This window comes from Ascaphus truei, chromosome 4, assembly GCF_040206685.1.
Source record: "Ascaphus truei isolate aAscTru1 chromosome 4, aAscTru1.hap1, whole genome shotgun sequence".
Taxonomy (NCBI): Eukaryota; Metazoa; Chordata; class Amphibia; order Anura; family Ascaphidae; genus Ascaphus; species Ascaphus truei.
Window position 1 is genome coordinate 245,236,232 of NC_134486.1, and position 128,865 is coordinate 245,365,096.

The 128,865-nt window shown below is 45.8% G+C and overlaps 2 protein-coding genes across 3 annotated transcripts in view; both read left to right on the forward strand.

The window, feature by feature from the left end:
* Positions 1-23,636: 23,636 nt before the first annotated feature.
* Positions 23,637-75,763, forward strand: LOC142493334 (uncharacterized). 2 transcript variants are annotated; one of them, XM_075597162.1, is made up of 12 exons: positions 23,637-24,058; positions 46,371-46,479; positions 48,776-48,900; positions 50,945-51,069; positions 52,920-52,995; positions 54,485-54,534; positions 63,531-63,603; positions 65,559-65,692; positions 66,559-66,723; positions 68,251-68,320; positions 72,338-72,416; positions 73,965-75,763. In XM_075597162.1, exons 1-12 carry the CDS (start codon positions 23,990-23,992, stop codon positions 74,303-74,305), a joined length of 1,416 nt encoding a protein of 471 aa, XP_075453277.1. In that variant the 5' UTR covers positions 23,637-23,989; the 3' UTR covers positions 74,306-75,763. The 2 variants fall into 2 exon arrangements, with proteins under 2 accessions (XP_075453277.1, XP_075453276.1); XM_075597161.1 differs by lacking the exon at positions 23,637-24,058 and adding an exon at positions 43,324-43,656.
* Positions 75,764-119,480: 43,717 nt separating this feature from the next.
* HSF2 (heat shock transcription factor 2) overlaps positions 119,481-128,865 on the forward strand; it is a 46,265-nt gene continuing 36,880 nt past the window's right edge. The window contains exon 1 of the mRNA XM_075597164.1: positions 119,481-119,723. Coding sequence (XP_075453279.1) covers positions 119,631-119,723 — 93 coding nt within the window. The 5' untranslated portion in view covers positions 119,481-119,630. The remainder of the gene's footprint in view (positions 119,724-128,865) is intronic.

The window sequence follows — 128,865 nt, forward strand, 5'->3', positions numbered from 1 at the left end:
TGGTGGTTAACTGCTGGTAGTCAATTAACCAACACCACCTGGCTGATTAGGTTTCTTAGAAAAAACTCCCTTTGAGACAGGAAGGGAGATTGTTCCTGAGTATCACAAGTAGTGGGACTGACCATAGGAACAGATGTCTTGAGCCTGCCAGAAGAAAAACTGCACGCTGCTTGCAAGACACAGGGGAAAGCACTTCTGAACCTGAATCCTGATATAGCCTGAGGAAAAAGGCAGCGACCCAGGAACAGAGAAGACTTTCCTCCAACTACAAGAAAACAGATAAGACTTTCCTTTATACGACTTTGTATCTGCACATATCAAGATATATGTTTGGGGCTGGGAGACATGCTAATCTAAAGGGAGTTGTGGACTGCATAGGTTTCACTAGACATACTCCCAAGTGAACAGAAGCTTTGTTTGACCCCTTATTTGAACATGTTTGGATGATTTTCTTATGTTAAGGAAACAGGCGCAATAAAAGCCTTATTTAATTTCACCTTAACAAGTCTCCCTTGCATACCTCTGCGCACGTCCTCCTACATATGGTGTCAGAATTGGGACTGAGGTGGCCCTTGAAGTTAAAAGGGGCCCCGGAGATTGCTTGTGAAATTTTTTTTTGTGCTTTTTGCCTACAAACAGCCTGAGCAACATAAACAAAGAATCTCATGCAGCAGAGACCAGAGTTAAAGGGATACACACCCAGGCAGGAAATCTACACTACACTGAAACCCACAAAACCACAGATAGACTCTTTCCCCCGATTTCAAGAGGAGAGAGAGAAACTGTGCTGAAGCAGGTAAACCTTATTTGCCTATCACAATAAAGTGTAATATGGTCATTGAAATAGGGGTTTTGCATTCCAGCCGTAGTCAGGGTTCAAGAAGTAAGTTAGAACTTAAAAGGGATAGGCGTTTGTTGTTTTCAAATGTTTCGCTGAAGCAGTGAATACAGATGGTGACCCACGAGCGGTACTGATTCTGCAAGTAAAGGCTGCCACACTGCATAGGACTACCAGCTGTGAGGGGAGTACACGCAGAAAAGTATGAAAATTGATGCAAGACTGTGATGAAGCAGGGGAATTTTCAGTAAACAAGTGCTGAGGGTAAAATTACAGGGGAAAAGAAATTGCTGAGCTGTGTAAAAGATATCCCAAAGTGTGAAGAGTGAATGCCATAATACCCAAAGTTGAGACTGAAAATTACTGAACTCAGGCAGAAAACCACATTATTTGGCTGAAGCGGAGGAATGTACCTAGCAAGTAAATGGTGTAAAGCAAACAGAAGTTTTCACCTAGCAACTGCACATCCAGTATACTTAATGAGAAATTAAACCTAGCAAGTAAATGGTGTAAAGAAAATAGAAGTTTTTACCTAGCAACTGCACATCCAGTATACCTAATGAGAGAGAATACGTGCACAGTACTGCTGATATTGTAAAACTTACCCAAGAAAAAGTCTACAGAGATGCCTGTGAGAGCTACGACCTCTACAAGCAAAATATGCCCACCTGTAGGACTACCACAATTGGGGGTTCTAGCAAATACAGTGGCAAAAGCTGCAATAGCGCCTCCTGAGGTCAGGAAGAAAATTACACCTGATAGCCCCAAAATGGAGGACAAGATGCAGCGTTCCTGTAATGAACCCTACCCCACGGAAGAGTGGCCCTTCCAGTCCAATAAAGAGGAAGACATCTCTTATGGGGAACCCGAACCGAGTCACACCCACAAAACACCCCAAGAATGGTGGGGGTGCCTGAACTCAGCACGAACCGAAAAGACCGCTCTCTATGATGACGAATATGATCGGCAGGAGAAAGAGCGGGAGCAGCAGATCACCAAATATTTCTGTCAGCTAACGCAACTGCAAGAAAAGCCTGGCATATACAATGAAGCTGCTGAAGTATCAAATGAAGAAGGAGACCCCAGTATTCCTGATGGGACAGAGTCATCCAAAATAAAAAGGCGGAAAAAGAAAAGCGTTTTTTTCACTTACCGTGGAAGGAACAGACACATCCGCAGATCCTGTGGAGAAAAAGGGGGACCGAGTTGCCCTGCAGCCTAGAGAAAATGGAGAATTCGTCCGGCGGATAACCGAATATCCAGAGGGCCCAAGGCAGAAGTTGTGTACCCCAAAGAAGTGTCTGTCTGGTGCCAACAGTGAGGAACCCTCAACCAACTATCCCAGGGAAGCGGAGCCGGAACCAGTGAGTGTCGATCCCTTGACCAGCCCTGAGGATGCCCTGAAAACTGCCAGGCATGACTGTGATATATTCCGTGAACAATTGAAACAAAAGAAAGATGATTACACAGAGCTACAGAAAAATAACGTGAAGCTACAGAAAGATGTGCTCACAATTGACTCTTTGGCCAGGACAGAATTGGACGACCTCAAGACTGAGCTAGATACTGCAAACGCTGCTATTTCCGCCATGGATGAAAAGCAGAGCCAATGTGATAAAATGATGGCTAAGCTGAAGCGGAAGTATGAGGAGGCACTGAAGCAGATGAAAGTCTTTCAGCAAGAGGTTCACACTCTTCGCGTAGAGCTGAATGCCTCACAACAGGAGGTCAACAGTGTCCGGACAGAGGTGGACGTATCTCAGAAAAAGGTTCATACACTCAGCAGAGCACTGGATGCCTCACATCATGAGACTAATAGCTGCCGCACAGACCTGGAAGTCTCCAGAAAGGAACTACACAGTCTCACTGAGGGGCTGGACATTTCTAAAGAAACTATTGTCAATCTTAATACAGATCTCAAAGTCTCTCAGAAGGAGCTTCAGACCCTCAACCTAGAGAAGGAAGTCTCACGCCAGGAGACTGTCATTCTCAAAGCAGATGTGCGTAAATGGAAGGAGGACTGCAAGGAGGCCCTGAATAGTACAGAGACTGAAAAAGAAGAAAATTTAAGATTACAAAGAGAAAACTTAAAACTGAAAGAAGAAAATTCTCATTTGACAGACTACGTCAAGGAAAATAATGAAAAGCTGCACAAGCTTAAAGAAATAAATAGACTTTTGGAAGGTGAGAAGTTTGAAGCAGAGCACCGACTGCAGAACCAACTGCAAGGTCTGCGTACGCACCTCCAGAAGTCCGAGGAGAAGCAGCAAACTCTGCAGGAAGACAATCTGCAGGCTACTAAAGAAGTACAAGTGCTGCAGGAACGTCTGATTACCCAGTATGTCCCCGCAAAGCAGCATGAGAAACTGAAGGCTACCCTGAGCGTCACCAAAGCATCGCTAGAGGCCAAGCTTAGAACCCAGGTGACTCGTCACAAAAGGGAGCACAAGAAGGTCCAGAAACTGAGACAAGTAACTGTGGCCCGAGCAAAGAAATTCACAGTGCTTCACAATACAATGAAAATGTGGAAGCAAGCTCAGAGAAAGCAAAGTATGCAGATAAATTCCTGAGAAGAGACTTGCAAGACGCACTCAAAAAACAGGGATCTCTCGCGGATGAGATTACAGTTCTACAAGGACAAGTATTGACCCTGACAAAGCGTCAGTATCCCACAGCCACAAAAGCCCATGAAGACAAGGGTACAGTGAGAGCTGGGAATACCGCTCGTCTGAAAAACAAGGTTGCAAAATTTGAACCACCTAAACAAGCACTAGCAAAACCTTCAGCCACCCAACAGGCAACAAAAAAAGGTACACGTGCTGAATCAAAACCAGAAGAATCCTTAGCTGATGAAGCTGAAAAGATGGGACATTCTCTGGAAGTGGATGTGGAATTGCAACTCAATCCCAAAGAAGCTGAACTAGCAACTCCATTGAGTGGAAAAAGTGCAGAGAGACGGCTTCAAGAGCGGAAAACTCAAAGGGCTGTTTTTAAACGCTCTGCAACTGTTGCCATACAGTCTGCCTACAATAAGACGAGCACCCGACGCGAGGGAAATCTCATGACCGCGCACGCAGCAAAAAGACTATAGTTGGAAAACGTCCTCCTCGAGCGACTGAGGAGTGCTGATCTCAAGCACCTTCGGGAGGAGACACGAAAAAACTGGAGAAAGGGCTCCAATCCCAGCGGGACTGAGGGTTCTCTTCCTCCATCCACTCTCATTCAAGTCACAGAGATATCTAGAATGAGAGTGGAAGGATGGGCTTTGGCCGTGGCAAGCCCGAGCTTCCCACAAACAGGGGAGGTATGTAACAGGAGAGTTATCCCTGTTCAGGAAATGTGCCTCTAATCCAGCAGTGTGGTGGTTAACTGCTGGTAGTCAATTAACCAACACCACCTGGCTGATTAGGTTTCTTAGAAAAAACTCCCTTTGAGACAGGATGGGAGATTGTTCCTGAGTATCACAAGTAGTGGGACTGACCATAGGAAAAGATGTCTTGAGCCTGCCAGAAGAAAAACTGCACGCTGCTTGCAAGACACAGAGGAAAGCACTTCTGAACCTGAATCCTGATATAGCCTGAGGAAAAAGGCAGCAACCCAGGAACAGAGAAGACTTTCCCTCCAACTACAAGAAAACAGATAAGACTTTCCTTTATAAGACTTTGTATCTGCACATATCAAGATATATGTTTGGGGCTGGGAGACATGCTAATCTAAAGGGAGTTGTGGACTGCATAGGTTTCACTAGACATACTCCCAAGTGAACAGAAGCTTTGTTTGAACCCTTATTTGAACACATTTGGATGATTTTCTTATGTTAAGGAAACAGGCACAATAAAAGCCTTATTTAATTTCACCTTAACAAGTCTCTCTTGCATACCTCTGCGCACGTCCTCCTACAGGGGGTATGAGTGTGAGGAGGGGATTGTGGGAGCGGGATTGAATGAGAGGGGGTGAATTAAGTGAAAGTGGGGGAGGGGGAGAGTGAATAAAATACACTGGGAGAGGGGGGAGAATAGAGGACGTGGCTCACGAGGGTGTGAAAGGGGTGGGGCTTGCAAGGCCACCAACGTGAGGGGGCTCCAGACGAATTTCTAGTCCTAGGGCCCAAGAAATCTGTCGGCGGCCCTGGAGATTAAGTGACATGACCAAGGTCACAAGGAGCTTACACCGGGATTGGAACCAGGTACCCCTGCTTCATACTTGGTGTCATTGTTTTCCGCCAGTGTCTGCCACTATAGTCCATCTTCATTTTAGTGCAAAACAGGTTGTTAATGAACTTCCAGTCACAGCAGATACTGCACAAAGTGTAACTGTGTCACATGTAGGACCAAATAGTGGAAGTGTAGTAAAATACTTTATCATTTTATCATCGATCGTCATTTTAATTGAGACTAAATATAATGCATCTTGCAGAATATACAACAGATGCTGGTTATTATAGAGACTACTACATTTAGGAACTCATATCCATTTCAGGAAAAAAATGTTGAAGAAATGCCAAACTTGAGCTTACAGATAACTGCTTTATTAGAAAATTCCCCTTGGGTGACCATACTTAGAAATCACTAAAACCGTAGTTTATAAAAATAAAATAAAAATTGGCACTTAAAAAACAAAATCGGAAGAATTTCAAAAGTGTTAATGATCTAGATGGAAAGGGAAAAATAATTCTGATTTGCAAAAATATATGTTTTTCGGCCAAGTAAATAGAAACGTAGGCTTGCTCAATGTACATGTTGGTCATGTCAAGAGATATGAGGTTGTTATAAGAAATTGGTATAGAACAGTGTAAACATGGGAACCAAATGATCAAACATTATTTGGGGCTATTTTATAGCATATTTTGTATATAATTAAATAAAAAATATATATATAATTTTTTTTCTTTTCAACATCCTATTTAATATGTTGTGCTCAGGTGATTTTCAGCCACATTCAAATGAATAGCACTTAGCACTTACAATCATCCTGAGTAAGGGGGAAACATCTTCAGAGGAAATTATAATTGGGGTCTATGTTGGAGCATATGTGGAAATACACATTTAGTTTGCCTTTGTTGTCAGATGAATGTTATGGGTTGGGCAGCCAGGTGTATTATGCTTGTCTAGTTAAAGGAAGAAACACTAAACAACTTGTGTTGTCTCTAATGAAGAGGTATCGGATAACAGTTCAGAAAAGGCTATAAAATCAAAGCAGACTTTGTCCAGCTGTGTGCCGCCTGCTGGAAAACTGGCTCCTCTGACCCACAGGTAAGAGAGGTTTATTACATTAAACGTTCCTCACTCCCCTGCTCCGTCTCCATGCTAGTCTCTTGCCCCCCCTCCATGCCAGTTCCTCTCTCCACCCCATACAGGGTTGCCAACTTCTACTGAATAATAACCCGGAGACTTTAAAAAATACAAAAAAAAAACATTTGAACGTTTTCTAAATGGATATATTTAACTATATTTCTTCGGCGGATGCATCTCCCCCTGCATGAACCCGTTAGAATGGCTCTGCGATGTCACATGGCATCACGGTGCCATGAGAAGTCCCATCATGGCAACGTGGCGCCGTGCCATCCCGTTGTCATAGCAATGCGATGGCATTTGTCATCGTGGAGCCATTTTGACAGGTGCATGCAGGGGGAGATACCGCCCGAGAAGTCAGCAAAGGCTTCCGGGTCGGACCGCTGTGGTGCGCTCCTCCCCGGCCGTCCTCCTCTGCCGCTTGGCTTTGCTCCCGATGTCCAACTCCTCTGACTGTCGCCCCGCGCCACTCTGGCAGACCTCGGTCCTCTTCTACCAGTTTGCGCACCTCGCCCGGAGATTTTAAATGTAAACCCATAGCGAAATCCGTAGTCTTCGGTCAAACCCGGAGTGAGGCAACCCTGCCTCAATACCAGTCCCCTCCCCCCCCTCCCCGCCAGTCCGTCACCCCCATCCACACCAGTCCCTCACGCCTCTCCATGCCCAACCCTCATTCACTTGCTCCCACTCCATGTTATATGACTTATAAGACACAGAAATGCAACATTCAGGTACAGGTTCATTAATATCAAAGTGTGTGTGTGTGGGGGGATTGCAGCTTTAATTATTTGAAAAAAATGCTTGGTAACTCTATACTTATGTACAAAACATGAGGAACACGCAACTGTATAAATTGCTGCATATATTAAATGTCTCATACTTTAGTGTGAAATAGGATCTGGTAGATGTGGTAGTTTATATGCAATTATATAAAAATGAATAAGGCCGCGCTTATAGTGCCGGCGACGGCGCCCGAAAACAAATACATTGCCGCCGCGTGCGCTTATAATGCGCGCGACAAAGCGACGGAGCGACAGAGCGGAAACTGGAAGCCGGCAAAATTTGATTTTTCAAGGGCTGTCGCGTCACATGACGGCCCTTGAACAAATCAAATTGCCGGAATCCCGTGACACCGACGCCCGGCGAAAGATGGCGACGGGTGACGTCACCCGCCGTGTCGCCATCGACGGCACTATAAGCACAGCCCAAGTACAGATGCAGCGAAAGTTACCGCAACTGCTCTCGCGCTGCAGCAGGATATACACACTCGCCCGCGGGAGAAGCCGACGTAGTTTTGAATATGACTCACGCAGGAAGGTGGGCGAGGCTTCTACCCTATCTAACCCACGGGGGCACGCCAGCAGATGCAACAACATTGGCATCTGTATTTTAGTAATAGGTGTGATACCTTTTTTTTATTTGGACTAAGAATTTATATTAAAAAGAAGTATTCCAGACATGGCTGGATATTTAAAATATAACATTTTAGTCCAAATAAAAAAAGTATTACCCTACTATTGAAGTGCTTATTCATATTTTTTTTTTGCACAGAAGTTTAAAGTTGAGTTAGGTATATGAGTTTTTATATTTAGTGTGTTTGTCCTTTTTTGGCTATTATGCCTAATTAATAAACTCTTTTTTTGCATCAGGCCCTTTTCATTTTCCTTTGGCAGTGCTCTGCTCTTCCATTATCATTAGGTATATGTAGTATTGTATGTATTTTTAAAAATAACACTGATAATGTGCACAGCACTGTACATTACGTAGAGTTTCTCGGGCACAATAAGAAGAGCTTTAAATCTACTTTTGGTACCTGAGGCACAGTGAGATAGAGTGACTTGCCCAAGGTCAAAAGCACTCTGATCCTTAACCCTGCCATCTTGTCTTATTATTAAATACTAATTACATAACATATGTAGCCCATCGACACCCTCCCCCCCCCCCCAACATCATATTGGGTACCCTAGGGTGTCTCTTGGTCTGGCTATGTGTCTGAGTGTGGTGCATACCGGCTGGCAACAGGAGGGCCTGGGTCTCCCACGGTGACATGGGGGACAACAGGACAGGTTTCTGGGGTGAATGCCTTCGTTCTCCTCTAAAGGTGCAGCGCCTCCATCTGTTGCAGGGCCCAGGGATGTGGGGTGGAATCCCTACAGCAGAATCCCCCTCCCAGGGATGAGAGATTCCAGTCTCACACACTGTCTCTTTAAATAACAGCAGCTCTTTATTATTATCTTACTTCACTTCAGTAGCAGCATGAATAGACACAGGGTATACACAGCCAGCTGTCCTCTTTCAGGATGTCCCCTGCCGCCACTCTGGGCCTAGGGCCACCCAGAGTGGGACTAGCTCTTCCCTCACCCCCTATGCAGGGTGAGAGGTATTTGGTCCACCTAACTAACCGCTCTACTCATCAGTTGGATAACTCATCCTCCTAGACTGACACTACTCCTTTTCTCTCTCTTGACACACACACATGCACACGCGCACACGCACACACACACACACACATAAACGAGAAAAAAATACAGACTTTGTCTTTCCAATAAAATAGTAACCCATTTAGTACAGGAGGGGCCATATGAAGCAATGAAGAGGTTAAAATCAGTGTTTGATGATAATAGTGATATAGCACAGTGGTCAAGCCCCTCCAACGGATCAGGTTTTAAGGATATCCCAGCTTCAGCACAGGTGGCTCTGTCAAAGACTGAGCCACCTGTGCTGAAGCAGGGACTGATTGAGCCACCTGTTCTGAAGCTGCGTTGTCCTGAAAACCTGACCTGTTGGGGAGGACTTTAGCACTGGAGTTGAGCACCCCTGACATAGCAGGTACTGAGAAAGAAATTTAACTTTTCTTTTCTGACGCATCCTTATAATTGGACCTAAATAGACCTTCAATCATTCAATCATTGACGTGGAACATGCCTTATTTTGTTTCTTTCTATCGCTTTCAGACAACCTCCCCAAAGCAGAAGGAAATAAGTTATACAGCTAGAGTCAGCTAATCAAAAATCAAGCAAACACTTTGTCCTTTGTCTGGACATTCATGTTTCCAAGTGACCAATATCTGAAAACTGAAAGAAAATTAGCATTAATGTAGACTCTTTGCTACCTGAGGGACTAGCTACATGTTGGATTAATGACTTGTAGGAGGATTAAACATGATTAGGAAATTCTTTCTGGAAAAAAAAGTTATTGTGTCAATTTGATGTAGTTGTAGACAAATGAGTTCTGCTCCTATTACTGAAACTCTTGCTTGATGAAGGAGGCCTGTGTAAAGAGACGTTTGGGGTTAAGTATGCTCCCATCATCAGACATTTGCTTAAGTTCAACTATGACTTACTACTTCTTTAGAGTGATACTCACTTATTAGATCAATGTTTCAGTCAGTTCCTGCAACAGTGATCCCAGATCAATAAAAAGATGTCACTAGAGCACAATGGGGAAAATGTATTAAAAAGAGGCAATGCAAGCTTGGTTTTTATTTTTTTCTATACAGGTGTAGCGCACTTCCCCCGGGGATATATAGAGGCTAGTGTGTATGTGCTGCTTTACCTGGGGCTCACAGGAGGACTGAGCCTCCGCTACTGGGAGCCTGGAGTGTATCTGATCCGTCGGTCGACAGCGCCTCCACCACGCAGGATCCTAACTGAGTGGGATAACCCCGTGCAGGACAATATAATAAAAAACACCAGTAGAATATAACAGGTTTACTAGACACACAGAACAATAACACTACAGACCACCCAGGCCTCGCAGGACCGTAACCCCTCACTGTGCCTCCCCAACACTGTGTCCACACCCTAGTAGGGTTTACCCCAATGTACTGAGGTGCCCCTGGGCACCCAACCACCCTGGTGTCGACAGAGTCAAACACCCACCCAAGTGTGTGAGACAGCGCTGCCCCACTAGCCCATGTATTGTTGGTGCACTCGATGAGGAACCTGCTGGGTGATTCCACACCTGGGCGCGCTGATGTCGCAAGATGGGATCCACGGATCCATTGAGGTAACCCGTGCAGCCTCCACCTCTACGTTGGGTGGGTCCCACGTGGAGTGTACCACCTTCAATAGTCTCTGCAGCAACAGCTGGATGATCTGGTCCCAGATCATGTAGGCCAGGATGCAGCCGTGTCCTGGCTGTGTCCCTCACTCTAATGCTACAGGGGCAGTGGCCCTATCTATGGGCCTGTCCCAGCAGCAACCACAAGCTAAGTGGAGTCGGGGCCTAGCTGTACCAGACACCTGCACACACAACCTACCCCTTCCTTGTCCCAGCTCCGACTGACATGGTCCCTCAAAAACGCCTAACGTATCTTCTTCAGAATCGTTGCAGCCCTATTGGCTGTTGCGTGCCACGTGTTCTTGCAGCCCCAGAGGCTGCTGGGGGTTGTAGTTCCCCTGCAAGCTTTCTCCAACCTGGCCGCCGCTATTTCCATCCACTGCGCATGTGCAAAGTTCTCTAATGTCCACCGCACTAGGGAAACTATCTGCGCATGCGCAAACCGTCTGCGTATGCGCGCGCATACTGAACATGGTGGCGCCCTGCACATGAGCCGCCGCGGATCTCCAGAGACCCAATCACCGCTACACCCCCCCCCCCACAGTGCCACTCAAACCTGTCCTTGCCTCCGCTGTCAGGCACGACCGCGCCGGGAGGTAAGGGATTTACAGGGGACCATGGGACTCAGGCTACACAGATTTGAAGGAGGAGGTCTCTGGAGATGAACTCCGTTAATTTCAGGTCTGGGGATCCCCTGCTTCCGGAGATACTTATCACCAGTAGTGTGTGCCAATAGCTGCTCCAGGGTTCACATGATGACTGATTTTCAAGGTTTCCGAGCCCTGCTGGCCAACAGGAAGCCGTGATGTCATCCGATGCGCTTTCCTATTGGTCTATGTGACTTGGGAGCTTTAAACTGCAGAGATACCGGCACCCCCTTCGGAGGTAAGTATCTCTGGAAGCAGGGAGTCCTCGGAGCTTAAATTATTGGGGTTCAGTTCTGGAGACCCCCTGCTTCAATCCTGTATATAAAAAAAAAGAAGAAAATGTTCAACATTAATTGGCGTGAAGTTTGTTAATCTTGTTTCTACTATTTGGCATAGTTCACTTAGAAGTAGAGACTAAAGCCACGTCAGACCTGGTGAATGTATTTAGTACAAAGAGAAAGGAAAAACTGGACCAGTTGTAGATGCTTATTTTGATACATCTCATATTTCTATTGTGCTAACTATCTCTTCCCATAATCATTGCTATAGCCACATACCAGATTGTTCACTGGCGCAGGTAGAGCAAAATGGGAGCAAAGCACCTTGATACATTGATGCAAAGCGATGTAACCAAAATATGCAATTCGCACCTGATTCTGGAGCTATGCTCCCGTTTTAGACACTTGATCCATACTATGCATAGTGGTAGAGCTCTGGAGCACCCCCAATATGCATCAAGGTATAAAAATCAATGATCGGGGTTGCCACCTCTTCAGGTTTGGCATACCCATCTCCGGGCTAAGGGTTGGTCCCTGAAATCTCCGGGTGGGCGGGCTAGGCGGCAGTGACACGCACATTTTCTGTCGTCGGCGCGTGAATGAAGCAGGTGCGAGGCGGCAGAGGATGGCTGTGGTGGAGCAGTGCTGCTCTTACAGCTATGAGCGCATGCCTCGTAGAACTCTGAGTGCGTGCTTGCAGCAGGGTAACGCGCCCCTATGTGAGAAAAATGGGGATGATCCCCTGGTGGTGCTACAAATATGCCAGCCAGTCAGTGAAAAATAAGCACTTAATATAGAACCAAATACTGAGTAAATAAACGGTAAGGGTGTCCCAATTGGTATGCCGATGGTATGTGCGGGCCTGAATACCCCCACCTCACCTGTTTGGAGCCGTTGGAAACGATATCCCCACGCCGATGGAGCACACCCCCCCGGGGAGGAGATGATGGCTGGTATTAACCTCCTCGGCTGAACGTGCGGCAGACCCGGTGAAGGAGACTGACAGGTGTAATGGAGCCCTGCAAGCAGAGTCTCTGGCCGTCTAACCGGGTGCCTGCTGGAAATCTCCTGATGAACCGTTTTGCATCAAGCCCTCTTTATTATTTTGGCAGTGCTCTGCTCTTTCACTACTATTTTTTAACGCGCCCCTATGTGCGCACGCTGCTGGTACCTGTCAGCCCGCAGAGCATGCCCCGATGACGCTGTACAGCCCTAGCACCCGCAGCGGAGCCATCACCAACCCTCTAACCGCTAAAAGTAATATAGAAAAAAGGGGTAAGTAGGATCACAAAGTAATGGCATACGGAGCAGAAACTGGCTAATAATAAAACTGCTGATCCCATTAATTTAAACACAGCAGGGATTTGGTTACAATAAAATAATAAGCCTTTTGGGGGAAGAGAAGGGGTTTAGTTTGGAGCACCTAAAAAGCCAGGTGGTAGAGCGGCATGGAGCAGAAGAGTTGTGCTGATACCCAACATTTAATCATAATCTGTCCTCCGCTAGATGTGTTGTGGCGGCTGCATGTCGGGGCTCAATACCAAGATTAAGTAAGGTAATTGAAAATACATGACATTATAAGCCCAGAAAAAAATCACTGCGTGGACTGTTTCACTAGAACTTGGAACCCCTGTCTCGAAAATAACAAATACCTTATATTTGACATGACAACAATGCCTTTCTGACTTAACACTCTAACATTACGCAAACCTAGAGAAAGTATCAGCACGATGCAGGATTACTCCTGATAGAATTATGACCATCAAGAGTATGATTAAACAGCTTATTTCCTTTCAGTGTCCCCTGCAATCCGCTCCCCCTAGCTGTCGCCTCAACACCCATGTTGTCTTTCCATAGGTGTGAGTCTTTGTTAAATTAATTCAAGCAAAGTAAACTGAGATAAACAATTGTAATAAATTAATATTGATCAGCGACCACTCTGTCTGCCACAATTGACATCAGCGTTAGTTATAAATAATAGAAATGACGTAAGGTAATATACAATTCCATATACAGGTAGTCCTCGGTTATCCGACACAATGCGTTACTCAAAATGGCGTTGTAAAGCGAAACGTTGTAAAGCGAAACACGTTTTCCCATAGGAACACTGTTTAAATGAAAGGTTCCGTTCCTGAAGGCATTTTTAACACTAAAATACACCAAATATTTTATGCAGGCAATAAGATATGCAGCACACACATACATTATATAGTGTATATACTGTATTATATATATAATATAACATAATAAATAATATATTATATAGTATAATATAATATTATATAGTATAATATTATATATATACGCTCTTAGGACGCTTTGCAACGTTGTTTATGTGAATGTGTATATATATACACACATACACAACATTGCAAAGCGTCGTAAGAGCATTGGATAAGCCATTTTGGCGTTGTAAAACTGAATATAGGTATGCATTGCATAGCGTTGGATAAGCCATTCGTTGTAAAGCGAAACGTTGTAAAACGAGGACTGCCTGTACCATTAACACAGCAATAGTGCCCGCAACAGCAATGTCTCCTGGCATCTCCCCCTGCAACTACTGGCAATATGCGGGGTCAAATGGCGCTGCGTTGCCATGCCAACGGGAACATCATGTGACATAACGGCATCACGTGACGCCCGTTGCCATGACAATGAGACGCTACATAATGTCACAACGTCATGCGGTGCCACGTTGTCATGGCAACTTGACGCCGCGTGACATTACATAGCGCCCCGTTGTCATGGCAACACAGTGTCATTTAAAAAAAAAAAAAATCTCCATGTTGGCCGTCAGTTGAAGGTGGCAACCCTGACAATGATCCAGAGGGGACTCCCATAAAAATATATATATTTAGTGGATCACATGTGACCCCAAGAGAGGTAAAAAAAACGCACCCACGCATTTCACGCACACTGCGTTTTATCAAGGCATAAAAAATGCATTACAAATCGGCGGTTTTCAATCTGCCGTGGGTGTGAGGTCATGCGCTGATGACCCGTTGACCCCACGTCAATTGACTTGGCATGGGAAGCGTCAAACCCCATTGGTTGGGAATCCTTCAATGTGGAAAACTTTACTCATAAACACCAACACGGACAGAGACAAGCATAGAGCCAATAAGACTAAGAAGAAGAAAAAACGCCAAATAGTATTTTTAACCTAGCATAGCAAGCAACACAAATGGAAAAGAAATGCACCAAACATAACAGAAATACAAAATCAACAACACATAAATATAAAAGATATAAATATATCTTAAAAGTACATATGAATGAACAAAAACAATAGTAGAATAGACAAAAAATATATACTAAAGAAAAAAAAATCAAAATATAACCAAATAAGAGGGAGCCTACGTACAAATAGGATTCCCTCTAACAATACATGGGAAGAAAAAAACCAGAACAGCCACACACTACTTCCTACTGTACTATTCCAATATAAAACCGCCATTGGAGAAGGGGAAAATAAACCCATGTATGAATGAATGAAAATATATGTAGCCAGGTATCCTCCGATCCCCCAGGGCTTCCGTTTTCCCCTCTTACCTCCTGTGTTGCAGGCAGGGCGCCGCCATGTTTGTTGTGCGCGTGCACACGCGCAGGGCTCGGAAATGCGCGGCGGCCATTAGGGAGCTTCTTGCATGCGCGATAGTAGCGCAGGTGTGGCGGCCATTACAGGGAAGACTCTGTACAGAACTACAAGTCAATAGGTAGTAATAGTAGTAATAGGTAGTAATAGGTAGTAATAGTAGTAATAGGTAGTAATAGGTAGTAATAGTAGTAATAGGTAGTAATAGTAGTAATAGGTAGTAATAGTAGTAATAGGTAGTGATAGGTAGTAATAGTAGTAATAGGTAGTAATAGGTAGTAATAGTAGTAATAGGTAGTAATAGTAGTAATAGGTAGTAATAGTAGTAATAGGTAGTGATAGGTAGTAATAGTAGTAATAGGTAGTAATAGGTAGTAATAGTAGTAATAGGTAGTAATAGGTAGTGATTGGTAGTAATAGGTAGTAATAGTAGTAATAGGTAGTAATAGGTAGTGATAGGTAGTAATAGTAATGGGTAATAATAGTAGTAATAGGGCAGTTTTGAATAAGAGCAGTCAGCATAGCTCAGCTTCAGAGGCTGCAGTTGACATGTTGCTAGGCAACCTGAGGCTGTGAGATGCCAGTGGCAGTTGAGAGGGTGTGTGTGTTTGTGTGTGTGTGTGTGTGTGTGTGTGTGTGTGTGTGTGTGTGTGTGTGTGTGTGTGTGTGTGTGTGTGTGTGTGTGTGTGTGTGTGTGTGTGTGTGTGTGTGTGTGTGTGTGTGTGTGTGTGTGTGTGTGTGTGTGACTGCAGACCTTGTCTGAAGTGCAGTACAGCCTGTCCTATGCAGCGGTAGCAGACACTGTTGATGGGACGGCTGCAGGATATCGCCTGGAGTGCAAGGCAGCTGCCATAGTGCAGCATTATTAGAGGCTCATTTAAAGGGGCACGATCCACTCGGGAGGCCCCTCCAGATGCATCGGCCTGAGGACTCATCTCTGAAAGGAGCACACTATCACGCCGTGGAGCCACGCCGTGGAATACTGGTTGTGATCTGGTCTGGACCGAGACCAGGGAGGTATCGTTCATGTGCACCACCGGGCCCCAACACCAGGGAAGCGCGCTATCCCCACACACTCACACTCTGAATAAAGTGACACTCTGTGGCTAATGCCTTTACACAGTCAGTGGTCGGGACAATAATAGGGACCCTGTCCCTATTGCCTTAGAGGTGGGAAGGGCATGTTTATATATATATGTGATATGTCTATTTCTATTATTGATTAGTAAAGCTTGTTCAATTGCATCTGTGAGTGGTTCGTATGTATATTGTGGCCGGTAAGAGAATACTCCCATCTCGCTGGGACCCCTTATCGGTGGAGGCGCTGCACCGTGAAGATAAGTATATACCCCAGGTTCCCAGTGGCGGGAGCTCAGCCCTCCTGGTTGCCAAACAGGTACAGCACCACACTGATAAGTAGTCAGATACACCTTCCCACCCCAATCTCACTTAGGGTGGGGGTAAGAGGGCTACATATATATATATAAAGAAATTAAGTAGCGCCACTTGTGAAACAGTACTGTATAATATTAAAAAAATGTGTTTGAATTTATGTGGTGATACATATAAATTGTACAAGAAAATTAATCTAGAAAATGTGCCTGTGCTAAGAAAACTTTCTATATGAGTGTGTATATGGATATTATTATTCATATATTACATTTTGTGCCTTTCTTTTAATACATGGAATGATGGATGTATATATATATATGTAGCCCCGGTCTATTTTCCTCCTTTGAGAGCCCCCTTGCAGAGTGCCGAGGAATTGCGGGTGCCGCCAGAGGCAGTGACGGACCCGCCGGCACAACACGAAGATGGGGGCCAGTGCAGAGTCCCTGCGGCGCACCCGGCTAGCGGGGGCCGCCATGACAGGTTGCGCGAGCGTATGAGTGATCGCGCAGGGACAGTCAGGGAGTCGCGGCGGCCCTTAGAGACTCGCGCATGCGCAGGAGAAGCGTGCACGCGGCCCCAATGCTATAGCAGCCTCCACGGGACTACAACTCCCAGGAGGCATAGGGAGGCAGGCACCAGGTGCCTCATAGTGGCCAATGAGGGCCCAGAATTCCCTGGAGGAGCATATAGATACATTTTGCGGGCTTTGGAGCAGGCAGTTGAAGCTGGGAGCAGGAAGGGGAAGGAAGGGTGTAGGGAGCAAGTGGCTCCTACACCAGGTCACCAGATCCCAGGCAGGCCCCAATCCCCACCAGGGTAGGGGGCAGGTACTGAGGGAGGGTCCATAGGTTAGGGACTCTGCCCTTAGGTGTGTGAGGGTGCAGTTTTGTCAGTGTCACGGCTGGTAGTGCTGTGAGCGCTGACAAGTAGGCACAGTGTGTGCAGTGCAGTGGGTTGCTGCAGGTTGAGTGTGTGTGCAGTGTGTTTGCTGCAGAGGTTAGGGAGAAGTTAACCAGAGGGGACCCGGGTGGGTACTGGAGAGGTAGTGTGGGTGCAGGGGGTCAGTGACCCACCTGCATAGGATAGGCTACCCCGCAGGCCCTAGGAGTTTCCCCTAAAGCCATTCAAGGTTGCTGTGCTGTAGGGACGGCCTATAGTACAGCAAGTGTCACGTTAGTTCACGGAGTCAGATAGGGACTCCATTGACGCTGCGCACCCGTGCAGAAGGTTGGGGGCTGCTCGTTGTTGTGGCTGCAGAGGCCATCTTGGTGGGGTCTCCCCGGACGGTGGATCCTGGATGTCGGGCCGGAACTCAACGGATCCTTTACGAAGTAGTTGCAGATCCGAGCACTGGAGCGCTCGGCAGGTACCATATCATCAAGTGCACCAACACCGGTCATCAGGTGCTGATCCCGCCTTAGGCTAAACTCTTTGTAGGAACACTGAGCGAGTGGTTACAAGACTGAGCCTATACCATATAGTACCGTACACGGATACGGTGTGGAGCACGCGGTAGCGGGACTGAGACAGTACTCCGTAAGAGGGTGGCTAAGCCACTACCGTTATAAGGACGGTACCAGTTATTAGGATATGTGTTATTGCTAATTGCATGTTAGAGTGATAAGGTTGCCATGCATTATCATATTACATAAAGTTGGTTGCATCACATGTGTGTGTATGTATTTCTTGCCCAGGGGAATCTCACATCACGGGGATCCTGGGTAAGTGGAGGCGCTGCGCTAAGTAAATGTATGAGTGTTACCCCAGGCTCCCAGCTAGCGGAGGCTCAGATCTCCTGGAGCCGCAGATGTTGTACAGCGACCAGTAGTTCCTTAGAGAGGGTTCAGAAAAAGGGCTACATATATATATATATATATATATATATATATATATATATATATATATATATATATATATATATATATACACATACAGTGGTCGACAAATCACCAAAAAATCTACTCGCCGAACAAAAAATCTACTCACCACCTAGTACCACACGTGTGCTGCTTGGGCCAAGCGACCAGTAGTTCCTTAGGGAGGGTTCAGAAAAAGGGCTACATTTGGAGGCACTGCTGAGATATCAGACCTGGGGTGCCCTGTAATTTTTTTTCTAAATTGTGCTATTTTTGTTTCACCATGTGGGTGCTCTCAAGGCGGGGGAGCCCACGTGCTGACTGCCCGCCTGCGCGGGAAAATGTTGCAAACAGTTATCCAGGACTGGCGGGAAACCCAGAGCCCCGCCCCCACACTGTGAGTGAGCACAGTGAACAGCGATCAGCCATGTCTGTTCATCATAAGATAGGTGACGGCTGCAGTAAATCACACCCTCAGTTGTATAAAGCCTGGCGAACAAGAGGGATGAACGTAACCGTTATTTTGTGTCCATGCTTACAAAGGGACTTGAATATACCTGGTAGTGAGGACTTTGATGCCTATCAGCTACCGCGTGGGGTGTTCGTGACACAAGTGGAAGGGAAGAAGTGTCTCCAAGGTCCCTGTTCTAAATGTGATTTCCCAGGTTGTGAATTGACCTGGGGACCCCAGTGTGCCTGCTGTGGGGCACGGTTCCTGTGTCCCAAGCTGCTGCAGACTACAGAACCGCTAGAGAAAGAAGAGGAGGAGCCTGACCTCTCTACTAAAGTGAGTTATGCTGGTAATCAGTCTGTCCTAATTCCAGAGGCCTCAGGGGACCCGTGTGCCCAAACCAATGTTGCAGACACGGTTCCAGACCCTCTCAAAGGGGACATCCTAATGGTAGAGCAGGAACCTCTGCTGGCGGAAACCGTGGCAAAAGAAGCACCTGATGTCTCTACCCCGGCGGTCAGCGCCGCTGCTTGTCCACCTACCTCAGCTATGGAGGTTGTGGAGGGCCCGTGTGCCCAAATGGACATTCTAGACTCAGGTCCAGAGCCTGAGCCGCCGAAGGCAGAGTCACAGATGTTGGAACCCCAGATGTCGGTTCCATACACAGTTCCCGAGCAGGAACCACAGAGCCCAAAACCGCAGATTCCGGAATCACAGGGTAAGGTGTCTATACCCCCATCCTCTTTTGGTGATTCCAGCGACCAACCATTTGTGGTGATGCGCCTGCCGGCGGACCACTCATGCCAAGTCACTGAGCCAACTATCTCGGCAGATACAGAGCCTGCTGTGGGTCCGTGTGCCCTAGATGAGGTGTATCCAGATGCTGGTGCTTGCTCTGATGTGGGCCCGTGTGCCCTACTGTGGCCAGTCCGGTCTTCTACGATGGTACCAGCGGTCCCAAGCTTGGGATCAGTACCTGCCAACGACGACAGGGTTGAGTTGACTGCCCCAGGGGTGTCGGGTGTGAGCTCCCCGGTGATCGTGGAGCCATGTGGCTCCAAAGGTAGGGTCACCCTGGCGATGGGCTCACCTCGTCATCGCGTCCTGGTGGAGGTGTCTTCCCCAGAAGATCTCTGCAGACCAGGGAGTGGATTTGACCTCATCAAGGTATCCGGTACAGCGGCCAGGAGCGACGCTTATCCATGCGCGAGTAATCTCCAAGCTTTGTCTTCTCAAGACACGGGCCTGCACGAAGACATTGTGCTGTCCACAGAAGATGTCACCGTTAAAGGGATTGCTGGAGCGGACAAAGACTGTGCTGAGACTGCTCGGGTAGTTGTGGCCTCTTCCATGCGCACGATGGAGCGCTTTGTTCGGCATGTGGTGGACCGAGGCAAGAGACTGAACCTCTCTGTCTCCCGCGAGACGAAACCGGAGGATCCGGCAAGGGTCAATAACCAGGACCTCTTACTATTTTTTCTGCGAGGGGGAGGCGATGGTTTGGTGGTAGAGACTATAACACCTGATCTTGAGCTCCAAAAGACTCACAGGAGTCAAGGTGGGATACCCTCACCCAATCAGTTAGGGGCAGTCCACTCTGAGACTCAGCTGGCCTCGGGTATCCACGCGAGTAAGTTGGGTACCGGTGAACAAATGCATGTTGTGTTTGATGTACCATTTGCAATGCATTTTTCATTATATAACTCCCTATTGCATGGTTGCTACCCAAGCGAAGTCGTTGGGATTCTACGAGGGGGAGAATGTAGCCCCGGTCTATTTTCCTGCTCTGAGAGCCCCCTTGCAGAGTGCCGAGGGATCGCGGGTGCCGCGGGAGGCAGCGACGGACCCGCCGGCACAACACGAAGATGGGGGTCAGTGCAGGGAGCGCTTGGAGCGCTCAGAGTCCCGGCGGCGCACCCGGCTAGCGGGGGCCACCATGACAGGTTGCGCGAGCGTATGAGTGATCGCGCATGCGCAGGGCCAGTCAGGGAGTGGTTACAAGACTGAGCCTATACCATATAGTACCGTACACGGATACGGTGTGGAGCACGCGGTAGCGGGACTGAGACAGTACTCCGTAAGAGGGTGGCTAAGCCACTACCGTTATAAGGACGGTACCAGTTATTAGGATATGTGTTATTGCTAATTGCATGTTAGAGTGATAAGGTTGCCATGCATTATCATATTACATAAAGTTGGTTGCATCACATGTGTGTGTATGTATTTCTTGCCCAGGGGAATCTCACATCACGGGGATCCTGGGTAAGTGGAGGCGCTGCGCTAAGTAAATGTATGAGTGTTACCCCAGGCTCCCAGCTAGCGGAGGCTCAGATCTCCTGGAGCCGCAGATGTTGTACAGCGACCAGTAGTTCCTTAGAGAGGGTTCAGAAAAAGGGCTACATATATATATATATATATATATATATATATATACACATACAGTGGTCGACAAATCACCAAAAAATCTACTCGCCGAACAAAAAATCTACTCACCACCTAGTACCACACGTGTGCTGCTTGGGCCAAGCGACCAGTAGTTCCTTAGGGAGGGTTCAGAAAAAGGGCTACATTTGGAGGCACTGCTGAGATATCAGACCTGGGGTGCCCTGTAATTTTTTTTCTAAATTGTGCTATTTTTGTTTCACCATGTGGGTGCTCTCAAGGCGGGGGAGCCCACGTGCTGACTGCCCGCCTGCGCGGGAAAATGTTGCAAACAGTTATCCAGGACTGGCGGGAAACCCAGAGCCCCGCCCCCACACTGTGAGTGAGCACAGTGAACAGCGATCAGCCATGTCTGTTCATCATAAGATAGGTGACGGCTGCAGTAAATCACACCCTCAGTTGTATAAAGCCTGGCGAACAAGAGGGATGAACGTAACCGTTATTTTGTGTCCATGCTTACAAAGGGACTTGAATATACCTGGTAGTGAGGACTTTGATGCCTATCAGCTACCGCGTGGGGTGTTCGTGACACAAGTGGAAGGGAAGAAGTGTCTCCAAGGTCCCTGTTCTAAATGTGATTTCCCAGGTTGTGAATTGACCTGGGGACCCCAGTGTGCCTGCTGTGGGGCACGGTTCCTGTGTCCCAAGCTGCTGCAGCCTACAGAACCACTAGAGAAAGAAGAGGAGGAGCCTGACCTCTCTACTAAAGTGAGTTATGCTGGTAATCAGTCTGTCCTAATTCCAGAGGCCTCAGGGGACCCGTGTGCCCAAACCAATGTTGCAGACACGGTTCCAGACCCTCTCAAAGGGGACATCCTAATGGTAGAGCAGGAACCTCTGCTGGCGGAAACCGTGGCAAAAGAAGCACCTGATGTCTCTACCCCGGCGGTCAGCGCCGCTGCTTGTCCACCTACCTCAGCTATGGAGGTTGTGGAGGGCCCGTGTGCCCAAATGGACATTCTAGACTCAGGTCCAGAGCCTGAGCCGCCGAAGGCAGAGTCACAGATGTTGGAACCCCAGATGTCGGTTCCAGACAAGTTCCCGAGCAGGAACCACAGAGCCCAGAACCGCAGATTCCGGAATCACAGGGTAAGGTGTCTATACCCCCATCCTCTTTTGGTGATTCCAGCGACCAACCATTTGTGGTGATGTGCCTGCCGGCGGACCACTCATGCCAAGTCACTGAGCCAACTATCTCGGCAGATACAGAGCCTGCTGTGGGTCCGTGTGCCCTAGATGAGGTGTATCCAGATGCTGGTGCTTGCTCTGATGTGGGCCCGTGTGCAGTACTGTGGCCAGTCCGGTCTTCTACGATGGTACCAGCGGTCCCAAGCTTGGGATCAGTACCTGCCAACGACGACAGGGTTGAGTTGACTGCCCCAGGGGTGTCGGGTGTGAGCTCCCCGGTGATCGTGGAGCCTGGTGGCTCCAAAGGTAGGGTCACCCTGGCGATGGGCTCACCTCGTCATCGCGTCCTGGTGGAGGTGTCTTCCCCAGAAGATCTCTGCAGACCAGGGAGTGGATTTGACCTCATCAAGGTATCTGGTACAGCGGCCAGGAGCGACGCTTATCCATGCGCGAGTAATCTCCAAGCTTTGTCTTCTCAAGACACGGGCCTGCACGAAGACATTGTGCTGTCCACAGAAGATGTCACCGTTAAAGGGATTGCTGGAGCGGACAAAGACTGTGCTGAGACTGCTCGGGTAGTTGTGGCCTCTTCCATGCGCACGATGGAGCGCTTTGTTCGGCATGTGGTGGACCGAGGCAAGAGACTGAACCTCTCTGTCTCCCGCGAGACGAAACCGGAGGATCCGGCAAGGGTCAATAACCAGGACCTCTTACTATTTTTTCTGCGAGGGGGAGGCGATGGTTTGGTGGTAGAGACTATAACACCTGATCTTGAGCTCCAAAAGACTCACAGGAGTCAAGGTGGGATACCCTCACCCAATCAGTTAGGGGCAGTCCACTCTGAGACTCAGCTGGCCTCGGGTATCCACGCGAGTAAGTTGGGTACCGGTGAACAAATGCATGTTGTGTGTGATGTACCATTTGCAATGCATTTTTCATTATATAACTCCCTATTGCATGGTTGCTACCCAAGCGAAGTCGTTGGGATTCTACGAGGGGGAGAATGTAGCCCCGGTCTATTTTCCTGCTCTGAGAGCCCCCTTGCAGAGTGCCGAGGGATCGCGGGTGCCGCGGGAGGCAGCGACGGACCCGCCGGCACAACACGAAGATGGGGGTCAGTGCAGGGAGCGCTTGGAGCGCTCAGAGTCCCGGCGGCGCACCCGGCTAGCGGGGGCCACCATGACAGGTTGCGCGAGCGTATGAGTGATCGCGCATGCGCAGGGCCAGTCAGGGAGTCGCGGCGGCCCTTAGAGACTCGCGCATGCGCAGGAGAAGAGCGCACGTGGCCCCAATGCTATAGCAGCCTCCACGGGACTACAACTCCCAGGAGGCATAGGGAGGCATAGGGAGGCAGGCACCAGGTGCCTCCTAGTGGCCAATGAGGGCCCAGGATTCCCTGGAGGAGCATATAGATACATTTTGCGGGCTTTGGAGCAGGCAGTTGAAGCTGGGAGCAGGAAGGGGAAGGAAGGGTGTAGGGAGCAAGTGGCTCCTACACCAGGTAAGGTAGTTCCCCAGATTCCAGGCAGGCCCCAATCCCCACCAGGGTAGGGGGTAGGTACTGTGGGAGGGTCCATAGGTTAGGGACTCTTGTCAGTCTTGTCAGTGTCACGGCTGGTAGTGCTGTGAGCGCTGACAAGTAGGCACAGTGTGTGCAGTGCAGTGGGTTGCTGCAGGTTGAGTGTGTGTGCAGTGTGTTTGCTGCAGAGGTTAGGGAGAAGTTAACCAGAGGGGACCCGGGTGGGTACTGGAGAGGTAGTGTGGGTGCAGGGGGTCAGTGACCCACCTGCATAGGATAGGCTACCCCGCAGGCCCTAGGAGTTTCCCCTAAAGCCATTCAAGGTTGCTGTGCTGTAGGGACGGCCTATAGTACAGCGAGTGTCACGTTAGTTCACGGAGTCAGATAGGGACTCCATTGACGCTGCGCACCGTGCAGAAGGTTGGGCGCTGCTAGTCGTTGCGGCTGCAGAGGCCATCTTGGTGGGGTCTGCCCGGACGGTGGATCCTGGATGTCGGGCCGGAACTCAACGGATCCTTTACGAAGTAGTTGCAGATCCGAGCACTGGAGCGCTCGGCAGGTACCATATCATCAAGTGCACCAACACCGGTCATCAGGTGCTGATCCCACCTTAGGCTAAACTCTTTGTAGGAACACTGAGCGAGTGGTTACAAGACTGAGCCTATACCATATAGTACCGTACACGGATACGGTGTGGAGCACGCGGTAGCGGGACTGAGACAGTACTCCGTAAGAGGGTGGCTAAGCCACTACCGTTATAAGGACGGTACCAGTTATTAGGATATGTGTTATTGCTAATTGCATGTTAGAGTGATAAGGTTGCCATGCATTATCATATTACATAAAGTTGGTTGCATCACATGTGTGTGTATGTATTTCTTGCCCAGGGGAATCTCACATCACGGGGATCCTGGGTAAGTGGAGGCGCTGCGCTAAGTAAATGTATGAGTGTTACCCCAGGCTCCCAGCTAGCGGAGGCTCAGATCTCCTGGAGCCGCAGATGTTGTACAGCGACCAGTAGTTCCTTAGAGAGGGTTCAGAAAAAGGGCTACATATATATATATATATATATATATATATATATATATATATATATATATATATATATATATATATATATATACACATACAGTGGTCGACAAATCACCAAAAAATCTACTCGCCGAACAAAAAATCTACTCACCACCTAGTACCACACGTGTGCTGCTTGGGCCAATAGGAGCTCGCCACGATGTCAAATCCACTCGCCCGGGGCGTGCAAATGTATAGGTTTGTCGAACACTGTATATATATATATATATATATATATATATATATATATTATTTTTTATGCTTTCCAGTCCTTATATTATATGATTTGTTATTTCCAAGTATTTTGTCATATTCATAGTTAATTATGCTCATAGTTTTAATTTTGCATTTATGTTATGTGGTATTGGTGTTAGTTAGGGAGATTTGCGGACAATCCCATTGGCTAGTTTCCAGTGCCTCTACTTACAGTAATTGTATGGGCTTGGGGATTGGCCATTGGGTGATTCCATCAATTACTCCTGACTTACGGGTGTATATATACCGAGTCCTCCATTGTGTTGTCACTCCCTTTGATAAAGTCGCCCGAGTGTGACGTAACGCGTCAAGGTACATAATTGCGACATTACTGTAGAGGGAGAAAGGGGGTGGCCCGGTATTAAAGGGGTTGCACCCCATTTGGCCATCCCCTGACCTCACCAGGGAGACAAGGAGTTAACTGGGCTGAGGCCCAGAAATGTGATTTAACTCTTGTTATAACATGTAAATGTATATTCCCCTGTTCCCATGTTTTATTGTTATATTGGTGTCTGCATCACACATACACTGGGATCCATCCGGGAATACAAGGGTTAATAGTTCTTTAATGATTATAGCCCTTTGTGTAATTTTCCCGCTTTTTCAGGCACCATTTTGCAGGGTCCCATAGGCCGCCATTGGAGCTCCATGCGTTTCAATGGCGAATCTTGCTGTTTTGGTCCTGTTTCCTGTGAAGACCAGCAGATGGCGACCGAGAGGAGGAGCGGCGGTTTCCCATTGTAAGTCAATGGGCACATTGACTTCATTGGAGATTCCTCGTCGGAGATTCCTCGACGGAGCTTTCCAGGAACGAGTTGGCTGCCGTCCAAACCGCAAAACCGCAATCCTGGACCTCCGAGAAGGGTCGTACCGATAGAGCGGGTCGCGCCATAGGTTCTGATGGCGGCGGCAGAAACAGCTCAAGAAAACGTCTAAGTGTGAAAAGCTGAAATCTATGAATCCATATCTCCAGTTCCGGAGGGTCCAGAGGGCCAGGGTTTGGGGTACCTGTAGTCACTGCTCCGGCATCGCTGCAGAACCATCCTTGACCCTCTTGGATCAACCCGACGGAGTATGGACCCCCTTGAAAGTTTGGGACTTTTCCCATAGACTCCAATGGCGGCCAATCTCCATTGACCGGCTATGGCGGAAAAACTCCATTGACTTCAATGGCGGTGTTGCCCCGTTGAAAGTCTATGGCGGATTTCCCATAGCCGCCAACGGCAGCGGTTTGCATTGAAAGTCTATGGCGGCGAAGCCCGTTGTTTTCAATGGGAATTTAGTGAAAAACCGTGATTTAATTTACAGCAGAGTTTATTGTATTAAAATAGGAAACGGTTGTAGGTGTATTTGTGTAACTCCGGTTCCCGAGGTCCTAGCGGGTCGCAAATTGGACCACATGGTGTCCCAGTTTTGGCATTGAGAACTGGGAAGTTTGGACCCGCTGAGCCCAACGGAACCGGACATTTTAATATGTTGGTGTTTTACTAATAACACTGAATCCCTAGGCAAGGACAAGACCCAGAGGAAATTCCTTTGGGACAAAGGACAGCAGATGGCCAGGGAAGCGTCCTAATGTCTAGAGTTTAAGTGCTGTTCAAAGGAGTTTATCACCTCCACTGTTTACATGAGGGCAGAGATGACTCAAACCAGAGCAGTTTGTAAGTGTCACCTTTAACACCTCACAACAAAGAATATCCTGCCAGAAAACCCATCTGGCAGACTGGCTGGCATTCCTGATGCAAATGTGGGGCTACAGAAATGACACCCCAGAGTTCTAATGCGCATGTGCCAACTAGCAGGGGGGCATGTATCAAAATGTGTTCCCACGTTAGAGAGTGGCTACAGGTAATTGAAAACCAATCACCTGTACTTAATGTTAAGGATAGGGTTACAAAAGATATATAATCTGTGGTCAACCCTTTATCCTGTGTCTTCTGATACCATCTTGATTGTACTTGATTGCTGGAGAATTGCTATGCAACATACTTCTCATCCCCCATCCCCAAAGTAAGTGTACTTCTTGCCTGTTACTGTACTATATTGTGTGTTCACCAATCCAAAGGAATAAATATACTTTATTATATCTAAGCCTCGTTCAGTTCAAACCCAGTTATTTGGTGTAAATTACAACCTGTCATAGGCTATCGTGACAGGCTTGTAATTAACTGGTGGCAGCGGCGGGATTGAACTGGACCTGTATTACAGTGTACCGAGGGATACTGTAATATAGTGGGAACTCCATGGTAATTGCGAGTTGCTGGGTCTAAAGATATTGAACACACGGTAGTGCAACAAGTAACACAAGTTGTCACACCACCTCACTGCTGCGACCCAGAACCATGAGTGAAGAGGAAGGCTCATACCTCCTGCGGACTAGAACTCAGCTGAAGGACAAGTGCCGTGAATATGGACTGGAATATGAGAACCAGGCGGTCGCAGACATGATAGCAGCAATCATGGACCATGAAGCCCGGCTTGCAGAGCCTCAGGATACGGCTCAGCTTGCCCTTGTACAGCCGCCCGGAGATCAGGGAATGAACCCAGTGCCGGGGCGGCCGAATCCCGGGGAGGGGACAAGTGTACCTCCCGGGACCAGTGCAACAGGAGGGGCACTGGTGGCTGCGGCTACCAGTCCGTTTACCCCTGAAATGTTGGCACTGATTACAACGTGGGTAGACCGAGGGACAGCGGAGGAGCGGCTACAGTTTATCTCTATGGCAGTGAACAGACCCGCTTATTGCCCCCCGGTCCAACCCCGCAAAGAGGAACTCCAACTGGACAAGCACAGTCTCACCAAGTACGTGGAAGGCACTGATCAGATCGACAGTTTTTTAAAGAACTTTGAACGCAGTGCCGGCAGTACAAGGTGCTTCCCCAGCATAGGGTTGCACGCTTGGATCCGTTACTCTCCGGCTTGGCTAAGCAGACGATGATGGCGCTTCCAGAGGAGTATGCTGATGATTATGACCACCTGAAAGAACTATTGCTATTTCAGCACGGTTTTACCCCTGAAGCTTACCGGGGTAAATTCCGGCTGAAGGAGAGGCAGCCTCAGGAGTCCTACGTCACCTATGTGACCCGCATGGCTTTATACGGGATCCATTGGGTGGAGGGCTATGAGGCCAGTACTTACCAACGCCTGCTGGACCTCATCTTTCAGGAGCAGCTCATGCAGCAGTGCCCGCCGGCGGTGAGGGCTTGGGTGTATGACAAAAAGCACAAGACTTACACTGAGGCGGCGAGGCTGGCAGATGATTATGTGGCCAGCCGGTCCCTGATGCCCACCAAGGCACCAGCCAAAGCGGCGGCAGCAGCGCCGGCGCGGGCCAAGAAATCTGCTAATACCCCCCAATGGACACAGAGGCCGCCTGCGGGCAGCAGTTCACAGAAGGCGGGGGAGCTCCAGCACGAGCGCCGGGGCTACAACTGTTACAGCACTGGTCACCTCAGACCAGATTGCCCGGATGGCTTCCACCAAAGAACCAGGACCGGTCATGGAAACAACTCCCAGCGAGACGTCCCATGTCACCCCTATCCCGGTTTCATCGGTGCTCACAGCTAGGAGCGGAGGACATCTCAGCGCCGACTTGCAGCAGACGGACGGCCGGAGCAGACATCTCACCCCGGTCACAGTCGGTGACCGGCAAACACTCGGTTTGCTGGATTCAGGAGGTGCAGTGACCCTGGTCCGACCTGATATGGTCCGGCCAGAGGAATTGCTCCCAGGCCCTGGGATGCAGATCACTGTGGCCGACGGAGAGCCACGTTTCCTGCAAGTGGCCAGAATCTTTTTGGATTGGGGGGAGGGCAAGGGTGCGCGGGAGGTGGGGGTTTTACCTGGTTTGGATGCCGATGTTCTTTTGGGCAACGATCTGGGACCGATGACCTGCACCTACGACCGGGTGCCCAAGCCCGCTGCAGTGGCGGCGGTTACCCGGAGCCAGACTGCGGCAATGCCGGCAGCGGCCACTCCAGTCCCCCAGCCTTTGGGACCAACGTTAGCGGAGGGCGCAGAGGAGCCCGGAGAGGTAAGCCAGGATCAGTTGCAACCACAGGCTGACTTACTGTTCCCCCTCACCCTTCCCCATTCTCCGGACAATGACATGACTGGTGGGTGGCCAGACTTAGGAGCCCAGTTTAGGGAGGCAGTGAAGACAGACCCTACCCTGGCCGGCGTGAGACTTCGGGCGTCCGAATCTCAGGCAGGGGAGGGCACTGAGCGCTGCCTATGGCATAAGGTACTCCTGTACAGAGAGGAAGGGAGCCCGGGGATAGAGGAGGGGGTGACCGGTAAGCGACAGCTAGTAGTGCCCCAGGGGTACTGACAGCAATTGTTACGGGTAGCTCACTCTATTCCGTTAGCGGGATATCAGGGGGTCACCAGGACGCGAGCCCGGTTATTACAGCGTTACTACTGGCTGGGGGCATCCCGAGATGCGAGCAATTTCTGCCGCTCTTGTGATGCCTGCCAGCGAGTGGGTAAGGCGGGCGACCGTGTGAAGGCACCCCTGAGACCCCTACCGATAATAGGGGAACCCTTCCAGAAGGTAGCGATGGACCTTATAGGACCCCTTATGATTCCTAGCAGGTCAGGGAAGCGCTACATCCTCACGGTGGTGGATTTTGCCACCCGGTACCCTGAGGCGGTAGCGCTTGGCATCATAAGTGCCAAGACAGTGGCAGCAGCTTTGCTGAACATTTTTGCTAGGGTAGGTTTCCCTAGTGAGATCCTAACCGATCAGGGGTCGCAGTTCATGAGTGAACTGTTACATTGTCTCTGGGATGCATGCGGTGTACAGCACCGGCGCACTACTCCTTACCATCCCCAGCCAAACGGATTATGTGAGAGGTTTAACGGTACCCTGAAGCAGATGCTTCGGACCTTTATAGAGGCGGAGGGGAAAGACTGGGAGATTCACCTGCAGCTCTTGCTGTTTGCATACCGAGAGGTACCGCAAGAATCTACAGGCTTCTCCCCCTTCGAGCTACTATATGGCCGCAGGGTACGTGGACCTCTGGACCTATTCCGTGAGGGATGGGAAGGGGAGACTACTGCTACTGATGCTTCAGTGATTCAGTATGTAGTAGATCTCCGAGACCGGTTAGAGATGCTCATGGGGTGGCCCAGGACCACCTCAGGGCTGCTCAGACCAAGCAAAAGCAATGGTATGACCAGCATGCCCGTAGCAGAGAATTCATCCCAGGACAGCAGGTGCTTGTTCTCAAACCCACTCGGGAGAACAAGCTGATGGCTGACTGGACGGGACCGTACCCGGTTATCCGAAAGATGAATGATTGCAACTATGTTGTACAGGTAGCGCCTGAGAGGCACAAGTCATATCACATTAACATGTTGAAGGAATACAGAGCACCGAGTATGGGAGCAGTGCTGGCCATTTGTAGCCCACTGCTAGAGGATCCGGCGAGCAATGCTCTGCGTGATCTCCTAGGGGAGGCTAGGCAGGGAAACACTGTGGAGCAGGTAGAGATAGGGGCAGAGTTGAGTGCTAGGCAGAAGGGAGAAGCCAGGGACATGCTAGCTCAGTTTAGCGCCCTCTTCACTGACATGCCTGGGACCACACATCTCACAAAACACCCAGTGCACACAGGGGACCTGCAGCCTCTGCATAAGCATGCTTATAGAGTGTCAGCAGAGGTCAAGACAAGTATGGAGAGAGAGATAGAGGAGATGCTGACCCTAGGGGTAATTACTCCATCCCAGAGCCCTTGGGCAAGTCCGGTAGTCCTAGTTCTCAAAAAGGACAAGACCACCCGGTTTTGTGTGGACTACCGGTTGCTCAACGCTGGGACGGTGTCAGATGCTTACCCCATGCCCCGCATGGATGAGTTACTGGATAAACTCGCGGGACAAAGTATCTGACCACCATGGATTTGAGCAAAGGCTATTGGCAAATCCCCCTGACCTTGGAGGCTAGGGAGAAGTCAGCATTCATCACTCCAAGTGGCCTCTATGAGTTTTTGGTGATGCCATTTGGGATGAAGAATGCCCCGGCTACCTTTCAACGCCTGGTCAATAGGTTACTGGAAGGGATGCAGAGCTATGCCAGGGCTTACTTAGATGACATTGCTGTCTTTAGTAATTCCTGGGAATCCCACATAGGACATGTAGCTGCGGTGCTGGATAGGATCAGGGAGGCTGGGCTTACCTTGAAACCCACTAAGTGTATGGTAGGAATGGCAGAAGTCCTGTACTTATGGCACAGGGTGGGTGGAGGGCATCTCAAACCAGAGCCAGCCAAAGTAGAAGCCATAGTTCAGTGGCCTGTTCCAAAAACCAAGAAAGAGGTCATGGCATTTTTGGGCACCGCAGGGTACTATAGGAAATTTGTCCCATAGTACAGCGCCGTGGCCAAACCCCTGACTGATCTGACTAAGAAGCAACTGCCTGTGCTTATTACCTGGACTCCTGCCTGTGAAACTGCTTTCCAGGCCCTGAAAATTGCGCTTGCTGGAGCCCCCATACTGGCTGCCCCAGACTTTACCAAGCATTTTCTCATTCAGACTGATGCCTCAGACTTTGGTATTGGAGCTGTACTGAGCCAGGTGGGGGACAACGGCAGAGAGCACCCTGTGGTGTATCTCAGTCGCAAACTGCTCCCCAGGGAGGTGGCATATGCCACCATTGAGAAGGAGTGCTTGGCCATTGTGTGGGCACTCAAAAAGCTCCAGCCCTATGTATATGGAAGGGCTTTCATGGTCATCACAGACCACAACCCCCTGAGTTGGCTGCAGAGGGTATCAGGGGAAAATGCCAAGTTGCTGAGATGGAGCTTAGCTTCACAAGAATTTGAGTTCACCATTCAGCACAAAAAGGGCAGTGAAAACAGCAATGCTGATGGACTTTCACGCCAGGACTATCCCTCTGAGACTGAATTCATTAATGGTGCCAGCAGTGCCCCACTCCCCGTTAGGGCCAGTGGGCCACAGGTCACCCATTAAGAAGGGGAGGTGTAGAGGGAGAAAGGGGGTGGCCCGGTATTAAAGGGGTTGCACCCCATTTGGCCATCCCCTGACCTCACCAGGGAGACAAGGGGTTAACTGGGCTGAGGCCCAGAAATGTGATGTAACTCTTGTTATAACATGTAAATGTATATTCCCCTGTTCCCATGTTTTATTGTAATGTCTGGTTATATCGGTGTCTGCATCACACATACACTGGGATCCATCCGGAAATACAAGGGTTAATAGTTCTTTAATGATTATAGCCCTTTGTGTAATTTTCCCGCCTTTTCAGGCACCATTTTGCAGGGTCCCATAGGCTGCCATTGGAGCTCCATGCGTTTCAATGGCGAATCTTGCTGTTTTGGTCCTGTTTCCTGTGAAGACCAGCAGATGGCGACCGAGAGGAGGAGCGGCAGTTTCCCATTGTAAGTCAATGGGCCCATTGACTTCAATGGAGATTCCTCGACGGAGCTTTCAAGGAACGAGTTGGCTGCCGTCCAAACCGCAAAACCGCAAAGCGGATACTTTTTCTAAAAGAGTGCTTTGATCACTGTTAGTCAAGTTCAACGTTCAGTGGCGTAGGAATAAACAGTTCTAGAGCACCTAGAAATAAAATTCTTTTTGCCCCTAGTTCCTAGACCTCCCCCCACTCGACCACCACCGGGTCCCCGAATCCTGGACCCCCGAGAAGGGTCGTTCTGATAGAGCGGGTCGCACCATAGGTTCCGATGGCGGCGGCAGAAACAGCTCAAGAAAACGTCTAAGTGTGAAAAGCTGAAATCTATGAATCCATATCTCCGGTTCCGGAGGGTCCAGAGGGCCAGGGTTTGGGGTACCTGTAGTCACTGCTCAGGAATCGCTGCAGAACCATCCTTGACCCTCTTGGATCAACCCGACGGAGTATGGACCCCCTTGAAAGTTCGGGACTTTTCCCATAGACTCCAATGGCGGCCAATCTCCATTGACCGGCTATGGCGGAAAAACCCCATTGACTTCAACGGCGGCGTTGCCCCGTTGAAAGTCTATGGCGGCGGATTCCCATAGCCGCCAACTGCGGCGGTTTGCCATTGAAAGTCTATGGCGGCGAAGCCGTTGTTTTCAATGGGGATTTAGTGAAAAAACGTGATTTAATTTACAGCGGAGTTTATTGTATTAAAATAGGAAACGGTTGTAGGTGTATTTGTGTAACTCCGGTTCCCGAGGTCCTAGCGGGTCGCAAATTGGACCACATGGTGTCCCAGTTCCGGCATTGAGAACTGGGAAGTTTGGACCCGCTGAGCCCAATGGAACCGGACATTTTAATATGTTGGTGTTTTACTAATAACACTGAATCTCTAGGCAAGGACAAGACCCAGAGGAAATTCCTTTGGGACAAAGGACAGCAGATGGCCAGGGAAGCATCCTAATGTCTAGAGTTTAAGTGCTGTTCAAAGGAGTTTGTCACCTCCACTGTTTACATGAGGGCAGAGATGACTCAAACCAGAGCAGTCTGTAAGTGTCACCTTTAACACCTCACAACAAAGAATATCCTGCCAGAAAACCCATCTGGCAGACTGGCTGGCATTCCTGATGCAAATGTGGGGCTACAGAAATGAGACCCCAGAGTTCTAATGCGCATGTGCCAACTAGCAGGGGGACATGTATCAAAATGTGTTCCCACGTTAGAGAGTGGCTACAGGTAATTGAAAACCAATCACCTGTACTAATGTTAAGGATAGGGTTACAAAAGATATATAATCTGTGGTCAACCCTTTATCCTGTGTCTTCTGATACCACCTTGATTGTACCTGATTGCTGGAGAATTGCTATGCAACATACTTCTCATCCCCCATCCCCAAAGTAAGTGTACTTCTTGCCTGTTACTGTACTATATTGTGTGTTCACCTATCCAAAGGAATAAATATACTTTATTATATCTAAGCCTCGTTCAGTTCAAACCCAGTTATTTGGTGTAAATTACAACCTGTCATAGGCTATCGTGACAATTACGTCATCACGCAAGTGCACGCTTTACGGCCGGAGCGTGCAGTGATTCAAATATGTGTCCCATTTGATAAGCAACATATATGTATTGTGATGCCCACACCACGTTGCAGTTTCTTTTATCCCAAATAAGGCCGGAAACACTATTTCTATTTACGTAGGGTTTATTTACAGGGGTTAAGTAACATATTAGCAGGCCCACTGTCCCTTTAAGAAAACCAAACCAAAATCAAAAGCATAAATAAATACCTATCACTGTCAGGGAACTAACTGACTTCTTCAGGCCCTTACCATTAGGGCTGCCAGCTAAGCCGATTGTCAGACTTAAAACATATACATTCCATACAAAGTCTCTGCAGATAATAATAAAATGTTTGCCTTATCTGTTTAGTCCAGGGTTTGGAACAGACGTCTTCCACTTCAGCACGGACTCTGTTGTCCATTTTTCTCTGGGGAACTTGGCCCCTACATTGAGCCCAGAGAAACCCCTCTGTAGGTCCTCTGTACCAGCTTTTTTAATCAGCTTCCATTAGCTGAGCAGCCCCTCTGTCTCTCCCCCTTCTCTCGGGAAAAACAAACAGTCTCTCACTCTCTGTGGCAGCATGACATCACTCTGTGTTTGCCTTAAACACTTCCTTATTCACTGAGGGAGTCCATCCTGATTAATTAGCCAGCAGGTAAACAGCCATTCCAGAGAGGATTAACTCTGTGTGAGCTGGAAAGCACACTTACTGCACTGTTCCAGCAGCTAGAGATACCTGATGGTATCACAGTATATACATATATCTAATGCAACTGGAACTGCAATTAGAAGGATAGCCCCACTCTTAGGATAGTCAGCAGTTGAAATCTACAGAATATCAGAAGGAACTATCCACAGATTATCTTTATATAAAATAGTTATTCTAAGTGCACTGCATTTAGTCTCTTGAAATGAGGTTTAGGACTTTATGCTACTTATTTATACATTTGACATAGAGCATGTGGTGTCTGAGAACCGGATCCTTTTGGACATTGTGCATGATACATACTGTATCCCACTATATCCGATATTGGAGGCTACATGTACAGTGGTATAGAACAGAGAAGAGACTTCCGGTGGGCAGGCCCTAGCAATGGCCGCACTTTAGAAGAGCCCTTAGATAGCCTCCTAAATTATCGAAAAAAGGATCAATTCCACCACGAATAGGGAGTAAGGACAAGAAAGAAAGGTGAACAAGAGAGAAGGGGAAGGCTAACAAGAGAACAGGGCAGATCACCGGAGGACAGGTCGGGCAGCAAGCCAGGCAGAGACTGCGGACACTGAGGACCAGGGAGTGAGTAGAGGCAAACCGCGCGGGCACACAGTGCAGAGGTGAGTCATCAGCTGCAAGAGTGATGAGGACGCCACACCGGCTAGAGGACGCCCTGACGGTGTCAGCGGGAACGGAGCCAGCAAGGTCTGAGAGCACCGAAGAGTCGCTAGGGAGAGACATGGGCACACACACGCGCAGACCCACGGCCAGCGGGACACACGGACGCACAGGCTGCCAGGGCGGAGGTGCGAGGGGAAGATGGCAGCAGCCACACCAGAGCGAGACCAGGGAGCGTGCGCACCAGCCGGCAGGCATCAGTGCGGGGCTGTGGCTGATCAGCCGGAGAGGTAAGGAGGAGGACCTGTTGGGATAACCCCTCCCCCCCTCGCACCAAACAGACACTGCAAGCAAAGCAGCTGAGTAGGTCAGAGGCAGGGAGATCTGGAATGGAGCCAACAAGGAGACAGACTGACGGAGGCAGGGGAAAGCCCATAAAGTTATCTAGAGAAGGCTGCACTTGGCGGTCACAGACCTGTATACCCCTGGGCCCCAAGGGATCACAGTGGGGGCGGCCATCTTAGACCAGGCCGCAGTGGGATCTCCCCCACCCCCAACAAAACAAAGGCACTCAATCTACAAACCAACTGCATGCACAATAGCTAAGCGTACAGCATAGACCTGTGAGCAGAATAAAGTGGAAGGCAAACGGAACATTTTAAAAAGGACAAATTCATAGATAAAGCAATCACCAGCAGCAAAAAGATTATTAAGCAAAAAGACAAAGATACAAAAAAAAAAACACTTGGCCCCAGAGCCACAATCGCCAGATAGATCTGAAAGAGGAAACACATCACCGATACCCCAAGAACAGGAAATGACTTCAGCGGAGGCCATAACCAGAGAAGTGCTGAAACTGATCTCCCCTCTCTTTGAGGAGAAAATATCAGACCTTAAAAAAATCATACAAAGATGCAGTCACAGCTGGGCTCGCACGGGCAGAGATTGGAGGAGTTGGAGAGCAGAACCGTGGAGTGTAAGAGAGAAGTCCAGCAGCTGCAAAGCAAGGTCGAGGCACAATCTAAAACCATAGTATCTATACAGGAAAAAATAGATAACCTAGAACAGGGGCGCGCAAACTTTTGTTGCACCCCCCCCCCCGTGCCTGCTCTCTTCCTTGGTGCGCACCCCCCTCCTTACCTCGCGCAGGGTCGTGTGACGTCACGTGACCCGCGGCGTCATTTGACAACAAGTTACCGTGACATTACATGAGCGTTGCCATGTTAACGCGTCCTGGTGCCGGCTGAACCTCGGTAGAACCTAAGTAGAGGTTGCAGAGGCCTTGCGCGGTCCCCCAGCATTTAATGTAAATGCCTGGAGGGGAGAGCGCGGGACCTCCGCAACTGACCGCCCCCCCCCAAAAAAAATCTCGCGCCTCCCCCAGTTTGCGCACCGCTGACCTAGAAAACAGAAGCCGCAGAAACAACCTACACATAATAAAGATTCCAGGAACTATGAAAGGGACAAGTTTGATCCAGATGCTATCAAAAGGGCTACCGCAGGCGCTGGAAATGCCAAGCTCAGCAGAAGATCTGAAGATAGAGATAGCTCATAGACTGGGACCAGAGTGAGACCAAGACAAAGTCAGATCGAGACGGGTCATCACGAGGTTCCTAAACTATGCAGACAGAGCAAATGTGCTGGCAGCCCACAGGAAAAAAAGTCAGAGCTGTACTACAAAGGCAACAAACTAATAATCTTTCAAGACTTCGCGGTATGTTTCACAAAAAAGGAGAGCGTTCTCCCCAATATGCAAAGAGCTATACCAGCATGGAAACAATTCGAATTACTCTACCCGGACAAACTGAGAGTCACGGAAGGATCCAAGACTCTTCTATTTGAGTCACCAGAAAAAGCGCAAGCACACTTCAAAGACCAAATCCACCACTACAAGATGCATGAAGCAAACTAAAGGCAATTCCGGTAAACTTGGGCTGCCAAAAGCCAGCTAAGTCAGCCTGATGGATGAGAAGCCACAGGAATTGCTGCACAAAGTCCACAGTTGCAGCCTGTTGCTGTTTAAGCTGGACCAAACACGAAATTACTGAAAAAGCCAACCAAACACTCAACCAAAATCAAAACTTCTTTCAACACAAAAACGCCAAAACAAGAAAGTCCAGGTGGATTCTGAGGCTCAATTAGAGTTAATTAACAGAATGTAAATATATTTTTAAATACTAAAAGATGTAGTCCTTTCCAAACCAAAATGAGAGCTTTATTGTAGAGGTGGAATTAATTTATGGGCTAATGATTTGGAGATAGCAAAATAAATAAGCCCTTCATATAAATGCATAATCTTTACAATTGAAATCCAGTGTTGAAGGAGAAAAACTCACTTATTTGTTGCTGCTGGAGGAAGGTTAGGATCCTCTGGTGTGCGGTCCGCTGATTTGGCACAAAAGTAGGTAGAGTTTGTGTCGCACCACCATGGCAAAAATGAGGTAGAGATGGTAACTCCAAAAATAGTTTATTTGATCATAAAAAATGGGCAAAAATGGGCCAACATGTTTTGCGCTGCAAGCGCTTTGTCAAGGTCCCTCTTGAGTGGTGGGACCCAATATTCCAAGGTTATGTCCCAAATATGGATCGGACCAGGTTCCTGCTAATTATTGGGGACATAGTGGATCACTGGTGGGCAGAAGGGGAGTTCTCCGCAGAGGAGGCTGCCGAAACTATTAGAAGAAGAGAAAAGGAGATCAAGCTGGGGGCCATACAACTCACAGGCTTAGTTGTAAATTTTTCTACACAACCCACCCAGGAACCGTTATTCTGTGTACTACCAGGGCAGGCCTATGGCCGTAAATTGACCAAGCTCAGTCGGGCTGACCGGTTAATAGTTCAAAGATTTAGACAGTCCTATGTGTTTGATTATCCCTATGTCCCCAAGCCCATCATGCGGGAGATAGAGGCTAACCGGAAGTCATGGCTGAGGGATGCCATAAGATCCTATTTGACCTCTAAGTGTATCTATTCCATTTTCCAAACTGAAGAGAGGGTCAGTTATCTAATGGGGATATGGAGGATAGGTAGAGGCATCTACATGGACAGGGTAGAGTACCTGTCTGAGCGAGCTCCCAAGAAGGTGTACTCGGTCACCGTCCCTGACCATGAGGGCAGGCTAGTTAATAAAACTAACCCTTCTACTTATTGCCTCATTACTGTGTTACCGTACTGTTATGAACTGTATGCATTGTGTTGTTATGTTATGAAAAATGTTATGCATGTGTTACAAGCTGAAGGATGGTACACCAAATTTAGGTTCCAAGCGGGGACGTTGGATATTCCACCAGATCGAGAGTATAGCCATGTCTGGTTTTGGCTACTAATCTGCCCTGCCTAACTTTTGTAAGTCATGGTACAGTGCAGGCAGAGTTAGGCCCAATCTGGGTTTTCCCCTGCAGTCAGCAGCTCCATTGAGTGACGGGGGGGGGGGGAAGGCGGGGGAAGGCCTGTGTTCTGCTCAATCCTGGGCTCCGACCTTGGACCCTCCCCCAGGGTACTTAAGGGGCTGCACTTCCCATATGTAATCAGTCTTCGCTCCCCTGAGAGAGACTTGTCCTGCCTCTGAGTGCAATCTATCAGGAGGAGTTTCCGAGTGCTCTCCTGCAGGGATTGCCTCCAGCACTCTTGGAGCCTTCAGGGGATGGAGGCGCTGAACCACCGAGAGAAGGACTAAACATCACCTCAAAAGCCTGTCCTGTTTTCCCCATACCACTGGCGGAAGCATCTTGTGAACCAGCAGGTACCAAGCACTACACACCCTGTAACAGACAGATCTCCCAGAGGGTGGGGGAAACGCCGTTGCATTTAAAAAAAATCTAGACCTGTACCACCACAAAAAAGTGGCAGCCACTAGATAGTCTGATTCAGGGCATTAATTACCCGTCAATGCCTCTCAGAGCTGAATTAATGCTAATCACTTGTTTCTCAGTAGGGCCAAGTCCACTGTGTGCTCTTGGTACACCCTTTCTCAGCCTAGGGCACCACCTTGTAAATCATGGCCTTGATCACGATGCATGCCTTTGGCTAAAGAGCTGCTGGTATGGAAGGGCCTTGGCTATACTAACCCTTGTGGTTGGTCCGGGAGCCAACACACTCCTTGACCAGCCCTTGTTGCAGTCTCTCCGGGTTGCTTCTGCCCCTACTCCATGTACCCTACTGAAAGGTGTCTTGTGGCAGAAAGCTGCTTAGTAGATATGACCCATTGTCTTTACCTGAAATTTATTTTTTTATGAAAATCAGTCTTCATCGCTGTATACATATTTATTTTTATTCATAAAATGTTTTACCAAGAAGTAATACATTGAGAGTTACCTCTTAAATTGACAAAAAAAAAATGTATAGGAAATTGTTGCTTCAAAAGGCATGTTTGAACTTGGCAGATGCCAGATGAGGCATTGTAAGAGTTTAAAGAGGCACTCCTGGGGGCACTTTGTTCTGTTTTTAATCATGGGGTCTCCAGAGCTGATAGCAGAAGGAACACAGGGCACAACGGATTTGGAAATCTAAACTCATTTATTGAGCCAACACAACGTTTCGACCTCAGAGGTCTTTATCAAGTGACATAGTGGCATAAAACACAATCCCATAACAGCCTTTAAATAGCGCCCCAATCCCCATCATGTAATCTGTCCAATTAGCATAGATTGTAAACATGTGCGCAATATCTCCATTCTCCCAATGTCCATTTAGTTATATAAACCTCTTTCAGCTGCCTCATGGCTGCCTCCGCAGATGTTTAGCATCCGTATCCTTTGGGCTGCGTCCATGTTCGATGACATCATCCGCCTGGGTCCTGTGTAGTGGAAAGCAATCATGGTGCGTTTCAGTATCTGCGCATGCGCGGTCCATCCAAATGCCGGTTTCCTGCTTTTTACTTCTCCACAGAGCGCATGATGACGCGGACTGTGTTTCAGTCACTGCGCATGCGTAGTGTTCCTCAGTGGCATCTATGCTCGTCTTCTGATGGTCATCATATCCTTGTTTGGTCCCTCGGTGTGTCCAAATCCTCGTTCCTCATGTATTCAGCAGCCAATGGTGATATCTTGGTCATCAGACGATATAATTGAGGAGAAAGGAAGGGTATATCAGCGCCACTAAATATGGACATATTGCAGAATATTGAACCCTACCGTGTCAAGTGAATACAAATAAAGATAAATAATGTTAAAAATGATTTGTCTTTTATTTTGTCAAGAAGGATTTTTTAGTATTTTGAAGTAATTTCCTAATCCCAGAGGTATACTGACCTTACATTTTGAAAATAGAAATAATTATTGAGCAAACACATCAAATGAAGTTACCGTTCAATCACTAGATGAGCTAAAAACTAAAACTACAAAAGTTTAAAGATGACTTAATTCATTTTAAAAAACAAAAGTTTAAGAAAATAGTAACAGATTACAAAGACAATACTGTATATCTCTGGAAAAAAGCAGAGAGACGCTCTAACTTCCAAACAAGAGCAAAAACAACAGCTAAAAAACAGACAGGCTTCGAGGAACGAGGATTTGGACACACCGAGGGACCAAACAATGATATGATGGCCATCACAAGACGAGCATAGATGCCACTGAGGAACACTACGCATGCGCAGTGACTGAAACGCAGTCCACGTCATCATGTGCTCCGTGGAGAAGTAAAAAGCAGGAATCCGGCATTTGGATGGACTGCGCATGCGCTAAGACTGAAACCCACCGTGCTATGTGTGCGTTCCACTGCACAGGACCCAGGCGGATGATGTCATCGAACATGGACGCAGCCCAAAGGATACGGATGCTAAAGATATGCGGAGGCAGTCATGAGGCAGCTAAAAGAGGTTTATATAACTAAATGGACATTGGGAGAATGGAGATATTAAGCACATGTTTACAATCTATGCTAATTGGACAGATTGCATGATGGGGATTGGGGCGCTATTTAAAGGCTGTTATGGGATTGTGTTTTATGCCATTATGTCACTTGATAAAGACCTCTGAGGTCGAAACGTTGTGTTGGCTCAATAAATGAGTTTAGATTTCCAAATCCACTGTGCCCTGTGTTTCTTCTGCTATTGATCTAGGACTGAAAACAGGCTTTCGTTCAAGCACGGGAGCACCGGTAATTGTATCATTGAAATATTGTTCTAGGTCTGCAGCATTCACTTTATATGTCTGGTCTCCAGAGCTGAACCATGTTGATTTCAGCTCCTGGGACCTGGTGCTTCCCTAGATGCTTACCTCCGTAGCTGCTGCAGGTAGGAGCCCTGACGGGGCAATCAATATGGTGGTTTAAAAGTCCTGCAAGCCAATAGGAAGTGGTGACGTCATCCCTTGCAGCTTCCTATTGGCCCGCGTCACTTTGGAGCTTTAAACTGTGACTGCACCTACGGAGAGGTGGAGAGTGAGGAGAGAGGGGGTGAGAGGAAAAGAGGGAGTAAGAGTGAGACAGATGCAGGGGAGAGAAATACATGTGAGGTGGGGGGGGCAGGGATTGAGTGAGAATGGGGTAATTGATGGACGGGGGAGTGAGAGGTGAGACGGAGGGAGAGAAATACATGGAAAGAGGGAAGACAATAGAGCGGACTCACGAGGTGTGAAATGGGGAGGCTCACGAAGTGTGAAATGGGGGGGGGGGGGCTCGTAACACCGCTGACGGGGGGGGGGGTAGAATTCTAGTCCTGAGGAACAGCAATGGGCACCAGGATGGTACCACAATATGCCATTCCTTTTATGGCAAATCTTGAACAGAGATTCCTAACCACACGCCTCCACAAACCTTAAATATATTACAGACATTGACGATCCGTTTAAAATATGGACAGAGGGTGAAGAGAATCTAGAACAAGTTTATGAGTCTTTCAATTCATTCCACCCATCAATTGAGCTCAAAATAGATTATCTGGCAAACCTAGTGAACTTTCTGGATACAACAGTGTGACGAAGTGGCCTGTAGACGAGGTCAGTTAAGAGACCACACGATGCATTTTAGGGTGAACCAAAACATTGAGTGGTTTATTTCTCCACAAACACAACAAAAACATTGGGCACACTGTCCCTTTAAGGCAAACACACAATTACACAGTACAGGCCCTACATACCTGCTGGCTGGATAGGCCAGTTACCAGCCCCAAAAGATATAAAACAATATCATGGAACAATATATAAAATCCTTATCTGAGTGTGCTGGTCCGTCATCTCCGGTGAATGCCAGATGCAGGCCGTTGCAGTCCTGCTGCTCCCAGGAAGTCTGTTGCAGTCCTGCTGCTCCCAGGAAGTCTGTTGCAGTCCTGCTGCTCCCAGGAAGTCTGTTGCAGTCCTGCTGCTCCCAGGAAGTCTGTTGCCCTATTTCTGTGCAGGCTTCTTTGCAGTGCAGGACTTTGAGTTCCACATGGTTCCCTGGCAAATACCATGTGACCGGAGCAGGAGCGTTTCTATTGGACAGACTGCTGTCCAATAGGAACGCTCCTGCTCCAGTCACGTGGTTCCCCGGCTCACACTGCTTACCTGCTGCGGTATGGGTTCCTGCACCTCCCAAGCCGGCTAAAGACCCACTTCCGATGCTGCGACCGCCACCGGCCTGCTGCTGCTCTTCCTAGATGTCGTCCGTCGCTGGCTGAAAGGTAAGAAAGGTAAGTAATAAGATTATTTTCAGCTACTCTGACATTACCTGATGCCGGGTATTACCTGGCGCCGGGCCCACTTCTCAGTTGCCGGGTAATGTCCGGGTAGCTGGAAATGTGCCGGGTAACGCCGGGTACGCGGCACACCCCTAGTTTCAACCAATTCTTCAGTCAGTGTAACTCAGCAGCTACAATGTATTCTTATATTACTACGGTAACATTATCTATCGTTACAGTTTACAACTTAAACTGCTGGGAATATTGGCAACAAATTATCCCAAACAGGAAAGTGTTACTACAAAGATCTTGCTTTGCTTGGGAGGGGACTAACCTGCTATAGAAATCAAAGGATGCTTTAAAATTAATTACAAAATGGCATTGAGTTGAATAAATTAAAAAAAAAAATCACTATTTTCTAATACTAAAGAACTCATTTATTTAAGAAAAAAGTACATATAATATTTCACGTTTTGCTGCTTTAGCCAAAAAATGGTTAAGATAACACTGAGCTAGTGTGATCAGTCTGGCCTCCCTGTGTGCACGTACAGTATAGTAATAACATGTATAGTAATGGGATTGCTAATAAAACTTTGTGAAAAAAAAATAAAAAAGAAGAGCAGGAAGGAGGTGCTGAGCATGAGCATGAGCACTGCTCTGGCCTGCACCCTGCTGTCTGTGGGAGTCAGAGGCTCAGTCATGTGAGAGGAGGAGGGGCTGCTGCTGCTGCTGCTGCTGTGTGTTTGCACTGAGCGTGTGTCATGTAAATGTCTGACGGACACTTGAGGCGACAGTACCTGGATCAGTACCAGATACCAGTAATACTGGTGCACATCAAGTATGAAGCCCAGCTCCAGTGTCCCTAAATTCCTCACCAAGATATGGGCTTTGGTGGAGGACCCAAGAACCAACGATTACATCTGCTGGAGCCAGGCAAGGAGGGATGAGTGTGCCATGGGGGAGGGAGGGGTGAGTGTGCCATGGGGGAGGGAGGGGTGAGTGTGCCATTGGGGAGGGAGGAATGAGTGTGCCATTGGGGGAGGGAGGGGTGAGTGTGCCATGGGGGAGGGAGGAATGAGTGTGCCATGGGGAGGGAGGGGTGTGTGCCAGGGGGAGGGAGGGGGTGTAATAGGGCACGAGAGAGAGAGAGTCCTTTTAAACATGAGTCTCTTAATGGCAAAATACATGTTACCTACTTTTGCCCTGAGTACTGTACATTAGAGAGCAGTAGTGGGTATGTGGAGTATGAGTACAGAAACAGGCACTGAGATGCATTGAGTTCTGCATCTTGGGCCTTCACTAGTCTCCCCATTTTTGTCTGTCATTACAAAGTGTGCCAGGTCTGAGGTTGGACAATCCGAATCTGCCTCTGTTGTAAGAATATTGTGTGACAATTTGCTCCCTATTAACATGGGCGCTGATAATAGAGAAGCACTGACTTGGGTCAGTCACACTGCATTTCTGCAGCATGGTGGATTTGTAAATGGATGGAGCAGAAAGAGTGCAAAGATGTGTCCTTTTTATTTTGCTCCTCTTGGTGTCAGTATATGAAGGTCCTTGCTCCAGTTTTTGCAGCGTGTGCTCTAGTTTGCAATTTGAGGAGTGTCTAAAAGAGACGCTCGGGAGGCCTTGCGTGACGCAAAGACTATAATTGGATGTACCAAATATTGCACCGCTGTGATTGCACCCCCCCCCCACTTTTTTTTTTTTTTGAGTAAAAAATAAATTCTGGCAAGTTAAAGTTTAGAAATTCCTGTCTTCTAACAATTCGCACTATTTCCTCGAAACAACATACTTTCCTCTGTGTTGGTACATGGACCTTATAATCTCTGCTGTTCTACTAGATTTGTCCGAGTAGACAGAGGGGAAGAGACTGAAGAAAATGCTCTGCTGTCATTTTTACATATATTTTTATTTTTTTTAATTGTATTTTCAGTTACTTTCTGGATGTTTCCTTTTTTTTTATTTTTTTCTTTAATGCAAGTGTGCTGAAGGTTAGGCCGAGGCTATACTAGGCACGTGTGGTGTCGCGCGTGCTTGCCGCAGAGGCGATTTGTGGCCGTGGGGGAGACACGACGGAGAGGCGTGGCTGTGACGTCACGGAGCTGGTTCGCCCTCATTGGCTGAATCGCTCACGTGACGTGGCCGTCGCGTGATTATTTTGACGCGCGCCAGAAATCAAATTATTTTGACGCGCCGTCTCTCTCGCGTGCTCTATGGCCGTCCTCATTGAAGTACAGCCTTTTATTTGCGACGTTGCTCTCAACATGACCACGGCTTTAGTCTTCGAGCAATATCACCACATCAGGTTCCAATGTTTCTATAATTTACACATACTTGACCTTTTTAGCCTAGCCTTAATTATCATTAACAAGTTGTTTCTATTATCCCAAACATCTTGCCTGTTGGTACACTGGCGACACACTTTATTCGAGCTTGGCTAGTCCCACGAATTCGGGTATACCCGGGTGTATTGAGGTTTGTGACTGTTTTCTGCCCGAGTGCATTGAGTTATTTTCCAAGCAGGGATTGAAGCATTTTATTCCCTCTGGCTGCAATACTGCACAGTATATATATATAAACTGCATTACAATTCATGAATTTATGCCATCTGGTAGACACGCGAAGCATTGCAGCCTATTAAATCCTAATCATTATCATTTAACAGATCAGCCGCCCATCAGCCAGGCATGAACCCAGGCTGGGAAGGCAAATGCAACGGGGCTTGTCAGAGGTCAGGAGTGGCGCATTCCAGGTATCTGCCAGGTACATACCGGGTATTTGCTCGAATAAAGTGTGTCGGTGCAGTAGCCTCCGATGTCTAAACCTGAGCACTCTTGCCTAATAGCCAACTAACTACCTGTTTGGTAATCCCATCCCTCTTTTCGTCCCCTATATTGCTTTGTTTACTTCCCAATAATTTTCTTGGTTCCTTCACCCACCAAACAAGGCATCCCAAATATGTATTCTTTTTGGAAGAGAATCATGTTTTGTCATAAATAGGCAACAGCTTCCAATGCGGCTCATCTGTCATGTCCTTTGCTTTTATGATTGCATTGTATAAATGGGTAAGATGGAAACACACATTTTGTGATCTGCAGAGGCAGTTCCACATTGGATAATTGTCTTTGTATCCCGACGCCACTCTTCCCTTCTTTGCCAACAGAGAGATTCCATCCAGACATTCCCTGGTGTCATTTGATATACCAGGCACTCGGACTTTGCAAAAAGTGATTTATTACAGCTAAGAAACTAACGTTTCGACTGCCACACAGTGTTTATCAAGGTGAGGTCTCTCATGTTGATAAAGACTGCGTGGCAGTCGAAACGTTGGTTTCTTAGCTTTAATAAATCACTTTTTGCAAAGTCCGAGTGCCTGGATCATTTTCCTTATCTTGGACATTCCCTGATTCTGTGAGCACCGGCAGCTGACTTTTTTTGGTTTTGCAACAGTAAGATGTGTGCCAGTTATATCTCCATGGATTGTCATTTGATTTACCCCCAATGTCACTAAACCTGCCACCTGTGCTTCCCGGTTGCCACATCGCTGGCAGTGAGAGTAACTGAGAGGATATTGCAGTTGAGTTCATGGGCTAACCTAGATAACCAGTGGTTTCATTACAATGTGTGTTTGTGTTTGGGTACAGGATGGAAACAGCTTCATTGTATTGGATGAAGAAAGCTTTGCAAAAGAAATCCTGCCTAAAAATTTCAAACATAACAACATGGCCAGCTTTGTCAGGCAGCTCAACTGGTGTAAGTATTTAACCCTTCCCTGTGTCTTCTAAACATGGCGCAAACACAGACATAATGTGTGACTATACTATGCAGAAGGACTATTCTTGGTTTCCCATGGTTACTGAAGATAACATTTGTTCCTCCTATAATACCAACACAGACAGGTTAGATATGATATTAATACGGCTTATACCTAATGTAGGGCTTTATTCAAAAGAGTCCGACGCAGAGATTGCATTGCGGTCTGACGCCAACTGCCAGTGACTTTGGACCATATTAAGTAAGGCGCATAGCGTAGCAGCACAAGATAAATTGTGAGTACCTCCCTTGTATTGGCACTGTGCATTGTTTTTAAAGCATCTGATTTCTACAACATCCGCCATGTACTTTTCACGTTTATAACAGTCTTATTTACCTGTTTACCCTTATTATAAATGTCATTCTAGCCTTGCGGAAACAAACTGAACAGTTTTTCACTTGAATTTAACAAAACGCTGTAAATAAATAACAAGTATTGTAAGAAAGTAACTTGAATTTATAGTTACAGATATATATTGCAACCCACATTACATTAAAAACTATTATCATTACATTTAAGACCTTTTTTTATTAATTAGATATTTGAATTGCCATCTAATATCTCCAGTATAGAACGGCTTCTTGTTCTAATACACTGGAAATGTTTACATGTGAGATCAGCAGATCTAGGTTTTAAGTGTTACCGTCAGATTTAAAGACAGTCTCACTTTAAAATAAGATGAAATAAAGGCAGTAATATTTTTAATGGGTAAAATCTTGGTGACTAATGCTTTAAAAGACAAATCAGAACAGCATAAAAAATACATTTTGGAAAGTTTTTTTTCATTTACTGCAGGGACTGTGGGTTATTGTTTCCCTTCACAACAGTAATAACAATCAAATTTGGGCGCATGCCTTGGGGGTAAATTCTATATTCTGTGTCGAAATGGCTTTTTCTGCCACAAATCCCCATTGAGAGAAAATGGCATTTTCGGCCAAAAAATGACCTGAATGGCTGCTTGCGTGGATATAGAAGCGCCCCCTAAACGTTTGAGTGCCCTAGTGGAGGTCGCACGTATCTGAACGCTGCTGGCCTTTATGCGTCCGTAAATATGATTCCTAAAGGTACAGTCACACTGACACCCACAGTTCTCCAGCTCTCTGAGGCCCGGATTCACTAAAGTCCGCTTGGTCACTGGACAGGACGCTTACCTAACGGAACGTCACGTTAATAATAGCGCGGTATTCAGGACCATAATCTAACATCACGCCATGTTTTCTATCGTAAAAGCATAGCGTTAACTAAATGAGATGCAAATGTTTATCATATCATCCCCTATTCACAAAACTCCTTTAAGGTTAGTGTGAGGAAGTGGAAGAAGGCCTATGCTAATGAGCTCAGTTACGGCTGTTATTTTTGCATATAATTATCTTTGTGAACAGGATGGTAATTTGGAACATGGTGTTCGTACCTGTTTTAGGTCACGTCACGCTGTGTGACCTAACTTGAGTCTAGTCCATCTCACCCAGAGTGAGTTGACCCTATTTTCTAAAGAACATATGCAGTTGCCTGCCATTTATGTCAGTTCACTACCTCCATACCTGTTCATTTATAATTACAGTGTTAATTATCCTTGCTTAAAAGACTTGGGTAGTTGGGCGTTACAGATCTACTGATATTACAAAACAGTTCACGGTCTGCCAGTGTGTGTTGTAAAACACATACACAATCAGCAGTTTAATCACTTAAAAATATGAAGTCTATTTATTTTTAGTGGCTTAGAGAGATGCAGTCCCCTTAAAAAGCAACATAAAACGAGAAGAAACCATTGCATTTAATAAGTGCTGTTTCCTGATCGGATAAGACAAGAATCTTTGTGCCATCCACTTGTGATTCTTAGGAAATAGTTCCTCTCTGTGTGTCAACAGCACCAAGTACTAGATGGTAAACTACTGAATGTGGGGCAGATAACCGACATGAATCCTGCACCGCTCTGCGTACACATGGTGGTGTTTTTGCCTCTATGCCACTATTCAAACATAAATATTCTTATTATTGGAAGGAAAAAGCTGTTTTTCATCATTTTGTTGCATGAAGAAAATCACTTAAAGCCAGAAACTGAATTGCATACCAAAAAATGATTTTTGATTGTAATTTGATTTCCCCGCCCCCCCTTCTTCTACCTTCATTCCTATACAGGAAAGGGGCATGTTTAGCCTTTTCCTGTGCAAAGTGCGCACATACCAGAATGCCGCCATTACCTGCAAATAATTGGCTCTATTGTTTTGTTCATAGATGGCTTCCATAAAGTTGTGCATGACGAGTCCGGCGTAGCTAAGCAAGAGTATGGTCAAGGAAAATATCAACACCTCTGTTTCAAGCGTGGCCAGGAAGAGCTACTAACAAAGATTAAAAGGAAGGTAACTACTTGTTAGTGCCGGTGAAAGAGCCGTTTCTCTGAACATGCGCTGTATTTTAAAGCTGCAGTCCTTGCTGGTAGACCTTTTATTTATACTTCCTATTAGAGATCTCTACTTGTCCTTTCAACAGTTGTTTTTTTAGGTTTTCAAATAGGATGCGTTTAAAATATTAAGTATCCGGGAGATTAAAATGAAGCTTGAATTGAAGCTCTCCCCAGTGCCTGCTGCCGTGTAACGGTTACCATGGTAACCTCGGAAGCTGTTTTTAACACTAGAACAACTGTAAAAAGAAAATGGCGGGACATGCGCAGGGGGCAAACTACTGACATTACAGTATGCTAGTAAAACTCAAATAGCCTTCTTGGGGAGTGGGGTTGCTTCGGCGTGCGCTGTGCGTACAAGCACCGCCCCCCAAACAGTCCGGTCCCAGTAATTACCGCGTCGCGGAAGGTGCAGCCGCGCTCTACTGCAAGTTTTTGCAAATACAAAAACATTGTATTTGCAACTTGCGGCGGAGGCGTGGCCAGACCTCCCTCCCCCCCCGGCAGTTCAACCAATGAGGGCGAACCAGCCGTGTGAGGTCATGGCCACGCCCCTGCAAACTCCCCGCCACGCCCCCTCCCGTTGCAATCCCTGCCTCCAAAGACCGTAGATCGCTGTGCACGCACCGCCCCCCGCCGGGCGCGCGTGCTTCAGTATATACTGTGACTGCAGCCTTATGAACTACAGGTGTGGCAGGCGTCACTGCGCATGCCAACAGGTGTAATAACGTGTTAAGCGGCAGCTGCTCCCACTGGCGCGTTGTTTCCTGCTGCAATGTGCCAGTGATGGCAATAACGGCCGCTGCATCGTGTTCAATATTCTTAGGTTCTTGACTCCTAATAGTAGAACGTTTCTTTTTCCGTTTGATGTTGCAGGGCTTAGCCCTTTCTACTGATAGGAAATAGAGGGTATGAAAGTCCCGCTACGGTTAATATGAAACTAACGGTCTACATCTATTCTGTTGAGGCGTCCCTCAAAGAGAAATGCAAATTTCAGGGAACCAAGCAAGATAAATGAGGCTATATCAGTCCAGTCAAAACTGCAGGAGAAAATGTATCAACACATTCACTGGTTGTGAAATCTTTTTAATGATCTTTAATATTGACAGTAGTTTGTGAGAGAGCCTTCTCTCTTCACCAGGTCGATCCTAAATGTTCTTAGCTTAGTCCAGGGGTGCTCAACTACAGCCTCCAAGACCTTCCCACCCCTGCTTCAGCACTGATTGAGCCACCTGTGCTGAAGCAGGGATATCCTGAAAACCTGACCTGGGGGGTGGTGTGTGTTTTGAGGACTGGAGTTGAGCACCCCTGTGCTAGTCACCAGAAAAAAAGTAAAATATAAAAAACCTTTACTAATAGTGGATCAGCGTGGTAGGATGGATATGGGAATAACAGAGAAGAATGAAGAAGGATAACGGTAGTAACTGGGTGGTGCTGTGTTTATGACCAACCAGGGCAGACAATGTAATGAGGGAGAGAGGCTGAGATTGTATAATGCAGCACTACAAATGTTTTAATGCTGGTGACTGGTTCCAGAGAAAGTAAAATATACACACAAGGTTCGGTGAATAACACCTTCCCCATATGCAATGAATGGCTTTCTTAGCCATATTTTTATCAGCTGAGCCATTTCTAAAGATAACCTCAATGTTCATGGTGTGCTGTCATTAGGAGTGCATACCAAACAGAGGGAAGAATGCTGCAGCGCTACTAGTTTCATAGTAAGTTATATAGTCTACAATAAGGTCAAACTCTCCCCCCTCAAAATGCTTCTTAAAAACCGGAAAACTCAAGTGTCAAAAAGAAATGTTAATACGGCCCACTTGTAATGTTTCTCCCATAAATGTACATATTATAATACAGAAACACAAAGGCAAACCTAAAGGATAAGTTATCAGTGAATCAGGAAAAACGGTAATATTTTTTGGCTGGGGTAACCCTACACCCTGCATCACCAAAATCGTGACTCTACCATTATATAGCTTCCATTCATTTCTTGCCAGGTTCCTGTTCCCCGTATTGAAGAGGGCAAAATGGGACCAGAAGACATGCACAAAATATTGGCGTTCCTGCATCAGGTGCAAGGAAGACAAGATGTCATGGATTCAACTGTGGAATCTTTAAAGAGGTATGGGAGGTAGTTACAATAGAGCAGGAGTGGCCAACTCCTGTCCTCTCGGGCCACATGGCTCAGCCAGGGATATCCTTAACACCTGTGCTGAAGCAGGGATATCCTTAACACCTGACCTGTTGGTGGCCCGTGAGGACAGGAGATTGCCACTCCTGCATTAGATGTTAAATGCAGTTTATATAAAGGTGATGCATTAAAATTGAAAATAGAAGCCACCACTCTCCTATCCACATCTCTTCCTCTCTCCTTCCCTCCACCTGTGCCCAGACACTGCACCTCTATTTACACACCTCCTTTTCCAACAACTTCGACGCCCCTCAATAAAAAGCACCCCCACAAATCCTCTTCTCATCTCCTCTCTCTACTCCTCCTCACTGCTGGGAATATCTCTCCTAATGTGTGTGATAATCTCTCTATCTATCAAATGGAAATATTACTGTGTGCTCATTTGCATGTCTTAGACGTGTCTGCAACCCCGCTTTTCACCATTATCGCCCATCATACAGTGCTTCCACTGCAGCAAGGGATTCTGGGAAATGACATGCAAATGAACACACCGTGCCTCCTTTTGCTTCAAATCCATGTTGACATGGACCCCAATAAGCTTATGCTTGCTGCATTGAACAGATTTTCAGCACAGCCTGGGTTAAGATGCATTGCCAGTAAACCTACCCACAGACAGCTGTTTCGACCTATAGGGTCTCATCAGTGTGAGGCTGGTTATACTGGCTTTGCAATTTGAAGCTTGGATAGGTATCCACCACACACTAGTTAAGTTATGGTGGGTAAAAAAAGTGCCAGAAAACCCTCCACCGTAAAGTATATAGCCAATGGAAATATTACCGTGTGCTCATTTGCATATCTCTCTATCGCTATATATGTATATGTATGCATGCATATATTCACACACAGGATAAATCCAGAATGCTAAGAATAAAGGGCGCAGACAAATGGTAGCGTGTATTAATCCCTTCAGCAATGGATAGACCAACAATGTATTGTAAGGGTTCATATAAAAAGCATGATCATGTTATCTTGTATCAGCACTCTGCAAGGGTCCATGCTTTATTTACTGACAGTATCCTGTTCCAAAAATAATATTACCGTAAAAGCTCTGTTATTCGGCATGTGCTGGACGTGAGAGGCGTCTGGTAAGTAAAAATACTGGGTAACTTAGGTGTGCCATGCCATACTTGGAGTACAAATTTTCAAAGAATTACAATTCTTTATAACGTATCAAATACTATACAAGTACTCGCCAATTAAGTAGTAATACTACTGTGATACTGTCTCAAATATCTGACTGCACTCGCAAATTCTCATTGTGATCTGGGGGTGCCGGATAGCTTGGGCATGGTTTCCAGTTACTACATAGAAGATTTGTATAGGGATAGATCATAAATTGCAGATACTAAAGCTTGCCGGTTGGTAAAATGCTGGAAAACACCACTTTTACGTACTATGGTTACCTGCTACACGGAAACATAGGTCGCGCTTATAGTCCCGGCGACGCAACGTCGCGTCAAAACAAATGCTTTGAATCCGTCACGTGCATTTATAGTAGGAGCGGCACTACGGCTTGGTTGCGATCTCTGAAAGTCAATTCAATTTGATTTTTTTCAGCGACCGCAGTGTGACGACGCCTTCGCCAGGACTATTAAGCGCGGCCTTACACAGCCAGCTGTGACAAGGTGTCTGACTAGGTGACCTGTTTACTCAGGACTGCCTGTTTGTGTGTTACAGACCCCCTGACAATGTAGAGGATCGGTATAACTTAAGATTGTGCACCTTTCTTCGACTGGAAAATAAATAATGCATGTAATAGTTGCTTTCTCTTTGTTGCTTAGGGAGAACGAGACGCTGTGGAAGGAAGTTCTTGATTTAAGGCAGAAACATTTGCTGCACCAGCAGCGGTTTGAGTCTGTGAGTGATACAAATCTTTGCCCGGACCACAACTGCTCACCGGTGGGGTGATCTCCCCGATGTGACTTTCACACTGTATTTATATTTTAAGTGATGCAGCCCCTACATATTAAGTAGAGATAGCAGATGGGGGAGTCAGAAAGGGTAAATATATTGTAAGCACAAATGTTACCCCTTTGCTACCAGCCGAGTGAGCAACGCAAGAACAGTGTGTTATTGGGCCTTCTGACAATGTACACTTTGCCATTTATACAGATGTAGCAAAGCTTAGTGTCCTCGGTGACGCGATTGTGACACCGTAGGATTATCGCTTGTTCAGCTACAGAAGAGGTGCTCAACTCCAGTCCTCAAGAACCCCCAACAGGTGTTAAGGATATTCCAGCTTCAGCACAGGTGGCCGTGTTGAAGACTGAGCCACTGATTGAGCCACCTGTGCTGAAGCAGGGATATCCTGAAAACCTGACCTGTTGGGGGTGTCTTGAGCACTGATCTAAAGCGTTGAGGACCAGAAATCTTGTTGCATGTGTAGTTGCTGGCGGTCTGAATCTTATGCTGGCGGTCTGAATCTTCACTGCATGAAGAAACACACAGATTCACGCAGATACTAACTTAGTCTTGTTACAGACTCGCTGATCTGTACAATGATATACACACATTTACACACAGAAAAGATACACACAGACCCACGCCTGCTTGTATACTGTTATATAATGTAACACTGAAATGTTACTTTTTTTTGTTTATATTGATGCTATATCCCAAATCAAATATATGGAGAGAGAAAAATAGCTATTTACTAAGCTCCTGTGGTTGAGAAACTGGTGAAAAACAGAGCAACATATATTTTTAACTGTAGAAGATAATGTAAATTCAGGTCTAAAAATGTGTGTATTGTAAAAGGCATTGTACAGCCAAGGCAAGCATAGCAATAATAGTACTGTTAGTATTAAGTACAATTGGTTCTTGCAGTGGGTTGAAGTGGCAGAAAAGACCGCATTGCGTTTTATTTTTATTACAGCATTGAAGCAGGGCGTCTCCGGAGCTCAATAGTGTTACTTTCTGCTCTGGGGACCCCCTGCTTTCAGAGGTACTTCCGTAAGGGGGTGGCGGTATCTCTGCAGCCAGGGAACTTGTGTGCCTAGCATAATAGTGGCTTAAATGTCACGCAGGCCAGTAGGAAGCCGTGATGTCATCAGTTGCGGCGACCTATTGGCCTGCGTGACCGAGATATATTTAAACTGCACAGGGACGCCGGCACCCCCTATGGAGATATGTATCTCTGGAAGCAGGGGGTCCCCGGCACTGCAATTAACACCGTTCTGCTCCAGAGACCCCCTGCTTCAATTCCTTAATAAATATAAAAATAAAACGCAATGCTGTCTGCTCTGCTGCTTTAACCCACTGCAGGAACTAAATATATTTAATACTAACAACAGTACTATTATTGCTGAAATGTATATTTGAATTCTTTTATTTTCTTCCTATTTAGGTTGCCCCATCTCAGTCCTATGACAGAATCACAAATTTGCAAGCAAACCAGTAAGTATTCATACCTATATTTAAAATCACAAGTCAAACAGAGCGACAATGGAGGGGTTACATAGCAATATTTTTGGGAGATTGTGACAGCTTCTTATGCACGTTTAGGAAAAGTGAGCACGAAGGCTAAAAAGCCAGCTTTTGGCAATATTGCAAACACTTGATACACAAATACATTTAAGAAATGTATGTACTGCATACGCATGACAATAAATATATTTACATGTACGTCTTAAATTCTGTGCTTTCAATTTTCTGAGTACACATTTGTGCATCGCACAACCTCCCAACTGAATACAAAGTGGAATGCACATATTTTTTTTGAAGGACAGGAATAAAAGTTATACATTAATCAGCTGGAATTTGAATTTGTTGGGGTTGGTTCTGAGTTGAACTGTTGTGACTCCCGTGAGATGACGTGGACAACTTGACACTTTTTTTGCAGTTGATTGTTCTTCCTCGCCCACTATTATCAAATGATCCATTTGTAAGTGTGTTTTTGTTGAAATACAGCAACTGTAAAACCGGTCTTGCATTGCAGGTTTACAAGAGACTATCTAAATGGCATATTGCTGTGGAATAGTCTATGCTAAACATTTAAATGGGGCCTTATTCTTATATGGGTTTGCTGCCTCCAAGGCATACAGATGTAGCAAGACTTGCTGTCTCCGGAGCCGCAGTCGAAAAAAGCGTGGCTCTGGAGACAGTGTTTGGCGCGGTCACACTGGGGGGGAGGGCGTCCATGCATCTGGGTCGTACACCTTTCTCCTCCCCCCGCAGCGTTAATTCTCCGGAGTTGGGACCGCCGCGCCTTGCGCCTGTGCTGGGAACAATAAGCTTTGCTACATCTGTATATCATCTTCTGAAGGTCGGAAATGATGATCGGAGTCGTTTTTGATTCTTTCCTCAACAGAGGCAGCCACAGCTTCCGATTCCCTTCAACGGTATGGCCCACCGAATCTCGCCATTTTCCTATCTGCTGTGAAACCTCAGACCACTCGTGGTCATTGTCTTTCTTTACATAGTTACATAGTAGATGAGGTTGAAAAAAGACGTACGTCCATCATGTTCAACCTATGCTAAATTTAGACGACTGATACTTTATCCTATATCTATACTTACAGTATATTGATCCAGAGGAAGGGAAACAAAAAACACCAGTGAAACGTCATCTAATATCTCATAAGGGGGAAAAATTAATTCCTTCCTGACTCTGAATTGGCAATCAGATTATTCCCTGGATCAACATCCTTCCCATGTTTACTTATTTGGTATGGATGATCCTTTAACATTTAGGATAGCCTCATCTGTATCCCAAACATGTTTCAATGACCTTACTGCATGGGCCTCTCTCACTCTGTTGGGAGGCTATTCCATGAATCTACCACCCTTTGACTAAGTGCAATGATCAAAGAAAGGTTCCTGTATCATGCATTACGCTTCCAGAGCTAATCCCGGTCACTGTTCAGTATTAATAGATACTTGTTTATGATATTGCAGCTTTTTTCTTCTTCAAGACTTCAAAACAAAACAAAAAAAGTAGTCGTAAAAAATAGTGGCTATCGCTATTTTATTATTAACAATGTCAAATGAGACCGAAACAATCAGGAAAAAAAAACTGTTATAATAGTGTGCCATCCTAGTTCAGATTATGAAATCTAGTCGTACCATGGGATTATCTGGATCGAGTCCCGTTCAGCCAAACAGCAGAGTTTCTGCGCTCGTGCTGTCCTTTTTAAAATCAGCTAGGATAATCCGTTTGCAGCTTTGCACGCTAGGAGTCATTCCTCATACACTCAAAGTGGAGAACTCCCAGAGGAGCTCCCAGAAAGACAAAAAAACAATGCGAACTACGGATTACATTTTAAATATAACAATTTTAATATCTGGTCAAAAGACCAAAAAAAACAATGTGTCACAATAAATAATATCCACAACACATGAAAATTAACTAAATAACGTCCAGAAATACATATACACTTACATAAAATGCATGGGCATTCCCATATAAAGGGATACTAGCCCCATACTAGCTTCTATGAAGTATAACATAACATAAAAACACAAAACCAAAGTTAATCAGATGAAACGATCTCAGTGGGAGTTCTATGAAAAACCCGTATGGTAGCTACAATGAGGGGAACCAATACTGACCACAGGCGGCAGCGGGTAGCCAGTGTAGGCGCGAAAAAGTCTCGACTGCACGAACACACGGCAGAGCTTCCCTCCGCAGGCGCGCTTCCTGGTTGTACCGTTCCAGCCAGTGCACAAGGAAATCCATCAAGAGGAAGTTTCAGAGTACTGTACAGCAAACATTTTTTTACACAAAGTCCTCATGAAGGTCCCCGTGAGCCAAAACATTGGCTTTTATGTATTTCTAATACATATGTGACTCGTACTTTTGAAGTGATGTACAACTTTTCTTTATCACACTCATATTCACCAGAGACTAGTCCAGGGGGGCGCAAACTTTTTTCCCTGCGCCCCCCTGCCGGCGGTCCTCTCTCTTCCGCGCCCCCCTTAACCACCAATTATCCGCCCTCCAGCGTCATGACGCCGCGTTGCCATGGCGACGCTAGAAGGAAGCCGCCGGAGTCACGGGTAAGTATGGTTTACAGAGGCCCTGCAGCTCCCGCGGCACTTAATTTAAGTGCCTTCGGGAAGCGCGCGGGGCCTCTGTAAACCCGGCGCCCCCCCACCGGCAGTCTCGCGCCCCCCCTGGGGGTCGCGCCCCACAGTTTGCGCACCGCTGTACTAGTCTATAGCATGCATCTTTTATTTATGTGCCTCGCATGTTCCTGGAACCTATATCCAAGGGCGGCTATCTCCAAGTGCTAGATCCGGGAAATCGGGGCTCATAACGGGACATTATCAAAAGCCGTAACGGACACTGTTCCCTGAGGTTAACACGTATCCTCAAAGCTAATTATGTGAAAACAATGGCCATTGTACACCGTATTAGCATATGCTTAATGTTACGGTATTGTAGCATAATGTTGCCATATCTGCCAACAATGTGATGTTAAGTACAGTATGTCTTAGAGTTACTCCGATCCAGGCCCTGAAATGAGGGAGAGAGGGAGAGAGGGAGAGAGGGAGAGAGGGAGAGAGGGAGAGAGGGAGAGAGGGAGAGAGGGAGAGAGGGAGCGCTAAGTTGGTTAATTCATGCCTAACTATGGATTTACACTTATCCAGATCATGTAAAAGCCCTATTTGATGGTCTGAATGTGAGTAAAACCAAGTTTAGGTAGGACCTAACTAAAGTAACCTTTATTCCATGCATTATTCTTCACAAACCTTTAGTAGATATGCAATATTATGGTAACATAATTTGCATATCATTTGTCATTACTTTTGGTTGTTATAGTTAACCCTAAGCTCATTATGGGAGAAAACGTGACCTAACTTGTTGTTTTTGTCCTTTGAAGACACATTGTTAGTCTTAACATGACATTATGCAAAAAAGGTTGCACTAGTGAGTGACACTCACAGGTGCAAAAGGGGGTGCGCTGATGTGTACACAAGCTATTGAGTGTCCATATGTTCTGGGATGTATGATCTATAGGGAGGGAGGGGGGGGGGGAAGTTTCCCTGTGGTGTCTGATTGGTAAATGGTTGTGGATCTGTACCTTAGGCTATCTTCTTGCACATAGACAGGGCCGCCGACAGATTTCCCGGTGCCCAGGACTAGAGTTTAGACTGCCCCCCTCCAATGTCGGTGGTCTTGCGAGCCCCCCATTTCACACCTCGTGAGCCTCCTCCCCTATTTCTCCCCCACACCCCCTGTCTCATTCTCACCCCTCCTCTCGTCCACACTGCCGCAGGCCTCACTCTCCCACGCCCGGGCCTCTCTCTCATGCTGGTGGCTGCGTGGGGCCTGGCCGGCGCTGGTGGTTGAGCCTGACAACTGTCCGGCTACCGGACCTTCCTAGAGCTTATCCCAGTCACTGTTCAGTATTAATAGATCCTTGTTTATGATAATGCAACTTTTTCTTCAAGACTTCAAAACATGACAAAAAACTACTCGTAGTACAAAATAGTGGCTATTGCTATTTTATTATTAACCAATCAGAAAAAAAACTGTTATAGTGTGTCATCCTAGTTCATATTATGAAATCTAATCGTACCATGAAATCGGGATAAAGTCCCGTTCTGTAACGGAACAATTAGTACATGATGTTAAAAATATATAACATTCTCATGAAGGCTGAAACTAGTTAGTTAGGAAATCCATGAAATCTATATGTTTGAGTGAGTTTGGATCCGGTAGGTGTCCGATCTGCTGCACAAATTCAGTCGTCTCTCTCCCCAAACATTACCATTAAATATTTTGATGAATTCCTGATTAAGTACCCCTGCTAAATGTTTGCAGGTAGCATGTAAGCTTTGAGAGGACACCGTACACGCGCGCACACGGTAAAGCTAAATAAAAACATGTTTTTATTTAACTTTTTTTTTTTTTACTCTGGTTGCCGCCGGCCCCGGCTCTCCCACGCTGATTCGGGCCTCCCTCACTCTCCCGCACCAGGCCTCTCGGCAGTCGGACAAAATAGTTGAGCTCGACCTATGGCCGGGCCAAACTTTCAGAGCTGGCTGGCCAGGCCCCCCACACGGACTGGTTCCAGAACACTTGTCCTGACATTATCCCCCCGTCAGCGGCCCTGCTCACGAAAAAAACGCAAATACATTCTAGAACATCCCTAAAAAGTTATTCAAGTACATTAATAACAAAGGATTGGTAAAGATAATACAGTATAGGATCCTTTCAGTGTGAAATTGGCGTGCAAAGGAGAAGACGGGTATTAAACACATTCTTTACTTTAGTATGAACCATTGGACGAAACCACAACTTCAACATTAACATTTGGTTAGCAAAGGAAGAAGTACAAAGGTGGCTTGATAAAATGAAGGTAAATAAAGGCCTTTTCTTGTGCACCCAAGTGTTCCTAAGGAATGAAATTCATTAATAGCCAGACAATTATATTTATTATTTAAGGACTCCATTTTCGCAGGCTCTGTACCACAATATTGATTTGAAGCAGAGATGGCACTTTTATTTAAAAAGGTAGCTAGATAACCTTGGAATTACAGACCTATAAGCCTGACATCAATAATGGGGAAGCTACTTGAAAGTTTAATTAGGGATGATATGCAGAAATACCTATTGGATTACAAAATTATTAGTAATAGTTATCATGGATTTATGAGGGTAGCTCATGCCAAATTAACTTTATAAGTTTCTTTGAGCATGTAAGTATGAATTTAGACTATGCAATGCCAGGGTTGCCACCACTCTGGGATTCACCCGGAGACTACCGGTTTTGGCTTTGTATCTCCGGGCTACAGGTTTACCTGGTAAACCTCCGGGTGGCAGCAACCCTGGGAGGGCAGCTGAGACATGGCATGCTCTGGTGTCTTCACCCTGCAACTGTCCTCAAAATGGCCACCCAGCGTCTAATGGCGCCGCGTTGCCATGCCAACAGTAACGCATCGTAACCGCGCCACTTGACACATGACAACAAGACACTACGTCACGATGTCGCGTAGCACCGCCACGTTACGCCTTGGCGTCCCGCTGCCATATCACGTTGCATCTCGTTGGCATGGCAACGTGGCACCATACGGCCATATTGAGAAGAGTTGCAGAGGGAAGATGCTGAGAGGACGCCGCTGATAGGTAAGAGCAGTTGAAAAACTAATATCTCCAAGTTGGCTTGAGTAGAAGGTGGCCAACCCTGTGCAATGCACAAGAGGTTAGTGTAGAAAATAGAGGAGGTTGGTCTGAGTGAATATTTTTGAACCTGGATTGAAAACTGGTTGAAGGATGGACAACAGAGGGTGGTCACAAATTGAACCTTTTCAGGTTGGGCTAAAGTTGTGAGTGGAGTACTTCAAGGTTCGATACTGGGACCACTGTCTTTTAACTTTTTTTTATTAATCACCTTTAGGTTGGCATAGCGAATAAAGTAGTAAAACCAAAACAGGATGTAATTTCTCTACAGAAGGAGTTGGATAAACTGGAAATTTAGGGAAATGGCAGAGGTTTTTAATTCCAATAAATGTAAGGTTATGTATTTGGGAATGAAGTATAGGAAGGCTACATAATAATAACTAAATGGGGCAAACATAGGTAAATCTTTGATGGAGAAGGATTTAGTAGTGCGTCTAGATAGCAGGCTTAGCAATAGTGCTCAGTGTCAGCCAGTAGCTGCAGAGGCTAATTGGATATTATTGCATAAAATTGGGCATGGATGGAAGGGAGCAATATTTTGCCACTGTATAAATCCTTAGTAAGACCACGTCTTGAATAAGGAGTACAGTTTGGGCCACCACTCCATAAAAATACATAATGGAACTGCAAAAAGTGCAAAGAGCCACCAAATGAATAAAGGGTTTGACTTCTGAGGAAAGGTTTATTTACATTAGAAATGAGGCATCATAGAGGGGGATATAACTATTTAGAAATATATTTGGAGTCAATACAAGGACCTTTCAAGGGAACGATTTATCCCAAGGATAGTTCAAATGACACAGGGTCATTCCTTGACATTGGAGGAAAGGAGGTTTCATCTGAAGAAAATGGTTCTTCATAGTACGGGCAGTTAAAATGTGAAATTTACTACAGATTGAGTCTGTAATGGCAGATACAATACATATCTTTAAGGTTGGACATTATTAAAAAAAAATAAAAAAATGTAAGAATAATGTTGATCCAGTGAGAAATCTCATTGCCAGTACTGGAGTCATAAAGAAATGTATTTTTCCCATTATGTGACATCATTGGATAATGTTTCACTGTTGGATAGTGTGTGTGTGTGTGTGTGATTAGTATCTGCATGAACAAAATGTAACATAAGTTGAACTCGATGGACATTGTGTTTTTTCAACCTCATCTACTATGTAACAATGTCTATTAATACTCTTTTCAGGGCACCTTAGCCAGAGCATGTTTTGTGGATAACTAACCGCTCACACATTCATGCATAGGGTAAAGCATACATGTGCGCTTGGCAATTTAGTGGTCATTCCTAAAATCTGGTCTGTCAGGGTTTCCCTGATGAGGGAAGAGTAGCACAGTTTTGAAGGCCCACTACACACAGTATTACAGTTTCCGTATGAATATTTCAATAGCAACATTCAGTACAATGCTTTTATTATCATCGCTTAAAGCAGCAGTCTAAGCTGCTGTTTTTTTTTTTTTTTGTATTTCATTTTCTTTCCCTTTAATATGTGCATCAATACAATCTACACTAAGTAATTAGCTAACTTGCTGATCGATCCGTTCTCCTGTGATCGATCGGCAAAGATTCGGCAGTGCAGCAGAAGAGGACCAAAGATGCAAAGTTCTGTGGGGAAGATCATGTGACCAGGCAGTCACTAGATACAATTGGTGCACTGCTAGAGAGAGGACAGGGCTCAAAAAGTGGTGTGCCAGAGCCTGTTTCAGAAGAGGTAGGGGATGTGACTTTTTTAATGGTTGTTATAGAAACAAAAAATGCTTATAATACATTAAAAATGTAATTCAGAATTTTTTTTAACATTTTTTTTTTCCATTGCTACAAATATTTTCTCAGTGTGGAACTGATTCATATAGGACAGGATATTGCTTGTCTGCAGCTTTAAGAATTCACAAGTAGTACAGGCGTGATTGACAACATTTAGTTGGTATACAAACATTTTCACTCTGGCAATGCCTCTAAATTCTAAGTAAACAGAGTGAAAATGTTTGTATACCAATGTTGTTGCCTGAATAAATAATCGAATGTCCAAGCCAAAATAAGATAAATGAGTAATGATTTTTATTACCAAGCATATGCAAGGAGACCAAAATGAGGAAGTCTCAAAGGCTTGAAATTATTAGTGATACAAAAGCATATATACAGGCATACCCCGCTTTAATGGACGCAATGGGTCCAGAGCATGTATGTAAAGTGAAAATGTACTTAAAGTGAAGCACTACCTTTTTTCCACTTGTCGATGCATGTACTGTACTGCAATCGTCATATACGTGCATAACTGATGTAAATAACGCATTTGTAACAGGCTTTATAGTCTCCCCGCTTGCGCACAGCTTCGGTACAGGTAGGGAGCCGGTATTGCTGTTCAGGATGTGCTGACAGGCGCATGCGCGTGCTGCCGTTTGCCTATTGGGCCATATGTCCTTACTCGCGAGTGTACTTAAAGTGAGTGTCAAACCGGGGTATGCCTGTACTCAACAGCCGGATATACATGATTACACAATCATTATTCAGTGTAATCAATGCAATGCCCATATAAAGAATATTGTTGACAAGATATATTTTTCTGCTTGGCACATATTTATTTTACCGAACCCCCTAACCGTCTGTAATCTTATCTTGAGCCCTAAACTGCCTGGAAACCATCTTTTTCTTGCTAATCCTTCTCTTTTCTGTTCTCCATTTCTCTTAGAAATTCATTCGCAAGCCTCGCACAAACTGATTAACACCCTTGTCATCCAGGTCCAGTCTTGGCATACCATAATGTGTCTCAGAGACCCCATACCATATTCCAACTCCCAGAGACCCCCTCTCCATACAGTCACATCAACTAAATGTGGTTAAACCGGTACTACTTGTAAATTTTTAAAGCTGCAGATCAAGCAATATCCTACATTTGTTTTTAAGAAATCGGTTCTGTTCTAGCCTTTTTTTATATTATTAGTTTGTAGAGACGTATAAATTATACACAAATTTTACAACATCAGTGTTATATGGATGTCATCATTTTTAGTAATTGAAAGCTAAAACTTCATACACATAATTCCGTTGTAGTATATGATTGCACCGGAGGTAAGCGAGATAGTTATACGTGTTTACTGTATGTATCATGAGCAGGGAATCTATTGTGTCTGCAAGTGATCATGTGCTCATATTGACATATGATGTTTGTATGTCCCTGTCTGCCGGTCCCTGAATGTAGAGCATTGTGGAATATGTTTGACTTATAAATGATGATGTGTTTGCATTGTGTTTTAGGCCCCTCATGATCGATAGTACTGGTAACTACAACCAACTGTCCGTGCACAAAACTTCACAAAACATCGACCAGGTAAAAGTTAGCAATGTTTTAGTTCCCATCCTCTTGCGGATAAACCAATAAATGTAACTTCTTGCATGTTTCCTTTGGAGCCTGGGATAACCATGAGTTGGTTCTGTATGTGAGCAGTAGTACTGCCTCGGTTCTATAACAGAGCATTGTCTGTGTTCCAGGCTTCAAGGGTTTTCTTCCGTGGAGCCCAGACTTCAATGTCTCTGTGACCCATTTTGTGTTAATGTAAATACAGTATTTGGGAACGTGGGCTTCCATCACATTGACCAGCTCTGACATTTTACTTGTCCATTTCTGTGCTGTATATACATTGTACATTATTTCCACCATTTTATCTCCCTCTTTCCAAAACGTAAAGACTGCAGAATTGTTTCAGACGACACAGTCAATGTATTTTCCTGGAGTGTTTTTTTTACTTTTGCAGATCGGGCATGCAGATTAACGAGTTATATCACTTTGTGCATTTGCACGGATTTTAACCTTATGCCCAATTTTAAAAGAAATTCAGAAAAGTATTTAAACGTGGATCATTAGAATAACTGTTACAGTACATTGCATTTTCGTGGGCGTCAACATTTGTCACATGAACAAGTTACATTGCTGGAGAGACCTACAATAATTTTACACATTTATATAGTTTCTTTAAACAATTGGTAGGAATGGTACATTTACAGATGTCCACCGTGCCAGAGACAGTGTCTGCGATGCTGAGCCGCCAGGGTCCATATGTCTTGCTACATCTGTACATTGGCCAACCTTTTTGAGTGCCATTTGAGTGCAAAGTAAGTATACCTCGGATAGCGGCAACCAGGGCGGCAAACATGAAATACAGCAAGGATTGAAAAATCACGGTTGTCTGGGTGCCTGAAATGCACCCCCTTGCGCCTGTGCTTTGCGCAGTGATGACTGACCTGATTGGTCAAGTTACCAGCTACCAGCTCGGGGAGGGGTGGAGAGATAGGAGAGCGAGAGTCTGTGTCAGTGTCTATCTATGCGAGGGTGTCCGTATGAGTGTCACAGAAACACGGTGACACAGAGCCACAGACGGGTAGGAAAGTCAGGTGCCTAACAATGCTGGCTCCTAAAAATTCTGGCTAGCACCTAAGTATTTTATATTTTTGTTCACCACTGAAATACAGTACATACAAACTTCTTGCATGATATGGCGACCTCTTAGCTGCTGGTACCATACAACCCGGTGTGAAGCATGTTGCGCAGTGATTCACATCTTTCATTTTACTACATTGTCCATCAAAAGTGTAAAGAGAATTTTTTTTTAAAATCCGGCCAAAAAAAAGCATGTTTATTCCATCCTGTTCTATGATCCTCTATGATTTGCTTTCTGCTTTTACTGTAGAATTCTGTCTCCACGTAACTGTCTGAATGTGTTCTCATTCTTGACCGTATTCTCACAAACTTGTCCAATAACTCAGAATGTCAACCTTGTGTTCTGGTTTTCTGCACCAAAAAGAAAGGAAAAAATGTACAAGTCTCCATGCAAGCTTATTTAGTTCAAGCTTGCATGAAAGCAGCAATCTGTATTTTGTTTATTTAAATATTTTGAAGTGAGGTGGGTCTCCATAATTGTGATTACCCCCGTCTTCCTTCCAGAAGACCCTACCTCACATTTTGGCCTCGCACCCCTGAAACGAGAATATCCTCTCGAGAGGATTTTATTGATGCCGGCTGCGCCACTGCCGGCAAGCGAATAAAAAAACACGTTTGTTGCTGTGGCATGCAGATATTCTGCTTTTGGCTAGTGCAGAACTGGCTCCTCACCATCATGCTGGGATTACCAAGGTGGATAGCAAGGGAAGGGGTAATATAAATGGTACATATCTGTGGGAGCGGGATTGCTCCTTTTAATGACATACTCTCTTTTAATTTTGACAGTAACAAATACATTTATGCCATCCACCAGTGCAATCCATACCATGTCATTTTTGTTTGACTAGATGTTTGGGAACAAATCACTATGGACAACAAATGGAAAGGCAACCAGAAGAGCGAAACGAGCTTACACCGTACAAGAAGACCATCTGGAGAGTTCTACAGAAGAGTCTAGCAACCCTGTAATGAGTATAACTGTGTAAGGGAAACCATGCTTCCATTTATACAAGGGGCACATCTGAGGGTTATTCTTAATTTACATGCTATACTAGTTGTTGAACATGGAGAAGGGAGAAAAGCAAAAATAGAGCACTTTCTCCTATAGAATTTATTTTGCCCCCTCCCCTTATTTTTAACATGGGTTGGAAGCAAGGGAGTCTCCAGAGCTGAACCATGTTTATTTTAATGGCAGGGACCCTCTGGTTCCTGAGAGACACTCCAGGGGAAACAAAATAGACATTTAAATCTTCTGTGGCATCTGTTGGGGCTTCCTATTGGCCCGTGTGATGCGGTCATTTAAAGCAGTAGTCCAAGCTGCCATTTTTAAAAACATTTTTTTAATTTTTTTTCCTCTTTTAATATGTGCATCAATACAATCCACACAGTAAGTGTTTAGCTAAGTTGCCGATCGTTTCGGTCTCCTGTGACTGATCGGTGAAGATTCAGCTTGTGTGTTCACTAAATGGCTGTCAGTGCAGCAGAAGAGGACCAAAGATGCAAAGTTCTGTGGGGAAGATCATGTGACCAAATGGTGCAGTGCTAGAGAGAGGCCAGGGCTCAAAAAGGGGTGTGCCAGAGCCAGTTTCAGAAGAGGAAGGGTATATATATATATATATATATATATATATATCTCCCCATGAAATACACCTTGAAATACCCAATTGTCTGTATGGAGATGTATTTATTATTAGACGAGGTGCCATGCACAAAAATAGCAGCCTTTTTGTCCCATTAAATTAAGAACATGCTGGGTTATGAGATCTTAAAAAAAAAAAAAAAAAAAAAGAAGCCCACTATGTCGCATTACATTTTTAATCTTGTCTTTGTGTTTCTCTGCAACCGTAGACCTCAAGTGTATGAGAGATATGAGCCTGACGATTCTGACAATCCTACAGATTTCTCTTCAAGCGAGACTGAGGAGATGGCCAACGCTGATATTGCTTCCAGCTCCATGTGCAGTAAGAATCCTGCTCCTGGCCTTAGCCCCTCATTTGCAAAGCTACCTGAAAAGTAGGTATTAAGATTGGAAGTAAACTCGTTGCATAGATTTGTAGCACCTTTTTTAAAGAAGCAATTCATGCGCTTTTTAAAAGTTTTTTTTTTTTTTTTTTTTTTTTTTTACACCGGTTTGAAGCAGGGGGTCTCTGCAGCTGAACCCCATTAATCTCAGCACCGGGGTCCCCCTGCTTCCTAACACAGGGGGTGCCGGTATCTCGGTTAACGTTTGAATCTTCAGCGCCTTGCGGGCCAATAGGAAGCCGGACCTGATGACATCACAGCTTCTTATTGGTCCACAGGGCACGGGAGCTTTGAAAAGCGCCAATTACAGGAACCCTTCAATCCAATATTAACAAATAAAAACATTATTAAAACAGAATTGCCCGCTTTGCTTGCCTCTTTAACAACTACAAATCTTGCTGCAGTGCGAAAATACAATGGGCAAAGAAATGAATTGTCCTACAGCTACTGGCAATGTACCACGAACGGGGTTATCTTTTATTTCCTTCCTTGGGGCGTTGTAAATCCATACAAAACTGCAGTGCCGTCATGGTTCGTGCCATACAGACCGGACTTCAAACCACAGATTTGTTTATGCAAGACCCACATTTTAACCAGCATGCCAGATCTCCTCCCTATCGCTGCCACATTTCTAGCAAAACTGACTTTGCATATACAGAGATGTGTTACCAATGTAGCACGCTCTAGTCTAAAGACCTTGCATTGCTTTTCCACTGCACTTTGGCCCTTTGCATGACCAGAAGGGTAACGCAGAGTGACTCGGTCAATGGCAAGAATGTCATGTGACCTTGTTATATATTAATTTATCAGCACTTTGTATGCAGCTATATTATCCACAGGTCGTGCTGGGGAAAACGAGGGCCGACTAGCGGCAGTACTAGATTTATCACAGTTTATATTATCTATCCCTCTTTATTTATTTTATTTAGCTTTTAAACATTTAATAAACAATCGCAGCATAGACACACTTAAAAATATAGTTCTTGAAAAAGCAATGTGGTAACAAAATAGGTATTGGGGCGTTCATTAAAACAAGTGATAATGAACAGCAAAATTTATAATAAAATACAAATATTAAAGTGGATATTCCGAAACAACAATGAAAAATTAGAAAATGCAGTCATAGCACAATACAGAATGTGTGAAGTACAGCTCAACCCCGTTATAACGCGATCCATTACAACGTGAATCCGCTTATAACGCGATGCATGCGTGGCTCCCAATTTTCGTATTTATGAATAATTTACAACCTGATTATTGGTGTCTTAAATACTTTATTGTACAATGCATACAATTGTACATTAGTTCTAACGCGATCCGCTTATAACGCGATGGGATTCTTTGGACCCCAAGCACAGCGTTACAAGGGGCTTGACCTGTATATTGTATTGCCAGCTGAGGTTGATCTGCAGTATGTGGTTAATGAGTTTTGAGACAGTAATGTATGATAGAATATGATGGGTTTGCATGGTTACCAGGTAGGGTTGAATTGTAACATCTAATTCTCTTTTTACTTAGTGTAAAGACGCAACACAGAGCCCAAGTACCAAATAAACGACTGAAAAAGAGTACAGAGCGGCATTTTTCTGTAAGTAACCAGATAAAGAGAACAAAAACCTGGAAAACTTCACTGCTAAGTTTACGATCTCTTCTAGGCTTGTGCAGCCGCATCGCAGGCCTGGGAAAGATGTATTGGTTACAATCGTTCAGATGAATCTGATCTTTTCTCCAGTGCTGGGAAGGATATTCACAGCTTATTGAATAAGGGCCTTTGGGGGTAATTCTGTATCCACCAAAGTGGCTGTTTGGGCCCCTTCCAAAATTGCCCAACTGCCACTTTGATGGTTATTGACTGCTCCCCGCTCCCCCTTAATGGTTTACAGTCTTTCCAAAAGATATCCGTGTTCAGAGGCGCTCTTGTCACTAGCCAAGCGGGGAGAGAGAGAGCCTGAACATAAGGGTAGAAGATTAGAAGACACCCTCTTATCTCTGTTCTTATTCTTTATACTGTTGTAAAACCATTGCAGCCACCTTCCAGGCTGTCAAGTGTAAGGCTGAGGCCCCGCTCCCTCAGTCAGCGCGCCCGCACTGCTTGCAGGCAGCGCACTGACAGGCAATTGACCGCTACCTGCGGTCTGTAGGGAGCGGGGGGCGTGGTTTGAGGGGGGGGGGCGTGGTTCGAGCAGAGGGCTCTCCGTGCCGTCACCCCCCCCGCCCATATATCCCATCCATCCCATCCATCTGCTGCTGGCCGCAACCTCCCCAGCACTCGCAGCCTGAAAAGGGCACCGGAGCTTCCCTCCTCCCCCTTGCCCCCTCATTGGCTCCCTGCCGCACCACGTGACGCGTCGCCGCTTGGGATCACGATCCTCGTGTATCCCCTGCTGGCTGACGCGTTGCAGTGCGCAGCGAGACTTGCAGGGAGGGGGGACTGGGGCCGGCTCTGGAGGAACTCATGTCCGGTGAATGACGCGCACGCAGCCGCGCACGCCGTCGGAAGCAGCGGGACCCCGGCCTAAAGCAGCAAAGACGATGTCATAGTCAATTCTTCATTACTTGTCGTGTGTGTGTGTGTGTGTGTATATGTATATGTGTGTACGTGTAAACTCTTAGGTTAAGATTATACCAGATGCCGCCGAGCGGCAGCGCGATCTGGTGACGTCACCCTCACGCTGCCGCCGAGCAGCGTATACACACACACACACAGGTGGACCCCCCTTGTCTGACCCACCCAATCTCACATTGGCCCGTGTGGACTAACCGGTCCCCATTACATGATCGTGTATGGTGGTGCACCTGCAAGTAACAGGACTCCTGAGTCTCCCGCTTGATGGTATTAGGGGATGTCATCAGGACAGGTAGCTGAAGTAGTGGGTGCGAGTCCAACTTACATCATGTGTAGCGCCTCCACCTCATCAGGATCTGTGCTTCCCCAGGGAGATGGTCCTGGTGAGGAACTCCTTCTCGGAGGTGACTGCCACTGTAGAGTAATCTCACACTCACACAGTGGGGGTTTTCGTTAACAAGGCCATCTTTATTGTAGATTGGGATGTAGCAGACTGCCCCATGCAGCTGCCGGCTCTAGCTGCACATTTCTTCGTGCTGTCCCTTTGTCAGGTACGCCCTCCCGTATTGAAGTGGGATTCCCTCTTCTCCTTGAGAGATCACCCCTGTGCCAGATCCCTGGACACAGAGTGGCCTAGACAGACTTGATTGGTCAACCTGTACCGCTAGTTACTGCACTAGGGTCACAAAAGTGTTCCTACAATCCCTTATGCAGGAGCATACACTTTACCAACTACTTCGCAACAACACTTTTCCACAACACTAACTGACAGTGTTGTGCCCTTTATACCTCAGGAGGCAGGCGCATCTCTGATGTTACTATCCAGGGACTCAGAGCATACAGCCACTCTCTTCCATACATAGGGCACCTCACCAGGGTGTGAGGGAAAACCTCCATAACTACTGTTGGCAGGCCTGTACTTACCAGGGCTTACTGCCAACAGGGAAGAGGTCTGCAGTCATTATTATGCATGGCTATATATATATATATATATATATATATATATATATATATATATATATATATATATATATATATATATATACACATACACATACACATACACATACACACATACACACATACACACATACACACATACACACATACACACATACACACATACACACATACACACACACACGACAAGTAATGAAGAATTGACTATAACATCGTCTTTGCTGCTTTAGGCCGTAAGGCTGCTTTATATATATATATATATATATATATATATATATATATATATATATATATATATTTATATTTATACTGCACCGACACACTTTATTCGAGCAAATACCCGGTATGTACCTGGCAGATACCTGGAATGCGCCGCTCCTCACCTCTGACAAGCCCCGTTGCATTTGCCTTCCCAGCCTGGGTTCATGCCTGGCTGATGAGCGGTTGATCTGTTAAATGATGATGATTAGGATTTAATAGGCTGCAATGCTTCGCGTGTCTACCAGATGGCATAAATTCATGAATTGTAATGCAGTGTATATATATATACTGTGCAGTATTGCAGCCAGCGGGAATAAAATGCTTCAATCCCTGCCTGAAAAATAACTCAATGCACTCGGGCAGAAAACAGTCACAAACCTCAATACACCCGGGTATACCCGAATTCGTGGGACTAGCCAAGCTCGAATAAAGTGTGTCGCCAGTGTAGTGTTCGACAAACCTATACATCTGCACGCCCCGGGTGAGTGGATTTAACATCGTGGCGAACTCCTATTGGCCCAAGCAGCACACGTGTGGTACTAGGTGGCGAGTAGATTTTTTTTTGATTTGTTGACCACTGTATATATATTATACTGTACAATACAGACCTATTAAAGCAGTTCAGCCTGCTCACATTTAAAAAACAAATGTTTTTGTCTACCTGAACCTGAGCTTGTCCATGGTTCCCCAATGTCTTTACATTTCCATATACAATTATTTATTTTGGAAAGCGCTGCATACATTGTTGGAGCTCTGTAAAAAATAAATATACATATGTAATAGATCATAAAACGCCATAGTTATTTAATGTTAGCGATTACTGGCGTAAAGGTGCAGTCCAGCTAAGCCCCGTACTGTGTAATGGACATGACATGGAGAGGACACAGCCATCATCTCACATCTCCTTCATCGTTTTTAGCATATCCTTCATAAATGCAGGATATGTGTAGTAGTTTTGTAAATGTAGACTCTTTTTACGCCAAACTGCAGTAAGCAGAATATTAAATATCAAAACAAAATACATACAAATACCAGTGACGGCAATGGGTTTTTTGTCTTTGGTAAAACTGATGCTATTTTGACTCCCTTTTGCAGACAGGAGACTTGGAAAATAACCTAAATAATGTACTGGAGAATTTCACCACCAAATATACAATCAGGATTAATTTGGAAAATTATGCCATTTTGACAAAATCTTTTTTGGACTGAGCACCTATCCTCCCTTAAGGCCGTGATTATACTTAAAAACTCAGACTGCGCGGCTCAAAAACAAGGTGCAAAAAAAAATTTCATGTACACATACCTGTAGCGACACACGTGCTGCTGAGCGGCAGACTCCTGAAGAGATTTTCAAAATAGTTTCTGGCAGGCGACGGTCGCGTCACGTGAGCGGTTCAGCCAATGACTGCCAACTGCTCACATCCACGCCTCCTTGTCTCCTCTCCTTGATCAAGATGCCGCTCGGCGGCAGCGTGAGGGTGACGTCACCAGATCGCGCTGCCGCTCGGCGGCATCTGGTATAATCTTAACCTAAGAGTTTACACGTACAAACCCCCTGTCATACCCAGCCCTGTATTAATGTCCGCAATACCTTAGTTATGTCAACCATCCATATAATTATAACTCTTTATACAATCTCATGGTTCTGAATTATATCAACATTCCATAGAGAGAACTACGTTTTTAAAACTGGATTCTTCACCATAAATATTCAACATTTAAATTTTTATGCTGAATAAACATTTAAACAAGTTTGGGAGGATTGGTTGCATGAATCCTACGTTTCATTTTGGTAACTTGTTTTTTTCCATATGCAAGCCACAGGAAGCAGAATATAGAATGAACAGCAGTGGATCAGACGATACAGATGAATGCAAGGCCTTTTATAAAGACTCTGGTAAAACATATTTATGTATTCGTCACATGAATAAAACCGTTTTCAAGAATGCTTCCTTTAGAACCTGGCAGCTAGCTATGATTACCATCACTATTCGTGTTCATGACATGATGGTGAATACATGGTATCTGACAATTCACCAAGATTGGCATCTGCGGAGGTGGAGCGGGGTATCATTCATGAATTGTTGTTTCTAAGTTCATGGAAGAAACATGTTTGGATAGTACTCATTCAATAAGAGCTGCACACATTTCATGTAAGTAGTTTGTTGGAAAGGCGCAGACTGAAGTCAACAGAATTTTTTTTTTTTTTTAAGATAGCAAAACTATTGCATGTGATTTAAAGTAACCTGATATAGCGTTTGCACAGTGCAAAACCTTCAACGTTATCAACAGGGACCCCCTTAGCTACATATGCTTAAGCTATTAGCTAGAGAAGTCCCGAAGATAATTGGTTATTGCCTGCCAGGGCCTCCAATCAGTGTAGAGTGCTGTATTTCATCACAATGCTTCTCCGATGACGTGATTGGCGGCCATTTACATTTTTTTTTAAGACTTGTAAAGTCTGCAAACTGAGACAAAATCGGGAGTTACCAGGAGAGAAGGAGCTAGTGGTTTTATTCTGCAGGACTTCCCGGGTCAGTTAAAAAATAAAGTACAGGGAATTGCTGCTATAAATAAATTAGAACTTTGTACTTCAAGATTCACGAAAATATTAATTGCTGATGCTTTAGATGTTTCCATGCAGTAATTGCCTTGCCAAACACTGCATATTCACAGATCCTAGCTTTAAAGGAGAGGGTATGGAGATTAGTTTAACTATAAAGAATTTACGAACGTGTTATTTATCACAATGTCATATTAAAAGCTTTGCGTCCCTTCTGGGTATGCTTAACATGTTCCTTAATGCAGCAGTAAGCAGTGTAGTTGAAGTTATTAATTTTACAGTTCAATTTATTTCATGGCTAAACTTAGACTAAGGGATAGAGTGAGTCAAGGGAAGCAGTTTACTGGGTTTTCATCAGTTCCAAGTGCCTGGCAGAAAAACTGCATAAAGCAGCGCACTGCCCAGAGAAATTGAGAAACAGGTGGCATAAAAATGAAAAATATATTGCCAAGCCAACATTACAAAAAAGGTGTGAACCCTCCTACGCGTTTCACACAAACGTGCTTCATCAAGGAGTGCCTGGCTTATGCATTGCTGCTGCTTTGAATCACACTACAGCCCTAAAAGAAGCAGCAACAAATAACCCTTCAACCAATATTTTAGGTGTAGTTCTTCAGGAGGTGGGATATAATCTAATAAACCAAGCTTGGGTGCGTCCAATTCCATATGTTCTGAGATCCTTTCATTGCAGCTCAATCTTTACGTTCAAAACACTTAATTCCCATACACTTTGTGCAAATCATTGCTCCAGGAAGTTGCGGCTTTTCTCCCCCAGGTATTTAGGTCGCGGCACTGTCTATTAGTAATATTTCCACATATTAGACTCCTCTACTCCTAGTACATTTGTATCTCATGTAAACAATATGTTGTGTTTACCAATAGGACATGCGAAGAAGAGCCAAAAAGTAAGCAGATCCACCTGTTTTAAGATGGAGCACATGCTAAAGCAGATGCACAGGGACAACACAGGCCTCACTAAAAGAGTTCTAGCTGTGGAAAAAGAGTCTTGTCAGAAACTTTCAGAAATCTCAGGAGTTCTGTCCACTTTAGCCAACTTCATCATGAACAAACAGGACCTCCAGAGACAGTTGCTTCCTCCCTCTCTGGACATGGAGGGGACAACAACACAGCAGAATGAAAGCCAAACTTCTCAAAGCTACCAACCTGGGATGTGGTCTGAAAAGACGGCTTATTACCCAGCCAAGAAAAATCATGAAAGTTAGCACACATGATACTAAGATGGGGAAAGTTGCAGTTATTAGACTTTGTAGCTTTACATATTGCTTACATTCCTGAAAAGCTGTCGTTGCCTGGTATTCCCAATCTCATGGGTGTCTATATTCATTGAGTTCTTCAGTTTCCTTGCTGACATGGAGCCTGGTAATGGAGGAATAAATGGTTTTAAATATTTTTTTAACTGAACAGCTAGAAGACATGTGCCTAAAAAAAACTTTCTTGTTTCAGTAATTGCAACAAAATAACACTGGAATTGTTCATAGATCTGCATGATACTGTTAATACAAGATTGTTTACCGACTTGACTGATTTTAAGTATTTAACTACTAGCTCTGCTTTGTAAATCATTCTCCCTATATACTGTAATCTGTTGCAATGTTCTTGTGTTAAAGTTAGGAGAAACGGCTTAACGTGATCTGAAGCTAAATTGTGATGGGATGAGCTATGTGGAAATCCCATATGTACTTAAGCTCACGGCAGGGACACACTTCAACTGAGCCAATCTGATTGCTTTGTCTTGTGTATCCATTTTCAATTTAGACTGTTAGTAACTGAATAATAATAATATATTCATGTTACACATAGTACTGCAGTGCATGCAGTCAAGTAACTAACATTTTTGCATGCATAATGATCTCCGGGCCTGAAGAGTTTGCAGTCTAATTTAGGTGCCTTAAGCACAGGTAGATCAAGTAAATTTCTCAAGGTTATTACACTGGGATTCAGCAGGGCTTCTCCTGCCCCTAACCTACAGGGTTATTCATCAAGCTCCATTACGGGTTTACACACTCGAACAGGCGATAACTCCCATTCAAATGAATAGGCATTGACGTCCATCCTGGTGCATTAACCCGTAATGGGGCTTGAATCTGCAGGTTAGTGCCGCTGCTACTCCTCCCACAAGTCATCTAAACTTTTCTCAGGATGAAGATAGATGTGCATCTAAACAGTTCAGAAGTGGCTAAAATAAGTATTTTATAGCGTTCCAACACTACTCTCACAGAACCCGGAATGAAGGATTTGGGCTACGAATACCAACAGGGATTAAAGTGCCTTATTACTTAGAAATGTACTTAGAAATTTGGGGTTACTATGTTCTTATAAAGAGGCCACAGTCCAATCCTGTTCCTTGACGTGTTCTTCTGTAGTGATGTTGCTCATCTTCCATTGCATTTTTCACTTAGTAATTATAATCTAACCCTTTACTGCCTGAGGGGTTGGCAACACTTTGCTCTGCAAGGCGTGGACTGTCCAGGCAGTAAAAGGGTTAATATGGAACTCTTTTTCATTGACCAGCGCATAACAGATGTTGTTCTTATGATGCATTTTCTTGGACAGATGGATAGTAGCACCTAATGTAGAATATTTTGTTACTAATTCCTTTTGGATGAAAAGTTTGTATTTTGACTTACTATGCATTTAGAAATAAAGTTCAAGTGCTACGACCCAATGAAGTGTGGTTGTTTTGTGTTTATATGTCTATTCAAATGTAAAAAATACGTATGTATATATAATGTCCACGGCACTCCAGGATTAGAAAAATATAAAGATCCATTTATTACATAAGATACACACAATAAAAAAAATTAGAGCGATTTGTGTTGAGCCAAACAGCCCTTTCTCAAGCTCCTAAAATAGCTGTTTGACTTGAAACGTCACTCTAATTTTTTTTAATTGTGTGTATCTTATGATGTAATACATTTTTCTATTTTTTTATTTATTGTTCCGGAGAGGTGAACATGGATCGCCCAGGGAGCACCTAATTATTTCGGTGTAGTATAGGGCAGTTATACAGGGTAAATAAGATATCCAGATCCAGAGTGAGGGACAGAGAGTGCGGGAGAGACAGAGAGAGAGTTAGGGGTGAGAGACAGGGTGAGAGAGAGACAGAGGGTGAGAGAGCGAGAGACAGAGGGTGTGAGAGAGAGAGGGTGAGAGAGACAGAGGGTGAGAGAGACAGGGTGAGAGAGACAGGGTGAGAGAGACAGGGTGAGAGAGACAGAGGGTGAGAGACAGAGGGTGAGAGAGACAGAGGGTGAGAGAGACAAGAGGGTGTGTGAGAGAGAGAGAGAGAGAGAGAGAGACAGGGTGAGAGAGAGAGACAGGGCGAGAGAGAGAGACAGAGGGCGAGAGAGAGAGACAGAGGGTGAGAGAGAGAGACAGAGGGTGAGAGAGAGAGACAGGGTGAGAGAGAGACAGAGGGCGAGAGAGAGAGACAGGGTGAGAGACAGAGGGTGAGACAGAGGGTGAGAGAGAGACAGGGTGAGAGAGACAGGGTGAGAGAGAGACAGGGTGAGAGAGAGGGAGACAGGGTGAGAGAGAGGGAGACAGAGGGTGAGAGAGAGGGAGACAGAGGGTGAGAGAGACAGGGTGAGAGAGAGAGAGGGTGAAAGAGAGAGACAGAGGGTGAGAGAGAGACAGGGTGAGAGAGAGACAGGGTGAGAGAGAGGGAGACAGAGGGTGAGAGAGAGGGAGACAGAGGGTGAGAGAGACAGGGTGAGAGAGAGGGTGAAAGAGAGAGACAGAGGGTGAGAGAGACAGAGGGTGAGAGAGACAGAGGGTGAGAGAGACAGAGGGTGAGAGAGACAGAGGGTGAGAGAGACAGAGGGTGAGAGAGACAGAGGGTGAGAGAGACAGAGGGTGAGAGAGAGACAGGGTGAGAGAGAGACAGACAGGGTGAGAGAGAGACAGAAGGTGAGACAGAGAGAGACAGGGTGTGAGAGAGAGAGAGGGTGAGAGACAGGATGAGAGACAGGGTGAGAGAGGGTGAGAGAGAGAGACAGGGTGAGAGAGACAGGATGAGAGAGACAGAGGGTGAGAGAGAGAGGGGTGAGAGAGACAGGATGAGAGAGACAGAGGGTGAGAGAGAGAGAGGGGTGAGAGAGAGACAGAGGGTGAGAGAGAGAGAGACAGAGGGTGAGAGAGAGAGACAGAGGGTGAGAGAGACAGAGGGTGAGAGACAGGGTGAGAGACAGAGTGAGAGCGAGAGAGAGGGTGAGATACAGAGGGTGAGAGAGAGACAGGGTGAGAGAGAGAGACAGAGGGTGAGAAAGAGACAGAGGGTGAGAGAGAGAGACAGAGGGTGAGAGAGAGACAGAGACAGAGGGTGAGAGAGAGACAGAGACAGGGTGAGAGAGAGACAGAGACAGGGTGAGAGAGATACAGAGGGTGAGAGAGAGACAGAGGGTGAGAGAGAGAGAGACAGAGGGTGAGAGAGAGAGACAGAGGGTGAGAGAGAGAGACAGGGTGAGAGAGACAGAGGGTGAGAGAGAGAGACAGAGGGAGGGTGAGAGGGTGAGACAGAGAGAGACAGAGGGTGAGAGGGTGAGACAGAGAGAGACAGAGGGTGAGAGAGAGAGAGAGGGTGAGAGAGAGGGTGAGAGAGAGAGACAGGGTGAGAGAGAGAGACAGGGTGAGAGAGAGAGACAGGGTGAGAGAGAGCGAGAGACAGGGTTAGAGAGAGCAAGAGACAGAGGGTGAGAGACAGAGAGAGACAGGGTGAGAGACAGGGTGAGAGAGACAGAGGGTGAGAGAGACAGGGTGAGAGAGACAGAGGGTGAGAGAGACAGAGGGTGAGAGAGAGGGAGACAGAGGGTGAGAGAGAGAGAGACAGAGGGTGAGAGAGAGAGAGAGACAGGGAGAGAGAGAGAGAGACAGAGGGTGAGAGAGAGAGACAGAGGGTGAGAGAGAGAGACAGAGGGTGAGAAAGAGCGAGAGACGGTGAGAGAGCGAGAGACAGGGTTAGAGAGAGCAAGAGACAGAGGGTGAGAGACAGAGAGAGACAGAGGGTGAGAGACAGGGTGAGAGAGAGGGTGAGAGAGACAGGGTGAGAGAGAGAGACAGGGTGAGAGAGACAGAGGGTGAGAGAGACAGAGGGTGAGAGAGAGACAGAGGGTGAGAGAGAGAGACAGAGGGTGAGAGAGAGACAGAGGGTGAGAGAGAGACAGAGGGTGAGAGAGAGACAGAGGGTGAGAGAGAGACAGAGACAGGGTGAGAGAGAGACGGGGTGAGAGAGAGACAGAGACAGAGGGTGAGAGAGAGAGACAGAGGGTTAGAGAGAGAGAGACAGGGTGAGAGAGAGAGACAGAGGGTGAGAGAGAGAGACAGAGGGTGAGAGAGAAACAGAGGGTGAGAGAGAGACAGAGGGTGAGAGAGAGAGACAGAGGGTGAGAGAGAGAGAGAGAGACAGAGGGTGAGAGAGACAGAGGGTGAGAGACGGTGAGAGACGGAGAGAGGGTGAGAGACGGAGAGAGGGTGAGAGATGGAGAGAGGGTGAGAGACGGAGAGATGGTGAGAGACGGAGAGAGGTTGAGAGACGGAGAGAGGGTGAGAGACGGAGAGAGAGATAGAGAGAGACTGCGAGAGACAGAGAGGGTGAGAGACAGAGAGGGGGCGGGGTGGGGTGACTGATGGTAATTGGGGGGGTGGTGTGACTGACGGGATAACGGAGTGAGTGATTGGGAGGGGAGTGGTGTGACTGACTGGGTGATTGGGGAGGTGGGGTGGGGGGTGATGGGGTGGGGTGTGACTGATTGGGGGGGTACTTCTGGTGTCCTACACACACACACTCCCATATACACACTCGCTCCCATACACACACACTCACTCTCTCATACACATACACACACACACACTCACACACACTCCCATACACACACACTGTCTCACACGGGACGGGGGGAGGAAAAGAGGAAAGGCTGCGACTGAGCACCTCCACCTCAGCCCTGCTCCCCCCCCGCGCAGGCAGCCACGGGGACCGGGGAGGGGGGGACGCGGAGACTGGGGGGGATCAGCATGGGATTTTTTTTTGCAGAGCAGGGGAAAAGTAACTGGCCACCGGCCAATTTTCGTTCGCGCCTGGCGAGTGGGCGACCGGGTTTGTCAGGCCCTGTATGTGTGTATATATATATGTATATATATGTATATATGTGTATAAGAGACAGTCCTGTCGGCGAACATTTCTCTGACTCTGGCCATAAGATGAACGATCTGAGGGTTGCCATACTGAAAGGTAATCTTAAAACACCGAAAGAGAGACGGTTGCATGAATACAAATTTATGCAACTGTTCGGGACACTTAGCGGTGGCCTAAACAGAGATCGAAATTTTATGAGTCATTACTGACACAAGTGAACTTTCTTCCCATGAGCGCTAAAGGCCATGTCTGTACATACTGTGCTATATGTATGCACACACAGCTGTCTCTTACACATACAAATATTCCTTGTTTTTTCATACCTATACACCAATAGGGACCACATAGTATCTACACACACTTTTAGTTATGCTACAATCTCTCACATTTCCACACCTACCCACACCATTTATATTAACTCTCACTCCACACACACCTTTTGTAAAGCACTGTATACACTGTGGGCTCTCCATTTATATTTACACAGATACACACACACACTCTTACATCACCAACTTTCAGCAACCATTTAACACCTCTAGCCATATATCACTTCCACACACGGGGGAAGGACGAGCACAGATAACATTCCAAGAGACACTGTTTTTAAGTATACCCTTTGCTTGCTTCATTCATTGTAACATCGCCGGAGGAAGAGATCAGTGTATCTCGAAAGCTCGCACAAATAAAAGCATTTCGTCAGCCACAGAACGGTATTGTCTATTTATTTTTTGATTATTTATATATATTTTTATATATATATATATATGTAACGGCTGGACCCCCTTGTCTGACCCCCCCCAAACTCACATTGGCCCGTGTGGTCTAACCGGTCCCCATTACGTGATCGTGTATGGTGGTGCACCTGCAAGTAACAGGATTCCTGAGTCTGCCGCTTGATGGTATTAGGGGACGTCATCAGGACAGGTTGCTGAGGTGGTGGGTGCGAGTCCTACTTACATCATGTGCAGCGCCTCCACCTCATCAGGATCTATGCTTCCGCAGGGAGATGGTCCTGGTGAGGAACTCCTTCTTGGTGGTGCCATCCACTGTTGAGTAATCTCACACTCATACAGTGGGAGTTTCGTTAACAAGAACATCTTTATTGTAGCTTTGGATGTAGCATACTGCCCCATGCAGCTGCCGGCTCTAGCCGCACATCTCTTCGTGCTGTCCCTTTGCCAGGTACGCCCTCCCGTATTGAAGTGGGATTCCCTCTTCTTTTTGAGAGATCTCCCCTGTGGCTTGGACAGACTTGATTGGTCAACCTGTACCCCTAGTTACTGCACTAGGGTCACAAAAGTGTTCCTACAATCCCTTATGCAGGAGCATACACTTTACCAGCTACTTCACACACAACACTAACTGACACTGTTGTGCCATATATACTTCAGGAGGCAGGCGCATCTCTGATGTCACTATCCAGGGACTCAGAACATACAGCCACTCCCCTCCATACATAGGGCACCTCACCAGGGTGTGAGGGAAACCCTCCATAACTACTGCTGGCATACCTGTACTTATCAGGACTTACTGCCAACAGAGAGGAAAGTAGTATACCATTATTATGAATGGCTATATACTCCCCCTGGTGAATCCCCACCGACCCGGCTGGGACCTAAATTTGGTGTACCTTACGTCAGGAAACACTGCAAAAGAACACACAAATTAAGCGTCAAACATTACCACATCTACATAATAATGTCAGAACATCACGCTCACTGACCAGCAGGGGGCGCTAAAAGAAAATGCAGACCTCTCTTTAGCAGGACCTAATAATAGTGTCGAGGGTCTGGTTTCTTCACTTCCCGTCCCGCTACATCGGTGACTGTTACGCTATATTCTCGGGGCAGGCCTCGTTCATTACAGTACACCACTTTGTGCATGTAAATACTGCGCCCGATCTTCCAAACCCTCATCAGTTGGGAAACCCTCTGCTCAGCCTGAATTCCCTTAATGGCCCCTCTCTTATTGACAATGTAGTACTCTATGTCAGTACGGAGCCACCTCTCTCGATTATCCTCTATCTCTCTCATCAGAGGTTCGGGGACATAAGGGTACTCAAGTCCATGAGACCTCTTATACTTTGCTGCAATAGCTCGCTCAGCTCGACAGGTCCGGGTCAATTTAGCTTGCCCAGCCCTCCCCGGCAACACCCATGACAGGGGCTCGTCTGTTTCCACGAGATCTTCTAACCATTCCGAACCTTTGGGCGTAATAAACCCCCCTTTAATTCGGTTCCACCTCAACTTCAATTCTTTGAGGTACGCCTCATCACTGAACTCCCCGGGAGCCCACCAATGGTCAACTATCCCATCCCTTTCTAAAATGAAACGGGTGCGATCTATCCATGCGACATACCCCTCATATAGGGGCGCCCACCATCTAGTTTCTCGTATCTCCTCTGAGTTGGATTCTAGTGGCTCTTCCTCTTCAGGCCTACCCGAGGATGCCCCTGAAGTACCCTCAGAAGGCGTAACCTTTCCCCGGTACCGTGATGTGCTCCCAACTGTAACATTTAATACACTAGGACAATCATTAGATACCGACACTTGTAGGGAAATCCTCCCTCCTCCCTCCGATCCATCATCCGAAGTTCCCCAGTCCAGGCTTTCAGTCCGATCCTCGGAAGGACCCCGGGAATCCCCTGACATCCCTATACTAGAAGTGGACCCAAATGAACAAGTGACAGGGACAGGGGATTTAACTTGGGCCTTGGGGCTAACTCGGGGAGTGGATGGGGTTGGTGGACGGGGCTGGACTGTAGGCATTGGCAGGGTTACGACCTGCTCCCCGGCAATACCTGACTCGACTCCGCCACAAAGACCCTTCGTTTCTCCGGTAGCTGGGCTTCTCGCTCTCCGGCTCGAGCGCCCATTCCGTCTGACAGTAGGGGATCGACTTCCGCTGCTCGACCGCAGAGGCGCGATCATCTCCCACTCGATGCCGCTCTGGTCGTCCGGAACCTCCTCTGGGCACGCACGTGTCTCGCTGCCATCTTGGGTTGGGTCCCCAATCGAGACCTCTTCCTCCACGAGGACATCCGGCAACGCCCGTTCGCTACGTGATCCAGCCTGGCCCTGGATCCGCTCTTCTTTTACCACCCCTGGGATCTGCGACGAACACGGCGCTAGCCTACTACTTCGCAGAGTCGGGGTGGATCGACCTCCTTCCGACCCGCTAGTTACCACGGCAGTGGGACTCCGGCGATCGGGTTGTCGCGGTACTGGGGACACTCGACTCCGTGTCTCCACACCACGAGGAACAGCATCTCGCCAATTGCCCTGACAATAAGTCCTGTGCATCAGACCATCGTGCACACTTCTCGTCCGAGGACTCCAGCTTACAGTTCGGGCGAGGTATTCCAGTAGGAGACTGGCGATGTACCCCTTTTCGATCACCCCTTCGCTGACTGGTTTTCTCCATCTTGAGATCCAGGCCGGATCCCTGTTCTGCGGGACCTGCACTCTCACTCCACAGTGCACCCGGAAGCTCAGCTGCCGACATCGGGACAGTTTCTTTCACTCCCACGGCCTGTACTGGCACAAACGTCGTCATGGGCCACATATACTGCAGTCCACAGTGAGGACATCGAGCCTCGCTGCCCACAGCTCCGCCCGGCAGTCTGCACTGCAGGCAAAGACACGCCACAGTCTCCACACCCTCTATCCGGATGATCAGGAAGCCTCCTGGAGCCGAGTAGGGATTTGTAGAGACCAAGGGACGCTGTTCCACTTTTTCTGAGATCCCAGCCATTTTCACCAGAGGAGGCACTCGTTTCAGAGGTCTGTACTGGTCAATTGCTCTTCGCAACTGGAGGGCAGGGGCTGGGTTGGCAACCCCTCCTCCTACTTTCTTCATCGGCATCCGGTGTAACTGCAAACCACTCCCCCTGGTTGAAACTAGGGGGACGTCTCGTAGACTTATAGACTGACCCAGCACAGGTGCAGAATGAGTCATAGTCCATGAAGGCGCGGCTCCAGCTTTCGCGCCAAACTCCCCAACAGGGTGGGGTTTTCTCGTTTGCGCCAATCCTGGCCAACAATCAGCAAACTGCAAAGTTGCAAGACTTTCTGCAGCTGGCCCACGCGGTGTCCCGGGAGCGCGGGAACCGCCATTTTGGTCAGTACTGTCTTTCTGCATCACATTTGAGGTAGAGTTTGGCTGTTTGTATATTGAATTATAACAAAGTCCATTTCGTTCCTCCCATCTAGCAACACTGTCGTCGTCCCCACTAGTCTCGAGGGTACTTTCCCGAGAACACAGACAGGACAAACACGGCGCAGCCACGGCTTTCACGCCATTCCACAACAGGCTCACAAAAGTCTCTTCTGTAGCTTGTTCTTATTCCACGCACAGGTCATATGCGTGTTCTTCCTCTGTCCGCCATCCTGGACCTTCTGCGCTCTGCAGATCCTCCATTCTGACGGTTCTCTCTAGATTTTCAAATGCGGGGTTTTTGTACATGGAGCTCCGCTCTGCGGGGCAGCTACCACATCAGTACAATAAACATGTCTTGTGCACCACCTTGTGTACCTAACGTAGATCTGACTCGTGTTTGCACCACCTCAGGCTAGGCTCACTCTTTCTGTGTCTACTGTAACGCTTTCCTCCAGTCTGTGCTCCTTGGTCAAGCAATCTGGAATGGGGACTAGAGTACTCTGGCTCTTCCATGCAGTACTTTGGGGCGTCTACCTACTGTTGGCTAGCCTAGTGCGGACCCTTCCAGAATTCCTGCCCTAAGTTACCAGTTTATCCCTTCAGGCGTCCCCCGCTAGCGCTACCTCAAGGTGACTAGAACAGCAATAGCCCCCTGCTCCAGACTCACTAACCCCTAGCAGGATCCCAAGGCGTCTTTGCGGCCTGCAGCTCCAGCAGCTCCCCGACTACCCCTGGTTCCGTCCCACACAGCACAAAGTGGCAGCAGACACTTTCCCTGTTTCCTAATGTGTGCCTAGCAAAAGCCTGTCCTGTTGACAGGTATCTCAGCAGCGCCTCCAAATGTAACGGCTGGACCCCCTTGTCTGACCCCCCCAATCTCACATTGGCCCGTGTGGTCTAACCGGTCCCCATTACGTGATTGTGTATGGTGGTGCACCTGCAAGTAACAGGACTCCTGAGTCTCCCGCTTGATGGTATTAGGGGCCGTCATCAGGACAGGTTGCTGAGGTGGTGGGTGTGAGTCCTACTTACATCATGTGCAGCGCCTCCACCTCATCAGGATCTATGCTTCCGCAGGGAGATGGTCCTGGTGAGGAACTCCTTCTTGGTGGTGCCATCCACTGTTGAGTAATCTCACACTCACACAGTGGGGGTTTCGTTAACAAGAACATCTTTATTGTAGCTTTGGATGTAGCAGACTGCCCCATGCAGCTGCCGGCTCTAGCCGCACATCTCTTCGTGCTGTCCCTTTGCCATCTACGCCCTCCCGTATTGAAGTGGGATTCCCTCTTCTTTTTGAGAGATCTCCCCTGTGCCAGGTCCCTGGACACAGAGTGGCTTGGACAGACTTGATTGGTCAACCTGTACCCCTAGTTACTGCACTAGGGTCACAAAAGTGTTCCTACAATCCCTTATGCAGGAGCATACACTTTACCAGCTACTTCACACACAACACTAACTGACAGTGTTGTGCCTTATATACTTCAGGAGGCAGGCGCATCTCTGATGTCACTATCCAGGGACTCAGAGCATACAGCCACTCCCCTCCATACATAGGGCACCTCACCAGGGTGTGAGGGAAAACCTCCATAACTACTGCTGGCATACCTGTACTTATCAGGACTTACTGCCAACAGAGAGGAAAGTAGTATACCATTATTATGCATGGCTATATATATATATATATATATATATATATATATATATATATATATAATCAAAAAATAAATAGATGATACCGTTCTGTGGCTAACGAAATGCTTTTATTTGTGCGAGCCTTCGAGATACACTGATCTCTTCTTCCGGCGATGTTACAATGAATGAAGCAAAAGGTTACTTAAAAAACAGTGTATCTTTGAATGTTATCTGTGCTGTTCCTTCCCCCGGTGTGGATGAGATTTATGGCTAGAGGTGTCAAAAGGTAATGAAAGCAAGTGAGGAAAGAGTGTGTATGTGTATCAGTGTGAATAAAAATGAATGGGGAGCCCACAGTATATACAGTGCTTTACACAAGGTGTGTGTGGAGTGGGAGTGGATATAAATGGTGTGGGTGGGTGTGGAAATGTGAGAGTTTGTAGCACAACTAAAAGTGTGTGTGGATACTTAGTGGTCCCTATAGTGTATCTCGAAAGCTCGCACAAATAAAAGCATTTCGTTAGCCACAGAACGGTATCATCTATTTATGTTTTGATTATTGAAGCTCGGCTAACACGGTACTGATACCTCTACATGTATATATATATATGTGTGTGTGTGTGTATATATATATGTGTGTGTGTGTGTATATATATATATGCAATACGATACCGTTTGGAAACGAAATCAGCAGGCAGCACTCCAGAATTGAACAAACAAGTGTATTGAAAAAATGCACCACCTTGACAAAGGCACATTCGTGGACCGAAACGTTGCTCTTTATATATCTTTGGTATTCCACTGTTTCATTTACCTCTGTAATTTAGTGTCTGTGTGTCACTGTCTTGGAGTACTAGCAGTAGCTCTTTATATGCTCTTTATATATCTTTGTTATTCCACTGTTTCATTTACCTTTGTAATGCAGTAAGCGTTGATAAGGATTTTTTCGGCATTTTATAGCCAAAATTGGGTTTGAGATTCAGTAAGCGCCGATAAGTGCTTGATTTCGGCAGGTTTCGTAGCCGATAATTTTGTTATGGCCAGTCGGCTGCCGATAAGCCTGTTTTCGGCACTGATCGCCACTTTTTTAAATCGGCTGGATTCAAGTACCAAAATCAGCTTATCGGGGCTGATCGGCACTAGGAAATTGAGATGTTATGGCCAATTTCTCCCGCCAACTAAAGTTGGCAAGTTGGAGGGGAGAACGATTGCTAAGGCTGCCGGAACGGCACTTAGAAAAAAAAAATATTCTGTACATCAATGGAGTCAATGGAGCGGGGACGTATAACAGTATAGTACTGTTTACGTTTCATTGCTCACAATACAAAGGTGATTTGCATTACAGTGTAGGGGGCATTCCCTGCATTGTGTCACAGCTGACGTGTATTATTTGCATAACATTGTACTTGTAGATGTTTTCATCATTTGCGTGTCACATTACTCATCATGTGATGATGTGTCAAGGGAAAATCCTATACTTAACTCTTAAAGGAGAACCTCACATCATATCACACATTTTACTGAACTGAGCGACAATTATTTATATGATGTTACACGTCACACATCTAACACATACACCGTATATTCATGTTGCTTTACATTACACAATGCTTGTAATGTGTAACGCATCTGTAAACGTTCATGTACATCTTTCTTCTCATGTTTACATGTAGTTTTGGGTCCTCCCTTTTTCATGACGTCACTTATTGGACACTCAATCACATTGCATGTTTACATTGTAAACGTTGCATTACAAGCACTTCAACCTAACTTCTACACACATGTACAGTAATTAATCATTGTGACACCTTTCAAACTGATTCTATAGCAACTATCCTCATGCAATAAATGTATGCATATGCACACGAGAATTCATTGTTGTCAACATGTGACAATAACATGGCTAATTACACATGTTGCAGCAAACATTTTACACGCCAATCTCAGGCTTTTTGTCTAATTACATGACTGACTGTTGCGTTCAGAAGTGTTACATGCATTGCACATGAAATTAATTTTTTTCAACCAATGTTTGTACAAAGCTTCACGTGACATCATTGTCAAATATCATGATTCCCTGCAGAATACACAGAACAAATACTTCTAAGATCAAGTGCAGACAGCTTGGGACAGAAGTACTTTAATATGTTAATGTAACACCTTGCATTTTACTATGTCACCTGACATCATCACATACCTATTTAAAGGACGCCCATTACCTGCTCATTCACAGCTACTCATTTCAAAATGTTGCGATTGTTTAGGAGACGGAGGAACATTCTTTTCCATGACATGCTTGCTGATCAAGAGAATGACATAGGGCAAGGGAGGGACAGAGCCAGGGACAGTGACAGGGACAGGCACGCAGATACGACAGGGACAGGGAGAGGGACAGGCCGAGGGACAGGTAGAGGGACAGGAGATCAGAGGAGAAGACAGAGGAGACAAGTTGTGCCTCGTCCGCGTGTGTACAGGGAGAGAACCCTGTTAGATGGGATGAGTGAGGAGGAGATAGTAAGTCGCTATCGTTTGAGTTCAGCAGCAATCTTATCTCTTTATGAGGAGATAAGGGGAGATTTAGATTTTTTGACAGCCAGAGGTCGTGCAGTCCCTGGGCTTGTTAAAATGCTGTGCTCATTACATTATCTTGCTTCCGCGTCATTCCAGACAACTGTGGGCATAGTGGGCGGGGTCTCGCAATCTACATTCTCGCGGGCCTTTACCCAGTTTCTCTATGCACTCAATAGACGCGCTAGGAATTATATTCATTTTCCTACAGAGGCGACAGAGTGGCTGGAAGTCAGGAATGGCTTTTATAATATAGCAGGGATACCATGTGTGCTGGGTGCAATCGATTGCACACATGTTGCTTTGATTGCACCTAGTCAGAGTGAGCATGTTTACCGCAATCGTAAGCACTACCATTCACTCAATGTACAGGTGGTATGTGATGCCACGATGAGGATAATGCATGTGGTACCCAAATTCCCTGGTTCCAGTCACGATTCCTCTATCCTGAGGAACTCTTCAGTCTTCCATGCGTTCGAAGAGGGACATTTTGAACATGGCTGGCTGCTGGGTGAGTACAGATTTAGATGTTTTAACACAAAACACATTTTTCTTTAGGAATGTTGTCATTGTAGAATCTTATCACTAATGTAAGCTTATGTGTGCTCCATTCATTATAGGTGACTCAGGATACGGAATTAGGCCGTGGCTATTGACTCCGGTGCTAAACCCTCAAACTGAAGCAGAGGAGAGGTACAATGCAGCCCATATCTCTACAAGATCTGTTATAGAGAGGACATTTGGCCTACTCAAGACCAGATTTAGGTGTCTGGACAGAACTGGTGGGGCTCTTCTATACAAGCCTCAAAAAGTGTCTGATATTATCCTTGCCTGTTGCATTTTGCACAATGTTGCACTCAGGCACAATGTACAATCAGACCTAGCTGAGCCTTTGGTAGACGAGCATCCAACCCATGTAGCTGCTGAAAATGAACAAACAGCCAGTGGTGGCCAGACACGCCAGAATCTCATCAATTCCTTTTTTTCTTGTAAGTAAAAACATATATGTTCCTAGTACTACTTTTATAGATTAATTATGTTATATTAACAATAATGTTTCTTTATATAACCTTCTGTTAGGACACAGATGAATATGGGTTGCACACCTTTCTTTTCTCTGCTGTGTGCACAAAGGGATGTGGCAGCGGTATGTTATTGTTGCACAGGTTATATAATCCCTCTTCAATTGTACATTAGTTGTGTGTATGTGAATACAACTGGGGTAACAAAGCAGTAATATTTTTGCATTGTGTTGTTCCTTATGCTAACACAATATACATAGTATGGCCATAGTCATTCATTCTTGCAGTATGCTTACATACAATGTTATTGGTGCAGTGTAACATGTACATCCATATGATGTGTACACCAGGCTGCTTTAAATTTTGAATGTCATTAAATATACATGATGTTGCACATTTAACACCAAATACACACTTTGCTGTGTTGCTTACGGTACTGAAGATGGCATGTCAATGTTTGCAATTTATATATTGTTCCTTTGCATTATAGGTATATCTCCAGTATGACTGATCATGGTATGTATATTTGCTGACATCTGGCATAAGATGTGCCTACCTCAATATTCGTATAATTATTTGACCTAAAAACCCGACATACTGGTTCAAAGACAAATGTTACATATATGTACTTTCTGTATCATGTACATGCATTTAGCTACTATTGAGGTTTCATGTGCATTGTATTAGAAAATGATTACTCCCATTTCATCACATTTAATGTATGTTCCCTTATAAATTCCATTAATGTAATATAGAGGTGTTTGGAGAGAAGGGGATAACTGTACTTATTTGTTTACTTACGGGAGCTCATTAATCACGGATGCAATTGACTGATCATACCACTCCATGCATGAATGCCTGTAATCACAACAATGCGTGGTACATCTTATATTTAGCAATGTAGGTGATTATTAATGCTACAAAATATTTGTCAACATTAATTAAAATGTGTCACATGTGTCTGTATAAGTCACACGTCTGTTGATGTGACCTACATGTAACAAGTGTCAAAGTGTAAACAAAACCACTATTGTGTCAATAATTTTACTGTAATTTTGCATTTCTAATTTCCCACAATGACAATGTTGGTAATATATTTGGAATGTCATTGACGTCACTTCATCATTATCATGATGATAATTATCAAGTATTCTCAAAATATAAACGTCAATCACGTGCACATTAGCATAGGCACACTTTTTAAGACAACTGTTTGTGTCTGTATCAATTTGTGTATGATCCATGTATAACACCGACAAATGATAACAGCAGGTTTATTATGGTAGCTTATATCATCATATTGACTGTACTATGTATGTGTTGAACGTTTAATAAACACAGTAAACTATAGTTAGTTTGGTACATGAAATATACACATAAACGTACTTCATTACATGATGTTGATGTATTATTCAGAACATCATGCATTGTAGGGGACCACAACATCTTGCAAATAACATTATTTGCTACAGTCCCAAACCATTTTATCAACATACCCATGTAACAAGAGATTTTTAACAAGAAATGGCTAGTTGGTTGTAAGTGTCCTTTACATTGGGAGAAGGAGTGGCTCAGTGAGTAAAGACACACACTGGCACTGAGAGTTTGAAGCAGGGGAGTCTGGTTCAATTCCCGGTGTCGGCTCCTTGTGACCTTGGGCAAGTCACTTTATCTCCCTGTGCCTCAGGCGGCAAAAAATAAATTATAAGCTCCACGGGCCAGGGACCTCAGCCTGAAAATTGTGTCTGTAAAGCGCTGCGTACAACTAGCAGCGCTATACATGAACATGCTCATATTATAATTATTATTATTATTATTGTTACATAGTTTCGACAGTCATACGTTCCATTACACAATAGAATACACAAATGTGTGGGAATGGTTGTTATATATAAAACACACCATGGCATAAAATGTTAGTAGTAATTAAAGAACACTCAAGAAAATTTCTAGCTGCACTCTTTTGCAACATCATTATGTTAATTAAGTGCTTATGCAATATAGGCATAAGGGTATCACATTTTTAATTGTTTGTTAATAAGCGCTGCAAGCAATATAAAATTAGTTCCATATGTAGTATAGTAGTCGGTGGCTCCTCCTCACAATCATCTCATATAAAGGTAGACTCTTCTGAAATCATACATTGATCCGATTGTATCTTCCCCGACATCACTGAAATACAGCAAACACATGATGGTCAAAGATGGCACCTTACTATATATGTATCCGTGACAACGCGTTACACAGCTCTATATGATTGTGTACATACACACGTCAGTCACTTATATGTTAGAACTACAAGTGTACATCATTATGTAATCGTTAATTAAATTAGTAGCAGGCATAACTATGTATATGAAGTTAATGTTGCCTGTATACTGAAAAATGTGCGCGCACATCTTAGTGTGCGCACGCACTTCACGCTTGGGTCGACTAACTGTTAGCGCATGCGCAAAGCAATGCGTACGTTGTGCGTTCAATACATGTTGAAAATAGCATTAACCATTAAATATTTATTTCAAATACAATGAAGGCGAAACTACATTCCTTCTAAACGAGTACATCTGTATTCTTTTTAAACAGACGTGTGCGGACAGAAAGCACGGCCGATAACACAATGCGCAAATGCAATACGTGTGACGTCATGTTAAGCCAGCGTGAAGCGCACGCAAACACTCCTCCCACTCAATTAACATTCGGCTAACGCCCAGTGCACGCCCACAAACACAGATGCGCACGCATGACACAGTGCAGTTACCGTAACTATAACAAAACAACACAGCCAATAGGGTTTGACGCGCGCACGTCGCTTGGGGGCGGGACTTACATCCGTAATCCTTTTTAAGGACGCCTTGGCACATGACAAGGGTCCCACGTCATACGTGGTCGACCCGGTTTGTTTTTTGTATATGTTGCATGATAACAAAACAGGTGTGTGTTACAGTTATGGTAACATGTTTATAATATGTTAAAAGGGATAGGAAAGTACATATATTTATTCCGTGAGCAATGTGTACTACTCTTTCAGGTTCTACTATATTGTAATAGGAAACAATGTGTTTGTGATCGCTACATGTTATGCAGTCTGCAATGTTACGCTGTATCCACGCATTTAAAGTCAAAATGGTGGTTACAAAAAAAAAAACTTTTAACGCTGAGTCAACGCATAACGATTTTATATTTACCATTCTTGTAGAAGTAACACTTCGTCTGCCTGCAACTGGTCGCTCCAGAAAACCAAGGCATTTGCATCCACGGTTGACCCAAACGCTGAATCCTGTATGACACACATCTCCTCCATGAAGCGCTCATAGGAATCGCCACTGCTTTCTTCAAACAATTGGTCCGGAGGTAGGTTAATTTCTTCGGGTACCCATTCAAATGCGTTTGCAGCAAAATGGCTTTGTACAAAATCATAGTAGTTATGTTCTTGTAGAATGTGTGTTTCAGCAATGGCGGGTGCATATATTGCAGCAGGTATGGATTCACACGGAACAGTAGTAGCGGATCCATTGCTATTGGCATTAGGAATAAATATGCCATTTAGCACAATATGTGTGCCGTCTTCCACGGTGAATTGTTTTTCCTTAGCAATCTTCCAAAAACCATACCTTTCTTGTAGCTTATCCTGCACACGTTCAAAACAGTCATTAGTTGATAAAGTGAATCTTACTGAGGATTTTAAATTTCGCGCACGCCCAGGTTCTTGGTAATAAGGATACTTTGCTCTAATCAAATCGTAGATTTGTCCCACGTTGGCTTTCTGGTCCGGACTTGACACAATCGCTTCTGCAATCATCAGTTTGTACCCCTTGTGTGGATGCATATTTGTACATAAATCATCAGCCATTGCAGAGTATCAGAAATGATGTGTGCAGTTCTATGTTCTTTGCTCATAATAATGAAATGGTTCAAATGCTAACTATTTTGTGTCTTTCCTTTTCAAGGTCACACAATGTTTCAACTTGTACTCCTTGTTTCAAGCACCAATTGTAGGTCTAGAAATAATTGGTTTCACATTTGTGGTTTCTGATAGCCATTTGACTGACCAACATGTAGCAACTTTTATCTACTTTCTCAAAACATTTGTAGACTTTTAATTAAGAAACATTGTGGGTTGAGGAAAAAAACATTGTCCACTTTATGAAAATAGTGCTTACACAGCCATCTAATGAAATACACACACACCTGCAAAAGTAATTTTTTTTCCCCCATAAATTTCTGTGTCTATTTGAAAGTCTGGTTAACTCCCTGTCTGCATCAGAGTTTAAGTACGTGTGTATATGTAAATATATATATATATATCTCTCTCATAAATATATATCTATATATATATATAATGTCTGTAAAACCAAACTTTTAATGTGTGTGTATATTACAATATTTAAGGGTTTATATGTAAAGAGGGATTTTTATATTGGTGTGATTTATTTAAAGGTTAAAATAATAGAGGCTTAAAAATTGTTATGGCCTATTGCATTGACCTGTCTGGTAAATGTGATTTACCATCAAACAAGGTTTTTTTTTTAATTTAGAAGGCCTGTAGTGTTACAACCAATAATATCTCTGTAATGCAGGTGTACACAGAACATATTGATGGCAGTAAGTAGGCCTTGTATGAAACCTATTTAAATGGTGATAAACATGAGTGAATTAAGTAATAAACATTTGTTTTAGGCCAATACTATTATAGGCTCACAGTTAGTATAGTTCACAAACATTAGGCCTGTATTATTAAAATACTGTGTTTTCACAAGGAAGCATGAAGTGTATGTTTTCTGAAAATACATCTATACCAGTTTAGATAGTACAAATCATATATATATATATATATATATATATATATATATATATATACATACACACACACACACACACTGTGTGTACATATATCCATACATACTACATATATATTAGTATACATTCACAGATATGTTCTTGAAACAAGAACACATAAATGATTAAAGGACAACATTACAATGGGCAAGCAAGGTGAAGGTAAGTAATGTTTTACACTTAATCCTGCTGTACACGGACAAGAAAGATGTTTGCAGTTAAATAGATGTGTGTTTTTAATTGCATGTGAATAATATTAACATGCAATGATTACATCAAGTAACACACCCAAATACAATGTTTTGCAGGTAAGTCAATGGCAGCTTCTCTAAACATAGCAACTGGCTCCTGGTGGACCATTACTGAACAGATGATTAATACATCAATATTAATAACACTATTCATTAATTAGGACTGTTAACATTTCCAAAACTTCACGTGTACAAGAACATACTTGAAAATTTGGAAACAACAGGTCTTCAGCATACATACAATATTCATTAGATAATCTGAAGTCAACAAAACAAGGCCAAAGACATATTTAGTGAATTATAACATTTATTATTTTTTTTCCTTTTGAGAGCGAGTAACAGGCCTGCTTGTTGTCTCTTGGATTTTCCTTTTTCGTTTACCAACAACTTTAGGCACAACAGAGCCACTTTGAGTGGCCTCTGGCACTTCACGGGCAGGGCTTGTGGCCAGTGACTGTTCACCGACAGGCCTTGTGGGCGGTGACTCACCGACAGGGCTTGTGGGCAGTGACTCACCGACAGGGCTTGTGGGCAGTGACTGTTCACGGACAGGGCTTGTGGGCAGTGACTGTTCACGGACAGGGCTTGTGGGCAGTGACTGTTCACGGACAGGGCTTGTGGGCAGTGACTGTTCACGGACAGGGCTTGTGGGCAGTGACTGTTCACGGACAGGGCTTGTGGGCAGTGACTGTTCACGGACAGGGCTTGTGGCCAGTGACTCACCGACAGGGCTTGTGCCCACTGACACATGTGAGCAAGTTGGTAGACACTGCACAAGTGATGGTTGGTCCGTTTCATGTGTGGCTTTTTTTGTTTGTGTCCAAAAACTGGTCAGTAGTAACTGCTTGTGCTTCTTTGTTTTTGCCGCCTCCTTTGTAGGTGTCCGCTCCAGAATTTCTACAGATGGCAGCGGTAGGATGTTGTCAGGAACATGCACAGAACTTTCTGCTACTTGACTGGTAACATCCTGACCTGGGGAATGAACATCAGATGCATGGGGTGAAAAATGAGCACCATGTAAAGATCCTTCCTGTGATGCGTTGAAGTTGAAATTTGGTACTGTAGTCATTCTCAAGTAATTCGCTTGGGTTTGCTGAACAACTAATGCTTCGAATGAGGTGTTGATTTTTTGCAACTGTTTAGGCACTTCAATGAAGACTCTGTGGAGATGTGCCAATTGTGATATTGTTTCTTCCTGCAGTGAAATCATCCTTTCGAGCACTGTCATCAGATCAGAATGGCGACGATTTTCTGCTTCAACAATTTTTCTCTCAGAAGCTACTATTGCATCGTATGTGTTAGTTGATGGACGATTTGGCTGTATAACTGTTTCAATGGGAACCTCTTCATGCTCACTTGATTGTATTTCTGTGTCTATGGTGGCATCATCATCATCTTCATCATCATGTTCTAAAAATAAATGTACACATTATTAAATGGCATGTTAATCTCTGCTGTTTTACTATGTAATTATACTGTGTCATAAGTAACACCTAACATGTTTCCATACGTTTTATAACCTCACATTAAAAACTACCTTGACTTACGAATAATGTTTGGACTCAGTATGAAATATGAATGAATGAAAACTTGCTCTACACTCACAACTCCTACATGATAGTTAACATCACTAACACAATACATGTTGCCTTACACTTCATTTTCACTGACACTAAGAAATCCTATTTAAACAACATGTGCAAAACAAATAATGAACATGACAACATAACATATAGAAGTGCACATATTATATGGCCACCAACTCATACACTCACCTTCTAGGTGTGTTGAGCTGCATGACCCAGGTGAAGACACTTGTTCCGTCTCAGGTGACACATGTCCTCCAGGGGCAACTATATATAACAATAACATTAGTTGTACATTTACATGTGTAAATATTGAACAAACAGTTATTGTATGTTCTGTATTTATGAGTACCTAACAGCATCAGTTCTTTAACCGAAAATGTGTGTGTGAAAGTGAACATAAATAGTTGTAATAACAATGTACATGCCTGTGTACTTAGAACTTTTGAGTTCCCTAACATACAACATACTATGTTTCTGCAGTAATGCGTGAGGATAAATTGATTAAATTTGTACATAAAAATCATATGTTGTGTAGTCATATCAGTATCATAATGTACATAACTATCATGAGATGAACATTCACAATGGTTATCATGAAGGTGGTCATATTGCAAAAAGTTTTGTTTTTGGTACAGGATATGTGTGGTACATTAATAGAAGATGTGGCACACCTGAATGTGGCTGTCACTCAACAAGACAACACATGCAGTGTGTGATAATGTGTCGTTGATAGCAGTTCAACTATAGATATGAGTGAACTAATGTGTGACGTACGGTTTGATAACTAATGACTTGTTGGGGCATTTAGTACCTAGAGTTAAGCTTTCAAATGAGTGTGATTAACTTCAGTTTTGCTAGTCAGGTTGTAAGAACGGTATTCCCTTCCCCAAAAAGCCTAATCAGCCAGACCTTTCAATTACTTCAAACAGGTGAAAATGGTGTGAACTAAGTTGACCCTAAGATGAGCCTGTAATTTGTGTGTGTGCTGAACCCCACCCCCTCTGTTGAAGTGTATGCTGTGATGAGATATTAATTGCAGCTGCTTTAACACAATGGTAGAGGAGCTAAATAGTCATCTGCAGTGTGCAAGTTATGAACACAATGACATAACATATGCTACGTGTGCCTCATTATGCTGTCTGTATATGACATAAAGCAAAAATGGACCTTTTCATAAACAACTATACATGTGTTAGTGCAAGTGATGTTTGTAGGCCGTTGCATGCAATATATTCGATGCATGATTAGAATAGGCAGTAATGTCGTGTTTGTAGGAGTAAAATACACAATAATATTATACATATTTATGTTCTGTACCTGTAGCTAGTCATAATTTCTCATTAGCATGTGTTACACATGTGTACTACCCTGTTGTTCCCCATCTTCGCCCACCATCAATTGGTTCCACTGCAGCAATGCATTTTGGGAATTCACATGTAAATGACCACGCAATGGCACGTGCTATATTAGTTACTGCTTTTAGTAGGACTACAACATATATGTATATTTTGATATATATATATACAGAATCAGACATATACATATATAGATGCAGGTATGCTTATATTGTGAAGACAGTATAAAAAGCAGCGGAAATATGCAAAATAACTGTAAGCAACGACACGCCTAGTACAGTAATATTTCTCACCTGGTGGAAATTGTGAGGGATAAATTCCAATGTCCCGGTCACCGGCCAAGCCCTCCACGACGACGGGAAGTAATTTTCCCCGAAGCAGCTCCTTCAATGGAGTTAATATCAGACGTTGTGGTGTCGGGCCACCTCCAGTGCCAGAAGCATGCACGCGTTGGTCTTGTATTTTCTTTTTCAATTTTGACCGAATATCGTCAAATCTTTTGCGACAATTCCCCTTGTCCCTGACACGATTCCCACACGCATTGACACCAATTATTATTGTGTCCCACATTTCTTTTTTGCTTGATGAACTTGTCCGCGCTTGAAATAGAAACAAAATATATGACGTTAATTCATAATAATAGAAGCACCAGTTTCCTACACTGCTAGCTGTTCCAAGAGATAGCAAACATGCTGTTTTAGGTGTAATATGTGAAGCACATGAGCATTCACTACTAAACCTAGACATGTAAGCAAGCTTGCATTTATATTGTATGCAGTTATCGGAAATTGAACGCCTGTGTTTAGTTGTCCTTGTAACGCATGATAAAAAGCTGTGTTTCCACAATAATTAACATAGACAGATATTCTGTACCCATATTTGCATATGAACAAAACTCACATGACCTAGGATCACATGTATTTGAAGAATAAATGGAAAGGTACACTTACCTACTAAATGTCTATAGAGACTGTCATAGTGCTCCAGAATCCCAGTGACAAGAGCCCTATTTTCCTGGTCATTGAAGCGAGGATTACGTGGCTTCTCCACACGTTTCTTCCGAGCAGGTTTCGGCTCAGAGCTTGGCTGCTGCTGACTGGACTCTCCTTGTTCCAATGGAAGAGACTCCAAAAGCTGGTCACCAGCAAGCACGCCACCACCAGACACCCCATCAGCAACTGAGCCACCAGCAGCACTCCCACTCCCAGCAACAGCACTCGCACTCCTAGCACCAGCACTCCCACTCCCAGCACCAGCACTCCCACTCCCAGCACCAGCACTCCCACTCCCAGCAACAGCACTCCCACTCCCAGCAACAGCACTCCCACTCCCAGCAACAGCACTCACACTCCCAGCAACAGCACTCACACTCCCAGCAACAGCACTCACACTCCCAGCAACAGGACTCCCACTCCCAGCAATACCACTCGCAGCAACAGCACTCCCACTCCCAGCAACAGCACTCGCACTCCTAGCAACATCACTCCCCTGAACAGTACGTTCACTCTGACGCGTACTCGCACGAGTAGCACTACCACTCCCACCAGCATCACTCTTCCCACGCTTTCCGGGCATACTTACAGCACTCACAAAAAACAGAAAAGAAATGTACAGCCAATCACATGAAACACTTCCACATATAAAACAAGACAAAGATGTAAACAAAACAACAAAGGACAAAGCTCTCACAATACACAACAAGTCTCTCAGTCAATATGCAAATATTAAATCGCCCAGCTCTGTGCGTCTCTCTCTCTCTCACTCCCAACAACACAGAGAATGATTAACAGTACACGTTGCCTTTAAATATGGCGCGCTATCCAATACATGCTGGCTTCGCCTGATTCAGCAAGATTTTTGATTGGCCAACCTAACAGCACCCCGCCACGCACGCCGATACACCTGTGTGTGATCGGCAAATCATCGTGAGAGTGGGCGGATTTGTTTTCGGTTTCATTTTGAAGACATTCGGCACTTACTGCATACGGAGAGGGAAAATCGCCAATAACATGACTAATCGGTAAGCTTGCCGATTTCACATAATCGTCGCTTACTGCATGAGGCCCTTAGTGTCAGTGTGTCACTGTGTCTTTCAGGAACCTAGTCACAGGGTAAGGGAAGTACCAGGTGACTTCGGTCTACCTGGGAACGGGCCAGAAGAAGGGGTCTGTACCCCAAAACGTTACGTTGCCCACCTTGCCCTGCACTTTTATTTCCTGTGTTTTTTTCTTCCTCTCCTTTCCTCTCTTTCCTTCCCCATCCCTGTCTTTGTCCCTGTTCCTGTATATACACGTTGTCCCTCTGTTGCTGTTTGACGTTATATGCATTGTAAATATTTAATTAAATTAGACTTTTTTGGCTGATCCTTCATTAGTTCATTTTTTCTTGGTGTGCTGGAAACATTTATGTTCTATACATAATAAGGCAAGTCAAATTAAGAAAAAAGATATTATTAAATGTTACATACCAATAATCACAAAATAAATAAATATAAAATAACTAGGAAAAAGATACATATATCCACACAGGACAGGGGGGGGGGAGGAAGAGAGGAAAGGCCGCGACTGAGCACCTCCACCACTGCCCCGCTCCCCCCCCGCGGTGGTGGGTGAAAAAGGCGACAGAAAACCTCCACCGTTAGCATATAGCCAATAAAGACTATCACTTGTGAGTACATTCACATGTCTTAGACAGGTCAGCAAACCTTCCTTTCAACCATTATCACCTCACAAACAGTGCTCCCACTGCAGCAAGGGATTCTGGGAGATGACATGCAAATGAGCACACTTGTCACCTTTTGCCTGGAATATCCATTCACATGGAGCCCACCATAACTTAAAATGTATGGTACCCAGCCGAGAAATATTTCAAAGCAAGTTTATACCAACCTCACACTGATGATACCCATCAAGGTTGAAACATGTCTGTGAGTGGTTTAAACTTGCTTTGCTAGTCCCATGCTGTGTTTAAAAGCTATGTGAACGGCGATACATCAGCTTAAATGGGCTCCATGTGAATGGATATTCCAGGCAAAAGGTGACACATTGTGTGCTCATTTGCATGTCATCTCCCAGAATCCCTTGCTGCAGTGGGAGCACTGTATGCGAGGTGATAATGGTTGAAAGGCAGGGTTGCATACCTGTCTAAGACATGTGAATGTGCTCACAAGTGATATTCTTTATTGGCTATATATATATATATATATATATTGTGGCCGGACGGGTCAGTAAGAGTCCACACAGTGTAACAATTTCTTCAGTGGTTTATTTTTCCCACATCAAAAATACAGTACTGTACACTGTCCCTTTAAGGCAAAACAAAAACTGTAAGTATGAAGCCTACCCCACAGTAGGGTGGCTAACTACACAGCCATGGCCCTGACTGACCTTTTGACTGGACTTGCATTTGCAAGCCCCGGGCGAGTGGATTTAACATCGTGGCGAGCGCCTATTGGCCCAAGCAGCACACGTTTGGTACTGAGTAGATTTTTTTGTTCGGCGAGTAGATTTTTTGGTGATTTGTCGACCACTGGCTATAAGTGTTCATAAGCCACTTATCAAGCACTTATCGGACATGGTAAGGAGGCGCGGGGGAGCGTAGGAACCGGGCGCGGTCCTGACAGTGCAGCTATCTCTACAGCTAAAACAAATCGCCGGATTTGGTCTTTTCAGACAGGCGATCATCACGTCGCCGGCTACTCGCCCGTTTTGGGAATTTTGCTATCACCGGTAATCACGGCTTTCTGAATACCGTGATAGCAACACTAAAAATAATGGCGAATTTACCGGTCTGGTGATTTTTTTTTTCATGAACACTTATAGCATAGGCCCCGTAGTCCTTAACTTGAGGTGCTGGGAAATCCATCCCAGAAGTCTCCAGACAGTCCCTCTGGATACTGCGGCAACTTGCAGAAAGGTATCCCTGCTTCTTCCACAAACTGTGGCTCAGGTTCCTGGGTGTGGATCCCAGTAGGCCTGGGGAGCTGTACCAACTAGTGTCCAACTGGTTGGGGAACAGTCTCTCCTCTCTGGCAGCTTGCTGACTGCCATATAAACCCCCTTGCAATCAAGAGTTCAGTCTGAATTGGGTGCACCTGCAGACTGCCTCTCCAGAGAAGTTAACCTCTCACACCCTGGAAAGCCTGCATAATACAACCTTCTAACATACAGAGTCCATGACTTTCACAATACACATCTATCAAAATCTATCGCTACGTTAGTAACCTGCAAGCAAAAGAGTATATAAAAAGGGTGCTCCTTTATAGGTACTATGGCAATACCATAACCATTAATCCCATCCAGGGATCTCTAGGATGAAAAAATATTAAATGTGGACACAAAAACAATTCTAAATCCCACAAATGCAGCATTTCAAATATTAAAAGTAGGGTGGTCAGATACCAAAGGTCAGTGGATTAGATGGTCCTCGGGATCATGGAAAAGGACAACCAATAGTGCAGATAGTCTATGGGCAGCCAAAGGGTGTGAGCCGTTTGCTGCCGTTCGCTGATGTTGGTTGATGTTAAAGTGATGTTAAAGCTGCTCTATTTCACTCTGAAACTCACAAGCCCTTTAACCCCTGTTCCCAATTTTCCAACTCTATCTGTCCATGAAATGTCTGTGAATTCACTGTATAACCTCTGTTCTTTTAATTGTAATCATGTGTTTTATATAACTTTGTGCCCAGGACATACTTGAAAACGAGAGGTATCTCTCAATGTATTACTTCCTGGTAAAACATTTTTATAAATAAAAAAATAACAATTTTATAAAGAATTAAAAACATAAAATGTGCACTCACATTTGTCACATTGATCATGCGCATACAGAATTTAGAATGGACGGAAGAGACTGGAGTCTCACTGTCAGCGCCACCGTTTGAGCCTCTGCATCGGTCCTGGTGTACTCCATGGGAGCCGCTTTGCTGTCTGTGGCTTCTCCTCAGACTCTTTGAACTTCCGGTTACGTCGCATTACATCGTGCTCGCACTCTTCTTTCCGTCCTACTACAATACTGCAGTACGCTGATTTCTCAATACTGTATAAGGATCTCCTAATATGGTCGGCGTGGCAGGATATTTGCCCTTACCAACATGGCCGTTGAGGCAGGAAGTCAGCCTCCTTCTGAAGCAATTTCCTGCACCTATCTGCTCCCTTTATAAGGATTCAATACCTTCTCCTCCTTGCCTCTGCAAGGTTCTGTTTACCTGTACTCCTGCTGTAACCTTATCCTGCCTGCCTTGTTCCTCCCTGTTGCCGATTCCAGCCTGTGACCACGACCAACCTGCTTTCTCCACGGACACCTGGTGGCCACCTGCCCACTGAGGTCAGGAAAACGCCACAGCCCAGTGAGAGTCGGGAGGATCACGCTGGGAACCGCATCAGTACCGTTTCCTCAACCTTCCACGAGAATCTACGTTCCCATCACCATTTACGAAGAGACCTTCCGAGTCACTACACAGGCCTTTCTGGATTCTGGGTCAGGGGGACACTTTATTGATCAAGGGTTTACTATGAAACACCAAATACCCTTGGTACATAAGGATCGTTCCGTGGGTCTCAAAGCCATAGACAGCTGGCCGCTGCAGCCCACCTTCATCTCCCTACAGACAGTACCCATCCGGGTGTTGACCGGGGAATCCCACTCCGAGACTATGCAATTGGACGCCATCCATACCCCCTCGGTGGACGTCATATTGGGTCTTCCTTGGCTCCAGACACATAACCCCCGAATCAACTGGACAGAGTCTTTGCCTATCCGCTGGATTCCTCAATGTCAGAGGCGTGGTCTAACCCCTCCCAAGGCTTTGGCAGGAGTCTCAGTACCTGAATCAGATAAAGTACAGCTTCCAGTAGCATATGAGGATTTCCGTGATGTCTTTGACAGACGCCAGGCAGAAGAACTCCCACCGCATCGGTCATACGACTGTCGATCGACCTACTGCCCGGAGCCATCCCTGCTAGGGGAGGGTCTTACCCCCTTTCCGTGCCTGAAACCCAGGTCTTGAGGCAATATATCCGGGACAATCTCCAGAGGGGGTTCTTTCGAAAATCTTTGTCACCCACGGGGGCAGGATTCTTTTTTGTAAAGAAGAAAGATGGCTCTCTCAGGCTATTTATAGATTACCGTGGCCTCAACAAGCTGACTATCAAGAACCGATACCCTTTACCGCTGATAGCTGAATTCTTTGATAGGCTACAAGGAGCTACTATTTTTACCAAGTTGGATCTTAGAGGAGCTGTTTGGTCTCTGCAACGCACCCGCAGTCTTCCAGGACTTTGTGAATGAGATTTTCAGGGATCCGCTGGACCAAAATGTAATGGTGTACCTGGACTATATTCTTATTTTCTCCAGATCCAGCCACGAACATTCAGGACATGTTAGGCAAATTCTTCAGCGACTGCGAGAAAATAAACTTTTCGCTAAACTAGAGAAATGCCAATTTCCTCAGACTTTCACTTCCTTTCTGGGCTATATTATCTCCGCAACTGGTCTCGCTATGGACCACATCAAAGTCCATTAGCTCTCAAAGCTATGCAAAGATTTCTCGGGTTCACCAATTACTATCGGAGATTTATCCAGGACTTTTCATCAGTAGTGACACCCATTACGGCATTAACCCAAAAAGGAGCCGACCCGGTGCACTGGCCTTCTGAGGCCATCAGAGCATTTGAAAAACTTAAGAAAGCTTTTTCCTCGGCACCCATCCTGGTACATCCAGACCCAACGCTTCCGTTTAAGCTCGAAGTCGATGAGGCGCAATACTCTCACAGAGAAAGAACCCTCAGGCTTGACTGCATCCCTGTGCGTATTTTTCAAAAACAATTTCTTCCGCTGAAAGGAACTACGACGTAAGGAATCGCGAACTCCTCACGATCAAGATTGCTCTGGAAGAATGGAGACACTTTCTGGAGGGTACAGAAATTCCGGTCACCATCTTAACCGACCCCATGTTACGCCGGTGCTGCCCGCAGACCAGACCCGTCCCTTATACTGAGGTGGGGACGTATAGGAACACACACCCGCAGCAGAAGGAGCGTGTCCGAAGTGTGGTGAATTAGGCGTTGCCAGGCCAGGTGGTGTTTGCTAGCAATACTTGCCGGTACCGGTTAAAGAAGTTCCGTAGTCGTAGTCCAAGCCGGGTTCGAGGGGTATCAGAGTGAGCGTTGTCCAAGGAGTGCCGAGATCGAGAGCCAGAGGGGGTAGTCGTACAAGCCGTGTCAGAACCTGTGAAAACACTAAGAGAATCCTGAAGTACTTCCATGCAGAGACTATGTCGAGCAAAGACTGAGAGCAGAGAGGAGCTAGATAAAGCAGGAAGGTCCAATTAGGAACGAAGGTGGGACAGGAAGAGCTACAGGGAGACACTGCAGATTGGTGCAGGCATAACAGGCCAGGTGAGACTTGTTGGTAACCTGAGTATGCACGTGCGGCTTGCGGGGGCGGAGCCTGGGGTCCGGGGGACGGGAAGAAGAGTGTGCAGACTGAGCGCGCTCCGTAACGTGTGTACGCGTGTGGACCGAGTCAGTGGATGGTTCAGGTGTGCGCGCGGGAGGGCGTGGGCGCACCCGGCGCTGAGCAGAGGAATCGCCGAGGGAAGTGAGTGCTCTGTGTGGGGAGCGCGGAGAACGCCGATTCCTGACAGTACCCCCCTCTTCAGGAACGGCCTCAGGACAGTCCATGAACGGTTTCTCTGGAAACTTTTTCCTGAAGGACTTAAGAAGGGCCGGGGCATGAATGTCCTTTAAAGGTACCCAGGATCTCTCTTCAGGGCCAAAGCCCTTCCACTACACCAAGAACTGGAGCTGGCCCCTGGATAGGCGAGAATCCAAAAGAGAGTGAACTTCGTATTCCTCGTTATTTTGGACAGTAATGGGGTCCGGTTTACGAGTCTGATCCGGAAAGAAGTGACTGGTGATGAATGGTTTTAAGAGGGATACATGAAAGACATTGGGAATCTTCATACTGGATGGTAGTTGGAGCCGGAATGCCACAGGATTGATTTGCTCACTAATAGGGAAGGGACCCAGGAACTTAGGTGCCAATTTTGGAGATGGTACCTTGAGGCGGATATTCTTAGAGGAGAGCCATACCAAATCCCCTGGCTTGTAATTGGGTGCCGAACGACGACGACGACGATCGGCCTGTAGTTTCGATCTGCGGGAGGAGTCGAGAAGGGTAGACTGAATCCTAGACCATGCGGTTTGGAGGGCAGTAATGCGTTCATCTACGGCTGGAACTCCAGAAGGGATGTTGGAGATGGGTAGGCAAGGGGGGTGGAACCCATAATTTATAAAGAAGGGCGACTCCCGGGTGGCTTCATTTTTAGCAGAATTGACAGTGTACTCTGCCCAAGGAAGGAGTTGAGCCCAATCATCCTGGGAATCGGATATGAAACATCTCAGATATTTCTCCAGGGATTGATTGATTCTCTCTGTTTGTCCATTGGACTGTGGATGATAGGCGGAAGAGAACGAAGAAGAGATACCCAATCTCTTAGTGAAAGTTCTCCAAAATTTGGATACGAATTGAGAACCTCTGTCAGAAACAATGGACGAAGGAATCCCATGAATCCGGAAAATCTGCTCCGTAAAGATATCAGCAAGGGCGGGGGATGAGGGTAATCCCTTAAGTGGAATAAAATGGGACATCTTTGAGAACCTGTCCACGACCACCAAGATAGTGTTCATTCCTCTGGACCTGGGCAACTCCACAATGAAGTCCATCGAAATGTGGGACCAGGGGCGGTCGGGAACTGGAAGAGGTAACAGAAAACCCTGAGGCTTTTGATGGAGAGTCTTGCTTTGAGCGCACGTGGGACAGGCGCGGGTAAACTCCAGAATATCTTGAGACATCATTGGCCACCAGAAATTCCGACGAATGAGATCAGTAGTCTTCTTAAAACCTGGATGACCTGCAGATTTAGAGGAGTGACCCCAAGACAGGACCTCTGGAACACATTTTGGAGGGTACGAAGAGTTTGTTGTCGGGAACGACCAAGTCCTTGGGAATGCGTCTCTGGGAGTGCAAAATCTTGTCAAGATTCTTGAAAGTAGACGTGGCGAGAATCTTCTCTTGTGGAAGGATGGTCTCCAAAGGTTCCTCTGGTCTCTCTTCAGAAGAATGTATTCAGGAGAGTGCGTCTGCCTTTGCGTTCTTGGTTTCGGGGATATAGGAAAGGTGAAAATCGAATCGAGAAAAAAAAAGAGCCCAACGAGCCTGTCGTGGACCAAGGCGTCGAGCATTTTCTATGTAAAGAAGGTTCTTGTGGTCCGTGAGAATAGTAAACGGCTCTTTCGACCCCTCCAGCAGGTGTCTCCACTCTTGAAGAGCCATCTTCACGGCCAGAAGTTCCCTGTTACCCACGTCATAGTTCCTCTCGGCAGATGAGAATTTCTTGGAAAAATATGCACAGGGATGTAACTTATCTTGAGGCGTGGGTCTCTGAGAAAGAACGGCTCCAGCGCCGCAATCAGAAGCGTCGACCTCCAGGACGAAGGGAAGTTCAATGTTGGGATGACGGAGAATAGGTGCGGATATAAAAGCTTCCTTGAGTGTCTCGAAGGCGGAGATGGCCTGATATGACCAAGCAGAAGGATCAGCTCCTTTTTTGGTGAGCGCACTGAGAGGTGCCACAATGGTAGAAAAACTCCTTATAAACTTACGATAGTAATTAGCGAACCCTAAAAAACGTTGTATGGCCTTGAGAGAATTGGGTCTTGGCCATTCAGTGACTGCTTGAAGTTTACCGGCATCCATCATAAAACCTTCATCGGAAATGATGTACTCCAGGAACAGAGTAGATGTCTGATGAAAGGTGCACTTCTCCAGTTTGGCGTACAAATGGTGTTCACGGAGACGGGAAAGGACGTAGGAGGTATGGCGTATATGGTCCTGGAGATCTTTGGAAAAAATCAGGATATCATCCAAGTATACTATAACAAAAATATTGAGTACCTTACGAAAGACGTCGTTGATGAAATCCTGGAAGACAGCGGGAGCATTACATAAGCCAAAGGGCATTACAAGATACTCGTAGTGTCCGCTACGCGTGTTGAAGGCCGTCTTCCATTCATCCCCCTTCCTGATGCGCACCAGGTTATAGGCACCATGTAGATCCAACTTGGAAAAAATCTTGGCCCCTTGTAATTTATCGAACAGTTCGGTAATAAGGGGGAGGGGGTAACGATTTTTAACAGTTATGCGGTTCAAACCCCTGTAATCGATGCAAGGCCTCAACGACCCATCCTTTTTCTTGACGAAGAAAAACCCAGCCCCTGCTGGAGAATTGGAGTGACGAATAAAGCCTTTCTTGATATTCTCCTGGTATATTCATCCATAGCATGAGATTCTGGTAACTACAAGGGGTAGGTCTTGGACTTGGGTAGGGAGTAACCTGGAACCAGATCGATCAGACAATCATAAGTCCTGTGTGGCGGCAAAAGGTCTGACTGTACTTTATTAAAAAAAAACCCCGGAATTGGTGGTAAACAGAAGGTAGAATAACCTCAGGAACAGAGATATTGGCCAGCAGTCGAGGCGGAAGTATGGCTGGTGGAGATGGCTCCTCTGACCTTGACCTCCAAGTAATAGGGTCTTGGGATGTCCAGTTGATGAGAGGATTGTGCTTCTGCAACCACGGTAAGCCGAGAGTGGCTGGCGTTCCGGGAGTGTGGATTACATCAAAGGCCAAGGTCTCCTCATGGGAGTGAGAGGAAAGGGTGATGGGGCAAGTCTCCAAGGCAATGTATGCTGGGGTGAGCGGACGGTTGTCGATCCCAACCAAGGCAACGGGAGACTTCTTCCTAACAAGTGGAATCTGGTTCCGTTTAGTGAAGGTTTGGTCCATGAAATTTCCTCCCGCGCCGGAGTCGATAAATGCCGCAGTGGAGGTGCGGAAGGTAGGACCTGAGAGAGAAACGGGAATGGTCAATTTTTTGGGAAGTTCCTTCCTGGAAAGGGGACAAGGAGATTTAACACTCAGGGAGTGCCCCTTCGTACTCACTAGGTTCGGTCGTTTCCCGGGCGTAGTGGACATTCACGGACCAGATGCTCGGAGGATCCGCAGTAATAACATAATCCATCGGCTTGGCGAGCTTGCTGCATCGGTGTCCGGGAATGCTGGACTCCAAGTTGCATCGGCTCAGGAGCCTCCAGAGCGGGTAGCGGGGAGACGGCAGGTCCTGGGTTGGAGAGAAACTGGGAGAAGGAGCACGGAAGGGCATAAATCATGGAAGCTGGCGCTGGAGGCGGCGTACCTGAAGGCGCTGATCCACTCGATTGGCTTGGGAGATGAGTTCCGCCAGAAGCCCTGGCTTGGGTTGTGAGGCGAGCTCGTCCTTCACGGAATCCGTTAAGCCTCGCCAGAAGACTGAGACCAAAGCCTCCTGGCCCCATCGTGTCTCAGCTGCTATGGTCCTGAACTCCAAGGCGTACTGGGCCACGGAACGACGTCCCTGGGAAAGCTCAAGCAAAGAGTCAGAGGCAGTTTCTTGGCGTGCGGGGGTATCGAAGACCTGTCGAAAGTCTCGTCTAAAGGCTGCGTAGTCACAGGTGATATCGGGACGTAGTTCCCAAATTGGGGAGGCCCATGCCAGCGCTTTCCCTGTAAGCAGGCTGTAAACATACGCCACTTTCTTGCAACCAGTGGAATACTGCTGTGGAGCCATCTCAAACTGGATCTCGCATTGATTGAGGAAACCGCAGCAGGCGTGCGAATTCCCCGCATACGGTTTAGGTGCCGGGATCTTCGGGCACGAGGTCGCGGCGGATACTGGTTCTGGCGACAGTGGCGGTGCGGCAACAGGTGGTGCCTGAAATGAAATGCCCTGTACTGCTGCGGCCGAGTTTATTCGAGCATTTGCCCGTTCTCGGCCGCAGCAGTACCTGGCCAGCGCCGGAGCGTGCCGGGCGCACGCCGAAGACACGGAGGAGCGCCCTCCGATCGGGGCTTTCTCCCTCCCGCTGCCAGGTCCGCCGGGTCCCCCGGAACCCCCTGCCGCCGTCCCCCACATCGCGGGACACCAGGGCTCCCTCGGGGAGCCCTGGACGCGCGTGCAGGGGGCGCAGGCACCCGATGACGCGTGACCGCGCGTCGATGACGCACGGCACGCCGAGGGAGTGTGGCTAGCATGCCGGGGCATCCCCCGGCTTGCGGAGCTAGCCGCACTCAAATAAAATGTGCCGCCTCTGTACCTGTTGAGTGAGAAGAGCCATTTGGTCCGTTAGGGCCTGGACTTGTTGATACATGGCCGTCATCATGGAGGCCATGTCAGTCTGGTCTGCGTCTTGTGGGCTCGACATAATGTTACGCCGGTGCTGCCCGCAGACCAGACCCGTCCCTTATACGGAGGTGGGGACGTATAGGAACACACACCCGCAGCAGAAGGAGCGTGTCCGGAGTGTGGTGAATTAGGCGTTGCCAGGCCAGGTGGCAGGTGGTGTTTGCTAGCAATACTTGCCGGTACCGGTTAAAGAAGTTCCATAGTCGTAGTCCAAGCCGGGTTCGAGGGGTATCAGAGTGAGCGTTGTCCAAGGAGTGCCGAGATCGAGAGCCAGAGGGGGTAGTCGTACAAGCCGTGTCAGAACCTGTGAAAACACTAAGAGAATCCTGAAGTACTTCCATGCAGAGACTATGTCGAGCAAAGACTGAGAGCAGAGAGGAACTAGATAAAGCAGGAAGGTCCAATTAGGAACGGAGGCGGGACAGGAAGAGCTACAGGGAGACACTGCAGATTGGTGCAGGCATAACAGGCCAGGTGAGACTTGTTGGTAACCTGAGTATGCCTGTGCGGCTTGCGGGGGCGAAGCCTGAGGTCCGTGGGATGGGAAGAAGAGTGTGCAGACTGAGCGCGCTCCGTAACGTGTGTACGCATGTGGACCGAGCCAGTGGATGGTGCAGGTGTGCGCGCGGGAGGGCGTGGGCGCGCCCGGTGCTGAGCAGAGGAATCGCCGAGGGAAGTGAGTTCTCTGTGTGGGGAGCGCGAAGAACGCCGATTCCTGACACCCCAAAAATCTATTGTACATTGAGGCTGCACGTCGGCTTGGGCCACGGCAGGCAAGGTGGTCCTTATTTTTCACCCACTTCAATTTCCTCATATCCTACATTCCCAGGTCAAAGAACATAAAGGCCGATGCTCTTTCCCGGCAATTTGTAGTGGAGGACAACGCTGCGAATCTTCGTGAAACTATCCTTCCCCCAAACTGCATCCTGGCAGCCAATACCTTTGACGCATTGCCGGACATCACCAAAGCTCAATGTAACATCCCAGAGGGATTCAGTGTCCCGGAGGGACACCTGTTCACGCCACAGAAATTCCAGAGGAGAGTGATGGAATGGGGTCACGTATCCAAAGTAGCCAGTCATCCTGGTACGATGAGAATGATCAACCTATTAGAGCGCACATTCTGGTGGCCAAACATGCACAAGGAGCTTCGTCTCTACATGCGCCCAGAACAAAACCCCTTGAAACAGGCCACAAGGTCTTCTCCAACCACTACCAATTCCAGAACACCCTTGGACACATCTTTCGATGGACTTCGTCGTGGAGTTACCCAGTTCTAGGGGAATGGATACCATACTGTTGGTCGTAGACCGTTTTTCAAAACAGGCACACTTCATTCCACTTAAAGGCTTGCCCAGCGCTCCCAAACTGTCTGAGGTCTTCATCAAGGAGATTTTAAGATTACATGGCACTCCTCAGGTCATAGTGTCCGACAGGGGCTCACAATTAATTTCCAGGTTCTGGAGGGCCTTCTGCAAAAGTCTGGGCATCACACTTCACTTCTCATCTGGGTATCACCTACAGACCAATTGGCAAACAGAACGAACCAACCAGTCCTTAGAGCAATTCATATGATGCTTTATCTCCGATGCCCAAGACAATTGGGTGGATCTCCTCCCATGGGCAGAATTTTCCCACAATAATCTAAGGAACGAGTCCTCGCAGCAATCTCCATTTTTCATCAACTATGGGTTCCACCCCTCAGCACTCCCCTCCACAGTCCCCAGATTCAGGGTTCCAACCGCGGAGAACAGGATCCAACACCTCCAGGAGTCGTGGGAGAAAATCCAGCAGAATTTGAGACATGCCGGCGCGATGCAAAAGAAACAAGCAGACCGTCACCGTCGGGAGACTCCTGATTACGCCCCGAGACAAAGAGTCTGATTGTCAACCAAGAACATCCTCCTTAAGGTTTCGTCTCCCAAACTGGCACCTTGGTTTATCGGACCCTTCTTAATCACGGAGAGGATCAATCCAGTAGCCTACCGGCTGAAGTTGCCAAATACTATGAAAATTCCCTTTGTATTTCATGCATCCCTCCTCAAGCCCTATCTACAGGATCCCCACTCCACCAGCTGAGATGCACCCCCTCGCCCTGTCCTCGTAGAGGGCCAACAGGAGTTAAAGGTACAAGCCATCCTTAACTCCAGGCTATCCAGAGGTGGACTGCAATACTTCGTCCATTAGAGGGGTTTTGGCCCCGAAGAGAGGGAATGGATTTTGGACAGACAGGTACATGCCTCCAGACTGATCCGAGCCTTCAACCACAAGTACCCCCTGAAGCCATCAATGGGTCATCCGGAGGTCACCCCTGAAGATGGGGGTACTGTTAGGATCGTGGCTAGGCTCCGCCCCCTGATGCGATACGCAGCGGTGCGCACAGACCCGTCTGCGTGTGTGCACCAGCCAACCCAAACATCTGCAGAGGCGCACTCCTCGCACAGCACAGTGGCGCCTGCACTCACTGACTACGCACTCTACCTGTGCGCGCATGCCGCCCGACAGCTGAGACCAGGAAGGGTATCAGCTGCCTCTCATCTGCAGCCAATCTCAACTCCTCCTATCGGCTCACAGCCTTCGTCTGACCTCACTCTGTCTGCAGCCTCCTGATTGGTTCTCACTCCCTTTATTTACCTTCCTGATTCCTGTGCACATTGCTAAGGTTTATGTGCTGTGCTCGCTGCTTGAAGTCTGTCTGTTTCCAGTGCTTGTCAGAACCTGTGCCTTGACCCCTGCCTGTACCCGGACCCGTCTCTTCTCTAACCCTGAACTTCGGCTTGACTTTGGATTCCTGCTCTCTCCTCTCCTTGATCGCGGCTTACAGATATCGACCGTTCTTCTCTCTCCAATCCCGGACCACGGCAAGTACCACGACATACCTGAACTCTCCTACCCTGACCCGGCCTCACGACTCTGACAACGCACTCTGGACCGGCTCCGTGGTTGTAGGGTGGCGGTTATATACATCCCCACCTCAGCCCCGCGGTCTCAGTCCTGTTTGTGGTGAGTGCAGCGTGACAGTATTTTTGGCACTGGTTTTACCAAAATCCGATTGAAAAATGTGAGAGAGAATAACATAGGGAGAGACCCCTTTTCTCAAAAAGGAGCATACCTGAGGTACCTGAGACGTTTGCTAATGAGATATGCAAAGTATATTTAAATGACTCGCACCCCACACTTCCTAAAAGGATTTTCATAGGAACTACATTGAGTTGACTAGTGTAAAGGGGGTCTCTCCATATGTTATTTGGAGAGAGGTTTGAGGGGATATAAATAGAATTTGAGCCGACCATTTTCTTAATCTTTAGTGTCTGTGGTTACCATGGTAACCTGTGACTGCACTGGGCTCTGGGGAGACATCTATTTTTACCTCCCGGCCACTAAATATTTCAACTGCTCGTATCTCCTCAATGAACGTGTGGTGCTATCATATCTCCTCAATGAAGCATCGGATTTTAATATAACCCTCCCTCTCTCCTTCCATGTCTGAAAGGGAGCGGCCAATCCACGGCGGAAATGTCACCCATCTCTAAAGAAATATCCACACTGCTGCATTTCTTCTGCTATGGTTAAAAATAGGGGTAGTGATTCTGATGAATAGAAATCTACCTTTTATTTTCTTCTAACGTTTATATGTAAAGCATGTGACCATGTATATTACTACATTCTTACCTAAACTGGCAACCATTTGGAGCTCCTGTTATATATCTGTCAAAATCCTGATTGTGTGCCTAACGAAATGGCCGCCTTCTAACTTTGTGCTGCAGTCTGTGAAATGCTGCAGCTGATGTGTAATATTGTATTACTGCAGCTGATGTGTAACATTGTATTACTGCAGCTGATATGTTACATTAGTATATGCAGGTTACTGTGGGAGCTCAAATGCTGGTCCCTTAACATAATCAGTTCATTGTATACAGAGGTGACCGTACAGGGGAATATGTTAACTCTGGTGCTATTCCAATTCCTCATGTGGAAATATACTGTTCCCTGGAGACGTCTATGAAAGTGTCATCATTTCTCCTTTTCATTAGGGTAGCATATAAATATATGAGAGAGTACTTACTATTGTTCCCCTGTAGGTTCTCAAGCGTGCAACCACGTCCAAAATCCAAGAGAATCCAAAATGTAGTGTGAGGTGCACTGCAACAAGGAGCTGGTCATATGGCAATACAATATGATTTATTCAAAGCTGCATTTAAAAAACGGTGGAGGGTACATTTTTGTTACGGCTTTCGGAGTAATGGACAGTCTGCCGTTTGGAACCAAGCAACAGATCTGTTTGTGATACTTTGTTGCCAAAGGGCAGAGCTCAAAAAGGTGTGTCAGAAAATGTTTCAAAAGAGAAAGTGGATATGACTCTCTAAATGGTTGCTGTAGAAACTAAATAATGTGAATCAGTACACTAAAAAGGGCATTAGGAGTTAAAAAAAATGCTGACAATATTCTCTAATACTACAGAACTGATTTATTTAAAAAAAATAAATAATAATAAGATTTTTCACGTTTTGCTGTTTAAAGCTACTCCTTATCTGATTTGAATCTGCTCTATCATAGATACGGTCTACACCATTGCAAATATTTATGCACCTAATGTTTACTAGCATTTCTCCACAAACTCGCTAACATGCTGAAAAAAGTTTTAAGATTGTTTTTGGACAAATCTAAGAGCTATGATCATCTATCTAGTTCTAATAAACAAATCTCCAAAGAATTTGAAAAGTTCCTCTTAGATTCTTGGTGCCATTTACATAGCAACGATAGTGAGTAGACATTTTTCTCTGCCCCTCAATCTAATTTCAGAATAGATTTTATTTTTCTAGATTTGAAACTAATTCTCAGCTCAGCAAATATTGGCTCTATCGCCTGGTCTGACCACGCTCCAATAAATATTATTCTTACCTGTAAGAAGCGTGTGAAGATGAAATAATTTTATCAGATCTCCCAAATAATGGAATATGTCTCGCTAAACACATTATATACATGTATCACTAAACAGAACTGGAAAAATTAAGTGAAGACCCTTTTTGGGGAGATCATATAAATCTGTAATGAGAGGCACATTATTAACTTGGCATCTTTTTAATCGGGGGTGGGGGGGGGGCGAGAATAAATAAAATTGTTATAGGAGGACCTCATACTGTAAGTTTAGAAGACATAAGTAAGTGCTCCCATCATTATTTCTATTCAATTATATTATCCAGCAGAGATCTGGGTTAAATGCTCTTCTACTCAATAAAGTAGAAAAACCTCTCCAAGCAAAACTTTTGTAATAGAGATGACTGTTTATTAGCTAATCACTTTAGACACAAACTTACTGGTAATAGATCCATTTCTATAGATAATTCCTATGGATCTATTTCTTTTAACATTAGGGAAATTAGAGAGGAATTTGCTAAATATTATCCCCCCCCCCCCGCCACCTCCCATAAATGAAACGTACAAAATTGATTCTCTCTCATTTCAAAAGACAAAAAGACACAATGCTACCCTTTGGCCAAAACGTTATAAGCCTGCAGCCACTTCACGGCATGACCAGTTGCAGGTCCTAACACCACCTGTGAAAATTCTCATTTACCTCTGCAGTGGAGGGAGAATGGCCTCAGTGGACCTGTCCTGCGAAAGAACATGGAAAAACCTGCTACTTTAAAAGTGAGGAGGGGTGAACTTAAACCCAGGGAGAAGGGGCTACTAACCTCCAACCCAGTGATTCCCAACCAGGGCTCCTTGAAGCAGTCTCAGGGGTTCCTCCTATGGACCACAGACACCCCCCTCCTGGGGGTAGGATTTTTTGGTATGTATTTTGTAGGGTGTATTGAGAGAGAGTGAGGTAATTGACGGAAGGTAGGGGCGAGTGAGAGAAGAGAGGGGCAGGAGGGAGTGAGGAAAAGAGGGAGTAAGAGTGAGACGCAAGGGATAAATACATGCGACGTGGGAGGGGGGAGAGTTAGTGAGATGGGAGAGAAATACATGGGTAGAGGGTGGGAAATAGAGGTGGCTCGTGAGGTGTGAAATGTTGTGACTGACCCCGGTCGAACCTAATATGTGTCGGCCAGATAGGGGTCCCCCGGGATTTATCAAAATACTTCAAGGGTTCCTCCAAACAAAAAAGGTTGGAAATCACTGCTCCAACCAACTGATACCAGTTGAAAATAAAAAATTAATGAACACACAATCCCAGCAAGATCTAATCTCATTTCAAGTCCATATTGAACAATTCCCAAATAAAATCTCTCCCAAAATTTTGATTTGATTTCAATCCCGAAGTTTTCATTACCTTGAAGGAAGTAAAGGTAGTTATTAAATAGCTAAATCTTGCTAAATCCCTGGGTCTGACAAATAATATAAGAATTTTAGTAATGCGTTGTCTCCCCATTTAGCTAATATTTTTAACGAATATAATACACTTTCAAAATGTTCCCCTTGATATGCTTCTACCTGCAATAGTCACTATCCCGAAGGATGGTAAAGATTCTCCAAGCCATAAATATCACAACAGATTTATGGATGGGAAATGGAAACGCCCACATGAATTCCCATATTTCAACCACTGACAGGTTCTTTGTTTTTTATACTTTGTTATTTTATGAACTGCCTACATATAAATATTGTATGTCTTTGGAACATTTTTTTCTGTAACCAAGCACTGTACATTTTTGATATATTAAATCTAACATTGACTAAGTACTGTCTTTGGGCTCTAATTGAGCCTAGTACTTTTGTGAAGAGATTAACAGCATTTTCGGACACATTTTGACATTGGGTTTTTGTGTTAATTACACCTTGTTTCTAGTAAACAAGAGACCAGGGACTCTTAAGGTATTTCAAACAACAACAAACAGAGGCGCGTACCATAGTGAAATATATCTTTACTGTAAATATTGAGCCATTAAATCTGCAGAAGATGCACCCACAAGTGTAGTAATAAAATCAGCATAGTATACAAAAAAAAAAAGTGTGCTTGCCACCAGATGTTCCGGATATCCGAAGCCTTGGTGTCTTGCCGCAGACTCGTGATGACGTGGAGTCCCAGGAGTGAAGTGCCTATTCTTCGGGATAATCTCTCTGGGAGAGAAAATGGGTTGTCAAATGGAAATTTCGTCTGGCATGAAATATGCTGGAAAACCGGGCAAACTCCACAAACGAGCTCATACTAAAGATGTCAGCTGTATAGGCAGCTCCGGTAGCTAGTCAAGCACTACGAATCTCAAATCGATCCAAAAAAGGTAGTTAACGCGTTTTGACCAGTCGCTTCCTCAGAAGAATTGGCGTCACCACGAGAATCTGTGACAAGACTCAAGATTTCAGATATACGTAACATTCGGTGGCAAACACGCTTTTATATTTCTATACTATGCTGATTTTATTACTACGCTCTAGAGCAGTGAGTCCCAACCTTTTTTGTTTGGAGGAACCCTTGAAGTATTTTGAAAAATCTTGGGGAACCCCTATCTGGCTGACACATATTAGCTTCGACAGGGGTCAGTCACAAAATGTCACACTTCACGAGCCACCTCTATTTCCCACCCTCTACCCATGTATTTCTCTCCCATCCATCTCACTAACTCTCCCCCCCTCCCGCCTTGCATGTATTTATCCCTTGCGTCTCACTCTTACTTCCTCTTTTCCTCACTCACTCCCTCCCGCCCCCCTCTCTTCTCTCACTCGACCCTACCTTCCGTCAAGAAGGGGGGGGGGGTGGGTCTGTGGTCCGTAGACTGCTTCAAGGAGCCCCAGGGTTTCACGGAACCCTGGTTGAGAATCACTGCTCTAGAGCATCCTTTGCAGTTTTAATGGCTCAATATTTGTTTTAGATATTAAGAAAGAAGTTCATTTGGCCCTTCTTTAGAGAACAGCAACCAATCTCTGGAACCTTATAGAAAACAAAGAACAATTCCTGTGTCAGCCTGGGGGAGGTACTGGCTGGGTCACATGTGCAGATGTGACACCTGTCAGTATCAGACCTGCCCAGTTATGGGGCAGGGGTACAAGCCCAACCCCAGGGTATATAAACTGGTACTCTCCTAAAAGTGGGTGTGTCTACTTCCTCCCCCTGTGGAGTGAGCAACAGCTACCCTGTGTCCCATAAGGGGACACAGGAGGAGCACCAGAAGACAACTTAGATGGGCCTCAAGCCTTAAAGTAACCTTCCAGGGGAAGTACAAAAGGAATGCACTGCTGTAACAACTACCTGCAAGTGTGAATCACTGTCTTGGGATATGGAAATGTGTCAGCATGGACCATCCTACTACTACAGGATCCTCCCTGACTGGAGGCGCTGCCAACGAATAAGGTACCCCGTAAACCTGTCCTGACTATCCCCACATCATTGCGGAGCCCTCAGCCCTCCTGTTACCTCCCAGGTATGCAAAGCATCGCATGAAAGACACTAGTAGCAGACCAGATCTCACTTAGGGTGGGGGTAAAGGGGCTACAGGAGGGCCCCGGGTATACGGCGGGTTCCGTTCCAGGGGCCCGCCGTATAATGAAAATCGCCGGAAAGTGGATCCTGCGATTTTCAGTTATGTGGATGCGCAGACCGGCGTTTTCGCCGTTCTGCGCATGCGCGGCGTATGGTCTGCGCGAGCAGGCTACGGTATGCGCGTGCAGACTACAGTCTGCGCATGCACGCCGGGCGCACCCGGCCATTCTGCGCATGCATGGCGTATTATCCAACATGGCGGCCCCCTTCTCGGTGCCGCCGTATCGCAGAAAAGCGGGGCGCCGAGAAGCGGGGCCCTGCTGTACATGTATATCCCTGTTCATTTAATGTAACCATGTATTTGTCATCATAACTATGCCCATGACATACTTGAAAACGAGAGGTAACTCTCAATGTATTACTTCCTGGTAAAACATTTTATAAATACATATATTTTTTACTATGATATGATAATTAGTGGTTTTTTGTACCTTTTATATGTTCACATTTGAAAAACATTTTAAATCATGTCTCACTGTATTTCACTTCTTTATTAATATATAATGCATATCACTATTGAACAGACAGAAAAGGTTATGATCACAGACAAACAAAGTATCCCCTTATATTGCATTCACTCGTAATATTCAATATAAATGAATCAAAAAAACTAACTTGCTCACCATCAGATTGAGGGCATACGGTGTTCTACGTATACATCCTCTGAAAGACTGGTCTAAGACTTCCTCAAAAAACATCCAAAATAATAAAATGTTATTTAATTAAAAAATGTGTGTGTATTTATATACAGTGAATTATTGAAAATCATGTGTGGTGGGATTCCGAGATGCCGCTGGTGGGTCAGAAGACAGAAGACTCTCAATACGTACTCTGTCTTGTGTCAATTGGAGTAATTTAGTGACAGGGGAAACAGATATAACAGTGATACGTACATCAGTTCATATATCCCTTTATATCCCGTCAAAATACACGTCCATTTACACAATGTAAACATCTGATGTATCTTAAGTTGGCACAGCTTTTAGACACATACCCTTATTAGTTGTTTAAAGAGGGCGAGATCATGTACATACATTAAGCCCAGAACTCATAAGTAATTCTAACACGTCAGCTGGTAAAAGAGGCAGCCATATCCACACTCCACTTTGAAATCATTGCAGCAAATGAATATGTGCAGTGTCAGTGATACTTTAATCACAGTGGTCCAGTTACACATCAAAAAAGTGATTTAAAAAAAAAAACACCATAAAAAACAGGACATGCTCATGGGGCAAGATGATACTAACATTATAGTAGTTATACCCATATAGGCTTCTGGAGGAGGGGTGTTGCTTGTTTAAGCCATTTTTTGACCAAATCTTCCCCATATAAAACAATTAAATAAACTGTGTGAAACACTTTGTAGTCTATATATCAAGGAGATAATTGAGCCATTGTGGGACCAAAAAAAAACAAAGGCACAAAATATATCAAAGACAACAAAAACCTTGGTTTAGTAGATCTGGAGAAGTAATTTTGCCCCAGATTTGCTCCACTTTAGCTTGATACACAAGGGAATATGTATCAATGCAAAAGTGGAGCAAATCTGGGGAAGTAAACTGCACCAGATATATCAAACAAAAACTCCTATTACTTACAATGGGGATATTTTTCGTTCATACACATGGTGCAGTTATTTTGCCTCAAAATGGTACCAGGTTTGCCTTGGTACATACATGCCATGCACTCTCCCATGTGGTACATACATGCCATGCACTCTCCCATGTGGTACATACATGCCATGCACTCTCCCATGTGGTACATACATGCCATGCACTCTCCCATGTGGTACATACATGCCATGCACTCTCCCATGTGATACGTGGGTGGGTAGAACTCTTCTCCCTGAGCCTAAGCAGACCTTGCACCACACACTGCCTGCACCGTCCCTGTTCTCTGATTGGTCACTCATCCCTTACGCATCAGGCACAGCCGGAGCCTCTTGCCCAATAGCAACAACCCCCTGCTACCCCTGCGTCTCCTTCACGTAAAGGCGGAGCCGGACCCCGGCAACAATCTGTTCCCCGGGTCCAACCCACTGCTTCGCCGTGACGTCACGCAGAGGTGGGGATTGTCCTTGGGGAGTCTGTTGTTCAGTGAATGGCGACGCGCATGCGCACTGCTCCCGCCTGGCGCTTCTCCTCGCTGGGGCCCGTGTGCTTGTGCCAGTCACCAGAGTTCGGGTTCTGTGCCCTACAGTTCGCTTCGGGGGACAATGAAGCAGAACTCCAACGTGCCGGCGTTCCTGAGCAAGCTGTGGACCCTGGTGGAGGACGCACACACCAACGAATTCATCACCTGGAGCCAGGTACCGTGCGGGTCCACGTTAGGGGGGCTGCCCAGTCTGGGCACACACATGGGGCGACTACCATCCTGGGACCCCCTATTGTACCCGAGGGTAGAGGCCGGATCCGCCCAGCCTTTCCCATTCAGCACCGCGTTATGCATCTCCCGGCCAGTGCATGTGAAAGGCCCGGCTGGTCACCACTGGTGGTCTCTCAGGGCTTTTTCCTTTTAATACCCCGCTCCCCTTCCTGGCTGTGACCCTCATCTTCCATACTGAGCTTTGGGGCCCTTCCAACACTTTCCCAGAAATGACCAGATCGGAAAATATCTTGAAGTAGACGAAGGGCCACAAACTTATCACAATGTAATTCTAGATGCATTTAAAGACTCGAAAATGATACTATTTGAACGTGTTGCCAGCATAGTTACCATATATAGCTACATTATATTAACTTCCAAGTGAGTTTTAGTGTGAAAATGGCACTTTGAGCCTGTTAATGTAATACTAGTAGTTTGGGCATCTGAGGGTCCGAGGGCCACATCAAGGCCCTAATGTGAACAACCCTGCTGTACTTGGTCACCTCTTTGTAGTGTACCACTGTGTAAGTTCATTTAAACTTCTCTTTCTATTCAGTGTCTTTATGATATCCCAGGGCCTAGCCAACTAGAGAGGTGCGTGTGGACACCTGGACATGTCTGCTGCACCTGTTCTTTCATGTATGTACCATTATACATGTATCTATTCCAGTGGTTCCCAAACATTTTTTGCAATTATTGCACCCCCTGCTAACCCCCCCCCCCCCCCACCCCATTTGTTCTGCAACCCCCTACTTGCTAACTGTAGGCTGTATAGTATCCTGAGTTTCTGGGAGGGGGGCGGGGGGTCACGCTTAATAAGTCCACAAACTACCCCCCAGTGTGTGCAGACAACATGGGTAGTATAGCTGTCAATCACTGTGGGAGATTCCAAAATCCAAATCCACCATGCCTTGGTGGATGCAAAGCATTGTGGGGAACCACTTTGGAATCCACTATACTGTTGGGATCCGCTCTGGCATGTTTTTTTTTTGGGGGGGGGGGGGGTAAACCCCTTGGAGGCACCTCAGTACCTTGTTGGGGTCCCCGAACCATCTGTTGGGAACACTTGCATATTTGAAGCACTACAGTTTTTATTAGGTGGCATTGCTAGTTTTGCATTAGGTTTAATTAGACTTGCTATGGGCTTTGTTATAGTGAGACCTTGAATTATTTTATTTGCACTCAAACTTGGTGGGGATTTTTTTTTTGTATGCAATTTTCCATATTTAAGTAATAATCCCCTCAGAACAGGGCATTACTGGCCAATAATGCCCTGGCTGGAAGAGTTGAAGGCCCGAGGCGAAGCCGAGGGACTTTAACCCAGCCAGGGCATTATTGGTCAGTAATGCCCTGTTCTGAGGGGATTATTACTATTATAGGCTAAATGTAGACTTTTTTCATAAATAACAGACACTTTTGTATAGTTAAATAGATTTTTTTATTAAAATAAAATGGTAAATACATGAAACCACCTCCTATATACGCTTACACTGCAGCTATCTATATCCACACACTACCGCCCCCTCTGTGCGCACACACACAGCAGCTCAACACACACACAAACTGCTGCTGCACACCTCTACACACAAGCACAACACAGCACCTCCTCTACACTCACACACACACACACACCCTGGAGCTCTAGACACAACACAGCACCTCCTCTACACTCACAACACAGCACCTCTACGCACACACCACAGCACCTCTACACACACACACAACACAGCACCTCTACACACACACACACACACACACACACACACACACACACACACACACACACACACACACACACACCAGCTCTAAACACACAACACAGCAGCTCTACACACACATGCTACACCCATAAACACTGCTACTGACACACACATACACACACACACACACACTGGAGCTCTATTCACACACAAACTGCTACACATATAACAGCACAACACACACACACACACACACACACACAGCACTTCCTCTACACTCACAACACAGCACCTCTACACACACACAAGCACACCACACACACACTGGAGCTCTAGACACACAACACAGCACCTCCTCTACACACACACACCACAGCAGCTCTTCACACACACCACAGCAGCTCTACACACACAACACAGCAGCTCTACACACACATGCTACACCCATAAACACTGCTGCTGACACTGACACACACACACACACACACACACACACACACACACACTGGAGCTCTATACACACAAAATGCTGCTACACATACAACAGCACGACACACACTGCAGCCACAAAAACAAATGCAGCCACTTACTAGACTTTGCACTCCCCCCCCCCCCACCTCTACGCACAACACAGCACCTCTACACCCCCCCCCCCCCCCACACACACACGCACAACACAGCACCTCTACACACCCCACTACACCTCTATACACAACACAGCACCTCTACACACACACACACACACAAACTGCTGCTACAACACATGCTATCCCCCCCCCCCCTCCGCTAAATTCCGGGCATTACTGATTGGTTAAAATTCCGGGCATTATCCAATCAGAGAGCAGGGTTTTCAATAATGCCCTGAATTTTACTGCTTTAGCCTATAATTTAAATTAAATCATAAATTCCAATAATTGTAAATGTGTATTTTCTCTTGTGCCTTGATAGCGTAATATTTGGTCGTAAATATGATTTTAAGTAGTACATGTCCTGGGCCTCGACAGGAACCGTGTACTGGAAAGTTGCTAATTGAGTTCATAATAAGATGCTCAGTATGTGTATCGGTTCCCCTTGCCCTCAAATATCAATATTAATGCTAACTTCCTGAAAGGGCTCTATTGCTCGAGGAAGGCACAACACATAATCTGTACAAATATTCACTGCTTGGTTCCATGTTTATTGATTTATTTAATTTTGAGACCCCAGTTATGCAATCTAATTGCAGTGTCAACCGATTTTGTTTACTGTATATTAATAACTTTATAACCCACCACTATAGGGTTGCCGTATAGATTAAAGGGGACTTTATGAGTTGAGTAATGCCCCATCTGACAGTATGTAGCGAAGTAACCAGACAGGGGCCTGGTTACACCCTGTTTCTAGAACATGTGGAGTTGGACACCTGGTCTAGGGTGACTCAGCAGGGATTAAGCTCCGTCCCTATTCTGCCTGGAGACAGGGAGTTAGGCTATAAATACATCTCTGGAGGAGAGACGCAAAGGGGTCTCAAAGTATATAGAGCACTGTAAATACTTGGGAAAGGGTAGGTGGCCCTGTTCTTATTTTCTCAGATAAAGAAGTGCCCTTATAGTCAAGCTCCCTAGAAGTATGTGCAGCAGAAGTACATGCTCCCAGCGGGGAGGCCTGTGCCCCCTAGGAGTTACCCCGAATGGTAGCTTTGGGTCTCTTGGAAGAAGAGTTACTTGCAGCCCTGGACATCTTCCCATTGTGAGCATCCCAGGGGAGTACATTGTGTGGACCACCTCTGCCATTCCAGCACTGAAGTGCTACCAGAAGGCCTCTTTGATCAAGGATATAAAAGGGTAGCCCAATCAGGGACCAGACGATACTAGGAGAGTATGTATCATGATGAATAATAAGCTCTTTTGTATAACTAATAAACTACTGTAGCCCTGTTTCCCCCACCCCTAAGTGAGATCTGAGGGTGGGCTGTAATTAGCTACTGTGCTGCCCTTTACCTGTTGGCTGGCAGGAGCCTAAGCCTCCGCCGCTGGGAGCCTGGGGTGAATTACTCTTACCACTTACTATATGGTGCAGTGCCTCCACCTGTGAGGGATCCCAGCAGAGTGGAAGCAGCCCCTCACAGGACACTCTTACAATGAATACATACACATTAGTAAAAATAGAAAGGGCTTTACTGGTAGCATAACTAGGTGTAACACGTCACATAAAACTCTATAGATCACTAATAATACAACTATCCATTCAGACCTCGCAGGGCCGTATCCCCACCTTGTGCCCAATACTATGTATCTCACACAGAGTCCCCAAGAGTCCCACACTACCCCAAGGGTGTGACTGGTGTTAAAGTTGGTGCACTTGAGTACTGTACCTGTCTGGGGCTCCTGCACCCGGGTACAGTAGAACAACAGAAGAGGACCCGTCTGTGTCCAGCACCGAAGTCTCCGCGAAGGCGTCCTCCTTCCAACAGAATGATCTCACCACACAGAGTCCCTTTATCTGTAGTGAGACAGGTCTGGTCCCAGACCTCACTTGCCAGGCCACGTCGCACACAGCTGTGTCCCTGACTATACTGGCCTGCTAAGGGGATCCGTTCCCTATCTAGAGCATGTCCCTGTAGCAGCCACAAATTATCAATGACTGGGGCCTATCTGGTGCCTAGAGGGTTTTGCTGGCCTAGTGCAGGGGCCACTTGCTCCCTGCACCTACACACCCTCCCCTATCTGTGTCCCAGCTCCTACTGGCGTCCTGACTCAGCTCACAACAATGTATCTCTCTGCTCAGGAAATCCTGTAGCCCTATTGGCTCCCTGGCATCAGGTGACCTACCTGCCCCTAAGCACTCTGGGGGCTGTTGTCCTCCATGGCCCTCTAACATTGGGGCCGCGTGTGCGATCTGCACTGCGCGAGCGTGTAATGGCCACCACTAGCCCTACCTGCGCATGCGCAACCTCCAAGAGCCCCTGCACTAACTGTAATGGCTGCCGCAACTCCAACCACCTCCTGCGCATGTGCGAACCTCGCACCAACCACAACATGGCCGCCGGATCGCCTCTGTGCATGCGCGACCTTCCGCGCATGTGCAGACACACTAAACATGGCGGCGTCCTGCCGCAGCTGCTACTGGGAGCCCCTGGCGACGCGCTCGCCCCCCGCAACACCCCCACAGCACTGAAGGTAAGGGGGAAATGAACCGGGAGACCCTGGCTACATTACTTTCAAAATTCTCAGACTGTGCCTCTCCAGGAATGCAGTTGTGATTCTAATAACATGCAAATAAACTCAAACTCAACTTTGTTCATAACTACAACTACAGTACAAAGTTCCTTGTGCCCATCCTTTCACCACCCAGCTGCACAGACCCAGCACAATACACTAAGTAAAATACAGAGACTATCTGATGCAAACTCCCTATACTTTACACTTTATTTCATGTAGCACTTTTCTCCCAATGGGTCTCAAAGAGCTTCATAATTACAGTTTAGTGCACGGTATGCAGCACATTATAATAATTTTACATGCACAGTCCCTGCTCAGATGAGTTTACAATCTGAGGTTTACAATCCCTGAGACACAGTAAGAGAGTGACTTGCCCAAGGTGTCAAGCTGACACCGGGACTTGAACCATGTTCTCCGTCAGCGTCTTTACTCACTGAGCCACTCCTTCAACCCTATGAATATTCTTGAAACTAAACCTGATTTATACATTTGTGGCCTATGCAGTTTATAACATGGGGTTCCTTTTTTATGCAACTGCTCAAGAAGAAGCAATGAATCAAGAAAAAGGTGAAAAAACTATGATATAAAACAAAGGAAGTCAAATTCCTAGAACTAACAATTTGATATACAGTATGACATGTATTCTGATTACCCATATCAGAGCTTAGTGAAGCTCTCCTTAGTCTTTCCGCAAAAGGTATTTAATGATTGTTACTGGCTTAAACTGGAGACCAAGCAATATCCTACCTGTGGGTTTTACATGTTTTTTTTTTTTTTTTTTTATATATATTATAAATCAGTTCTGTACTATGAGAAAATACTTATAGCATATTTTTTTTTATTTCAATCTTTTATTGATTTTTTTTTTTTTTGGCAGGGTTTTACATTTTAACATTTCAGTAAAACATTTGTCGACATAATGACAAGATAACATTGTACATTTCTATACATACAAAAATAATCTTTATAGGATTCTGGATATACACTTCGTTTTTATCTTCTACTTAAATAGACTGTCCTGTGCTTCTATTGGTTTCGTATAAGGCACAACCAATACTCCAAACCCTTTGAGAAGTTTAAAAAGGACAGAAAGAGAGGAGAGAGTAGCATTTTTATTTTTAAAACTACTCATTTTTAATGTATTATAATGTAACGAGCATTTTTTATGTTTCTATAGCAACCATTTACAAAGTCACATCTCCTTCCTCTTCTGCAACAGGCTCTGGCACACCCCTTTTTGAGCCCTGCCCCTTCACTAGCAGTGCCCCAATTGTATCTGACTGCCTGGTCACATGATATTTCCCACAGAACTTTGCATCTTGGGTCCTCTTCTGCTGCACTGGCAACCATTTAGTGAACCCCCGAGCCGAATCTTCACCGATCGATCACAGCAGAACTAATCAATCAGCAATTTAGCTAATTACTTATCATTGTGTGGATTGTATTGATGCACATAATAAAGGGGGGGACCGGTTGATTTAATATACATTTAGAGCTCAAACATTTGGAATCTTGTCTGCAATGTGCAGTATGTCAAAGAAGGGTGTCTGGGCCTTCATTGTAACATCATTCACAAGTAACAATTGTTCGCCTGTCTGTAATTGGTGCTTTCAATTACACAGGGTATGCATCTCGTGGAACATGCACTCACAATTCAAATTGTATGTAGGGCCACTTATCCATGGTCCAATGCACCTGATATTTTTGCTCTCTATATGAGTGACCTTATATGAGCAGCCCCTCCTGGGACCAAAATAAATGGCTTCCAATTAGTTGTTGTTGTTGCCTCTCTCATATGTCTGACATTGGATGCATTGTAAAGAACCCCAACCCACTCCAATAGTGCGTCTGAGATCGGATGCATTGTAAAATCTTCTGTATTTGGTACAATTTTCAAATGACCTGAAAATTGCTGGGAACCTTTTAGGGCATGCCCGGGAACCCAAGGACTCCTAGGAAGCCCTGTTGAATAACACTGGACCACACAGTGCCCCACCCACCTTGAATGAAAATGAACTTGGTAGTAATATGTTTAACCTTCTTGGTGCCAGGGAACATCACAAGTACGGACACTTTGCTGGCTGCTATGACGTTTAGTGGACGCCATGCTTTTTAAGGGTTGGTTGCTACTGTGACTTCACGTGAGCCCCGGGTGTGATTTGAAATGCACAAAGAGGACTTCATGTTCTTTTGTGTAAGGGTAGTTTAAGGCCTTGTGATCATTACTCCTGCGATCACAAGACCACAGCATCAGAATTTCCTTGGCACTCTATTGCCACACATTTCAGTGTGCAAAGAGTTAATGGGTTAAATGTAATTGTTGTGCCTTCCACTAAATATACTCCTGTCTGCTTTGTGTTTTACAGGATCTAGTGAAAATAAAAACCTTCATTTTTTTTTTTTTTTTTTTTTTTATTTTTTTTTTTTTACAGGACTCTGATTGGATAAGTGAAAAAGTTTTACTTTGATTAAGCTTCTTATGGTGTCTATACACACACACACACACACACACACACACATACACTAAGAGCTGGGAACCGCTGCGCCCGGTGGCGCGGGCGGCCGCGTGAGCGCAACTCACTATTGCTGTTTAGCCTCACGATCCGGTCCCAGTCCCTCCTCACTGCCAACTGACTACGTACTGTGACGCGTCAGCTAGCAGGGGATACCAGAGAATTGTGTTCCCGTGCGGCGACGCGTCACATGGTACGCGAGTCAGCCAATGGGGAGGAGGGGAGGGAAGGAGCTAGATGGGAGGCGCCTTGGGCGGGGAGCAGGGAAGGAGCTGCAGGTTAAAGTGTGTGTATGTATGTATGTATGTATGTATGTATGTATGTATGTATGTGTGTATGTGTATGTGTATGTGTGTGTGTGTGGGGGGGTGGACGGCACCACGATCAGATCCCTCCCTCCCACTCCCGCCCCGGCTCCATCTGTGTCTGTCAGCGCCCCGCCTGGCTGCAGTGCGGGCGCGCTGACTGAGGGAGCGGGGCCTTAGCCTAAAGTTTTCACTTATCCAATCCGTGCTTGTAAAAAATAAAAACTTCATTATTTTTTTTTTCCCACTGGGTCCTGTAAAACACATTCTAATCAGGTGTGTGTGTGTGTGTGTGTGTGTGTGTGTGTGTGTGTGTGTGTAAAATACACTGTAGTTGGAATCATGGGCAGAGAACTATGCAACCTAGGTTTTTCAGCAGGACAAAAAATATTCCCTGTTTGTCCTGCTGAAAAACCTAGCTTGCATAGTTCTCTGTCCATGTTTCCAACTACAGTGTATTTTGTGTAAGTCTCAGAATGTCTGCATTGAGAGTGGGACAGTGGGAGAAGGGCAAAAAACAATTCGCTCCTGGAGGTATTTGTGTTTTTCTACCTGCACCATGGGGCTAGCCATATAATTCTGAAGAGTAGAATACCATGCTCCAGTACGGTATTACCACATTTAGACAGAAAATACAATGTGAGGTGGATTTGCTTGAGCTGTATTGCAAAGAAGTGCAAATCTGCAAAGTGCTCTAACAATAAGGCTATACAGCACAGCTGTGTATTAATGTGATGAGCTGAAGCGTCGTCTTGGGTTTTGTACCCTATTTTACGTTGGTTAAATACTTATATTTTTTCTTATGCAGCAATACCCCCAAACACTGTGTATGAAGTAACTCCTATGCTATTGGTATCCTGCCTCCGATGAGCATGTCCTGCTCTTACAATATACATGATTTTTTAAAATCTATCTATCTTCTGAGGTTATGAAAGGGCAAGGAAATTTACATTAAAAAAAAGGTGACCAGTGCAGACGCCTCTGCTTTAAATCATTCACCTTTTCTGAAGCATGGTGAAGTTTTAATATTTTGCTACATGGCAAACGTATTGTGAAAATCTGCCACTAAAAGAAGCGAGCAGGGTGTTTTTATTTATTGTTAATATCCTTAAAGGGGGATGATGTCACTGTACTGCGGAATATGTTGGTGCTTTACAAATAAACAATAGACAATATTAATGTTACAGATGATAAGTTTCAAAGATGACAATGTCTGCAGGCCCCACAGTGCACCCCAGGGGGTCCCCACGGTGTCTGTGGTCCCCGCTAGGCTCCGTGGGCCTGCAGGTGGTCCAGCGGGTGTCTGGGAGTCCCCGGGTCATCCCCACAGGTGTCTGATGGCCCTCGGGTGGTCCCCACAGCTGTGGG

Excerpts from the sequence above, each read along its gene's own strand:
- LOC142493334 (XM_075597161.1), top strand. The coding sequence starts at position 43,564 with ATGAAGCCCAGCTCCAGTGTCCCTAAATTCCTCACCAAGATATGGGCT. Across the intron at positions 51,070-52,919 it reads ACTGTGGAATCTTTAAAGAG|GGAGAACGAGACGCTGTGGA; the intron begins GTATGGGAGGTA and ends TTTGTTGCTTAG. Across the intron at positions 65,693-66,558 it reads CCTGTAATGAGTATAACTGT|ACCTCAAGTGTATGAGAGAT; the intron begins GTAAGGGAAACC and ends CTGCAACCGTAG.